This window comes from Danio aesculapii, chromosome 1 (genome assembly GCF_903798145.1).
Source record: "Danio aesculapii chromosome 1, fDanAes4.1, whole genome shotgun sequence".
Lineage (NCBI taxonomy): Eukaryota > Metazoa > Chordata > Actinopteri > Cypriniformes > Danionidae > Danio > Danio aesculapii.
The window spans coordinates 39,103,512-39,236,769 of NC_079435.1; the positions used below are offsets into that span (position 1 = coordinate 39,103,512).

Consider the following 133,258-nt stretch of genomic DNA (forward strand, 5'->3'; position numbering starts at 1 on the left):
TAACATGTCACCAATCGTTAAGCAGGTGACAAATGTTACAACCCTCAACATATTTGAAAATATCAGCTTCTAAAGCAATACAAATATATGATGCCATTAATTCCTTATCAGTTCAAGGTCAGATCTGATCCAGAAAATGCAAGTAGAGAGATCAAGTGTTAGAAAGTAAGTTCTATTTTGCAACAAAACTCATTTACACAACACACAGCATCTCCATGACATTGCAGTCACAATACACCAGCAAAGGGGTGTTAAAGGTACTGTGCTCAATATCCTTTTTATTCAAGTTTAACTTGCAGAATATAACACCATGTTTAATTCCAGCTGAAGGTGTAAATATCTGATAAAAAAAAAATTGAAATGTTAGAATTAAGCAAAAATTGTGCTTGGTCATCTGCACTATTTATTTAGACATATTTTAATGAATGAGTAGATAAGAACACATTTTAGGAAAGCCAAATCACTGTTTGTAATGAGTTAAAGCATTGGTTTAAGACATGAAAGATTCGTTTTTGCTACTTTCTGGCATATCTGTAATATAAATAAATGTTCACTGAATAAATCAGCAAATGAGTCATTTTGGTGAACGAATTGAAAACGAAGAAATCTCTTCAAATTATCACATTTTCAAGAAATAAAAGCAAGAATAAAAGTGACACCACCTTTGCATATACGTTTAGGCAACTGACTGAATTGGATAATTTAAGAAGACGTGTCTGAGTGTTAACTTTTATAAAGAATATGGGTAACATTTTATTTTGATGGTCCATTTGAGTATTAGTAGCTTATCTGCTTAATATTTGTGGATACTGCTGCTAAACAGACATTTAACTGACTATAAGAAACTGCAAGTACATATCAATTTACACTAATCCCAACCCCAACCTAACAGTCTATTTATAATCTAATGAGAAATTGTTGGCATGTAGATGCAATGTAACAAAAATTCAGCAAACGGACCATCAAAATAAAGTGTGACCAGAATATCTCTTGGTGTTTGATACTTTACAAATCTTACACAAGCTTGTAACTTATCTTGTGAGTTGTTATTGAAGGATGGGGTAGCAAATCTGAGAAAAATGAATGCATAATGTATTATATGATTAGGAAATTTGTTGCCCATGAAACTTTCAACGTGTTTAACAAGTCGTTTTACTTTGTATAAAAATGTACAGAATATTTGCGAAAAAAGCAAATGCAAACCTGCCGTGTGTGTGTGTGTGTCACTGTATCATAAAGATTTATTACTTTGAAACTGCTCATTATCATGTAGACTGGACTTACTCAGTCAAGCAGAGAATTAAAATCCCTAATTGTGCTGTCATCTCTCTCTCTCTCTCTCTCTCTCTCTCTCTCTCTCTCTCTCTCTCTCTCTCTCTCTCTCTCTCTCTCTCTCTCTTTCCTTCCATGTTTCTCCAACTCTCATTCTCATCCTCTGTTTTTGTCTATTTTGTGTCCAATCTCTTGCTCTGGACCTCTATCTTTAATTTTACCTTCCAGGTTCATCTCCTTCATCTCTGCTTTTTTTCATTCTCTCATTTTTCTCTTTCTTTTCCTCTGCTCTATATCTTTATATTTCTGTTATCTGTAGAATGACTTTCTGTCTTACTTTCACTCTTGTACCTCCTTCAGTATCTCAGCCATTTTCACTTTTCATTATCTGTCTGGCCTCATCCCTAATCTCCGCCTTTCTCTCTCCATCTGTTCTTCTTGTGCAGTATCCAGGTCTTTATCTCACTCTAACTTGATGTATTTGTTTAGTCCCTGCGCTCCTCGGGTCATTGTGGGAAATTCTTGCACTCCATTGGCATAAAATGTAAAGGAATGAAAAGGAAAAGGAAGGAAATAAAAAGAATGTTAAATTAAACCCCCTTAACTGCTATTTTACCATCAAAACACAATATATTTAACAGTGTAACATGTCATTTTACATCTACGTTAAGCTTTTACAAATGTTTGTTTGTATTATTAGTCTTTTGAAATCAAATATTTATATATAAAAATTATATTTATATTTTATGAATGTCCTACACATATTCAAGACATACAACGGGTACGGAAATTATTCAGACCCACTTAAATTTTTTACTCTTTGTTATATTGCAGCCATTTGCTAAATCATTAATTCATTCATTTTCTTTTCGGCTTAGTCCCTTTATTAATCCGGGGTCGCCACAGCAGAATGAACCACCAACTTATCCAGCATATGTTTTACACAGCGGATGCCCTTCCAGCCACGACCCAACACTGGAAAACACCCATACACTCCTGAATTCACACACATACACTACGGCTAATTTAGCTTATTCAATTCACCTATAGCAGGGGTGTCCAAACTTGGTCCTGGAGGGCCGGTGTCCTGCAAAGTTTAGTTCCAACCCCATCCAACACACCTGGGCTAGCTAATCAAGCTCTTACTGGGCTTTCTAGAAACATTCATGCAGGTGTGTTGAGGCAAGTTGGAGCTAAAATCTGCAGGACACCGGCCCTCCAGGACCGACTTTGGACACCCCTGACCTATAGCGCATGTCTTTGGATTGTGGGGGAAACCTACGCCAGCAAGGGGAGAACATGCAAACTCAGACACACAGAAATGCCAACTGCCCCTGCCGAGGCACGAACCAGCGACCTTCTTACTGTGAGGCAATTGTGCTACCCACTGCGCCACTGTGATGCCCCGCTAAAATCATTTGTTCATTTTATTCCCTCATTAATGTACACACAGCACCCCATATTAACAGAAAAACACAGAATTCCAGTTCTGTCAGGTTCGATGGTAAACCTTGATGGACAGCCATTTTTAGGTCTCTTCAGAGATGCTCAATTGGGTTGAAGTCAGGGCTCTGGCTGGGAAAATATAAGAACAGTCACAGAGTTGTTGTGAAGCCACTCCTTCATTAATGTAGCTGTGTGCTTAGAATCATTGTCTTGTTGGAAGGCAAACCTTCGGCCCAGTCCGAGGTTCTGAGCACTCTGGAGTAAGTTTTCGTCAGGGATATCCCTGCACTTGGCCACACTCATCTTTCCCTCGATTGCAACCAGTCATCCTGTCCCTGCAGCTGAAAAACAGCCCCACAGCATGATGCTGTCATCACCATGCTTCACTGTTGGGACTGACAAGTGATGCGTTTTCTCCACACATACCGCTTGGAATTAAAGCCAAAAAGTTCTATCTTGGTCTCATCAGACCATCATTGGAGTCCTTCTGGCGGGCTTTCATGTATCTTCCACCGAGGAGAGGCTTCCGTCCACTCTGCCATAAAGCCCTGACTGGTGGAGGGCTGCAGTGAGGGTCGACTGATCTCCCGACTGCATCTCTGGAGCTCAGCCACAGTGATCTTTGGTTTCTTCTTTACCTCTCTCACCAAGGCTCTTCTCCCCTGATAGCTCAGTTTGGCCAGATGGCCAGCTCTAGGAAGGGTTCTGGTCGTCCCAAACGTCTTCCATTTAAGGATTATGGAGGCCACTGTGCTCTTAGGAACCTTAAGTGCAGCAGAAGTTTTTTTAACCTTGGCCAGATCTGTACCTTGGCACAATTCTGTCTCTGAGATCTTCCGACAGTTCCTTTGACCTCATGATTGTCATTTGATCTGACATGCAATGTGAGCTGTAAGGTCTTATATAGACAGGTGTGTGGTTTTCCTAATCAAGTCCAATCGCTATAATCAAACACAGCTGGACTCAAATAAAGGTGTAGAACCATCTCAAGGATGATCAGAAGAAATGGACAGCACCCAAGTTAAATATATGAGTGTCACAGCAAAGGGTCTAAATACTTAGCACCATTTGATATTTCAGTTTTACTTTTTTAATAAAGCTCCAAAAATATCAACAATTCTGTGTTTTTTAAGTCAATATGAGGCACTTTGTGTACTCCAGTAAAGGAAAAAATGAACTTAAATTTCAGCAAATGGCTGTAATATAACAAAGAGTGACAAATTTAAGGGGATCTGAACATGTTCTATACCCACTTGATATTAAACAAAGATTTTTTTTGTTGCACTGTACTGTTTTCTTTCTAATGCGATGTTTATTAACTTCTATAATTTGCTTAATATAAGAATTATTTACACTAATTTTGATAAATATATATTTTTATCTTTTTAAAGAATGGCAAGATATCAATTTGCAATTGGAAGAAATTGACATATTTTCCTTTTTGTTTTGTATTCCGTGCTAAACAATATTTCACCCAAAACAACAAATGTCATATAGTTTTTTTTACTTTCAAATAATGACAGAATAGCATATACACACCTGAATTTGTGTAATAAAACCATCTAAATGCTATCCCATAGTTTTTTTTTTTTGTTTTGTTTTTTTTTTTTTACATATTGAAATTGTAGGATTCTTGAAATTATAAAAACTAAAGAATGAAAGAAAAAGTATTCACTACAAGTATTCAACCTTTTGTTTTAACATATAATTATGGAATAATTTTCAATGTGGTGCAAAGGATGTATTTTCAAATCCCCTCCAATTCTTTAGGTCAAATTTTCTCCTTTACCTCTGTCTGTCTGTCTCTCTCTCTGCCACACACACTCATTCGCTCTCTCTTTCTCTCTGCTCTCTCCTTGTCAGTAACATTACAGCTTAAACCGACAAGGTTAAAGTCCTAAGACCTCTTTCAGAGCTGTGTAAGTGTGTGTTTGTGTGCCTTTGAGCTCCAGAACACTAATACTCACACACACACTCGCACAGTCTCCACTTGTAAGCAGGAAACAAACACACCAAAACAACAAAAGCCCAGAGGAAATTGAGAAGCATCAAGGAAAAATCCTCTATTCACTTCAGTACAAAATGTTCCTGGTGGCTATTTCAGGTGGAGGTCCCATCTCTTGCTCTCTCTGTGGCTTTATTTAACTATACTTTGGGGGAAATTGCTCTTTATATGTTGTTCTGTCTGACAAAACCTCCTCTTTGGGACATTGAAAAAGTAAAGATGATAATGAGAAACCTTTTGTGTGCACATAAAACAAAAACAACAACTTTATTGACAACAGTTTCTTCTCCTCTGTGTCAGTATATTGCGCAAGCTCTGTGCAGTGACGCCCCCCGGATTCCCGCACAAAAAGCACAGGCCTATCCAAGGTAATACTTCAGAAAAGTAGTAGTTATTTTTGTTTTGTGTGGACACAGAACTATTCTGGTAGCTTAATAATAATATTGGGGGTGGGGTGAGTCAGGAATTTTTGTTTTTGAAGGATGAAACAGATCTTAGTTTTCAGCTAAAAGGATAACATGTCATTTTACATCTACGTTAAGCTGTTTTTACAAACGTATTATTAGAGTCTTTTGAAATTAAATATTTATTCATTCATTTTTATTTCAGCTTAGTCCCTTTATTAACCAGGGGTCGCCACAGCGGAATGAACCACCAACTTATCAGCATATGTTTTACGCAGCGGATGCCCTTCCAGCTGCAACCCAACACTGGGAAACACCCATACACTCTTGCATTCACACTCATACACTACTGCCAATTTAGCTTATTTAATTCACATATACCACATGTCTTTGGACTGTGCGGGAAACTGAAGCACCTGGAGGAAATCCACGCGAACATGGGCAGAACATGCAAACTCCATACAGAAATGCCAACTGACCCAGCCAGGGCTCGAACCAGCAACCTTCTTGCTGTGAGGCAATTGTGCAACCCATTGCGCCACCGTGACACCCATTAAATATGTATATATAAAAATAATATATAATATTTATATTTTATGAATGTCCTACACATATTGAAGTATTCAGACCCCCTTAAATGTCACTCTTTATTATATTGCAGCCATTTGCTAAAATCATAAAAGTTCATTTTATTCCCTCATTAATGTACACACAGCACCCCATATTGACAGAAAAACACAGAATTCCAGTTCTGTCAGGCTGGATGGTAAACGTTAGTGGACAGCCATATTTAGGTCTCCCCAGATGCTCAATTAGGTTTAATTCAGGGCTCTGGCTGCGCCATTCAAGAACAGTCACAGAGTTGTTGTGAAGCTACTCCATTATTTTAGCTGTGTGCTTATAGGTAATGTAATAATTACATTATCACATATTAAAAATGATAATTACTTAAGAAACCTTTTTTGTGTATATAAAAAAATAATGGCTTTAAGCTAATGACAACCGTTTCTTCTCCTTAGTGTCAGTATATAGACGCCCCCTCAGATGCTTGTGCAAATTTTGTTTGAAACAAAGGCTTATCCGAGGAAATACATTGGAGAAGTAGTAGTTATTTTTGTTTTGTGTGGACACTACACACAGTCGGAAATGACGGGGAGTTTTCCAGAAGAAATAACAAAACGGGATGGTTGCAGGAGATTGGTCTGAAATACAGGAGACTCCCGATAAAAACAGGAGTGTTGGCAGGTATGTCTCAGGGTGTTGGGACCACATGAAGGTGAGTAATTAATATTATAATTTACAAGTTTGGGTTAACTAATGTAATGGAGGCTTGGGTGGTGTAGGGCCGGCGGGGTTACACTAACACTTTAAAATTTCAGGAATCCATGTTATTAATAAATTTGAAACTCCTGCTGCAGTAACTGTATGATTGTATGAGAAATCTTTTCATCTATTCGGTGTATAATTAAAATTACATAGGTCCAGCTCTGTTTAAACACTATGAATCTCTATAGACTAAAATAATTTGGCTCATTCCTGCTTAGCTTACTTGTGTTTGGGATTCTTTCTCTCTTTCGCTGTCACTCTCTCTTCCACTCGTTCATTCTCCCCCAGCTCTCTCTCTCTCTCTCTCTCTCTCTCTCTCTCTCTCTCTCTCTCTCTCTCTCCTCTCTCTCTCTCCTCTCTCTCTCTCTCTCTCTCTCTCTTTCTCTCTCTCTCTGTCTCCCTCTGTCTCTAATTGGTCTAGGATGAGTTTCTTTCGACAGGTCCATTCATCATGGACGAGAGCAGAAGGACAAACCCTCTGGGAGAGACGGAGAGAGAGAGCGAGAGGGGGGTCAGACAGCTGGATGAGAGGGTCTTTTGCCTGTCAGCTCACTTCTCTCCTCTTTTTTCCCCCTCCTTTCTTTTTTCCAACTCGTCATGAGTGTCAGTTTTAAAGGAAAAGACGTGGAAATTGTACAGCTCACTGGAGCATTAGTTAGACGATTAGATCAACATTTGTTTTAACCCCTAAATACGCGCAAAAATGTTCATATACTTGAGCAAAACTTTTACTCGGAAGCGCAGTTTGGAAATGATGACGGAGAAGCTTGTGTGTGTGTGTTTGTGTGTGAAAACAGGATGTCAGCGAGCACTCAATGGCCACTCATGTGAGTAATGTCGTATTAAACTGCAGCGCTCTGTGTCCCCTGATATCCCATTAGCAAATGACTGATGTTTGAAAGAAAAACTCGTCTTGTAGACATGTAGAAACGGCAGAAATGCTCATGTTTTATGTTTTGTGCATGGGAATTTCATTTAGTCATACAGTCAGTAATACCACCCAGCTAACACCAAAATGACCATTTACAACCAAAAACTTTGGACACTGCATATATGTTCAATTTTGGTTGGAAAGAAAATTGATTTCCTGCACTAAACTAATGTCAATATAATAACCTATTTAAGTTCTGCTAAATATAAAAAATTGTAAAATAAACCAAACATTGGCTTGTCATCAATTTATACACTATGTTTCTAAATTATATGTTAAATTTTTAATAGAAATTAAAATCATATAGATTTGAAAACCCAATATTGCCCTAATTTTGGCATCTAACACCCGGATAGATACATTCTGGTTGGAATAGTCGATATCACACAGCCAATGTCATCCATGACAGGACTTCAACAAAGGTTGAATTTTTTAAATAAAAAAATTGTGTTGATCTTAAAGTAAATTTTGACTTGATTAATCTCCAACACTGGGCAGATGTTAAAGTTAATGTTTAATGTCAAAACCTAAAGTGTGTTTGAAGTCAACAACCAAAATTTGACAGATGTTCTTTAATATCACAACTTAAAGGGATTGTTCACCCAAATCTGAAAATTTTCCCCAACACTGAGAAAAAACTATTTAATACGTTTTTTTGTTTGTTTGTTTGCTTGTTTGTTTTATGTGCGCACAAAATATATAAATTTTTTGCTTGATAATAATGAAATTGAACCACTGAAGACATATGGTCTTTTTTGAATAAATTTTTAGTACCTTTGAATGAGTATGGACTCTTGCTTCCTATGGAAGATGAGGAAGCTCTCCGATCTCACCTAAAAATATATAATTTGATGTTCTGAAGATAAACAAAGGTCTCAGGAGTTCAGAAAAATGGTAGAGTGAGTAATTATTCATTCATTTTCTTTTCAGCTTTGTCCCTTTATTAATCTGAGGTCGCCACAGCGGAATAAACTGCCAACTTATCCAGCATATGTTTTACACAGCAGATGCCCTTCCAGCTGCAACCCATCACTGGGAAACGCCCATACACTCTCATTCACACACATACACTACGGACAATTTTGCTTACCCAATTCACCTATTGACCTTATTCTTCAATGCGGAAGTGCACTCGTTTTTGCGATTGTTTTAGAACTTCCGATTCAGTTGCCTATGGGAAAAATGACTAGGAATAATAAACAGCAAAAAACGGTCAAACTACTTACTCTACAAACAAGTGTTTGCATTACAATACAGACAAAGTAATATAATATAATAAGAAAATATCAGTTTGCAACACCAAGCAGCAAAACGAGTTGTTTTAAACCTTTAAAAATTAATGGAAGTGAATGAGACCGGAAATCTCGAGCCAAAATGATTCAAATGGCTGCGCCCACTTGTTTGCGGAGAATAAGGTGAATAGCGCATGTTTTTGGACTTGTGGGGGAAACATGCAAATAACTCCACACAGAAATGCCCAGCCGAGGCTCGAACCAGCAACCTTCTTGCTGTGAGGCGAGAGCACTACCCACATACCCACAAAAATTTATGTTTGGGTGAACTAACCCTTTAAAATCACAACGACATCAATGACATAACAATGCCAGCTGTTGTTAGGATTCTATTAAATTGTCATTGATATTAACCTCTTAAGGCCCAAGGTGTTCTTTACATGCATTTTTTATTTCTCTTTGCTATTTGGGCTCATAAGAACCTAATTAGAATAAAAACCTAAGTATCATCTTTTGATACGATGTACTTTTAGAGAAACATGATGTCCATATATGTGGACTCTTGGTCTGAATTTACATAAAACACTTTTTCCTGAATATGTAATGTATATTTAACATATAATTTTTTTTAACTTGCTTTAACTATCAGATAGTAAAAACTTGAGTAAAAACTATTTTAAAACAAATTACCATTTTGGACAGTTAAAAATAGTGTTTGGGACATTTCATAACAGTTGCAGGATGACACTGTATGTCTGTAACAAAATATAAAACATTCAAAATATTTTAAATAGCCACTTAAGAGCTAAAATATGCTGTCCACGCATGTGAACACTCAAGCCCTCGGAGGTTAAATATTGTTTCTTGGTCACCTAAAGTCATTTATATTCAACAATATATCAATGTCATATGACACTCCACTGCTCAGATATGCTACAAACAAATGTCAGTTCAACATTTGAAATGCTTAGATAATAATATTGTTATTTTTCTAAAAAAAAAAAAAAATGAATAGTTCACCCAAAAATGAAAATGTATTCATTATTTATTCACCCTCAAGTGTTTCCAAAGCTTTGAGTTTCTTTTTTCTGTTAAACACAAAATAGTTTATTTTGAAAAAAGTTGGAAACCGTTGACAACCAAAAAAATACTGTTAAAGTCAGGGTCATTCCAACATTTAAACAAATACCTCATTTTGTGATTAACAAAAGAAAAAAAAAACACAAAGGTTTGAAACAAGCGGATGAAGAGTAAGCAGGGGCGTAGCAACCGGGGGGGACGGGGGGATACGTCCCCTGCACTTTTAGAGACAGACCATATAGAAACAGGTGATTAAACATGAACCTTTGGATTTCATACAGCTGTCCCCCCCACTTTTAAAATGTCAACTACACCCCTGAGAGTGTGATGATGGACTTTACATTTTTGGTTGAACTCCCTCTTTAATGCCTCAGCTACCAGGAGGACAGATGTTGGTTGGGAATTAAACTGAAGTTGACATCAAACTCTACCATTGATTCAAAGACTGGACACATTGGTTCTAAATCAAAAACTGGTTGATGTTAAACTTACTATTGTCTTATAGTAACTTCTGGACAAATGCTGAATTTAGAAAGTTTTCTTTAGAAAATTAAGTTAGAATGAGATTAAAATTAAGAATAGTTTTTTTTTTTTAGTTCAGCACTGAACGGATGTTACATTTTATTTGAAAATGAAAACTTTAAGTTTAAGCCAAAACACAAAACTGACCTCCAAAGTCTGACTTCACATTGAATTTAAGTTACTTAATACCATGATTTAAAACTAATGACTAATGCCAGGTATTGTTAGTGTTCTGTGTTTAACTGACTTTTACAATAGATAGTGTGTTTTATATAGATATATAATCTATATTCAACCACAATTGAATGTATTAGGACACTGGTGGTGTAATAGCCAAAGACCTTTTAAAAATGCTAATTAAAAATTCTAATACTCAATAAGAAGAGACCCTGCAGTTTGGAGAGCCAGTCTGTTTTAATATATTTTTACTCAACAAATGCCATCACTGAATGACAGCTTTGAAATGTGGAGACTTTCAACCAGCACAACAAAAAATGTTTCTGAAGACAATCACCTACTGCACCTTTAAATATAAAATCATCTCATTGTTGCCAGATTTTTATTTATTTATTTTTTTAAAGTGATAGTTCACCTAAAAAATTATTCAGAATCATTATTTACTCACATTTAAGTTCCAAAATTTTCATCAATGTTAACCAAAGTGAATAAATACTGTAGTTAATGTTACAGTTTTCATGTTAGTAAACACATTATAACATTAACTATTGGAGCTTTATTGTAAAGTGTTACTTAACACATATAGCTTATAACTTTTAATCTATAAAAGAAACCGTTTTCATGATGGAATAGTTTATATTGCAATGACAGATATCCATAGGCATTAATGGCAAAATTAAAAATGACAAGAAATTTGTCTCCATGATCTATTATATAAGTACTAGCATCTAAATAATAGAACATACAGATGTTATAGAATATACAGATTAAACGTTAAAATGGTGTGCCATACACCCCAAAATCATCTTCTATATAAAAAGTTACATGATGATATTTTCATTTCTGAATTATTTTAGCCTTTTACATTGCCAGTGTTAAGGTGTTTTTAAAAAACCTTTTAAATAAAACCGAGACTTTATATTTCATTCAATTTCATAAAACTTTTTTTTTCTGAAATGGTAAAGAAACGGCTCCATGGTAATCAGACCCACAACCATGGTGTTGCAGGAACACCTTTATTTGCCCTCAACCCAAACCCATTGTAATTTACCAGTGTATATCTTCATCTTACAATCTCGGAGCACATAAAAAGACCTTTAATACCAACTAACTTCTTAAGCAGAAGTTTGAAATAAGAACTAGCACTTCTGGAAACTAATTACCGCAGGCAGTTCACTTGACTCAAAATGACTCTTCACCTCTTAGCCTCCCCCAAGGCCCGCTCACGACCGTCAGCATGTATGAATGGGAGAGAAAAAGTTAGTAATCAAGTCCCCCTGATCCTTCAAGCGTGCGTGTGTTTGCTTGTGTACAAGAAAAAGAGAGCACGAGCATCCTCGTGTACATCTGCGTATGCTTACAAATGTCTTCACCTGCATGTCAGCTTTACACTCCTCTGTCTTAATAAGACTCTTGCAATTACCTTCCCAGCACCCTTTATTTCCACTCACACACACGCAAAAGTAGCTGCTCGGTGAGTGACGTTAATTTGCATGGCTTCTTGGCCCTCTAATGGCTATCTTTCCCACTCGCTCTCTCCTCGCAGAGCAAGAGCAAATAAAATAGACAGGAAAAATAAAAATGTCATGATTATTTATTTAATCAGGCTTGAAGGAGCCGGTCTAATAAAGAGAAAGAAAATTTGTCCAACACAGATGATTCATTTTAGTCTGTAGACGAAAGTTGAGGTCGGAATTGTATTTATCTTCGTACTGGTGTAAGCTCTCAATTAAAGCTGCCTGCGTCTTATTAAGGCTCATTCGGCGTGGATGAAATTAACAAATGTGGACGTAGTGGGCATATATGGTTTTCTCCTCCGTGTTTACTAAAGCATGCCATGCACTTTAAATGTGCATGTTATTTTGAGGTAAATGTGATATAATTATTAACAACGTCATGAAACATTTTAGTCAGGCATGAAAAAGCTGAAAGCATAAGCTTATACAACAATTTTGGACTTTTTTGAGGGATATATGCTATTCCAAAATTGATTGGGCATTACTGTTTAGTGTAGGGAAGAGAGGGGTACAAAGTAACACTTTTTGGTTTTGGCCAAATAATGAACAAAGTAATGGGGTTTGACAAACCATTCGTTTTTTTACCAACAACACACAAGCTTCTCCTACAAATGAGCACTGGTTGTATGATTGCCGGACTTATGGTTTCTGTGCAGTACTGCCCAAAGTGCCTGGAATATAAATGTTACTATTTACCCCACCTATGGGGCAAGTTGTAACAGACAGAGGGTTAGTTGTAACACAGGCTTATAAAGGCAGATTTTACACAGTTAATTTAAATCCTGTTTACTTTAAATAGTATCCAAATTTCCTCAGTACTTAGCTCAATTTATTTTTTATTCTACATAGCACAGTATGTTTATTTATTTATTTATTTATTTATTTATTTATTTATTTATTTATTTATTTATTTATTTATCTATTGGATAAACACATTTATGGATTTATTTGGATTATTATTCATTATTATACAATGCATTTATTTGCATTATTAGCAATAAAATATATTTTTTGTCTGTTAAAATATTTTCTATTAAAAACATTTTATATAAAAAGTTCCCAACATTACACTCAAAATTCTAAAATTATTTTATTAGTTTAGTTGGTGTCCAACAGAGTGTGGCTTATTTGTAATACCCTGTTACAACTAACCCCGCTGTGTCGTGTTTTCCTCAAAACTGGCTAGCAGTCACTGAGTGTTCTTTACATCTTTCAAAATGGTTTCATCTTTTAGCCTAGAAGACAGTAATCACAACAGTATAAGATTTTACATTCATACTTTCACAGATTTTTAAAAAATGAAAAAAATATTAACTATAATAAAAAAATACTTTTATGCTGCAAAAATAGTTTTTTGTGTGTGTGTGTGTGTGTGTGTGTGTGTGTGTGTTTCTCATTCTAATTTTGCTGAACTTTTTCAATGATTGGCAGTAATATGTCTGCCGACACTGTGGTGAAAACCTCGGAAGCATGCCCTGAGCAAATACCTTAAAACTCCATGTTACATTTTACACTGCGTTACTTTGTGCCCCGCGCTACCCTATCACTGTGGGTTATCACATTATGAGGCTCTTTCTGCAGGTTACATCATTAAACAAGCTGGTGCAAGACATGATTGAGCCATTGAATGCATTGAATGAATCGTGTTGGCTATAATTTGACCATCTTTCAATTTGTTTGATTTTTTGTTGTTGTTGTTGGCAGAGCATGTACATGTAACTAGCTACAAGTTTTTATCCTCAATATTACTTTAATTATCGTTAACAATATTAATGTTTTTTTTCCAGAACATTTCCTTGTTATATTTATCAATTATTAGCTATTACAGTACAATAGTACTATTAGGACAACTTTGATGCACCAATAGCCCAGTGGATAAGCGTGCTGACATATAGCACCATGGTGCTCACGGCAACCCGAGTTCGATTCCAGGCTCAAGGTCCTTTGCTGACCCTTCCGCTCTCTCTACTCTCAATACTTTCCTGTCTATAACCTTCTCTGTCCTGTCCCATTTAAAATTCTCTGTCCTGTCCCATTTAAAAAACTTCAAATATAATTACTTTTATATTTTTTAACTATATTTACTTCTATATAATCTATACAAATCAAGTGGTTTAATCCAGTGGTTTTCTATAAAGGCCAGATTGTTTTAAATGATGCAAAGATTTTATTTTGGCTTAAGAAAAATCATTAGATTCATTATTTTGACATTGATAGTGTTAATAGAGTACCTTTTTATATGTATAAAACAGGGACGTGTGGTCAGGGGAGGCAGGTGAGGCCCTTTTTGCTCAGATTGGTGTAGGCTACCAAACTAATTGGGTAATGCTTTTATACATTCTAGACATTTTTATTATATGTCCTCCTCACTTTGCAAATAATAGGTAATGTATTTCACGTATGTCTATCACTTATTTAGTGTTAGAATCTGGCATAAAGCCACACTGAAAAGATGTAAGGTGAGGCAGGCAGTAGCTCCTGAGCTCATGTTTATTCTTGTTCAGTGGTTGCTCTTCTTCTACGCAGTAGTTCAATAGGAGTTCAATAGGAGTCGGTTATTTTATGTTTTGCTCTGACTGACTGCAAAAATATATAATATCAGCTCAAAAATTTCTCAAAATTGGACTTTCAATCAAAACGTGAATAAATAATGGACGACCAATGCCAGAGCTAAAGGGCAGATCGATCAATTTTTAAAGTAATTCAAGTAATTTCAAGACTCCATTTACAAGTAACTTACTGTAAAGGTAAGACAGTGTGTGAATCCCGTGTGTTTGTGTGTGTGTGTGAATGAGAGAGATAGAGAGAACAAGCAAGAGAGAGCACGCGCATCTGCCATGGTGCTGTTTGTGTGCGTGTGTGTGTGTGTGAGAATAAGAGTGCATCCGCCATGGTGCTGTGTGAGTCGCTTGTTGTAGTAATAGGCGTTATTTGGGAGGCTTATTTCATCGCCAATTTGTACCTGCCATGTGTATAGAAAGAATGATGATATATGAAACACAATTGGTAGTTGCCAAATATATCAGCTGGATTTGTTTGTAAATCTGACTTTTGACTTTGAAAGTGTCAGTGCCTCACCCGCCACAAACCTCACCGCACGTCACTGGTATAAAATTTCATATGTAAATATGTAAAATATGAATTTATAACCGCCAATATATATTATTATATAAAGTATACATTTCCCCCAATATTTAAGATCTGCAAACACTGTTATAATTTGCTAGAGCCATAAAGAGCACAAAGAGATTTCTAATATTTTTCAATAATATTATATTATTTGTATTGAGATATATATATATATATTAGTTATTGTTATTGTTATCTGATACAGCATTTGATTTGTATATTTTGTGATATTATATTATGTACATGACGTTTCATATGTTAAATAATAATGCCATACGTTATATGTATGCATAAACTACAGGAAAAAAAGATTAGAAAGAAGGAAGGGGCTTAATGGTAGACAGTCTTTTCACTGTTTTTCGAAACCATATTTATACTGAAGCTTGGAAAGCTGTTAATAGTTCTTCCGTTTGTATGAAAAGTAAACGGTTGCATTGCAAGTTTGTGGTTTTACGCGTCAAATCCTTTGTGCCGAGTCCCTATGGAAATGGTGGAGAACTGGAAGGAATAGATCGCCATTACATAATTTATGAAGCAGAACACAAATTATCATTTTAATTAAAACACTACTGATGGCTAATTCAGCTAATACTAAATTTTGTAATAAAACTGGTAAAAAAAAAATACTGGAAGTGTTTTCTTGTATGTTAATTATTTTAAGTAATTCCTAATTGAACATCTGTAAAAAAAATCAGAAACTAAATTTGGGAGTTTATATAATTTCTGTGACACATGTAATTTCTGCAACACTATTCTAAAAGGGACGTATTGTGCAAATATCTTTTTCCTAAGGGGTTTAAAGGTTTAAACACAGTTGTGTGGCAATAGTGTACTAACATTGTCGTCCTCTAGTAGCAAAAGTGAATTCATTTCATTTTTATAATCACACTTCATAAAAACAGCTTGCAAAATCACTTTGATTGACATTCTCCCTTTGTACACCATCAGAGGGGGAAAGCCCCTCCTATTATTGATGATCTCTCCCATATTAGCAGAAACAGCCCTGAGTGAGAAGAAGTCGTCCACCATTAGAGTTTTCTCACTTGACCTGCTGAAGATAATGTCAGCAACCAAAGTAAGTGGCATTGTAAATGTGGAGTTTAGAAACCATGGTCTCCCTACCTTCTTCTGAGACACTCCTTTTTTTTAGTTATTCACAGAGATAACATTAATACAGTTTTGAATCTGCTGCTATGCTGAGGCATAGGTGTTTGCAGCCCGACCCTCTTGTGAAAAAAGCACAATCTCATTTAAATTTTAAGCGGCCATCACCAAAAGAGCACAATTTAGATCAAAGTCTAAAACAGGCAGTTTCTAAGAAATGAAAATTAAATTCACATACACACTCTAAGCACATCTGAGACTTATTTTACATCTTGTAAAAAGGGGCATAATAGTTTCCCCTCAAGGTGTCTTTATTACACGTTTCATGCACTTACTATTAATTACTATTAATTGTACATGTGAACATGCAACTATCCCTAAACCTAACCCTAGGTATCTTAAACATTCTCTAACCAAAAAATATATCTAATCATTTAATTTAACTTGTAAAAATAAAATAAATATCCAGTGTAGTTACACTGTATCAAAGCACCTAAAGTGAAACTGTAATTTCTGTTTCCTTCAATGCACGAAATGACTTTTATGAAAGAATGATCCAGTGTATCCAGAGTCACGGATACACACCTGAGGAGCTCTTGTGCTGTGAAGTGTGCATTCATCATCTTATCTGGCTGAGACTCACGGTTTTGCCTCATCTGGGAAAGCACCCAAGTGCCCAAATATCACAAGTGCCAGCCTGGCAATCTAGGTATTCGGGCAGTGACCCAAGACTGTGTTACTGGTTGTGTGTGCGAGACACGGAGGCCTGGCACCAGACCAAATCCCAGCTGGTGCTGAGTGTGTATCCAGCTGGGTCGAAGCTGTTTTTGGTGTGTGTGTGGTGTGTTGTTGTTGTAGCGCAGCTTGTGCTCCATTATCACCCCCTGTTCGGACATCCTGTGGACCAGGCCACCATGCCAAAAGAGAAACGTCGGTAAGCTCCATTCTTACAAAGTGGGGAGGTTGTGTTTATGTGGTAGATTTATAATTGTTCTTTTTTAAAGTTTTGCTTTAATTAGGTTTATAAAGTCTGTGTCGTATCCAGTTCTGCATAGCCTGTGTCTAATCATACAATTTTGATTGTTTCTTAATTATACAGTCACTTTATTATAAAAGATTACTGAAATGTGATTTGCTTGAGGATTTCTGTGAAATTGGCAAAAAGTTGTCCATAATGAATTTAATTTATTTAACTTTGTTTTGCTCATAGAGATCAAATTAATCAGAACACAATAATTAGTTTAATTAACATTTAAACATATATTATTATTAGCCCCCCTTTTTTTTAAAAAAAATATTTCCCAAATGATGTTTAACAGAGCAAGGAAATTTTTACAGTATGTCTGATAAAAAAGTTTTCTTCTGGAGAAAGTCTTATTTGTTTTATTTTGATTTTTTTTTTAAAAACCATTTTAAGCTCAAAATTATTAGCCCCTTTAAGCTAGATTTATTTTCGATAGTCTACAGAACAAACCATTGTTATACATTAATTTGCCTAATTATCATAATCTTCCTATAGTTAACCTAATTAACCTAGTTACGCTTTTAAATGTCAATATCTAGTAAAATATTTACTGTCATCATGGCAAAGATAAAATAAATCAGTTATTAGAAATAAGTTGTTAAAACTATTATGTTTAGAAATGTGTTGAAAAAAATCTTCTCTCCATTAAACAGAAGTTGGGCCAAAAAATAAACAGGGGGCCTAATAATTCAGGGGCACTAATAATTTTGACCTCAATTTTATATATATATTTCTGTTTCTATTTATATATATAATTTCTGACTGCGTTTTTCCTATGCCAGTTTCTGCAATGTATGATTTCACATATTTTTTGTTTATAAACTTATAGTTAAACATACCACATTTTGCTTGAAGAAACCCTCAAAAGAGGTATGTTATTTCAAATTTAAATATAACTGAATGAAGAGCATTATTTCACTCGTAATTTGACATTTTATTTTCACAATGGTTATTTAAAACTTACCTGCTAAAAGTAAAAGTATAGTAGTGGTAGTAATATTCAGTCACTGCCCACTTTATTAGGTACACCTGTCCAACTGCTCGTTAACGCAAACTTCTTATCAGCCAATAACATAACAGCAACTCAATGCATTTAGGCATGTAGACATGGACAAGACGATCTGCTGCAGTTCAATCTGAGCATCAAAATGGGGAAGAAAGGTGATTTAAGGCATGGTTGCTGGTGCCAGACGGGCTGGTCTGAGTATTTCAGAAACTGCTGATGTACTGGAATTTTCACGCACAACCATCTTTAGGCTTTATTGAGAATGGTCCGAAAAAGAGAAAATATCCAGTGAGCGGCAGTTCTGTGGGCGCAAATGCCTTGTTGATGTCAGAGTTCAGAGGAGAATGGCCAGTTTGGTTTCATCTGATTGAAAGGCAACAGTAACTCAAATAACCACTCGTTACAACTGAGGTATGCGGAAGAGCATCTCTGAATACACAACACGTCCAACTTTGAGGCAGATGGGTTACAGCAGCAGAAGACCACAGCGGGTGCCTCCTGTTGTAGCGCAGCTTGTGCTCCATTATCAGCCCCTGTTCAGACATCCTATGGACCAGGCCACCATGCCAAAAAAGAAACGGCAGTAAGCAGAAGACCACCTGGTGCCACTCCTGTCAGCTAAGAACAGGAAAACTGAGGCTACAATTTGAACAGGCTCACCAAAATTGGACAATAGAACATTAGAGAAATGTTGTCTGGTCTGATGAGTGTCGATTTCTGCTGCGACATTCGGACAGAATTTGGTGTCAACAACATAAAAGCATGGATCTATCCTGCCTGGTATCAACAGTTCAGGCTGATGGTGCTGGTGTAATGGTGTGGGCGATATTTTCTTGGCAAACTTTGGGCCCCATTAGTACCAATTGAGCATCGTGTCAATGCCACAGCCTACCTGAGTATTGTTGCTGACCATGTCCATCCCTTTATGACCACAGTGTACTCATCTTCTGATGGCTACTACCAGCAGGATAACGCACCATGTCATAAAGCGCAAAATATCTCAGACTGGTTTCTTGAACATGACAATGAGTTTACTGTACTCAAATGGCCTCCACAGTCACCAAATCTCAGTCCAATAGAGGACATTTAGGATGTGGTGGAACATGAGATTCTGCAGCAACTGTGTGATGCTATAATGTCAGTATAGACCAAAATCTCTGAGGAATATTTCCAGTTCCTTGTTGAATCTCTGCCACAAACGATTAAGGCAAAAGCAGGTGCAACCCGGTACTAGTAAGTTGTACCTAATAAAGTGGCCGGTGAGTGTATATGATAGTATAGTAAATATATATCATAAATGTGTAAATACAAATAATTATTAGTTATGTGTTACTTAAAATGATGTACTTTTTATATATAATAATATTCATTTTCCATAAGTGAAATTTACTTAAAAATGACTGTTTATTGTTAAAATACTCATGGTAATAGCATTGTAATGGAGATTCACTTCTCAATATATGTCCAGTTCCCTCTATGACATTAAATGCAATAACTATAGCAAGTCACACATGAAAAGAGTCAAGATTTTTTGATCAATATAAATACAAGCTGTGAACTTAAAAAATTACTTTTATTCTGATGAACCAATAAAATTATGGCCAATATTTACAAATAATTACTTCTTAGTTTCACATTACAACATACGTAAATTGATAATTCACAAACAACATTCACTCATATGCACATACACAGAGTAGCCTATGACCCTGTTTCGGGGATTAGGAGGAATGCCATACAATTGAATAACCCTAAACAACAGTAAAACAAACAAACACAAATCATGAGAACAAAATAATAATAACAATAATGATATAACAATATATTTCCATTTTTAAAAAAATCAATATCAAATCACATTTATTTTCCAGCTTGTGGACAGATTTGAATAAAATGAAGAAGTAAGCTAAGTTGTGAAGAACCAAACAGATTGAAATCAAGTGGCATGATATCTTTGGCAAATTTTGTTCCGCAGTAAATACATTCAAATATTAAGACAACACACAACACGCAGAGAAAAACACCAAGAGTTTGTTTTTTGTTTTTTCTTTTTTTACTACTAGAAAATTCAATAAAAAACATACACATTTCTCAAAGAAGCAGTTCATTCATGTTCTCATTGCAAATATCTGTTGCCTTTCTGTCATGTTGTTGCTGTTGTTGTTGTTGTTTTTTTTTCATTATTTGAACATTTTTGCAATGATCACCAGAAAATACTGTTAAACCGGGCATCTCTAACTTTGGTGGATGCTACAGATATGTTATTGGTCTGATTTTTTTGTCTTTCTTTTTTTTTTCGTTTTCCTTTGAATAGAACTGATTGTTATCAAATTCATCAAAACGTTCTTAAAATTTCTTTAATCTTTACTTCAAAAACTGAGTAAAAAATACTTATGAACCCCTTGGGAAAGAAACCATTAGCAAGTAATTACAGAAGGAGCTTCCGATTGTACACAGAAGGCCACAATAAGGTGATAACCAAGTCCTCTGTTTTTAAAAGTCTGCTTTTTTGTTTAAAATTGGGAAATCTTTAATGTTAATGTGGACATGCAGTTTTAGGATCAATACAACACAAGATAAATTCCTGAACCGTATTTTGATCATCAGTCAGATGTATTCGAAAATGATTTTTGAGAAGATACTGTTGCTAAAGCCCAAAGTATACTTATGTTTTCAGTCAATTGCAAAGCTTTTTAAAGTATAGATGAATGGTAAAATTGTCTCTGTATTCTTTTGAAACAGAGCTGTGTGTATCTTGTAATCCCTCACAAGCACTTGTCTATTGCTGTTTTTTCAGTATTTTTGTTCTTTCAGCATTGATACCTTGAATGGTCATTTGTTTTAACATTTAATCTCGAAAATGTACAGATGTCTATTTTCTCATTGTTATTATTATCTATGAATTTTGATATTAATAATATGTCATATTCTTAGTTTTTACCATGTAACCATACATGTTTTTTTCTTCTTTTGTTTGTTTGTTTGTTTGTTAAATCAAAAAATTGTTGGTGTCAGGAAAAACATTTACCAAAGAAATTGGCCTATTTTATTTTCTTAGTGTGTGTTTTAGTTTCTGAAAGTGAGAATTAATGCATTAAGGATTAAAAAACAGTTTTTTTCAACACAATCTCACGGCAATTTGTAACTTTTTGATTTAGTGGCTAATTCGTACGAATTCATACGATCTAATTCGTACAATTTAGTACGATTTGGTCATCCCCCAATGACGGTTGGGTTTAGGGGTGGGGTTAGGTTCCACGCCTCCTTTTTAAAATCGTACAATTTCGTACGACTGAACTCATACGAATTTGTACAAATTGGCCACTAAACTGACAAAACGTAAAATATTTACTTTTTCTCGTGAGATCAGGCTGTTTTTTTTTCGGTATTATACAGTTTTAAAAGATACTAATACTTTTTATTATTAGATATTAGTTCTTATTTACAAACCATTGGTACTTATTCATTAGATACTAGAACATGTTGATTAAATACTAGAATCCATTAGCTACTACTACTTAATTAGACAATAGCCATTTTTTTCTTTTCATTTTTACTACTAACAATCTTTCTACATGTCTTATCTTACTATTGAGCATGCTTTTTAACTCATTTTATGTGCTTTGTTCATCTTTTCATTTCAATTAAATAGTAGTATCCAAAAAAGTGTACTAGTATCTATTAAGTAACGAATAACAACTAGCATCTAATGATTAAGTACTAGTATCTACAAAAGTATGAGTAAACTGAAAAGTAAATATCCTAGATAAACATTGAAATAAACTCAATGTCAAAATGTGACATTTGTTGCGAGTGATAATAGAATAGTCATTATTGAAACAAGTAGCACTTAATAAATAAGTGGGTGCTAGTATTTAATAAATGAGTAATAATAGAATTAGTTAATAAGTTCTGTAGTACGCAGGTAATATTTAACAAAAAAGACACCTGTATCTTAAAATAAGCATCCGTTGCATGAAATTTGGTATCATGGTCCTTTATGAACATTTTGTTGACTATAAGTTACACTGCGAGGCAACACAGTGGCTCAGTGGTTAGCACTGTTGCCTCACAAAAAAAGGTCGCTGGTTCAAGTCCCAGCTGGGTCAGTTGGCATTTCTGTGTAGAGTATGCATGTTCTCCCTGTGTTCGCGTGGGTTTCCTCCGGGTGCTCCGGTTTCCCCCACAGTCCAAAGACATGTGCTATAGGTGAATTGAATAAGCTAAATTGGCAGTAGTGTATGAGTGTGTGTGAATGTGAGAGTGTTTCCCAGTACTGTGTTGCTGCTGGAAGGTAAAACACATGCTGGAATAGTTGGTGGTTCATTCCGCTGTGGTGACCCCTGATATATAAGGGACTAAGCCGAAGGAAAATAAATAAATGAATTAAGTTACACTGCAACTACATGCCAACTAATTCTCATTAGAGTATATAACATCTGCTGATACTGCTGAACCAACCGACATTGGACTGACAAAAAAACACAGCTGGAATGTAGTTGCAATGTAACTTATAATCAACAAAATGTGTTTAAGCGACTAACAAAATAAGGCGATACCAATGTTTATGATGCATTTTATATTTTGAGGGTTTAAAATGGCAAAACAATTGCCTGCTGTGTTTACACTGTATGTGCAATTACAAAAATTCAGGGGGAGTGTGGAACAATAAGTGCAAACGCACACATTAAAACTTAAGTATACTTTGGGCTTTACAACCACTTTGTAAGTCGTTTCCACAAGAAATGCATTTCATTCATGGTGCTCAGCTTCTGTTTTGGAAACATTTTAAAAATGCAGTCATTAGTAAAAGAAAGAGTTCAAATGCAAAAGTGTCTTAAAGTGCCATCTGAAATTACCAAAATTTACGTTCAGTTATTTTAGTTTAAAGGCTATGACAACCTATTCTTTACCATAAAAACTAAATAACTGAACCTAGACATAGAACCATGAGAAAAAAATTATCATTTTAAAAGAAATTTCAGACAACACTTATAGGCTTTTGCATTTGAACTCTTTATAGTATAGACAGCAAACTACTTTGTTTAAGATATAATTAATACCTGGTGTTTACGTATTTTGCCACATTTATTTTTGTAAATGAGATTGAATGGGGAGAACAATAAAGACTAATTAAATGAACCTCTCTGCCAGTGATCTAAAATCTCAATGTTTTATGATTTATTATAATCTAGGATTAAACTGAAATCATCAAAAAGTAACATGTATTGTAGGCGTGATAAATTGCTAAATAAATGAACCCCTTATAATTTGAGATGCTTTATGTAGATGCAATTAAAGTTGGGATATTTCCTTGCTGGCAAAATGAATTTATTTTTAATTACTCATAATCTTCTCAGAGAAAGTGGAGGATTTTCACAAAGGTGATCAACTTGTAGTCTTCCTAATCCTGATGGCACTGGAGGAAGGGGTTTGGGGGAGATCTGATGAGATTAAAAGTGCACCAGAGAGGCAAACGGGAGGAAAATGGGGGTGGGGATGGAAATAAGAAATTGAAATAAGAGGGGATGAGAAAAGAGAAAGGGCTTTTGAGTTTTGCTGGCGCAGCAGGTTTTGATCATGTCAATGAAGAGGTTTGGTATGCTCACGACCTGATGAAGGACAAAAGGACTGTATGTGTGTGTGTGTGTGTGTGTGTGTGTGTGTGTGTGTGTTTCATATGTATTTCTGGCCAATGGGAATAAACAAAGCCTCTATTTAAACAAAAATGGTTAGATAAATGACTAGGCTGTTTTTTTTTTCAGAGTTAATTTAACATTCATTCTCAGTGCTTAAAGGGATAATTCACCACAAATCACGCTCAGGTCCTTCCAAACCTGTGCATTTCTTTCTTTTGTGAAACACAAAAAGGCTGCCTATGTTTTTATTGTCTGCATAGTAGCTGCATTTACATACAGCATTGTATTTTGATTACAGTCTGTTTAAAGGTCAATTCGAAATGAAAATGCTCTATGTAAATGCATCAATTGGAATAAAAATGATATGGGGTCAATCTTTTCTAATCTGTTCAAAAGTGGCCGATGTTTAAATATATATTTTTAAGCGTTAGTTGTCATTCCAAACACCTGGGACCTTGTTTTCAGAACAATAACAAAAATATTTTCAGTGAAATCTGAGAACTCCCTCATCCTCCATAGACAGCAAAGTTCATTACTTGTTCAAAGTCCCGAAAAATACCAAAAAATGTATTTTTTGTATTGTCAAGATATAAGAATATTTTATGTGCACATAAAAAATTACTTTATTCAACAGTTTCATTATTTAGTATATGTTCTTTATTTCCCCAGTGTCAGTTTAGGGAGCAGTATGTATTACCTCAGATGTACATGTGCTTTGAATTTGCACGTAGGCATCGGGGTATACATAAATGCACAGTGTTCATGAATGCGTGCACTAAACTAACACTGAGGAGAAAAAACTGTTGAACAAAGCTGTTCATTTTGTTCTATGTGTGCACAAAAGTCTTCTCGTTGTTTGATTATTTTCAGATGGAACCACCAAACGTAGTCTTTTTTGACTATTTTTGTTTCTGGGCTCTGAGTCAGGAACCTTGCTGTCTATAGAGGATGAAGGAGCTCTCAGATTTCATCCAAAATATCTTCATTTCAAGAGTTCACACTTAGCTGATGATTGATAATTAAGCGTGTTTGGCATGCTGTCCCGGGAGAGATCCCTGAGCTCAGAAGATCCTCAAGTCCGGGGGTGAGAGGGGAGTTTGAGCTTGGGTAGGTCTCGAGAACTCCCCTGTTGGTTATGGCTAATGAGTTAAGATATCCATGTTATCTATGATGCCACTTTGTACTAGTCAATTTACCCATGTTGCAGGAAACTGGGGAACCCGGGAAAACCCACGCAAGCACGGGGAGAACATGTAGACTCTGCACAGAAACGCAGACTGGCCCGGTAGGAACTCGAACCAGTGACATTCTTGCTGTGAGACAACAGTGCTACCCACTGGGCTGCCGGGCCGCCCTATTTGGAAAAGGGGAGAAGTAGGGGAGGAAGGGGGATTCTTCAAGACAAAGATGACTGAGGTGAGAAGCTCTGGTTATTTATAGTGGTGGGCAAAGCGAGGCTTCGTGAAACACTGAAACAGTTGAAGCAAATGTGTCGAAGCTTCGAAACGTTTCGAAACCCACTCTACAGTGATACGCCTAGTGGTCATTTTTTGTATTGCACTGGAACAGCTTCAGCGTAGAACAGTTGAGCAAAGTGAGGTATGAAACCCCACTTTGTAAAATCAAATCCTCATGTCAAATAGTGGAGTGGTTAGGGTTCCTGACTACCATGCGGGGATTGTTGGTTCGAATCCAAGCTGATACAGTTATTTTGAAATGCTTTAATATCAGTTTGAGATGCTTTGTTCATGTATTGTTCTGTTTCAACATTGGTCTGACATCCGAATAAACACTTTGTGAATAAATATGGCTTGTTTTGGTCATAAAACAGGGCTGTTGATAGATCAGATACAGTTGTGGACAGAAGTTAACAAGAATTATTTATATTATTCATTAAATTTCCCATTTATTGTATTTTATTAATGTCTACCACAACTCTAAACCCAACCCAACATAAATCCGTCACTGTACTGTAAAAATGTTAATTATTGTTTTACATTTACAAAAATTATGCTAAATTGATGGTGTATCTGCAGCTGTATCATATCTAGACTACACCATAACAGTAACATGATTAAAATACATAAAATCACGATTTTGGAGTATTTGTACAAGTCGGGATTCGAACCCAAAAGTCATATGAAGTCTGTAACAACATCCACACGCACGGTCCACTAGGCCATACGCGACTAAAGCATAAGTCTCCAAGTCTCGATTCTCCAAGTCTCGAAACGCTTCTGAACTGATCGATGCTTTGAATCGCTTTAGTCACGTGACCAGGTGTTTCGAAACAGTTTAGTCATGTGACCTGGGTGTTTCGGATCATGCTTCGGTACAGTGTTTCGAAACACTTGCGCTTCGGGATCTCGACACTGTGTCGAAACGTCAGTTTCACGTCAGCCATCCCTAGTTATTTATAGTGACTTAGGAATCATCTGATTGGTGCATCGTGTATTAGCTAATGCGGGACTAGCCGTGATCAATCATAAGCATGTGATCCTCTCGAAATTAGTTTATAAATAAACCGCACTTGTGTTCAGAATATGAATGATGGTCTTGGGTATTTGGAGTGACAGGAAGGTGAGAATTTGATGACAGAATTAAAAATTTTGAGCTGACTAAACTTTTATTTATTTTTCACGTTTATCATAGGACAGTAGCTGGACAGGTGGGGAGGTGGCCTCAAACTCGAGACACCCGAAATGCAATGGTGGTGTATGTCCCCATGAGGTTACCAGGGTCAACTACATGTAAATGCTTGATTTGTTTGAAAATGGAAGCTGCTTTTTTTCATGGATGAGACAGAAGGAGTTTAATGTAATATAGACTGTAAATCTGCAGATCCCTTTTAGCTCATTGTCTGGGTGGTACAGGACAGTGCTGTGCCACAGGTGCTTGCTTCAGACTCAGAGCTCTTTTTGGGAATGAAATTGGCCTCAAGAAACGTCACTGTAAAAGTGGCTAATGAAATCATTGTGTTCCAGTGTTGTTTTGGATTCATTACATGGGAATGAAAGGAGAGTGAGCAAATGATGAAGAACTGATGAACTTTTCCTTTAAGAGAGGGAAATTAATGTTACCATCAGGAGTCAATTGTACCCTATGCTTTTGAAATTAAAGAAAACAAATATATATAAGAATGCTTTTTGGATCTCGAGGTAAGTTTACACGACAATGATGTACTAAAAATAGAAAAAGTTTTGCATACAGATGTTTTTTTAAAATGAGCCTCGTTTATTTTGATCTAAAATAATGACTAAAATGCTTTATGAGTTTATTTCATCTTTTTTTCTTATAAGGACAAGTCATCAAAAACAGATTTTTATTTTGAATAACAGCCTGGCCAGTAGTTGGCGATGTCACTTTGTAAAGAAACACTATGGCTGCGTCCGAAATCACATACTTCCATACTATATAGTACACTAAAAACTGTGTGCTGGTTTGTCCGAATTCATAGAATTCGAAAAACAGTATGTGAGAAGTACCTGGATGACCTACTACTTCCGACGAGATTCTAAAGTGAGCATCTGACAGACGATACACTATCTCATAATACTTTGTGGGAGAATTCATGAATGGGAGTGAAGTGACGCAACTGATGTGAGTGAGTCACATGATGATAACAAAATGGCGAATGTAGTACGTTCGAGTTCAACTCATACTGCTCACATTAATACTGTATAGAACGTACTTTTCTAACTGTCGAGTGTTGTTAAAATGCAGTACCTACTGAGTAGTAGGTGATTTCGGACACAGCCTATGTGCCTGACCACATAGGCCCAATCCCAATTCTATTATTGTACCCCTACCCCTTCTCCTTCCCCTTGGCCCATGTCAAGGGGAAAGGCCACAAATTTTACCCCTAAGAAAAGGGACACCACTACCGCACCTGCACACGTCATCATATGTCATCGTGAGCTCTTGCTTCATTAGAGATTGACAATCGCGACTTCTGTAGTCATTCCAGTAGCTTTATTTATTTTTATTTTTTGGTATTTATCTTCAGGACATCACTGAAGGCATATATCATGTTATCGTGACAATATAATGTGGCAATAAGATCATAACTGTACCGCGCATTTACACAGTGGCCAAATTCATCATGTAAACACAAGAAGACAACATTAGCGTTATACCAGACACTGTAAATAGGTCATTACCAGTCACTAGACTTTTCTGACAGGGTATTCGAGTGTCATCGAGTGACAGAATGTTGTGGGACCTCTTTACAGAAGTTATTATTAGGGATTACAGAAATTTAGCGTTTTTTATTTTAACGTTTTATTTTTAAAGCATGACGGTAAAACACTAACGTGATTATAAATGTATTAAATCATGTTTGTTTGTTGTAAAAATTCATAATAACGACAAAAAATACTCATTTCTGCATCTCCTGACTTCCGGGTGCAGCCATGCTGCTGTTGTGGCTGGTGTATTCTGGTAAATTTTCTTACCCCTTGGTTTCGAGTGTGGTCCTGAAAAATATCTCTTTCGAGGGGTATCTAGCCCTTCCCCTTAGCCCTACACCTTCACCTTACTGTAGGGCTAAGGGGAAGGGCTAGATACCCCTCCAAAGAGAGATTTTTCAGCTTACCTTTTCAGGGCTAAGGGTTAAAATTGGGATTGGACCATACTGTCCTGTAGTCCACCATTTTGTTTTGGTTATCAAGAACTTGCACATGATGTAAAAAAATTCACACATTTGTCTTTTTGTAGTCTACAAAAAGATGATGAATGTATCATTTTCAAAAAATATAGAAAATGTAAATTTTCAGGCTCCCAAAACACTGTTCAAAACACACAAAACTTTTCATTTTTAATTTTAGTCATGTAAACATCCTCTCATATTATGTAAAATCATTAACTCTGAATCTGTTTCTATGGTGAAGGTAAGGATTAATATGATAAAAAGACGTTTTATTTAATGAATAACTATGTATAACTGTTGAATTGTAAATCAAAATACATATTTTTTTGCCTCAAGTTTGTTTGCTGGGTCTTAATTAGTTTGTAAAATTATCGTGTAAAAAAATATGTGGGCAGCGGCATTTGTTTGTTGATTGGTCGGTCAAGCTTTGATCTCATTACGTCATGCAGACAGTTTCTGAATTTAGTGACGCGTGGTCATTCTGGATGACTCGGTAGAAAAATAAAGGCACTGTCCTTGATTTCAGCTGGTGTACTTCAGGTTCATAATGCCTCTGACTAAAAGTTTAAAAGGTCAATGTTCACCAGTAGTCCTTAGTGGTGAACGGCATCAAGGGTTTCTTTAGAGTTGCATAACGTGCAACTTATGGTCTACAAACAAACGTAATCCTATAACTACTTTACAGTCCAGAGCAACAACATAAAAACTATCAACTTCTATATATATATGTGTGTATATATATATATTCATAGGTTTGTCATTTTTTTTTTCTTATTTCACATCAAAGTTTTGGTGCTTGTGACTCACTACTAAAACTACAGTGTTCTCCTTTTTCAAAAGCTACTCAGCAATGCACAGTGTATTGAAAAGAAAGAAAAGAAAAAACAAGGAAATCAAAAACTGGGAACACTCATCACAGACAATAGCTAAATAAAGCACACATTTGTCTTTTCTCGTCTACTAGAATCTAAAATTAGATATCAATATATCAGTCAATAATGATATCAAAAGCTCTTGTCATTGTAAATGATAGATGTACAGGATATCTCAGACAGACGAATAGGAAGGATGTACAGCGTGATGTTGCTACATAGAGAGTTTGGTAAGGCCTCCACCTTGGTCTCATGCATTGTCTTGGCGCAGTATGAATGAATGGAATACTTAAAAAACAAAATAAAAACACTCGGAGAGAACGAAAATATCACTTCCGGATAACAGATTTATCACTTTGTGCTTTTACGAGTGTCTATTTTCACTACTGAAGAGTTTCTTTGGGGAGGCTAAAGAGATTTTTTAAAGGGACGGACAGTATGATGTTACTTCCTGTTGGGGAAGTTAGCATCGCTAACCATTCTTCCCTTCTAAAACAGAAGTTTGCCAGCCATTCAATGCCAGCAAGCTCTTAGAGTTGGAACTGATTTGCGTTTGGAATGAATCATTAGGGATTGAAAAGAAAACGGCTATGAATTCCACAGCAACATCTTTAGCTAGCAGTAGCATTGTAGCATTAGTCTGCAGTAAACTTTGACACACAATTATATATATTACTCTCCATCATAAATAGCTATAAATCTTACTAATGTACAGCTGAATAAGAGTATTCTGTACATACGTAAATAGTATTTATCTACACAGAGGAAGGAGAGAAGTCTTTAAAATACAGATGCTTTCATTCATGACGACAACATGCTGCTAATGTCCAACATATTACACAAAACAATCCCACTTTTAGCTGTAGCTAATGCTAAAATGCCCTTATTTTCAAGTCCATAAATGGTTTTAGATTAAAACTGAGGGCTGTGCTTACACATTTTAGCATCTTTCGGTTAATATCTCTCCTGACTCGACCATAACAGTTTCAAATGGAAGCATCCCATGATCAATAGTAAAATGGGTCTGTCCTTCACGCTGGCTAATTTTATGGTGAATAATGCCAATATTCCGACCTGAGTTATCTGTCTGACTCTTTTGAATCTCTCTTCACTTTAGGTTCTCTCAAAACAATTGATGATTTTAGCACGATGCCACATTCAAACTGATGAAATGAACTCAAACTGTGTAAGTCATCTCAAGCTGCCACTAGTAGATTGTCTGGTACCAACTCCCAACACCTGATCATCTCTATTAGAACAGACTGCATAGAGATGCAAAGACGATAGGATAAGCAAGGCTTTAATGACAGAAGATAAATCAAAGCATTAACAATTTTAGTGTGAGCTGAGACCACAGGGAAACAGGTGAATGGGGGTTTGCTTTCCACTAATGAACAGAAATTAGACACATCAGATGAAGCTACTGATTGGACCATTGATTGTAATTGGCAGGAAAACATTGTCACCTCTTCTTTCTTTCAGCTTTTTTCCCCTTATTTTCTTCCATACGCAGGCAGTCTTGTGTGGGTGCTATCAAACCCTTCTCTTTGTTCCTCTTTGTTTATTTTGTGTCTCCCGCTCCTTGACGTCTCTGTCTGGCTGGTCAGTGACGGTCGTAAGCACTGGCAGTTGCGGTCGCAGCCGTTCCTGCTCCTCGTGTGGCTGCGCTATAGTAGTATGGAGATCCTAGTGTAAAAAGAAAAAAAAAAAAGTCAGTCATCAGAATTATAAGCTAGTAGTAACAGTGTCATCCCTACTATTTGGTGCCATTTGTGTCCCCAAGGCATTATATGGCACAGAATATTTAAAAATGCATTTTTTAAAATTCCTTAAAGCTTGTCAGATAGATTATCCCATTTCCACAATAGGACACAATGATAGATGCTCAAAATTTCAGTGCAAGTAGCTAAATTGCCATGTCCCAGGTCATGTACGCTTACGTTCAGTTATAGATATAACTTTTTATACTTAACTTATATTATAGCTAATAAATACTAGATTTTTTAATTGATTTTGAATTGTCATATATATATATATATACACATCTCACCAAATACATTTTTTAAAAATAATTCAAATATATTGATCAGATCCTTAAATAAATGTGTGTCCCTGAAATGAATGTCCCCCTGTTACTTTAACTGCAATCCCCATAAAATGACCCCTGATTGCTCCTCTAGTCACATGATTCTCACCAATTCTCATAATTATGGAGAGAAACTGTCTACAAGAAGTAGAGTTAGTCTCACTCTTTTATCTTCTTTTATTTTTAACATTTCAGAGTAGTTTACTGTTGTGGTAAAGCATAGCATGTCCACCCTGTTACCCACCCTGAAACACTTTTTTTTGTTTTGTAATTTTGAGAAATACAGTTAATAAACACGTTAGCTCAAGTTAGAACAAGAAAGTTAGAAACACGTTAGAACAAGTTAGCTCATTGTTCACCATATATAAATACATATATTAATTTTTTTTGGCTCTATACACCAACACAATGAAATGAAACAAGATGTGCTTTAACTACAGACTGTCAGCTTTAATTTGGGGGTATTTACATCCAAATCAGATGAACGGTGTAAGAATTACAACAGTTTTCATATGTGCCTCCCACTTGTTAAGGGTCCAAAAGTAATTGGACAATTGGCTTCTAAGCCAAGGCCCAGGTGTGTGTTATACCCTTAATGTCTCAATTACAATGAGCAGATAAAAGGATCCAGAGTTCATTTCAAGTGTGCTATTTGCATTTGAAGTCTGTTACTGTCAACTCTCAAAATGAGATCCAAAAAGCTATCACTATCAGTCAAGCAAGCCATTATTAGGCTAAAAAAATAAAACAAACCCATCAAAGAGATAGCAAAAACATTAGGAGTATAAATAAAACAGAATCAGAATTCCAGAACTTCTAAAATGGCCATAGCGGTCATTTTGGCTGTTCATGTACAGAATTATTTTTTTTGTTTCTTCATATTTATATATTAGAATCAGATTAGTTTAGATTTCAGAATTAAGCTTTGAATGTCTGTTGTCATATTTTATGACGTCAGTACCCTAGAAATGCAATTTTTGCAATAAAGCCTATAATTGTGCACTAGTCAGCCACTAGTTTCTTGCTTTTTACGGCAAGCAAGAGAGCAAAGTTTTTTCACTACAATGAAAATGTTGTTTTGAGATACATGTCTGAGGTAAAGTCTTGTTTATTTTATCAGCAAGCTATGCTTAGGCTCTTTTTTTTTGCTAGGCATCAGAGTCACACATTTTCAAAGGCACTGTAAAAAGTAGCGACAATGAAATGCATGTAGGCATTTTGGCCATTCATTCATTCATTCATTCATTCATTCATTCATTCATTTATTTTCTTTTTGGCTCAGTCGCTTTATTAATTAGGGGTTTCCACTGCAGAATGAACCGCCAACTTATCCAGCATATGTTTTACGCAGCGGATGTCCTTCCAGCTGCAACCCAGTACTGGGAAACATCCATACACACTCATTCGCACCCACACATACACTATGGCCAATTTAGTTTATTCAATTCACCTATATCACATGTCTTTGGACTGTGGGAGAAACCGGAGAACAATGATGCAGCACCCTTCGAATGCCTCCTAAATGAGACTAGTAAGTCCAAAGTCGATCTCAGGTCACATTAATAAGCGTGGTTTGGCCACATGATGTGCAGTAACATAGAAAACATGGTTTTAACTATGCAACCATTAGTCCATCTACTCGTAATTTCAAATGTAGGAACTTTGTACAAAGTGCACCAATAACAATAAAAGCAAAAAACATGGCTGCTATCAGCCAATGAATTTTGAGCATCAAAAATTAAAAAGACATTGGCCATGGGAGGTGCAGCCATGCTAAAGACCATTTTGAGGAATGTAAACAATAACAATGACCCTAATATGTTTTCTATATTACATTTTTAATTTCCACAGTTTCCAAGAATCCAGAATTCCATAGTTTCCAGAGAATTAACTCAACCTAAATAAAACAGTCAATAACTGTCAATTTAAAAAATGTTAAACCTACTATAACAGGGTCAATTACAAAAAGCAACACAAATACAGGTCAGCACATGCATTGTGATGCATAAGAATTATGCATGTTTTAATGTAAAAGGCTCTTTTGCGAAGTCTTGGAGCTATTGCCTTTTCAATCGGGCTACCAAAATCTATCAACAGTGTGCCTGGCGGGCTATCTAGATTCCCCACTGGGCACGGTGTAGATAGATTAAATGACATTTTTGATCAATTTAATGTGGTCCATACTGAATATCTTTTGAACCAAAGTATATTGTGTCATCTTACATAACTAAATTGTGCGGTATTACATTTATTTATATTTACTCCCTGCAGGTAAACTAAAATGAAACTAAAATATTTCTGATCAGATTAAAATAAAAACTAAAAAAGCAATGCATAATCTAAAAAGATCCATGTGATTACAGGATCCTGGATGTATACAGGCTAGGGTACTTTGATTTATCAGTCTACCACAATCATGTCACCCTTCCTCTTATATGAAATGACAACATTATCATCAGCTCAGTTTCCACCTGGAAAAGACCATTTATCCTCTATAAGGCACATAATCCATCCTGATCAGTCTGTTTTGGCATTAAGTGCTGATGGACCATCAATGATGAAATGTCTTCAGTATCATAGTTAGTTTGAGCAGGGATTATTTTTCTTCATTAACTTTAGACAGCAGGCATGAGTGTGGGGTATAACATACTGGAAGGACAGATGCGCTACTTAGTCTTTGTTGCTGGAGTAAAAAGAGGAAAATTGTGAGAAATATGGTGGATGTGTGCATTTGTCTTCACTGGAAGAGGACTAGGTGAGTGTGATTAAGTAGCTTTTATGTTCCTGTAAAAACATTTGAAAGTGTGAAGTATATCAAAATGTCATGCACTCTTCAAAATAAAGGTTCTTTATTGGCATTAATAGCTCCATAAAAAGCTTATACCATCATTAAAAACAGCCTTTCTGTTTTCTCTGTAAGATGTGTTTGTCTCGTAAAATGAAAGTAAAATACAGAAATGACATTAAGTTATGTCCTAAAAAATGTCATTTTATTTAATGGTCAGAATCAATGACTAATAGTAGATACTGCAGCAACTACTAATGATGGTCATGTATGAAAAGAAAGAAAGAAGATTTAGTTAATTCAGAAAAATTCAGAAAACCTGTTCAGGCCAGAAGCAGGTTATTATATTATATTATATTTTTAATAATATTTTCTATCAGACAGGGTCTATCTAACATTGACTGAACTGATGTAAACATTCACTGTTGTTATGTACATAACTTCAGTCTGTTCAACATTTTCATATAATAACATTTAAATTATATATATATATATATATATATATATATATATATATATATATATATATATATATATATATATATATATATATATATATATATATATATATATATGTATGTGTGTGTGTGTAAAATTTAGCTGTTGTCTGTAATTGATATTACAAAATACTATTTCTGAAAATATCTCACAATGATTTATGCTACATTATCAGGTAGAGCAATTAGTTTAAAATAAAAGTTTGTTTAACAATGGAAACTGTTTAAGATTAAAATTTGATTCACACATAAATCTTTATTAGTGAACAGTTTTTACTTATTTTTATTTTAAGTATTGATAATTGACTCCTCATAAACGATAAAAAAAGTTTTTTTTCTCTTATGCATAGATTAGTACACTGTAAAAAGTGCTATTAACTATTTTACATTTTGTCAGTTTAGTAGCTAATTCGTACGAATTCATTCAAGTTCGAAAATATACGATTTTAAAAAGGAGGCATGGCACCCAACCCTGCCCCTAAACCCAACCGTCACTGGGGAATAAGCTAATCATACTAAATTGTACAAATGAGATCATACGAATTCATACGAATTAGCCACTAAATCAAAACGTTACGCATTGCTGTAAGATAGCACTGGTTTCACACAATTCCTTCATGTTGTTCAAACACAAATCCCTTTAATTAACTTAATCGTTTTTAAAATATAATCAACTTTATTATTTTCTGGATTTTTTATAATGCTAAACGCTAAATAATTTTGCTAAATGCAGCAAATGGATTTCAAATCTAAAACATTTTCCACCATCTACTGCATTTTATATCATAAAAGGATCTGCTTATGCTGTATAGTGGAAACTGCATTTGGTTGGTAATCCCCTCTAATTATAGGGTAAAAGCAAATACATATATTTGATCTATTGATTTTTATATTATGTCTATATTGCCTAGCCCTATTAGACACTCTACTATGTCATATATCACTTCACACAAACACTGTCAAACTTCTGTCAGATCAGGGTCTCTGTCTTGACACCACAGAACCATAAAATCCCCACGGTATTCCTTCCCCGTTGGGAACCCTAAGGTCAGTGCTGTAGCTCTTTCTTACACTCATATAACACATATATTTTTAAGTCAGTGGCCCTTCACCTTGCTTTTGACTGATGTGTCAGAATGAGGTTTTGCTGATCCGGGAGGTTCTTCTAAACCACTCATTCTGTGCACCACACATACAGTACAAACTAACAATGTTTCTTCAAACCACCCAAATATGAAATATGTGTTTCAGCCGACATTTTTGTAAACCGCAAATGTACAGTACAACATACTGCAATTTCTAGTAATAAGTACAGTGTTGTAAAGCTCTTGTGTTTGAGTCTGAGTGAAGCACAGTTCCACAAAAGAAAAAAACTGCATGTAAAATCAAGGTAAAACTATGTTATCGCAGTGCCCTTTTCTCTTATGTTTGCTTTTAAAAACAGTATTGAGGGTTTAGGGAAGGGTTTAGGTCAGTGGTTCGCTAGGTGATCTGTACAACAAGCGCCACCTTCTCATGGATGTGTACAAGAAGAATGTTTATCTGAAACATACAACAAAATATACTCTGAGTAAGACATTTCAGATTTGCAAAAATCTACACAGCGCCCTCTAGTGCATTTGTCATCTAAAATGTGAACCATATGTACCCGGAGCAAAGTTTTTTACATTTTTGCAATAAGTTGGCTAAGACACATATTTCATTCTTCCATCTAATGGCTGTTTTAATACCTGTGGGTTGTGGAGTTTGACCAGGGAATAGTCCCGATGACGCTGCTCTCTCTGAGCCTAGTAAAGAACCGTACTCCTGCTGGAACACTGGCAAAACAGAACACACACATGAAACAATGAAAATCAGGTAATGTAAAATTCACAGAAGATAGCAATAATATTTTCGGTAACAATGTAGCTTTGGTCACAATTCACAGTATTAACTAAGACTTTTGGCCTAATAAACTACTAATTAGCTGTTTATTAATAGTTAGTAAGGTCATAAGTTGGGTTTAGGTTTTGGGTAAGAAAAGGGATGCAGCATAAGATCGAACTTAACTACAAATGAACAGTTAATAAGGCAGGTAATCAGTAGGGCCGGACTAAATCTGTGGACTTTTTTTGCTATTTCTGTGCAGAATTTTGTATAAAATCTGCGGATTTATGCCAAATGATTTTGGGAGTATGGCAACTAAAAACTGAAATATGAAATAAACAAATAACACCTTTTTAACTTTTATATAATGTTTCCAATGCAAATTCAATTAGATCCACTTGGTGACCCCTGATTAATAAAGGGACTATGCCAAATGAATGAATATGAAAATGAATGAATAAATATTTGGTAAACAAAGCAAGTCTCTTATTTAATATATCTACTAAAAGACAGAAAATTTTATCTCACAAACTGTATTGTAAATAAATCATCTAAATTCATCAGATGGGATAAATATCTGCAGATTTCTGAGCGCGTAGATTTCGTGTGGGCCTAAGTCAAAAGTTAATAGCATGGATTGTGACCTAAACTAAAGTGTTACCTTATTTTTTTTCTAAAAGCTTTAAACAATAGTGTAGTCCATACGTTTTACAAAAGCAAACCAAAGTTAAGTTCAACAGTAAAATCTTACCAGCTTTTCACAAAACCTTGCAAATCTAATCCATGTTCATTGGTTCTTGCATGAGTTAACAGTTCAGAATTGAAAATCATTTTCATTTATTAATTTACCTTCGGCTTAGTTTCTATTTCAGAGGTTGCCACGGTGGAATGAACCACCAACTTTTCCAGCATATGTTTCCAGTATTGGGAAACACCCTCTGCTAACCACAGTGCTAACCACTGAGCCACCGTGCCGCCCCAACAAATCATTTGAAATTGCGTTAAAAGATCTGAAATGTACATTTTTAGGGTTAAAAGCAGACTTCCACATGATTATAAGTAAACAATGGCAAAATTTTCATTTCGGCTGAATTATAGTTTTAAACCCATCACTATAAACGCATCAACAGAGCAAGTTTTTCATCCTTTCATTTATCTAGTCTTTACCTAATAGACTTGGGTTTGCAAATCTCCAAGACTCGTTGTATGTTGAATACTGTGGATGGGAATAAGGACTGCCAGAGAAATCTCCTCCTGAAATTCAAGAAAACACAACAGAAATGTTAGATGTGTACATGAGCCAGTGGATTTTACATCCTATGCCGCGCGTGCAGTTTGTAGGAGTCTAACAGATCCAATTGGCTAGGTGGAAGTGTCGATTTGTGACAGTTTTTCTCCTCCATTGCTTCAGTGTAGTTTTCCTCTTATCTCCCTCTCTCTTTCTCTCCCTCTTTTCCAGTCTTCTTCGCTCTCCCTTTCCCAGGGGAACACTTTCCCTTTGCTGGCTGTCACAAAATCAGAGGCCCGGCTCTCTCTTTCTCTCCCGTTCTCCCTCTCTCTCTCCATCTCTAGCTCTGTCGGTTCTGCCTGGCTGGTTTTGTGCCCCCTCCCCTGTGTGTGTGAGAGAGAGTGTGTGTGTGTGTGTGTGTGTGTGTGTCAGACCCCCTGCTGAAAGAGAGAAAGCAACACAACCAAAGAGGAGAGGAAAAATCAGCGATAAAGTGGAGGTGGAGGATCTTGGAGATATAGCGAGAGAACAAAAAGCACTGCTAATCAATTTTTTTATAATTCAGATATTTTTCTGAGAGCATGAATAAGTGTTTGATGCAAGCTTTATTTTAGTTAGGTGGTAGATGGTAGATTTCTTTGTACTTTAAAAAAGTTTTATTTGATTTACTTAAAGGAAATGGATCAAAACAAGGTGTGCAAAATGGCAAATTGAAAGTTAATTGGCATGTCAGAAGGATAGAAATTTCACGTTGCAAGATATAGGGGCCCCATACACCCGGCGCAATAAAGCGCAAGATTTGTATGTTGTTGTTGCTATTTTCTAACCAGCGCAACAGTAATTTTCACGTTTTGCGCCACGTTGTTTAACTAGTAAATCCATTTGCACCACTTTGTGGACTCATGGGTGTGCAGGTCTAAAAAAGGAGGTGTTTTAACTGAACTGAAATAGAATGTGCCATTGACCAACTAAAAGCTGGTCTAAAGTCCAGCGCAGAGCGCATTAGTTATGCGCCTATGCAGGTTCAAACACTTAAACTCACAGGCTGTACATCAATACACAAATATCTTTACATATGAAAAAAGTAAGGAATTAAAATGTTACAAACATTATTATTTACTACAAAACCACTACCTCCACTTTACTATAAAAACCATTACCTGCATGCCTTCATGTCTGGGAGCTTTTTTCAGTTTATTTGTGACAATCGGAATTTTATTATAATGTTATTATTATTAGCAGTATTATTTATTATACGCATATTTATATTTGTTTTAATAAAAACAAGTTAAGATTTGTCCACCTGTTGGGTTTAGAGATGTATGCATCACCATATGGGGCATAAAAATAGGACGTGTGTTTGGATATAACTTTTTTGACCACATTTTGTTATTATTGTTCATTTATTTGTTTGCTGGAAATTAGAACTGAATTTTGAAATAGTTTTAAAACAAATCTTTTTGCTTAACAAACAGAATTAATATGTAAGCTAATGGATGTCTTCAGTGGAGTGAGTTTCCACCGTTTTCTTATTCCACAAAAGTAAAGGAGTAAAGTAAAGAGTAGAAGTAAAGTAAAGAGGCGGATTGGAGGAGGCTCATTCTTTATCCTCACGCAGATGATCTGTTTAACTGTTTTCTCACTAGTGAAGCGGTCAGTTTTTCCACTAACAAAGTCAGCCATGTAAATAGCAAATGCACCAGTGAGCTACGCAACTGACTCTTAAAGGGAATGGGAGACGAGACTCTGGTTGTTTTAATGCATGTTATGCTCAAAACACACCCATAACTCATGAAGAGAATAAGCACAATCCTGTTAGACCATGTAAGTTTTTTTGCTTTATTCTGTTGTGTTTGCGTTAGAATTCATTTATTCAATGTCATTTTTGTATTATATCATATACAATATTTAATTCTACAGAAAAATGTTTGAAAAATATATTTATATTCCATAAAATATTCTGTTATTCTGTTATTTCTTTGGGGTCTTTTTGTTTACTTATTTATTTATGCACAAGTTTGCATTTCCAAGGTGCAAAAGAAAAAACACTCCCACATGCAAAATGCTCACATCACCTCATAAAACTAAGAAAAAAACCTGTGAAGTCATGTGGATTAATTTTAAGTTGTTTTTCTTTTAAATCTATTTTTAATAGATTCATTCATTCATTCATTTCATATATATATATATATATATATATATATATATATATATATATATATATATATATATATATATATATATATATATATATATATATACATATATATATATATATATATATATATATAATTTATTTTTTTGTGATCTGGAGTCAAGCAAAGGTTTTTTGGGTTTGGAACGAGATGACGGTGAGTTACTGTTGACACATGTTACTAACACTTTTAAGCACAATGTTAAAAAGTTTTCTTCAGATCAGCAATACAGTATTATCTTCCTAGTTGTTAACAGCAAGCTGTTAAAGCAATAAATGTAATCACATATACTGTATGAATAAGACTAGCAGTGTCCTAATCAGACAAAACAAAAAAGTTTGCATGATATTTTGATATCAATATTTATAAGAGATCCAATAATAGATTACTTTCTAAATGATCACGTGACTCTATGTGACATTGTAAAATAACAGAAAACATATTAAACTAAAAATAAGATCGTGGATCAGATTTTTTTTAAAGGCTTAAAAAACTGAAGACAAAAAATGCAAAGACTCCAATCTAATATTGTGGTCGTTGTAATTTAATGCTTTTTTGAGGTCCATTTACATTACAACTTTTTAAAATATTGCACTTCTCAGCATTTTTGTATGTTTTGCATTAATTCCACAGAAAATTACTTTGTACTTCATACTACAATACAAAAAATAGTATATATTTATATTTATATATATAAATAAATATATATTTACACACAAATAAATAAAGTTTTAAGTATTTTTCTTATTAAATTTGATTGATGGACAATAGGTTTACTTTTTTTATTATAATTTTTATTTATTTTTTTTTTTTTGCCATTTTTGCCTTTATTTAACCGGACAGTAGGTTGACAGGAAGTGAAGCAGGAGATCAAGAAAGGTTCACAAGTCGCAATTTCACCAACACTGGGCTATTGCACCAACATAAGTGTACTTTTTTATTCATTCATTCATTTTCTTTTCGGCTTGGTGCCTTTATTCATCACCACAGTGGAATAAACCGCCAATTTGTACAGCATTTTTTTATGCAGCGGATGCCCTTCCTGCTGCAACCCATTACTGGGAATCATCCATGCACACTTATTCACACGGATACACTACGGACAATTTAGCTTACCCAATTCACCTAAACCACATGTCTTTGGACTTGTGGGAGAAACCAGAGCATCTGGAGGAAACCCGAACACGGGAAGGAACATGCAAACTCCACACAGAAATTCAAGGCTCGAACCAGCAACCTTCTTGCTGTGAGGCAGTTGTGCTACCCACTGCGCCACCGTGATGCCCCTACTTTTTTTTATTGAAATGTATACATCACATGATGAATGCATAAACTTTCCATTGATATATGTTTTTTTAGGAGATGACAATATGTGGCTGCGATACAATTACTTGAATATCTGGAATCTGAGGCTTAAAAAGTTGCCTTTAGAGTTGTCCAAATTAAGTTTTTGCAATGCACACTACTAATCAAAAATGAGATTTGATATCAATACAATAGGAAATTTACAAAATATCTATTAGCATGATCTCTTCTTAATATTCTAATGTTTTTGGCATAAAAAAATCTGTCATTTTCACTTGTATTTTCACCAGGGTCACATATACAGTAAATGATCAAACAGAGACAACATGAACACGCAACGTGGTAAATGAAATGAGATCATCTAAAGTCCACATCTGTACCCTTAACCTTCAGCAAGCTCTTAGATGGGACGGTTGGTGTGATTACCTCTCTCCTCCTACAGCGCGAGTGTCAGGTTGTTTAGGGAAGAGGCTGGAGAAAACGAGGGGAATGACTTATGGACAGGGAAGAAAAGAGGGTCTCCCCAGTGAGGGAGATGGGTTGCAAGGTCATAAATGCTTGTCAGAAGTGGGGGAAACATGGGGGATTCAGTCGCAGGGATATACGAGACAAGGTTACGGATCTTGCTCTGAAGAGAAGGGACCCGACAAGACCTTCCGAGTCACAGAGACACCCGACAGAGACGCCCGTGTGACAGACTCGAGACACGACAAGAGACATGTTGTTGTTGTTGTTGTTGTTGTTTGGGCTTGGGTTTGTTTGCTGCGTTCAGGGAGTTGAAACAAGGGTTGGTGAGCAGTCCTTCATCCCTGAGCTCTTGTTGTTTTTTATACCACTTTATTTGTCTTGTTGCCCTGTAGCAGAGGTTCCACTATACATCTGTGTTCTCTTGGACTTGATATTGTAGCACATACTTGTTCCCAACGTAATCTTGTGACGATTTGGTGACTAATTTGTATGAAATTTTGCAATTTAATCTGCTCATCCCGCAGTTACGGTTGAGAACTAATTTGGGTGAATTTGTATGAATTAGCCACTTTTCTGGCAATATGTAAAATTGTTGCACTTCATATAGATAACTTTAAAGGCGATTTCCTCAGTATTTAGATTTTCAAATAGTTAAACAGTGCGTCTGGAAAGTATTCATAGCACTTCACTTTTTCCACATTTTTTTATGTTACAGCCTTATTCCAAAATGGATTCAATTCATTTATTTCCTCAAAATTCTACACATAATAGCTCATAATGACAATGCGAAAAAAGATTTTTTGAAATGGTTGCAAATTTATTAAAAATACTTGCAAATATTAAAATTAAAAAAACTTTAAAACGCTATGAATGCTTTCCAGATGCACTGTATCTCAGCTAAATATAGTCATGGTATACATCAATAGAAACATATTATTCATCTTTATTTGACATTTAAAAAAAAAGACACTTATGACTTATTTCTGTCTTAAAATTGAATAATCACGATAACTAATTTGTGAATCTGTATATCATATTGTACTTGTTTTGTGTATTGAGAATCATGTTGTGCCATCCATTGGTTTCTTGTGGCCAAAACAGATGCCATCTTGTGCCTCTGTAACAGTTATTGATTATGATTTTGCATCTTTTGCATCTAAACTCTCAAATCATTTTGAATCTTTGTGATCTGTAAATTGATATTTTATTTATATATAGTTTGGAACCTATTCCCTACTTAGAAACCTATTGAATTGATTTCCGAAATAATATTCTCAATGCAGGGTTGTAACTACCATAGACAAATATTCTATAAAATGTACCCATAAAAACATGAAAGCCCAGTGTGTTTGTGTGTACATTGTGGGGACCAAATATCCACATAAGGATAGTAAAACGTGAGATTTTTGACAATCTGGTCTCTGGGATCGAAAAAACAAATTAAAGAATGTTTATTTATATATATATATATATATATATATATATATATATATATATATATATATATATATATATATATGTTGCTGTGCATGAGCAACCTCTCCAGGTAGCCAACTCATTTAAGAGCCAAACTAGAAGAAGTTCAAGGCAATAAGCCTATACAATACGGTCAGCCACAATGCCTATTTCTCATGCGTTTTCTCACACAACAAGACTTGAGACATTCTAAAATGCTGGATTAATGAACACATTTTCAAAGAAACTAATTAAACATACTTCTAGTTGATAATAAATAATGTCTTGTACTTCAAACTAACAGATGAGCTGGCTGTCTGTGCGTTGCACTGATAAACTTTGTGAGAAAATTATGTTAAAGTGCTACAGAGGGCCCAGTTCCATACAGCACATATAAATATTGCATAATAGGGTACTATTCGTTGCTGCCAACTGTTTGCATTTTATTTTATGCATTTACTATTGCATGAAATAATAAAAAAAGGAAGTGCAGTCAGTGGTCGGTAAAGGGCGTGATGTGCACAGAAATCACTGCACTATGCCGAATTAAGTTCTCTTTAACCTAATTCTGCTTAAACTGTACAAAACCTTTAAAATGATAGGACTTTAATCAAGCCTTTACCATTCGGAGAATTACAGTTAATAGCTTAGTCGTTATAATTATAAAATCAGTTTATAAAATACATCATTTACGCAACTACTGAAGAAGAAGACGAATGTGCAATAACTATAATATTTTTATATTTTATATCAACTATAAATATTTTAAAAATGCATTTAAAGTAATGGAACATTATCTGTAAAACAAATCTAAACTATTATATAGGATACAGGCTAAATAAAGGCACCTTTAAAAAGAGCTTTACGGTGCGTGGGTCAAAGACACAATGAATGTTAGCCTGATAACTGAGCAAATGACAGTATTTTTAAACTAAGTTTAGGTATAAAATTAAATAATAATAATTAAAAGCCAGGGTATGGTCCGCAGAGGGCTCTTATTTTGAGGACAACGTCACGAGTTTAGATTTGGTTGACCAATCAGAGGAAAATGGGCGTTTCAGCAGCACCTACATGTGTATAATGAATTTTAAAGTTGTTTATCCGTTTTCCTACCCTAAATTAAAATAACGAAACATTTTTGTTTGAAAACAAATACGGAATGGACATAAGATACCCTGATTCTTTACAAACATTCATTTAAAATTGTTAAAACAGATTTTTAAAAGTTTTAGAAAACAATTTTAAACAAATTAAATCATTTAAAATTCAATTTTACATTTTTTTTATTTAGTTGTTTCATTTAGTTGTTTTATTTAGTAATTATTTTGCTTAAATCCATTTAAATATTTACTTTTTAAATTAATAAGTAAACACAAGTCTCTTAATTAAAATAAAAATCTGCACTACTATTCTGCAATAACTCTAAATTATATATAACATCAACCTAAAAAAAATTATTCAAAAAATCTTAAATAATAAATGGTTCATTGACTATTGATTCCAGAATCTCAGTTGTGCGCACACTTTTGTTTTAATTTGCTCATTGACCAATGCCAGAATGAAAGAACAGTAACCCTAACCATTCAAAACAACTTGGTTACTAAATGAAGCTTATTTTAATAACAAATCCATGACTTTTTTTACTTATTTCAAATCATGCCTGTTCAGATAAAAAAAGACTCAACTTAGCAGTACATAAATATGCATCTATTTAAACACCATTCTGAGTCATTTCCATGCTTTTTGTGTTTGTGAATATGAATATCCAAGTGTATTTCTGTGATTCTAAAGTGGCCTGTGGATTACAAAAAAAAAACCTAAAAGAAAGGAGGCCGAGGGAGTCTGCAGGAGAATGAATGAATTAGTCAAGGGTCAGTGATGATTCTCATTAAAAACAAATTACTGATGTTGAGAAGGGACAGCTGTGTGACTGGGGTCTAATAGTCCAGCCGAAGACTCAAAGCCAGTCGCCACCCGCCAAACACACTCTGCCAACCGCCCAACAGCCCCCTCTCCATCCCTCTGCCCCCCCGGGACGCCTGTCAGCCTGGCAGATGGGGGGAGACAGGAAGTGGCAAAGACAAGACCCCCTCCCACTGGGACCTCAAGCCAAATAAAGCAGAGGTGAAAACGGGGTGCAGGGAGAGGGACTGCAGACGAAAGAGTGAGGGTGGCACATGTGCGGAAATTAGCCTGTCTGTTATTTTCATCAGCGCTACCTTCTTTAGCAATGTGCCAGAAAACAAAAACATGAAAAAACTTCACCAAAACATGCCAATTTAATCAGCCTCAAGTGCTTTCAAATTAGTTTGAGTTTCTTTTGAACACAAAAGAAGATATTTTGAAGAATGTTTTGAAAAAAATGGCAAATGTTATTTGTTTAAAAATTCATTATTTTAAACTGTTGTACATGAGTATATGAGAAGTGTGTGTAGACTTCTACATTTGATTTAGCATGTGTATGTGATTGGGAACTGATTTTACTTTATGACATGTTTCAGGACAACATATTTCTGTCAAAAATGTTAATCCAGACATCATCATTCATTCATTCATTCATTCATTTTCTTTCAGCCTAATCCCTAATGATCAAGGGTCGCCACAGCGGAATGAACCGTCAACTATTACAGCATATGTTTTACGCAGCGGATGCCCTTCCAACCGCAATCCTGTACTGGGAAACATCCATACACACTCATTCACACATACACATACACTACAGCCAATAGGTTGTTTTCAAATTACGTCATTATGCGCCAAATTCAGATGAAGGGCAGAAAGTGGTTCTTCTACATAGGAATCGCTACCAGAACATCAAAATGTTTCTGTTTTATGTTGTTTATAATTGCTTAAATCGGCCAAAATAATTAATGCCAACCAGCTTTTATAGACTTCCAAAAGTTTTAGCTCACAAAGGGGAGAAAGTTCAAGAAACTGGCTGAAAAACTGTAATAAATACTATTATGATAATACTATTATGATAATAGATTATTACTATTTATGATTATAGCATAAAAAAACTGAAGCCTATTGAATCATTCTCTTTATTACTACAGTTGTGTCATACCACAGCAGTAATATAATTACTACGACGGTTTAATGCAAGTAATTATCTATAGTATGCTTCCAAACAATGATGGAGGTGTAGAACTGTTTCAGCAGCTCCTTTGGGAGGTTAAACTTTCAGCTGAGGAAGTTTAACCTCCCAAAGGAGCTGCTGAAACAGTTCTACACCTCCATCATTGAATCAGTCATCTGCACATCAATAACTGTCTGGTTTAGCTCAGCTACTAAATACGATCTCCAAAGACTACGTCGAATAGTTCGGACTGCTGAGCGAATCACTGGTACAACCTTTCCTACTCCCCAAGAACTGTACTTATCCAGAGCGAGCAGAAGGGCTGCCAAAATCACTCTGGACCCCTCACACCCAGCACACTGCCTCTTTGAACTTTTACCTTCTGGTCGACGCTACAGAGCACTGCGCACCAGAACAGCCCGACACAGAAACAGTTTCTTCCCTCAGGCAATCCATCTCATGAACACTTGATGACAATAATTGTGGAACCAACATCACTACTTGCTATACACTTTTATACACATATACACTTAACAACACACTTTACATGCCAATTTGCACATAACAGCTGCACATATAATGTTGTATATAGTAATAAACATGTACATACACTTGTCAATCTGTATATTTGCACTCACTACTTCTATTTTTTTTTTTATATATTTATTATCTGTTTTTTGTCCTGTCTCTGTAATGCTGTTGCACTGTAGAAGCTCTGTCACGAAAACAAATTCCTAGTATGTGTGAACATACCTGGCAATAAAGCTCTTTCTGATTCTGATTCTGATTCAAACATTATAGTATTTTTTATGTAACATAATTATACAGTATGTGTATATATAATTATATATAATTATACAGTATGCCTCGATGACAGGCAAATATATTTGAGTTCAGTAGAACAGTGGTTCCCAACAGGGGGGTCCCGGCCCATAAGGGGCCTCAGCGAGCTCATCATCAAACATTTTTTAGCAGTGGACAATAAGAAGAACAATCATGTTGCCTTAGTTCATTTTATCCCCGGCTTACTAAAAAAATGGACAAATTTGTAATTCGTCCTTCACAAAAAAAAGAGTCTCACTGATTCGCCTTCAGCAGCTAATACTAGTGACCCAAGCATACTGGACCCAGGTGAGGAAGCTCCAAACATTTCTCGTCACAGCACTAACAATACTGGAAACATGAAATGCAGAAAATACAACACAATCTCACGGCAATTCGTAACTTTTTGATTTAGTGGCTAATTCGTACGAATTTGTATGATCTAATTCGTACAATTTAGTACGATTTGCTCATCCCCCAATGACGGCTGGGTTCAGGGGCGGGGTTAGGTGCCACGCCTCCTTTTTAAAATCTTACTATTTCGTATGACTGAACTCGTACGAATTCGTACGAATTAGCCACTAAACTGGCAAAACGTAAAATACTTAAGTTTTCTCGTGAGATCAGGCTGGAAAATACCAATATAGTTATCTGAACTATGGTTTTATTCCATTTTCTCAAAGAGACCCAGCCACAGTGCATTATCTGCGCCAAAGTTCTTGCTAACGAATGCATGAGGTCGTCCAAATTAATAAGACATTTGCAGACGACTCATCCCCAATACCCCAAGGTGTACCTAATACAAAATGGCCTACTGGTGCTTTGCTTTTATATTTTACATTAGGCTATTATTTGTGCAGAAACATATCTAGATATAGTAATAAGCATACCGTTTGTTTAAAAACAACCTTTTTTGTCATACCTACTGCAAACTTATATGAGCGATAATATCATTAAATGTGGAGGGGGGCCTTACAATATTTACCAGGGGAAAAGGGGGTCTCAGGCAAAAAAAAAAAAGGTTGGCAAACTGTAGTGGTAAACTCGGCCCTCTTCATGATATAAGGTTCATGCCTAGCATATGTGGTTATTTTCTATTTATATCTCCTTTGATATATGATATAAATCACAAAAATGCAGACTTTCCACTGTCTCCCATTCATTTTTTCTCCATCTGATTTTTGCGCAGAACCACGTGATTGAAAACAACCTATTAAGTTCATCCAATTCACTTTTATTGCATGTCTCTGGACTATGGGGGAAACCGGAGTACCTGGAGAAAACCCACACAAGCACGGGGGAGCCATGTCAACTCCAAACAGACACGCTAACTGGCCTAGCCGGGACTCGAACTAGCAAGCTTCTTGCTGTGAGGCAACAGTGCTACCCACTGAGCCAAAATGCTGCCCCCCAGACAACATCTCTATACTAAAATTTATAGTAACTTAAAAGCAAATTTGGTTGTGCGCTGTAAATAAATAACTACAGTTAAATTTAAAGTATATTTTTACAGTGTACCCCTAAACCTAACTCAGCCCATAAATTATTCCTTAAATCAGAGGGAAATAATATGTGAATACCAACGATGTAGAAGCATCAAACTCAGATTGTACACTTGAAATTACCTAAACGTATCCTTCAAATCTGATTATTCTTTTAAATTTTAGGGATATCCAGGATGTTGCACTTGGTAAAATGAGGTTGTGTGTTCAGTATGAGACTCACCAGGTACCATCCCAGTGAGGGAGGGTGTGGAGTAACTGCCCTGTCCCGTCGGAGGTACATGAGGAGGGTATCCTGGGAGCGTGGTGCTGGCCAGGTCACGACCTGTCAAAATAAAAGAGCATTGCTTGCATGATTAGCATCAACTCCATTGGGAAGGGTTTATTGATCTGACTTTTCAGTGACTCTGATCTTCACAATGCAGCAATTTCATCTATAATTGTTCAGTAAACTTGGCTTTAACCTTTTTTATCCGCTTGTTAGTTGTGAGGGAATACTGTTTGCCTCTTCAATCGAGAATACTATCAATAGACGTTTATGATCTCGGTTCATAACTTGAAGTCAAGCTTCTTTTTTTTTAAATGGACATAAACCGATTCATAAACAATAGTGCTTGATTTCATGATGTCCCAAACTACACCAAATTTAGACACTACAAAACATGCTTTTCTGACTTAAAGTTTTTGTCTTGTTTCTAGTCCAAATGTCTAAAAATTCTTAATTGAAGAAGCATTTTCTAGACAAGTAAAAAGATTCTTGTTTTAAGAAATAATATGTCAAAATTAAGTGAGTTTTTCCTTAAAACAAGCTAAATAATCAGCCAATGGGGTAAGCAAAATAATCTTGTTTTCCTTCTGGCATAATATTATTTTGCTTACCCCATTGGCAGATTATTTAGCTTGTTTTTAAAAAAAACTTACCTAATTTTGGCATATTATTTCTTAAAACGAGACTATATGTTTTGCTTGTCTAGAAAATGCTTCTCGATTTGAGAATTTTTAGATATTTGGACTAGAAACAAAACAAAAAAATCTAAGTAAAAAAGCTTTTTTTGCAGTGTACACACAGTTTTTGCATTTGGATTATTGCTCAAATTGTAACAAGTGACATACTGTAATGGCAAATAATAATATAAATGTTGAATTAATATTCTTTTATGGACTTACAGTAGGCAAGAAGACATTTTGTTAAGTGGAAAAAAAATCTAAATTTAAATCAAATAATTAAAATGCCAAAATAAGGAATGGCTTATGTTTACTGGACTAATCTAGCCAATATATCTACAGTGCTCAGCATAATTAAGTTATGCTCACCCCATTTTGAAAATGAATATTTTTTTCCATTTCTCAGTGAATATAAGCAATGTATTTTGGTGTATTTAAACAAAACAGATTCATTAAACTGATAAATTTATTGAAATACTATTTTAGTCACCAAACATCTTTAGAAATTGACAGATAGTAAAATTAAATTCAAGCAAAATATTGCAAGAAAAATTACAACCTACAAAATTTCAAATAACTTTTTTCAAATTTTTTTTTTTTTGTTTTTCTTGATTTTTCCTCTTTTTTAAATTTGTTTTTAATATTTTTCTATAACAGATAAATTTGGGTGTACTAGTTTTTGGACCGCTATCGTAAGTTATTTTGTTAGATAAGCTCCAGATTTGGCTTCAGTACTGACTAATTTAATGTATATGCACAAATATAAAATTGTATAGCTTCCTATTAAAATATTAATTTAAAAGAAGATTTGTGAGGGGTGTACTTATATATGCTGAGCACTGTATATATATATAAATATTTTAAAGCCTCATTCAATTTTGTATCTTCTACGATCTCAACATTTTAAATACATTTACATAAATAAATATTAATACATTGAAAAACAATGAAAGTCAGTCTTAACAGATGAAAGTGTTTGATTATTGCCGTTCTGATTCTGAAAATATTGTCAGTTAGGACACAGTCGAGCATTTCTGGAATGACAGTGCAACTAACAAGCTTATTAACTAAATAAGTGTCTTCTTATGAGCTTGGTAGACTGCAGAAGTCATGTTGTTAATAATACAGCCATCTTGCTTTATGTCATAACAAATCTGCCTTTGTCGCAGTAACAGGGCCTCTGGTATAATTACACCCTGATGTGTGACAGAATCTGGTTATTTCTAGTGTTGGTGTAGAGCATACATTTTCCCTGTCTTGTTCTGGCTTCATTCACCAGACCACAATCTGAGAAAAAAAGGAAAATCAGTTCTGGGAAACTGATGATTCAATATATCTGGTATTTAAGACGTGTTTATGTGTTTTCTTTAATTCGATCACAAGTGGATGACACTTTTGACTACTTTCTCAGGTATTGGATTGCTTTTAGTGTAGATTTATGCTCATGTGGTCAGATGTGTTCAAACAGGCACAAAATATCAGCTTCTTTTTGATGTAACACAGAATCTTACTGTATTATTAGTGGTCACATGAGATTCAGCTAAAAGTATGTTAATAACAAATTACAGTTACAGGTTAGGCTACATTTAAAAAATAAATTCTTAATCTGTTTTTAAGAGTTGTCTGTGTTTTTATCCGCTGAACACAGAACAAATCTCTGAAAAGACATAAAGGTTAAATATAAAACTTTGATATTTATTTGACTGCAATATTACACAACTCTGAAATACTTGATTCTGATTGGTCAATCACAACATTGCAAAGGTATGTTATTCTCAGATAACAACCTAATAATTTATTAAAACAGATTCATCCAGGTGCCAAGAATAATCTTGACCAATAGTGAATATATTCACTCTACGGTGGCTGAGAAAGCTTAACGCTCTGCAATTTACGAGAACACACGCAAATACGAAAACACCAGCAAATTAAGACATGATCTTCATCAGTTTGACAGCACAAGTGTTGCAAATTCTCACAACACAAACAACTAAAGAACCGTGCTGCAATTTGTCACAACACTTGCAAATATCCACGTAACACAACGCAAATGTTTCAAGGAGACCCAAAAAAATGACGGACCTGAGATATGGATGTATTATTATGCCATGACTGTTGTTCAGTGAAGTTGTTGGTGGTCTTTGAAAGGTGAGGTTTTTAGTTTATTTAATATCCTGATTACACGATTCCGTTGTCTTTTATTAGCCTATGATGATTAAATGCGTTGTTTTAATAGTATGCAGTGTTTTTAATAAATGCAGCGCAGTTCTTCAGTTTGTGTTGTGACAAATTGCAGCACGGTTCTTTAGTTTTTTGCATTGTGACAGAGTGCAGCGCGTTTCTTAAGTTGTTTGTGTTGTGAGAATTTGCAATCACACTGATGAAGATCATTCTTAATTTGCTGGTGTTTTTTGTAATTGCACTTGTTTTCTTAAATTTCAGTGCGTTAACCTCTCTCGACCACCGTCCTCATCTAAGAACTTTTTTTGGGCTGCTGATAAGCCTGTCAGGAATTATCCTGGGATAAAACTAGCTGGATGTGCATTATCCCTTAAATGCAACCCTGTTTGCTTTAGCATTTAGCATCTCTATGAGCTTGGCATCTTTTATAGCAAACAATAAATAAATAACATATAGTCTGTTTTGCAATATGTAGCTTTACCTGTAACTATTTATCTGTACTGTTGCGCTGACAACTTTTAATAAGTAATTTTGGTCGCACTTGAAATGGATTATACCATTGATGCTCATTAATTCAGGATGCAAGAAAATACATATGCAAACTTTAACTGAATAAGAGTTTCTCTTAGCTTGATGCAATCTTTTCAAATAGGTTTGAAGCCAAATCTTTGCTACATTAACTAAGAGTGAAATTAGAGTGTGCAATATATCAGAAAATCAAACGTTAGTGATGAAAAACTAAATGAAAACCTAACATTTATTTAAAAAATGTGTTGAACCAGAGGGTAAATGAATATTCTTAATGTGCAACTAGTCTTATTGCAAAGATTAAATAAAGAAATTCTGTTCTTAAAAAAAAGAAAAAAGAAAAGAACAATACATCTTCACTTTGTTAGCAACAGAATACAAGTATGTTGATGAATCTTTTGTGTGCTCAATAGCAACTCTTGATTAGTTCAATAAAAACAAACAAGGATGGATTAACAAAAATATTAATGAGGGATTTAACTTGTACGTTTCACAACAATCGCTGGACACTTTCTAAATTTAATTCTCCCTCACTTAATTCTCTCTCTGTGTGTTGTATGGCTGTATAACTGTATTAGGCTACATGACATGGCTGTCAGAGTGAATCATCTCTCAGTCTGCACATGGTGCTGATCTGTAGACTGCAGCCCATTCATCATAATAAACACCATCACCCTCAGTTCATCCATTCCCTTCAACACAGGCAGCGTTTAAGCCTCCGTCAGGCTTGTGAGGGGGAGGAGGTGAGAACAGATTCAGAGGAGGAAACTGAATACTTTATCGGAGATTAGAAAGACTCTGATAGAGAAGACCAGAGAAGGTGGAGGAGGAAGCAGGGAACGGTGGAGAATAACTTAGCAAAGGAGGAAGACAAGTGTTAGGAGAATGGGAAGAGGGTAGAAAATGTGGACAAGGAATTTTTACGACCTTTGGTATTAAAAAAACAAACTATTTTTAACCACTAAATATCAAACCGAAAAATAATTTCTTTATTTTAAGGTGAAAAACGAGTTTTGATTATAACAACTTTTTCGGTTGTTTATGGCAGTCATGCTGTCGCCTCACAGCAAGAGAGTCGCTAGTTCAAGCCTCGGCTGGGTCAGTTGGCGTTTCTGTGCGGAGTTTGCATGTTCTCCCTGCGTTCGTGTGGGTTTCCTCCGGGTTGTCAGGTTTTCCCCACAGTTCAAAGACATGAGGTACATGTGAATTGGGCAGGCTAAATTATCCGTAGTGTATGAGTGTGAATGAGTGTGTATGGATGTTTTCCAGAGAGTGGTTGCAGCTGGAAGGGCATCTGCTGCGTAAAACATATGCTGGATAAGTTGGTGGTTCATTCCACTGTGAAGACCCCAGATTATTAAAAGGGACTAAGCCGAAAATAAAATGAATGAATGAATGACTTTGCATAAAAAAGCTATTTTTAACCAATAAAAATTCTTTATTTTAAGACGAGAAGAAGCGAGTTTCAATTATAACAGCTTTTGCAGTTGCTTATGGCAGTCAGTTACAGCAAGTGACTTTATGAAGTCAATCAGTTTGTTCAAGAGAAATTATTAATCTGAAAATTACACAAATGAACAGTCTATGTGACTAAGTCATTGAACTATTCACTCAGCTTGATTGGATTCACTAAATATTCATAATTGTTTTTAAATTCCTGAATGTTATTTACCAAGTATTTAGAACTAAACTAATAGGGGGCCAGGGTGTCAGAACTATGGATAAAATATATATTTTCACATTGTCTAATTTTAACACACCAAGCATGGAAGTCTTTAATTATTCCAATGTTTATTACTGCTGCTAATACTGACACAGCAATCAGGGCATTACACTGATCCTGAACTGATGCAATGACCTTGAGTGTGGCATGGGATGCTGTCTTCAGCTGTCACAAAAACTCTATTGGTTCTTTACAAAGTATGTACACTGCAATAAATGCTGAGTTCCACACAATTGGTTTGTGTTAGGACAACATGACGGACCTAAGTTAACTAATTAGTTTTTACAAATGTAAGCTGATTGAACTTAAAACAACTAAGTTGTCCACCAAAAAACTCAAGAATTGCCTTGTTTCAGCTCATTTTAAACAAGTATTGTTTGGTCATTTCAGAGTACAGTCTGTTGCTCACAGTTTACATTAGCATAAATGTATTAATCTGTCCATTTTAGACATGCTGTGTTTGTGGCATCCATGAAAGATTTTTTTAAAGTATATTTACTACAGAAAGAATTTATTAAAAGTATTTCAATTCATGAATCTTTTAATTAAGCCCATCGATTCCGAATCAGGAACTGGTATTGAAACCTTAGGCTTACATAACAACAATGTAGTCAAAAACAGAAACATGATTCCCCTGCATTTTAAAAAGTCTACACAACGTTTTCAAAGCGACCTGTGTTTATATGTCAAAGAAAATGACCAAAACACTCTATTAAGTGTGCCAGGCCACTATTGGTACCGTCATCTTGTTAGTAAACAGTACTTCTAGGGAAGTCACGATTTGCTGTTGACAGCTTGGCATGGTGTATGTATAGAATTTGTCGTGTTTAAGATGTGTCATTGTATCTCTGCTGAATTGGTTGTGATGGGAAGTAAATCCACACTTGGCTGATTAAGCGTTAACACTAAGCAGCAACAACACTAACACATACTCTGCCATTTTTTTTTTTTTTGCATTAGCCTTTAATCTACACCTCCCTAAACACGTGTTATGCATGATGTCATTGTTTTCTAAGGAGCCAGATCAGTCTCAAAAATACATTAACAAAGTAAAATTCATATGTGCACAGCACGATTCACATTTACAAAATCCAATTTGTAAATTCACAACACAATTCATAAAAATCATAAAAACCTTCACTAAATGAATTAGCTTTGCGTTTTTTTTTAATTCTGTTTTGAATTAACCAATAACATTTGTGTATTTTTGAATCGTGTTTTGATTTTACGAATTGGATTTGTGTATTTATGAATCGTGTTTTAATTTTATGAATTGGATTTTGTAAATGTGAATTGTGTTATAGATGTATAAATTATTTATACATATATATATTTTTTTTATTTATTATTAGGGGGTTTTCACCATTATTGGGATAGGACAGTGGAGATTTTACAGACAGGAAAGTGTGGGGAGCAGAGATAGGGGAAGGATCGGCGAAGGAGCTCAAGCCGGGAATCGAACTCGGGTCGCCATGAGCACCTTGGTGCTATGTGTCGACGCTAGGCTATTGGCGCCGACTATAAATTATATTTTGTAAATGTAATAATTTTGAGACACCACAACAGCGTCATTTTCAAAAACTTCCACTTTGAATTATGCAGTTTCAGACACAAAAACATGTAAAATTGTAAAAACTCACTCAAATGAGGTGGTACCAACCCATGTAAAATCTTAATACCTAAAATTCTAAAAGCCATTCTAAAACAAACAGGAAGATTGGAATAATATGCTCACGCTTTTTAGTCCCAGTTAGTAGTCGTGAGATCGGGCTATCCCATTGAAAACGTCCAGACCTGACACAGTTACAGTCTCACTCTCTTTCTCTCTGTTCTGCTCGTTGTCCATGTTAGGTGACAGGAAGACATTAGTGAAGACTGGATACTAATCCACTCTGGGTCAGTGGACAGGGCAACAGCGAGGGACAGAAGCAGAAATGGACTCTTCAGAAGAGGAACAGACAAGGCCTGGTCCTCTGAGAGATGTTGTCAGAAGAGAGAAGACTGAAAGAGGGTAGACAGGAAAAGATTTTCTTGCCTGAAAAATCATTGAAAAAAAATCTGGAATATGTGTTGTAGACGAGGTCTGATGGGTAGTTCACATGCTTTGACACACGTGCAGTGGTGGTTTTGTGGTCAGTGCAAGTTTGAGTCTGGCTTTTGTCAATTTCCAATCCTATTCTCTTTTTCAAAAACTGAAAAAAAAATCTTAACCCTGAAGTTCCAGTTTCAGTCGACTATTTTTTGTTGCCCAAAATATAACTTCAGCTTTAAAAATAATAAATTATTGGTAAGGAATTTGTGTTTATTACTCCAGTCAACTCCGGTCCAGTTTATTGTTTTTAAAGCATAATTTTGCTATCATAATATAACATCCTCTTAACAAAGTCCAAACAAGAGTATAAGTTCATCTTTGTTATTTTTACTCTACCAAAATAGTAACAATTAGCTTTTTTTTACAGTGTTAACATGTAACAACATGATCAAGATGATAGTCTTGGCAAATTACAAAATGTTCATTTGTAATTTACCAATAGGGGGCGCCATTATGCAAACATGAGGGAAAAATCTGCTGTCTTTTCCTATGGTCCATTATTAGACGAGCGCTGGCTTTAATACATTCTGGCTTACTCTCCATCCACACACACACACACACACACACACGCACGCACGCACGCACGCACACACACACACACACACACACACACACACACACACACACACACACACACACACACACACACACACATTGTCTAGATGTACAAGTTTCGCTCTACCTTGTCAGATGGTGCACAAATCCCAATTCCATGATTCCCTCGTTGGGGCTCCTGTCCAAGCAGCTCTTAATTAGCGCTCCCTTACTCCCAAATGGAGCGAGTGAGTAAGGGAGAGGAGGAGACGTGTATATAGTAATTACAGGTCTCCATCCACTCCCTCTGTCCCTCAGGATATTGAGTCGGAATCTGAATCACTGAGCACTGTTTAACAGGTCTGATAACACTCTCATCACCCCTGAGCTGCCCACAGCCAGCTTATCCACGATCAGGTGCTTCTACTTCATGTTTAACACAGCTATAATATCAGAAACCCTGTAGATCTTAGATCAGATGTCGGCAGACTGTGAAGCACATAGTACATATTTGACTGTTCTATGTTCCACAAATTTTAATTGTGTTAAATGCTAAATATGAAATTTGCCTTAGCAAGACATTCAATTCCAAAATGTTAAAAATGTATGACAAAAAGTGCTATTAAACACAATATATAATCTGATAGAGTGCAATTCCTAATATAATTTTAAAAAATGTTTAAAAAATAAATGTAAAAAAGTGTATTTGATCTAGGCGCATTGTTGGATAGTGTTAAAACCAATTAAATAATTAATCTGATGAGTTTGGAGAAAGTATATTTTGACTACTATAAGCCTTATATATTTTTGCTTGCATTCAGAATGCAGCATTTTATTTACTAAACACAACCACAAAACATAGTACCATAGCTAACTGAAACTAAAACTAAAACCTTAAGTTAAAATAAAATTGTAGCAATTAAAACTATACAAACATGGTATAGCTAATATATCTATGAATGCATGTCAGATGTGTACAATGCATTGGACTAATTACAAATGATCATATTATGTGAATATTTGTGTTATTTTGATGCTTTGATTACTTGTATTGTTATTACAGGGTGTCTGCTGGGTCTTAAAAAAATCTTAAAATATCTTAAATTTCAATAACAAAATTGTAGGCCTTAAAAAGTCTTAAATTCGCTGAAATATTGACTTTTAGGTCGTAAATAATTTTAAACGGGTCTTAAATTTCCAATGTCCATGTAAACCTATTTAATCAGGCCAACACCTGTATAGTCACCAACAATACATCTCAAAAAACTTTTAACAAAAATCTATTTACAACTGTATTTAACAATATGGTTCCTCACAACAACATTTGTAAGTTCTCAATGTATCTATAGACCATATTTGGTGAAGACATTGACCTGGACAGACTGTGGTCTGTGGTCTTTTATAGTTTTTTAAGCTTGTCAAAGAAATGTTTAAAAAAGGAAAAGAAATAAAGTGTATGTATAGTTTTCTTGTTTAGACACATTATTTAAGTATTATTCAAGTAATTTAAATAATTTATGGTTTAGCTCTGTATAAGTTGTACATTTCATTCATAATGGTCTTAAATAGGTCCTAAAAAGTCTTAAATGTGACTTGGTGAAACCTGCAGAAACCCTGTGTTATTTAAGTTGCTTTTACCAAATGATTAAATCTATATGTTAATATTGTTTAAGAAGTAAACTTTTGCAACTACTGTGATAGTATGCACAATATTATTTAATGATTAATAGCAAATAGCAATAATCAGTGTTGAAGTTCAGATGAGTCACATTGATAAGCAAACATCTGAGAAGAAAACAGAAGTGAAACCCTCACAGGGTTTGCTTTTATTTTATCTCTTTTTTTTTAACATATAGATAGTTTTCTTACCGGATACGAGTGGATAAGACTGAGGTCCTGCAACTGTGGATCCCAACTCTGCCCCCGTCTGATTGGCTAAGCTGTTCTTCATCTCCTCCAATCCACCAGCCAGAGACGCCATAGCCGAATAATCAGACGTCTATGGAGAGAAATTATATTAGATGGCTACAATGGAAGAAAAATCCACTTCATGAAAAGAAGTGTGTATACTCCTATCGTTCTGTTTTCTTGTGTGCTTTCTATTCTTTTTTCTGTGTATTATCCGCTCTCTCTCTTTTGCAAAACATAGGCCCAATCCCAGCTATATCCTTTTTTATACTTCTGCCCCTTCCCCGTGGCCCTTGAAACAGAGTGTGAAGAGGAAGGGCTTCAATTTTTACCCCTAAGAAATGGGACAGCACTACCACACCTGTACACGTCATAATTTCGCAATTTCTTACTTCATATGAGATTGACAATGGTGACTGCTGTAGCTATTCCAGTTGTGTTATTTTTTTATATTTATTTTTAGGAAATCACTGAAGGCAACAATATCATGTTATCAAAATGATAAAATGTGGCAATAAGCTTATAACTGTACTGTCCATTTACATCGTGGCAGTATTCATCTAAACAACCAAAAAAACATAAATGTGCGCACATCTGGGATTCTCAAAGGCAGATGCTCGATCAAAAATAAACAGTGGCAAAAGGTCAAAAGAAAATTAGCACACTTGGTTGATTGGTGTGATTATTGTTTGCAGGTATGATGTGTAGAGACTATGGCTGTTTCTCAATTCTAAGAACGAAGAGAACGCACTTGTGTTCTTGTGGAAACGGTCTTCTTGTCCTTGAAAGAACGAACTCGGGAGAGCGCGAGAACATTCATACAACGATTTGTTGTTTTTCCCCTTTTCAAAATATATATATGCATAAAAACAATATAAATATACGACACAATCTCACGGCAATTCGTAACTTTTTGATTTAGTGGCTAATTCGTACGAATTCGTACGATCTAATTCGTACAATTTAGTACGATTTACTAATCCCCCAATGACGGTTGGGTTTAGGGGTGGGGTTAGGTGCCACGCCTCCTTTTTAAAATCGTACAATTTCGTACGACTGAACGCATACGAATTCGTATGAATTAGCCACTAAACTGACAAAACGTAAAATACTTAAGTTTTCTTGTGAGATCAGGCTGAAATATACGTTGCACAATATAAATAAAACAGATTTTAATACGAATTTCAGAAAACAAACACCCTTAATATGTTTATTCCTTTATTAAGATGTCCATGGTAATGTTTACTTTCACCGTTTCATTTAGGGAAACTTCTGAGATAAATAAGTGATATCTCTGAACTTTAATAATAAATCTAAATAAAATGCTGCACTTCCCACCTCCAGTCACAATGACTTCTGGGACTTCTAGAGTGAGATCGGTGCTCAAGTCTGCATTGGTGCGTCCTCGAAATCAAGTTTCACGCATCCTCTGTTCTTGCGGTCTTGAGTATTGGAACTGAACTTTGGCAGCTGATGATGCGAGAACACGAGGACGCAAGACGGCTGAAGAACATATATTGAGAAACAGCCTATTTCTTGAGTTCTCCAATTGTCTTGTTTAACCTAATGAAGACGATGTAGGTCGAAGCGTTGATACAATTTCTGACAGGGTATTCGAGTGTCATTATGAAAGTATGTTGTGAAACTACTATTTTGGAGTTATTATTATAGATTATACATAGCGAAATTTAGCGGTTTTTATTTTAGCGTTGTTTTTGAAGGATGATGTTTGTCGTAAAAATTCGTAATAATGACAAAAAATACTGACAAAAAAATTTGTGTGCAGCCATGCTGCCATTGTAGATTGTGTATTCCGGGAAATTTTCTAACCCCTTGGCTTAGTGTGGTCCTGAAAAATCTCTGTTTCAAGGGTTATCTAGCCCTTCCTTTAGCCTTAAGCCTTCAAGCTAAAGAGAATAGGGACACCCCTACTGTACCATGAATGAGCAAAACAAGGGGTAGAGGGAAGGGGAAGGGGAAGGGCTAAGGGGTAGAATTGGGATTGGGCCATAAAATACCTTGCTCTGGGAATGTTTTGTAGCACGTTTCAGATAACAAATCCACTAAAGGCCTCTGTCTACATTTTTTAGGATCTGAAATATGGTGCTTTTCAATTAAACGTTCTTGTACACATCCATGAGAAGACAGTGCTTGAAATACAGATCACCTATAGAACCACTAACCAAAAGCCTTCTCTAAACCCAACCAATAGTGTTGCAAGCAAACATAAGAGAAAAGTGTACTGCGACCACATAGTTTTACCTTGATTTTACGTTTCTTTTATTTCTTTAGTCTGACTTCACTTAAACCTAAGTGCTCTGCATCATGAGTACAACACCATAACAAGTGAGCTCCCGAGACAACTGAGCACATTGGAAAAAAACACCCATTTGACTGCAGTTTCTAGGTAAAATGAACACTATGGGTCAGTATGATGGCAACCATTTTTGTTCCTTTATACAGCGACCTATTATCAAAGAATAAATTATTATTTTCATGCAGTTCATTGCATAACACAAAATAAATACCACAATAAACGTAGCAGTGCACGTCTTAAATTCTTAATCAAATAAATTTTCCTTAGTTGTCCATCTCCATATGGAAGAAAGTTTTGAGGTTTCACAAAACGCATAATTCCAATGAGCCTGTATTACTAATTGACCAGTAAGCCCCTCCCACTTGAACACTGATGAGCCAATGGCAGTTGAGTATTAGATTCACCGGTGCTAGAACACTATACCTTTAGGTTTCAGTGCCATAGACAAACACTGCTAGATTTTGGTTTGATGGCGTTTATGCTACAAAAATGATAAAACTATATGCCTGATTCTGACACAGTTTCCCAGTATCCTGAGAGGATGAGCAATGGAATTTAAACAAGACTTACCTTAACATCCAGAAGATCAACAAGGATATAAATATTTGTTCTGAGGCATCTCAAAGAAACAATTCTTTTAACTCTACTCTCAATTATTAAATCGCAATCGTTATGTAGTAACACAGCCTCCGCTTCGGGTGTTGATTATTGGATTACTCTGAATGTTGATTATCTGTGAACGTGACCACTGTAACATGAGGTTTCCCCTGCTTACACTAAGATTTGTGAACCCTCACTGCTAAATTAAATAGATATTTCACTCAAAAATTACAATCCCCTTATTATTTATTCCCCCTCATGTGCTTTTAAACCTTTTTGAGGTTTCTTTCTTATGTTGAAAACAGAAGAAGATATTTTGAAGAATGCAATTTGCTGGCACCCATCAACTTCCATAGTATTTTTTCCTACTGTGGCAGTCAAAGGGTGCTATTCTTCAAAATGTCTTATTTTATGAGACAGCTGTTATTTAGAAAACCCTCATTCGTTTATCTGAGTTAGCAACAGTAACTAAGGGGAGCGGGGCATACCAATAAGCCAATTCTGTCAATGGCACACAGGTACATAGTCAAAACTAATGAGTGGCGGTGGCATAGATCCAGGTGATGTATGTGGTCGACCTCAGACTGACCCCCGCTTGTGTGCTTTCATCCCCAATTACTTTCAATGATCTCTGCCCCAGTGATCACCCACAGTGATTCATCTCCATTGGCGGTAATGGGGTTTGTCACTCAGGTGTGAATGTGATGTGATGGCAAGTTTGGGAAGTGGATGTCGCTTCTGTTTTAGTGCAGGAGAAGGTTATTAATAACCCTGATTAGGTTGTGAATTAAATCTCAACAAAATCCTGATGGTCCACCTGCCCCTGCTGTTACCTACAGTTACATGATTACAAGCTATTTCTATCTCTGTTAAAATTCCTGTAAATAAATGCTAAGCTGTGGGTAATTTTGCACTCTTATGGTAGTGATACTAATTTTAGTGAACTGCTAATTTTAGTGGATGTTGTGACAGGATATTTTTATGCAATTTGACTACTTACTTTACATGACAACAGTGTTTTGGTGGCCTGAAAAAAGCAAACTTTAGAAAATGGGGTTCAAAGTGCAAGCTTTTGAAAATGATGTTACTATTGCTGTGTAAACTAGCATCTAGTATGTATAGTCATATATATATATATATATATATATATATATATATATATATATATATATATATATATATATATATATATATATATATATATATATAAAATTATTATTTATATTATTTTAGAATTTTTTATTTTATTTTCACACTTTTTAAAATGTTTTTTAAAAAAATTTTATTTTAAATGATTTTAGCTCTAGAAAATACTTTTTTTCAGCAAGGATGAATTCAATTGACAGTAATGAACTGAAAGTTAAAAAAAGTTAAACTGTTATAATGTTTCTAGTGTCAAAATCAGCATAGAAAGATTTCTGACTAAGACTGGAGTGATTCTAAAGATTCTAAAATATAAATATTTTAAAAATAAATCAGTTTTTATGACATTTCATAGGTTTTTATTGTGTTTTGATCTAATAAAAGATGTCCTGCAAAGCATGGGGATTTCAAAAACATTTTAAGAATCTAAGCAAGTAAAGCATTGGCTATTCATTCATTTATTAATTTTCTTTTCAGCTTGGTCCCTTTATTAATCTGGGGTCGCCACAGCGGAATGAACCGCCAACTTATCCAGCACATGTTTTACACAGATGCCCTTCCAGCCACAACCCATCTCTGGGAAACATCCATACACACTCACTCACACTCATACACTACAGACAATTTAGCCTACCCAATTCACCTGTACCACATGTCTTTGGACTGTGGGGGAAACCGGAGCACCCGGAGGAAACCCACACGAATGCAGGGAGAACATGCAAACTTCACACAGAAACGCCAACTGACCCAGTCAAGGCTTGAACCAGCGACCTTCTTGCTGTGAGGCGACAGCACTACCTACTGCACCACTGCTTCACCCATGTATTTATTTATTTATTTAAATAGGGCACATCATGTCCAAATATGCAAACGTGACTGCAAATACATGGCCTGGATCTCTAAAATATGTAACAAAAAATGACTTTTTAATAATATTTGTGTATTTACTGTGTTTTGATCCAATAAATGCAGCCCTGCTAAGCACGAGACTTTCATAAACATTTTAATAATGTAACCAAGTAAACCATAGGCTATTTATTTATTTATGTATGTATTTATTTATATTATTATTTATTTATTTCAGGCAGCATGGTGGTGCAGTGGGTAGCACAATCGCCTCACAGCAAGAAGGTCGCTGGTTTGAGCCCCGGCTGGGTCAGTTGGCATTTCTGTATGGAGTTTGCATGTTCTCCCCGTGTTTGCGTGGGTTTCATCCAGGTGCTCCGGTTTCCCCCACAAGTCCAAAAACATGTGGTATAGGTTGAATTGGGTAAGCTAAGTTGTCCGTAGTGTGTGTATGTGAATGCAAGAGTGTATGGGTTTCCCAGTGTTGGGTTGCTGGAAGGGCATCCGCTGCGTAAATGCTTAGCATGAGACTTTCAAAAACATTTTAAAAATCTAACCAAGTAAACCAACACCATTTGTGCAATTCTTATTTTTTTTAAAGAGTCACGTCCTTTCCAAATATGCCAATTTGACTGCAAAAATGGCCTGAAACTTTAAAATATGTACAGTAACAAAAAGGGACATTTGTTTTTTCGATACTACTTATAGCCCAAGATTACCAGCAGAAGAGGTTTTCTATAAAATCTCAAAAGATCTGTTATTGAATCCATAATTCTTTACTAGATTTCCAGCCAAACACCACAAATCTGCTAAAATGCCTATCTATTACACAGGGTAAGCAGGGTGATTGTTTGTGTCTGTGTGTCTCCCAGTGACCCTTAAACACCTCAGTGCTCATGAGCACAGCGAGGGCATCAGACTGTGACCTTCCCAATCACAGCTCACGCCGTCCACTCGCTCCCTCTCTGACTCTTTCCCACTGTCTGTTTCTCAGTGTTTCAGCCATTCAGTCCAAAATAGGCATTTCCTCTCTATTTATGCTACCCGCACCCACCTCCTCATCATGTGTGTATGTAGATGGGGAGGTTAGTGCTAGTAATTGGGGATTATGAAGTTTGGCCCTGCCTCTGACAGCAGCCTAGTGAAGATGGATGATTCTCATTTTAGCCTGTAAATGTTGTCAATTCTGAAGCTACGCAAGCCATCAGCGCCCATGATGCACACACACACACATTTCACATATAGACACAGCCCTCACACACACATACACACATCACAGCTGGGGCAAAGATTGGAGAGAGGCCAGACTCTGAAAGAGAGAGAAATTGGAATGGAAAAATGGCTGTAAAGGAATGGGGTTTGTTAAATAAATTGAGACGAAAAGAAGCAAAAGAAAGAAAAATAGAAAAAGGGAACCTAAAAAAAATAACTCTGATTGATTTTGACTAAATAACAAGCACGGAGCGTATCTGAAACTTACTGGAATCCCATTTTAACTGTACTGGTTGTTCTATGGATCTCTCTCCGGGGTCACAGTTTCCTCGGGGGTCGTTTTTGACACAGGCCCTCTGTAATGGCTCTCCTCTCCGCGCACATCAATAACAGATGAGGCCCCTAATCGCGCGACACCAAAATAATTTCACCCCAACCCGCAGCCGCATTTACATAATAGTATTTCCTCTCAGACGCTCTTTCTCTCTTCCATTTCCCTCTATCTCCCTTCCTCTATTTTTCCCTCAGCTTGTACGTATTGTCTCCTAGAAGAGCCTGTAAACGGCACTGTGTGTGCGCGTGTGGGACTGAGAATGACTGATGGGGGGAGGTATTTAGCAGTGCATGCAGTATTAAATGAGCCTGACTGGCAGGGAGGCATTTAGTGGTGATCTCCTCTGGTGCAGAGAGTCGCGCCTCTCAGCGTGTTTTACACACACTGACAATTTAGGATGCTTTTTTTTTTTTGAGACCACGTTGTTTCTGTATAGGGATCTTATAGTTATGGGCAAAGTTAAAGACGAGTCATGACAATTCTTACTCTTATTACAAAAGATATTCTGAAGTATGTTTAAGCAGTTTTTGTTTATAAAACTTAAGTAAATAGAGGACAAAATAAACATTGTTTAAATTATATTTTGTTCACAAAGAGCTGCTGAAATCATATAAAATATTCAGCCCAATCAGGAAACATAACTATTTGAAACTATTCAAACTGCCTAATTCAAATGGGTTGACACAGTGGCTGAGTGGTTATCACTGTCGCCTCACAGCAAGAAGGTCACTAGTTTGAGTCCCGGCTGGGTCAGTTGGCATTTCTGTGTGGAGTTTACATGTTCTCTAGTGGGTTTCCTCCAGGTGCTCCGGTTTCCCCCACAGTCCAAAGACATGCGGTATAGCTGAATTGAATAAACTAAATTGGCTGTAGTCTATGAGTGTTTGTGAATAAGTGTGTATGGCTGTTTCCCAGTACTGGGTTGCATTGGTGGTTCGTTCCGCTGTGGCAACCTCTGATGAATAAGGGACTAATTCGAAGGAAAATAAATGAATGAAGCAATGAATAATTCATACGAATTCATTGCATTTAATTTGATTTTAAAAGGAGGCAAAAGCACTACCCCTAAACCCAACTGTCATTGCGGAATGAGCTATTACAACACAATCTCACGGCAATTCGTAACTTTTTGATTTAGTGGCTAATTCGTATGATCTAATTCGTACATTTTCGTATGATTTGCACATCCCCCAATGATGGTTGGGTTAGGGGTGGGGTTAGGTGCCACGCCTCCTTTTTAAAATCGTACAATTTCGTACGACTGAACTCGTACGAATTGGCCACTAAACTGACAAAACGTAAAATACTTTTTCTCGTGAGATCAGGCTGGCTATTCACACTAAAATGTACAAATGAGATCATAAAATTAAGCCACTAATTCAAAAAGTTATGAATTGCCAGCAGACTTAGTTGAAAATGTTATATAAAAGACCTATAAACTATCACTAAAGGTGAATTCGCATTTACCATTGCTCTTCAAAACTGTGCTGACAATTTCCAGTTTTTCAGTAGGAATCCATGCAATCACTGCACAAACAATAAGCTGTTTTACGAGACGTGTTTTATATTTCAATTGTGTAACCTAAAATTCGCTGACAGACTTTGATATTGGCTTGAGAACGCCAACGTGACTGTGCTAGGACTGGAAATGGCAGTTGGCAGGAAGCACAACAGTTGCTAAGTGGCTGCTAGGCAGTTGCTACAATGTTTATGGCAGTGCTAGATGGTTGCTAAGTAGTTGCTAACATAAACTGGGTTGCTAAATAGCAACCCTCATGTACATGATTGATCAAATCCTTAGTAAGCATTTCCTAGCATATGTTATTGCACTTAGATAATCATTAATAGCATGTAGCTAATAGTTATTAGCATTTGGCTAATCATAGTTACCATGCAAACTACATAAGAAGTCCCATTTTGCTAGCATGAGTCAAACGAGCCATTGCAGTTTTTAAATGTTTGCCAGGTTAAACTTTTTTCTTGCTATGGGGATGATTGACAGCTAAGTGATGATACATCAAAGCTTCTTCCCATTATGATTGATATAAATCAACCCTGATGTCTCTATGACAGTCTCTATAGCTCCTTTCACACATATAGACCTTTCCGGAAAATTGTCTGTATGTGTAAACAGGCCCTTTTTGAAAATACCAGTAAATTCATTCGGGCCATTTTCCAGAAAAAGAAGTTGTAATATTACCGGTAATTAGCTGAAATGCTGCGCTGTGTGAACGCAGAAGAAAAACTGCCAGAAAGAGCGCGCTCACGTTTAGAACGCTCTGATGTGAGATGTCTACTCCGGCCAATCAGAACATTCAGACGCATTCACATCTGCGCTGTTGTTCATAATACTTTAACATCCACAGAATTTGTTATGTAGTCAAATGTGTAAACATTTAGCTGCGGTTCCCACTTCTGCGTTTGGATGTCTCAGGGACAAAAGCAGCTGCATGAATGCCAAAACTATAAATAAAAGTGAAACCATCAACAAAAGCCAGACCTCTTCTATGTTTACAAGCGCAGTTGATTAGAGCTCATTTCTGGTTAATGACATCAGAATTTGCCGGTATTTTGGAATGGATGTGTGAACGGTCTTTTCTGAAAAAATTCTGGAAGGTCCTTGCCTGTGTGAACAGCGCTTTTTTTAATTTACCGGTAAAGTCGTTCGGGAAATTTTCTGGATACTTACCAGTATCACTGTGTGAAAGGGGCTATTGACAGTCATAAACTGGACTTGAACATTATTTAAAAATGGCTTGCCATATTTTATTGAAAATATAATGCTTAATAAGTGTGAAAGGGATAAATGCAAAAATGGCTTGCCATATCAGTAAAAATTATGGAATTTAAGTCAAAAATGGCCTGCCAGTTGTTTAAGTAGGATAACAATATGTTGGCTATCTTTCTTAAACTTAAAATGTCATCTTTTTTTTGCACATTTTTGCACACAGCTGTATGTTTACAAGATAAAATGAAAAAATGTATCTCAGTATTTTGAAAAGTTTCAAATACAGATGCATGAAACTTTGCCAAATTAATAAGAGAACAGCAGCAACAACAAACTGTACTATGGTTTCCAGACCAATTGTTTGGCAATAATATATTATGGAGCTGAATCATTCATTCATTCATTTTTGGCATAGTCTCTTTATTAATCTGGGGTCGCCACTGGGGAATGCCCTTCCAGCTGCAACACATCACTGGGAAACATCCATACACTCTCATTTACATACATACACTATGGACAATTTAGCTTACTTAATTCACCTATACCATGTCTTTGGACTGTGGGGGAAACCGGAGCACCAGGAGGAAACCCGCGCGAACATGGAGAGAGCATTCAAACTCCAAACAGAAATGCCAACTGAACCAGCCGAGGCTCGAACCAGCGACCTTCTTGCTGTGAGGCGATCGTGCCACTGATTATTTGAGGCAAATACCAGAATGTATTAGCTTACAAATCATGCCCTTTAGGCAGTAAGAAAGTATTGTCAGGTCATCACATTTAGGAACCATTAGGAAAAAAGTCTAATTAATACTAATTAATTTGCTCCTGTAATCCTTATTTATATGATTAGGGAAAAAAGCGATTGGTATTTTACTCACAAAATTTAGATTTCAGCTTCAATGTAGAGAATTGTATTTATATAGATATGCTGTTTTAAAGTTGATACATTGGTTTAAGTCATAACACACATGCAAAAAAGCCACTTAAATTAAAATGCATCAAACACAGTCAAGCACAACCGCTTGCATATTTGTTCTGAGCTCTATATTAATATTTACTGCTAAAAGATATATTTTTAAGTAGGTATTATTTCACCATGGCAACCCCTAAAAATAGAAGCATATAAAAAATGAGAGAGAAATTTATTATCTTTTTGAAAATCACATCCTCTTTTTGAATTAATATATATATTTTTCTGTGTTCTCTCTCTCTCTTTCTCTCTCAGTCTGGTTGAGTAATTAGTTCAATGTAAGGGCTGTTGGGCTGTTGATGTATCTCTAGCATAATGTAAGGAGATGGAAAGAGGAAATTCAAATGAAATGACTCTCACGAGCGAGCACTGTTTTATATGCTCCCCCTTGAAGTGCAGGACACTAATTAATAGATCTGCCAGTGCTTAATGGTCCTTCCAGCACCACAAACTGAGAGATGGAGAGAGCAAATGAGAGGAGAAGTGGAAAGAAATGTAAAAGAGGCGGAGAAAGGGAGCAGGAGGGGAGGAAGAGGGATGAAAGAAGAAATTTCATCACTATCTAATAGATATCGCTGGATGGTAAATTTATGGGTGGAGAGAAAAAGAAATACATTTACATTTTATGTTTTCCATCATAGCAGATGCTTTCATTCCATATCACAGTGACTCTGCCAAGTGTGCGATAAGAAGATTGCTGATGATATTAGACACAGGTTTACACTTTCATGAAGATTTTTTTTTCACTAACATTTAGTAAAGGTTTCTGCATCAAATATGTTTCAAAAATAATCATCAGAATTAAATTTATGGCATTTAAAATAAAACTGTCTTTTTTTTGTACATAAAAATTACAATTAACCCAAGTTGTCTAATTGAAATGAAAAGATCTCTAACCTTGATAGTCTATCATAATGCATTCACCTGTCTCCATCACAGAAGAACATGATTTGTTAAAGTTTTTAAGCCAATTACCCAATCCATTAAATCTGAATACTAATGAAGAACTAAAAAAATAAGTCAATTTGAAGAATGTACTTTTTGTCAAAATCGATTTTCTTAACCAAGTTCATTTTTCATTAAATATAAGAATTGCATTGATGAGAATCTTCCTATAAAGTGTAAACAAAGCAAGTGTTTCCACTCAAAACCATCAGTTAGTTTAAAATTCGACCAATAGGGAGATTTTAAGGGCGTGGCTACTTTTACTGCTGAGCCAGAGGGTGTTTAATGATGTCAGACTTTAGCTTGTAGCAAAGAAATTCAGATTTTCTCAAAGATATGACAGCTAAAATTTGAGGATTTTCCAGATAAAGGGAAAATATGTATTTCTGTCCATATGTCTGATGTTACACACAGAAATGATATACTTCACCTATAAATCTGGAAAAAAGCTATTAATAAAGATTTTAAAATATTTCATACCCCTAATGATGGGGATGATTTAATGTATGTAATGTGATGTAAAGCGCATGTATCATGTATGACCACACACCCAAAGCGCTTCACAATCTTAAGGGGGGTCTCTCCAAACCACCACCAGTGTGCAGCATCCACTTGGATGATGCAACAGCAGTCACATGACAATGGCAGCAGTGCGTTTACCACACACCAAGTATACGTGGAGTGGAGAGACAGTGATAAAGCCAATTCGGTGGATGGGGATGATTGAGAGGCCATGATGGAGAGAATTTGGCCAGGACACTGGGGCTACACCCCTACTCTTTATTTCTCCCTACTCTCGGTTTAACGTGTCATCTGAAAGACGGTGCTCACTGACAGTATAGTGTCCCCTACACTTTATTGGGGCATTAGGACTCACACAGACCTCAGGTTGAGTGTCTCCTGCTGGCCTCACTAATACCACTTCCAACAGCAACCTAGTTTCCTCATGATGGAGTGATGTGACTATTGTGTTATTTGTTTATAGCCTTCTATGTATTTCATTAAAAAAAAAAAATCCTCAAAACTCACAAAACAAATAAGGATCTAGCCCTGATTTGTCACTTTTAGTTTATCTTGATGGTCACTTAATGCAAATTAGCTGATTTCATCATATTAAATAATATTATTCAATTCTAATGTTACTACACAAAGCACACTTTTACATTTTATGATAAAACAGATGAAGATAACACTTTACAATAAGCTTGTATTAATGTAGTTTATGTATTTGTATTTATAATGAACAATATATTAATTACAGTATAAATTAATCTGTGTTAATGTTATGGTAATAAAGCCGTTCGTTGCTATTTCATTTTAACTCACAGTGCATAAACTAATGTTAACAAGCATAAATTTGGATTTTAATAATGCATTAGTACATGCTGAACTATAATTAATAAATGCTTAATTATTAGTTCATGTTAGTAAATACATTAACTAACATTAAATAAACTGTGTCCTATATGCATGATGTAATCGTACTATTATATATATCATTAAACCCTTCTAATCTAATCACTTGAGGTAAAAGTGCAATATTAAGTGTCAAGTTCATTTCCTGCCTCTAAGACAAAAACTCAGAGTCAAGCTTTGAATCATTTCTCTCTCCTTCAGCATCATTCACAGGTTAGACTGTCAGTGGAGAGAAAACAACCTGTCAGTCAATCACACAAGAACACTTAGCATATAATTCTCTCGCACTCTCTAGTTTCCAAAAAAACAGACAGCTCAAAATTCCCAGTTCTCAATTTGTCTGACCGCTTGTGCCACAACAAACCTGTCTCACACACACACACACACACACCCAGGGGATGTGGATTGACCCAAAGGTTAATGCCCTGCTCAGTAGCCTCTGACCTTGCCAGCCTCAGAGCTCAGTGGCGAAATGGACAGAGGAATTATGGGGTCTTTCAGTCAAGTCTATAGAACTGTGACACCGGCCTTGTATGTGTGCCTGAATGAATGTGGGGGTGATAGCATTTGAATTTTGAGTGACATCTTTGACTGCCTATTCTTGTGATCGGTTTTATGCGTCGTGTGATCGTCTGGATACAGCTGTGCTTTTGGATTTTATCTGATAAGTGTCAGCATTTTAGCCATACTGCAGGCATTTACAACTACTGCAAACATTAAACCAAGGACTAATCAGATGAGAGGCACTAGGCCCATTTTCAAGTTGGTAAAAACCTCTGGTTTAAAATAATGTGGTAGAAATTTACCATTCACTATTTGGTCAATCGACACTTCATCTATGATTGATTTATCGGTCCTTGGCTTTAAAATGAACATTTTGTCATTACATATGTCCCCCTAACCGTTACTACTACACTAAAAATTATTATTTTTTTGTCTGATTTTGTCGTTCATTTACACAACAATAGTGTTTTAAGGGCCTCAAGACCAAACTTTAAAGTGCAAGTTTCTTAGATGCCGACACGGAGGCTCAGTGGTTAGCACTGTCGCCTCACAGCAAGAAGGTTGCTGGTTCGAGCCCCGGCTAGGTCAGTTGGCAGTTGGTTTTAGTGTGGAGTTTGAATGTTCTCTCCATGTTTGCGTGGGTTTCCTCTCAGTGCTCTGTTTTCCCCCACAGTGATGACATGCGGTAAAGCTGAATTGAATAAACTAAATTGGTGTATGTGTGTGAATGAGTGTGTGTGGATGATTCCCAGTACTGGGTCGCAGCTGAAAGGGAATCCGCTGTGTAAGACATATGCTGGATAAGTTGGCGGTTCATTCTGCTGTGGTGACCCCTGATGAATAAAGGGACTACGCTGGAGTAAAATGAATGAATGAATGAGTTTCTGAGAATTGGTGCCGTGACCCGGATGAGAATGAAGAGGCTGAGTGTAAATGATGCATGTGTGTGTTTAACGTGCACAAGTACAGTATGTGAGCAGGTGTGTAGTGTTTCTTCACACAGTGACGATGCTAACTACTGGCCCGATCATGCATAATACTGCTTGTTTAATTACAGATCTAAATAGGGCATTGTTTTCACAGCATTATTGTCTGTATGCAAAACTGTTTAAAATAATAAAAACTTCCTTTTCAATTCATAGTTGTTGTGTAAATGGAAAAAAAATGTATTTGATTTGCAGTAGAAATAGAAAATGCAAATTATATTGCAATGGCAAAATGAAAGTTTCAGCCACGTTTAACCAACTCATTGTATCCTAGCTAAATAAAATAATAATTCTTCTTCAATTAATTACTCAAAATCCTGATATACACAAAAATATTAAACACTAATATATAACATGTACATCTAGACCACAAAAGCTGTCATAAGTGTCAATTTTTAAATTGGAATTTATACAACATTGGAAAGCTAAATATTAAGCTTTCTATTGATGTTTACTTTGTTAGGATAGGACAATAGTTGGATAAGTTAAATACTTAGAAAACCTTTAATGCTGTTCAAATTGTGCCTAGCAAGACACATTACAAATAAAATGTTTTTAAAATATATACAGTGTACTCTAGAAAATTTACAAAATATCTTCAAGGAAAATGATCTTTACCAATTCAAAAAATTTTTGGCATAAAAGAGAAATCAATCATTTTGACTTATACTTGTATTTCTTTGTTATTGCCAAAAATATACTCACACAAGTTTTGTGGTCTAGTGTAAAAAATCATTTTAAACAAATGCTTCAATCTTTTCTGTATTATTTATCTCCATTAAAGCCCAAAAGGCCAATATACTTCTGTGTTGATTACACGTGGATGGTCCAGTGTAGCTTTCACACAATCGCACACCTTTAACAGTACACTAACGCAAACCCTGACACAAGATCTGTGATTGGTCTGCTTGGTTGCTGTGATAAGTTTGGATGGGGCTGAGAGCTATGGGAGTGGGGCGAGGCCGGAGTGTTTAACAACCAGTCAATAATCTGATCCGACCCCCCAGTAACTCTAACTGTCAGACCATTAAGCAATGTAATGAGTTTCTCAACTTCTTTACTGAGAAAATTGATAACATATTCAACTCCATCGCCTGTGAGCATGTTTTTTTATCTGTTGAACTTTCTCCTTCTGTCTTTCATGATACTGGTCTTTCCAATTTTAATACCGTTTACTCAGATTTTATTGCAAAAACAATACACTCGATGACTTTGTCCACCTGTATTCTTGATTCCTTTCCAACTATTGTCTTGAAGAACTGTCTACCTGTTTTTGTTCCCCATATCACAGCCATTATTAAAGTCTCTTAGTTCAGGGACTATTTCTCCGGCTTTGAAAATGGCGGTGGTTACACCTTTCCTAAAAAGCCTGCTAGTGACACTGCCATTTTGTCCAACTATTGGTCCATTTCTAACCTACCATTTTTATCCAAGGTCCTTAAATGTGTGGTGATGGGCCAATTACAAAATCACCTTCAAGCCAAAAATCTTTTAGAGAAATTTCAATCTGGATTTAGATCTGTACATAGCACTGAAACAGCTTTAGTTAGGGTAGTAAATGACCTTCTTCTAATAGCTGACTCTGGGGCTTGTGGCATTCTTGTCCTGCTAGATTTGACTGCTGCATTTGACATGATTTGCCACAGTGTTTTGTTGGATAGACTACGTAAGTGGGCTGGTTTATCTGGTATGGTGTTTAGGTGGTTTGCATCTTATCTCTCCGAATGCTCCCAATTTGTCAGTCTGGGTGGTCAACGATCACGAATGGTCCCTCTGCATCAGAGTGTCCCTCAGGGGTCAGTTCTTGGTCCTCTTTTATTTAGTATTTAAGTTGCCACTAGGACAGATTATGCAAAACTTTGGTCTTGGTTATCACTGTTATGCTGATGACACACAGATCTACATTAGCACCGTTCCTAATATCACTTCGGCTATGTCAGTTCTATCTGCCTGCTTACAGGAAATCAAAGCATGGATGAAGCAGAACTTTCTTAAACTTAACAGTTCTAAAACTGAGATTTTACTACTCGGCACTCCCACCGTCGTTAACAGGTTTAGTGATTTTAAGCTCTCTGACATTCAATTATCACCCTCTCCCCAGGTGCGCAACCTCAGGGTACTATTTGACGCTCAGCTCAGTTTTGATTCCCACTTCAAGCACTTAACTAAAACAGCCTTTTTCCATCTCCTTAATATTGCATGCATTAGACCATTTCTATCACAACCAGATGCTAAGAAGCTTGTTCATGCCTTCATAACACTTCGTCTTGATTTCTGTAATTCGCTCTTTGTGGGGTTACCTGCAAATTCTCTTAAAAGGTTACAATATATTCAAAATTCTGCCGCACGTGTTCTGACTTATACACCCTCTCGCCATCACATCACACCTGTTCTCCAGCAGCTTCATTGGCTACTAGTTAGGTCACTTATTGATTTTAAGACTCTGATCTTAACTAATAAAGCAGTCCATAGGCTAGCTCCTGATTACATCTGTGATCTTGTGACACTTTCTACTCCTGCTCGCAGTCTCCGCTCTGCTTTGGGTCTTGCCCGGTTCCAGCCATGCTGCAGACTTGCAGGCTTTTTCAAATACTGTACCGTGCGCCAAAATTATGGAATGTATTTCCCATTAGCATTAGGAATGCCGTGTCTCTGGACTGTTTTAAGAAGCTTCTTAAGACTCACCTTTTTAGTAGTGTTTTTAATGTGTGATCTATTGTTATCTTACTTATTGTTATATATTCCTATTTATTGATTTTAGAGTTTTATTGTTTTTGCCTTGTATTACAAGTAAAATGTATTATTATTATTATTATTATTATTATTATTATTATTATTATTATTATTATTATTATTATTATTATTATTAACTCTTGAGTTCCGTAGGGGAGCTCCAGACAGATAGGGGAGAGTGGGGCACAAAGTAACACTTTTTGGTTTTGGCCAAATAATGAACAAAGTAATGGGGTTAGACACACCATAGTTTTTTACCAACAACACACAAGCCTCTCCTACAAATGAACACTGAAAGTATGATCGCTGGACCTATAGTTTTTGTGCAGTATTGCCAGAAGTGCCATGAGTAAAAATGTTACTATTTATCCCATCTGCGGGGCAAGTTGTAACAGACAGAGGGTTAGTTAAGGCTTAGTAAGAGTAACACGTGCTTATAAAGTCAGATTTCACACAATTAATTTAAATTCAGTTTATTTTATATAGTAAATTTCCTCAGTATTTAACTAATTTTTTTAATTCTACATAGAACAGCATGTTTATTTATTTATCTTTTGGATAAACACATTTGGAATTATTTGTATTATTATCCATTATTATATAATGCATTTATTTGCATTATAAGCAATTTTTCAGATAAAAATATTTACTATTTAATATTTACTGCACCATATGTCGGCGCGCTAACCGCTAGGCCATTGCGCCAACATAAGGTGCAGTAGAATGTCAGGGCGTCCCGAGTTCGAATCTCGGCTCGAGGACATTTCCCTACCCTACCCCCCTCTCTCTCTCCAACTTCGCTTTCTGTCTCAAAACTGTCCTATCTAATAAAGGCAAATAAGGCCAAAAATAAATCTTAATATATATATATATATATATATATATATATATATATATATATATATATATATATATATATATATATATATATATATATATATATATATATATATATATATTTACTATTAAAAACATTTTTAATATAAAAGTTCCCAACATTACACTCAAAATTCAACAATTATTTTGTTAGTTTAGTTGGTGTTGGCATTTTGTGGCTTATTTGTAGCACCCAGTTACAACTAACCCCGCTGTGTCGTGTTTTCCTCTAAACTGGCTCGCAGTCACTGAGAGTTCTTTAAATCTTTCAAAATGGTTTCATCTTTTAGCCTAGAAGACGGTAATCACAACAATATAAGATTTTACGTACAGTTGAGGTCAGAATTATTAGCCCCCATTTGAATTTTTTTTTCATTTTTAAATATTTTCCAAATTATGTTTAACAGAGCAAGGAAATTTTCACAGTATGTCTGATAATATTTTTTTCTTCTGAAGAAAGTCTTATTTGTTTTATTTCAGCCAGAATAAAAGCAGTTTTAAATTTTTTAAAACACATTTTAAGGTCAAAATTATTAGCCCCTTTAAGCTATATATTTTTTTGATAGTCAACAGAACAAACCATCGTTATACAATAACTTGTGTAATGACCTGCCTAGTTAACCTAATTAACCTAGTTAGGCCTTTAATTGTCACTTTAAGCTGTATAGAAGTGTCTTAAAAAATATCTAGTCAAATATTATTTACTGTCATCATGGCAAAGATAAAATAAATCAGTTATTAGAAATGAATTATTAAAACTATTATGTTTAGAAATGTGCTGAAAAAATCTCTCCGTTGAACAGAAATTGGGGAAAAAAATAAACAGGGGGGCTAATAATTCAGGGAGGCTAATAATTCTGACGTCAACTGTACATACATTCACAGATTTTTTTTTAAATAAAAAAATATTGAGGATAATAAAAAAAATTGGATTCTCCTGTGTTTCTCATCCAAATTTCCCCAAACTTTTTCCATAATTGGCAGGAAGAAGTCTGCCGACACTGTGGTAAAAACCTTGAAAGCATGCCATGGTTAACCCTGAGCATATACCTTAAAATTCTGTGTTACATTTTACCCCACGTTACTTTGTGCCTCGCGCTCCCCTACTCTTGTTTTGTGTTTACTTTATGATTAAAGTTGTTGAACGTTCGCCAGGTTCCTCACTCTTTCCTTTTTGAATTAGTGTGATTTTGAGCTACTTCTAGTGCAGCTTTGCACACATTTCATATAAAAAACCCAAAAAACTTTGCATATCTGATCCATTAACTTGGCCAGAACAAACATTATGGCATGTGTGTGTGTAACGTTTGCAAACTAATGAACAAGTGTTTGCTACTTAACCCTAAACCTCTAGGCAGTACTGAGTCTTAACCTCGACCAAAAACTCTATAGAGGACACATCGGCACCAGAGGGGTCAAGGCCCCAGCATTAGCTCAGCAAGGTGAAGGGTCAGCGTTAGGCTCAGTATGGGGTGCACAGGTCAACAGCAGGGTTGGGACAGGGTCAAGTAATGCTGGTAGCCAGGCAAGGGCAAGCGTGAGCTTTCAGAAGAGGTGGCAGGATAAACGCCCCTACCCCCTCGGCCCTTACCTGGGAGGGCTTGTAGCTGATGCTGTCTGAGATGGGGTAAATGTCAGGAAAGGGCTGTCGGTCAAAGACATGGTCCAATACCTCGAGCTGCTGTGGTGTGAAGAGTTCTCCTCGCATCTGCTTCCGCAGGAAGTCCCGTCCCGAGTGGCTGTGGCCATTCGCCAATGGAGAATCCTGGAGAGCTGCAGAGAGAGCCAAACATGACGATTACATGAGGAGGTGATAAAGTATAATATGACATTTACAACAGTAGGGAAATGGGGATTTGGGGCCTGGCTTGTGTTCTTCAAGAAACAGTTCTCCCACAAATGAAAATAATCCCATAATTTACTCACCCTTAAGACATCCACAATATATATGACTTTCTCCTTTCACACAAACATAATCACACTTCTTTTCAGCTTTGTAGTGATAGTGAATGGTACTCTAGTTTTTAAAAGTTTAAAAAGCGAATCCAAAATAAAAGGTAATTCATATACAACTCATGTGGGTTAATGAATTAAATGATTGAATTATTCAAATATAATTATTCATATGGGGGCGTCATGGTGGTGCAGTAGGTAGCACGATCGCCTCACAGCATGAAGTTCGCGGGTTTGAGCCTCGGCTGGGTCAGTTAGCATTTCAGTGTGGAGTTTGCATGTTCTCCCTGTGTTCGTGTGGGTTTCCTCCGGATGCTGTGTGTGTGAATGAGTGTGTATGGATGTTTCCCAGTGATGGGTTGCAGCTGGAAGGGCATCCGCTGCGTAAAACATGTGCTGGATAAGTTGGTGGTTCATTCCGCTGTGGTGACCCCTGATTAATAAAGGGACCAAGCCGAAAAGTAAATGAATGAATTAATGAATTATTCATATATTTGTTCATAAATATTTTAATTATTCATATATTATATATTAATTGGTTAATGTAAGGGTATTATTGTTTTCTACTGTATCTATAGCGGGTTATAAAAACCCCTGATCACAGACAGGTCTGATTAAAATTACACAAGAGTCCAACTCAACAGGATTTATTTTCAAATCGACAGGACCTGAATATAAACACCACTGACGTGCACAGCCTGCAGTCAATGGAATAGTCTGCACACAATGAAAACGTCCCAAAATGTCCTGACCAAACATAGTAAGTTATTGGCTTTTCCTGATGGATCTTAGATCTAATTTATTTATTTATTTTTATTTTATTTTTTGTGGAAGGTTACAAATTTTTGTTCCTATCTGTTCTCAAAAATGTACTTAAAATAAACATGTAATGTGATGAAGTCCAGTAATGTGAACATCTTACAAGAGATATCATACCTTTAACTTTATTACTTGAAACTTTGAGTCTTATCAGAAAAAGTATTTTTATTTGAATTACCTGACACCTAAGGTCAATAATAGCAAACCTGTCTGAGGCACTCATCAAAGTTTTGGACCAGAACCCCCTTGGGTTTCAGGTCGAACTTTGGAGTTTTAGATCCAAGTAGACCAGTGAAGACCTCTATTGTGTCTGTCTGAAAGAAGAAAGGCATATACACCTATGATCATTGAGGGCGAGTAAATTATGACAGAATTTTCATTTTTAGGTGAATTGTTCCTTTAATTACATCCTGCCAAAAATGAAATAATAGCAATTTATTTCTCTTTTTTAACATAATGATGAGGTTGGGTACTTTTTTAGAGACGGCCACACAGAGACGCAAGCACACATACAGGCACACAAACACAGATTCCTGGACTTGCGTCCTCTTCTCTGAGTGAGTGTTAAGGCAGCGCGTGAGTCAGTTATTACTGGGCTGTTGAGTTTCTGAAGAGACAATTATAAGAGCTGAGAAAGCTACAGCCCTCAAATGATTACAGGGAGAGAAAGAGAGAGAGAGTGAGAGAGAGAGGGATGAAAAAAGAAGAATAGAAACGAAAATCCCTGATATAGAGCCAATTCATTTCTTCAAAATGCCTCTGAGAGGTTATTCTAGGGAGTTAAAGTCAGAGGCCAGAGCAATCCCACAAGACGAGGGAGAGAGAGAGAGACAGAAAGAGAGATATGGAGGGATATAGAGAGACAAAATGACAGGCAGACAAAGCAGCTATCCAAACATTCCCTTTTCCTCCTTCATTTGAACACAGAAATCGATGCATTTGAATGTGAATTCAGATCCAGTTTACTGCTTTCTATGTTTATTTAAAAGAAAGATCCACTAGTCGCTGGCGGGCTGATGGCATGCGGGTCCCATGTGTCTCTAATACACCTATATGACAGGACTTACCTCAAGAAAGCTTAAACGCTCTCTCTCTCTCCCTCCCTCTCTCTTTGATACACACACACAAAACACACAGAGAGTGTATGATCTCCAGTGTTTTGACCCTCTTAATCCCAGCGGTCAGTGTGTCTGATAGAATTCAATTGATCAATCATGTCTGTGAGATGGCACCATTTCAGCAGGTTTATTGCTTTCCACTCTTCTCAAAGACTGTCCACCAATCGCGCGCACACACACAAAAGACGGCTGAAGGTGTGCACCAGTGCACATATCTTGGTTTAAAAAAATGTCAGTTTGTAAACCGCCACTCTCTGTGTGCTTATGTTGGTGCACATGTATCTTTAGTAACGCATCAGTAGACTGCTATGAGTCTGCTGGTAAAACTGCATTCATATTACATTTATCAATATTTTATTTCAATATTTGTTTTATTACAAGTTATGAGATTGATCTATGCTATGAGATTTTTTGTCATTGGTTTCTCTCTCTCTTTCCCAGCATTCAAGCTTGAATGAACTCCTGATCAAACCTGATGATCAAATCATTATTTTAGAGCATCCAATGAACATCTTGTGCTTCAGTGGCAAGAACTCTGCTCTTTTGTTCAAATGAATTCACTCACAAATGAGTCAGTGATATATATTTGCTTATTGGAATCGTGATCTATATGGGTTGTAAATTAATGAGGGATTAACTGAGGCAGAAAATATTCAAGAGAAATGTGAAAATGAATAAACTGTCAAATCATAGCATTACATTTCAATCTGCACACATTGCATCAGATTTCTTTTTAAGCATTGTTTGCAGTGCTTATAACCAACCACACACATTTCTGCTGACATTATGAATGCGGTAGCCAATTAGTTTTCTCATCATAAACAACAATGTGATGAAAAGTAAAACATTCATTTAGCAGTTTTGGTAATTACAACAGAAGTTTTTGCGTAATTTTTACTGGATTTCTGCCTGATTACGTCTTTAGTTGCAGCTCTCTCATGTAATAATTCCTATGAAATGAATAGTTTAAGAACAATAATATTTTTTATTAAAGGTCCCAAGAAATTAAAAAGAAAGCTTTTTAGATGTTAAAATCAGTATTATTAGTTTTTGGGATATCTACAAGCTAGTGTGCTCCAAAACAGTGACAAAATTTGCGTTTAGATGTTAAGCTGATATAAACATGTGAAGCTTGTAGTTTGTCACTTCCACCTAAATGGATCGACAGATTTATTCACCTCATACTACAGTTCCTCATCAAATCATAACCAATCAAGTGCTCTCTAGTGTCTGACATGCCCCGCCCCCTTCAAGACGCTTTAAAGTTGCCTTTTATTTGAAGCACTTGAGCTCAACCACTCTCACTGGCAGAGCGGTGACAGAACTAAACGCTATTGGCTGTTTTTTAAAAAGTGGAGGAGTTACATATGTCCCACCCTCTCTTCGTGTTTCGTTTGAGATTACGGGCTCTCTTTTAACAATCTAGGCGCAGAGTCTAAAGAGCATGGCGCTAACAGGGTTGTGCTTATTCTCTTAATGAGTTATGGGTGTGTTTTGAGTATAGACTGCATTAAACCAATCAGAGTCTCATCTCCCATTCCCTTTAAAAATCAGTTGTGGCTCGCCATGGTGCATTTACTATTTACATGGCGAATTTTGTAAGTGGAAAAACTGAACGCTTTAGTAGCGAGAAAACAGTTAAACACCATCTGCAGGGCAAGGATAAAGAACAAGACTCTTCCATTCGGCATCATTACTTTCTATTTACTTTACTTTTACTCTTTACTTTACTCTTTTACTTTCATGGAGTAAGGACACGGTGGAAACTCACTCCACTGAAGACATCCATTAGCCTATATATTAAATTTTGCTTGTTAAGCGCAAAGATTTGTTTCAAAACTATTTCTAAATTCAGTTCTAATTTCCAACAAATGAATAAATGAGCAATGATAACAAAGTGATAATAACAAACAATAATAACACACGTCCTGTTCTTATGCCTAGATGCATTTGTCTCCAAAACCTGACAAGTGGACAAAAATAAATATGCATATAATAAATAATACTACTATTAATAATAACATTAGACAAATGCAAATTGTCATGAATAAACTGAAAATAACCCCCCGAGGTGAAGAAATCATGGAGGCAGTGTTTTTATATTTATGTAGAAAATAATCACTTTTGTAACATTGTAATCTATTAAGTTTTTTTTTCATATGTAAAGATATTTGTGTATTGCTGTCCATTACTGTTGTGCTGGTCTGAAAAAAACAGCAAATCATGCCAAACACAACTTGTGCCTTACATCAAACATCGAATAAAAAAGCAAAACCTTTAAAATTGCTGATTCTTGCCCACAAAAAAAAACCATTTCAATTCCTTAGCCAGAGAGCAAGATATTTAATTCAAACTACTAAAAATGAGGCTGAGAAATAAAAATAAGAGTGTGTTCAATAAATTCACTTACAATCACCCAGTGTTGGACAAGTTACTTGAAAAATGTAGTGAGCTAAGCTATTAGCTACACTACTAAAAATGTAGCTTAACTACACTAAAAGCTACCCTCAGGGAAATGTAGCAAGCTAAGCTAAAAGCTACTTTGCAAATGTAGGTTAGCTACATTTAAGCTATTTTTGCAGTTTTCATTTTTAAATCGAAGCAACTTAAATTATCATTCATATCTTATTGATCAGTATAACTGTCATGAATCATATGAGGCAGAATTGTTCACTTCAGTTATTTACTGTAAATAATATTGTACCAAACAGAAACTAATTATGGTATATAATAGCAAAAACAAAAAATCCAATAAAACCAGGTGTTACGCATTTAAAATACTATAGTAGTACGTATTGTAGTATCATTAATAACTATCATGAAATAATAGTAATTACCATAGTATACTTTTGCCTTTACTACAGCAAACTATATATATATATATATATATATATATATATATATATATATATATATATATATATATATATATATATATATATAGATAGATAGATAGATAGATAGATATATATATATATTATAACTCTCCTCCCTCAGTCATTTTTCCATCAAGCAAGTTTCTCGTGTCAGTCCAATGATTGATTTGCTACATCAAAAATGTTTGTTGTCAACAACAAGATGAAGAACTTCTTATTTTAAATAAAGAAGAAGAAATTGCCATTCTCGCCATCATATGGACTTACTTTCATCGGCTAGACACCGGCCTCACAGCTCCGTGAATGTTGGTGCTGTCACTTATTGATCTACGATTGGTAAATGTAGCTTGTGTGGATGCTACTGCGCTACTGCACTAATAAAATAGCTTCACTACTGAAAAGCTATTGGATTTATAAAGTAGGTATGCTACCGCCACGCTACTGAGAAATGTAGTTTAGCTAGTAGTGTCGCTAGCGATGCTACTGCCCAACACAGCAATCACCTATCCAAAAGACTTTCATATAAAAAAGAACTCATAAAATACTTTTGAAAGTTGTGATTTCTTTAAACTAGAACCTTTGTACAGCATATGTAATTTTAAAGATGGAAGCTCTATCCTTCACAACCTTGTTTTCATCCATGGAAGTTTAATATGGCCTTTGCACTAACCACCAACAAAAGTCATAATGTTGTTTCCTCCTAATGTGATCCTTCAGTTGTCTACAAACACCTATATCCCTCTCAAATGACTCATGAAACCATATCCATCGAACCTCAAACAGACTTTTTTGCAGTTGCTACTCAAATGTGTTTATCTGTGATTCTTCTTCATGTTATGTGTGTTGTGACAGTAACTGTTTCACCGTGTCAGTCGCTGTGTGTGAAATGCAATTTCGGACAGATCTGAAAGCCCATTCAGCCATATCGCAAGCAAAAAGGAAGAGAGTTCACAGATAAAGCTATTTTCACCACATTTAAACAAACACACCATATACCGTCAGTTTCATCACAGTTAACCAACCTTCCCCACAGTATGTTTCAAACCTCACAAACCCACAAACAGAATTATTGGTCAGAGGTATTCAGATGTTGGCCCTTTTTCTTTCAGCCTCTGAACCTGCTATAGGGAACCACTCTCTGTAACCACAGACACAATACAGCCCAGCTGCATTCAGGGTTAACCCCACTATTCACACACACACACACACACGCACACACACAGAAGGAGAGCGAAGGAGAGGCATCTTCCTCCTTGCTTCAAAAGCAGAGACAATAGCAACAATGAGATCACCGTTGTGCCCCCTCTGTCTTTTTCCGTCTTCCCGTTTTCCCTCTCTCTTTCTCTCTGGGGTTAGGTTGAAGGTTTTTTGGGGGCAGAGAAAACTGCTTGGTGGATTCCTTGTGCACTTGATACACTTAGTGTGAGTGTGTGTTTGTGTGTGTGTGTGTCAACCTTGACAGATCAAAGTATGAGTCTCTGAAAGGGGGATACCAACCTTTAACAAATCCCACTGTTATCATCTATCCTATCCTCTCTCTCTCTCTCTCTCACTTCCCCTCGCTTTCAGTCCCCCATCTTATTAAAAATTTCCTCCATTCAGAATATTCCACAGAAAAGAAGAGATAAAAGTGGCTGAAATGAAACTGGACAAGAAGTGAACATATTAAACCATCTCCTTTGTGGATGCCACATACTTGGTTTGGTTTTCAAATTATAACAGAATAACAATTATGGTTAGCTTTTTTTGTCTTATTTTCTTTCGGTTGTAACTTTAAAGAAAGGTTTCTTTATTGTTTTAAGGGGCAAAGAGAACATTGTCCGACCCCTCAGCCCCGAACCACAGGCCTCCTGTCTTTCTTTCTTCTAATTCTCTTTTCCTCCACTCCTCCCCTCGTCCATTTCTCCTCCGTTCAGAGAGAATGAACAGACACAATGCTTCTGTTCTAGAGGCCCCGCAAGTCAAGTTCTCTCTTTCAGATCACTTCCCCTGGGTCAAAGGGCATCAGTTGGGCTTTCCTCAAACACACACACACATATGCACACACACACACTAAGTCATCCAGACCCTCTGTTACTTCCTTTCCTGCTTGTGTGCAGCTGGAAATCATAGTGTCTTGCTTCACTAAACATGCATTTTGTCTCCGTCTCCCTTTCTGAAAGCATTACCACTCAGCGTAGAAATTCCTAGTATTACATCGGCACAGTTTACCCGAGTGTGTGAAGAATGTCTTTATTTAATTTCTTACTTTCTAAGGACTGAAATTTCCCAGTTCGATTCTGATTTCACAAGCTCTTTAACTGAAATGTATTTGGGTGCATTTTAGATTTTAAAATCCATTTTGTTTACAAATGAAAAATGTCTCAATGTCTCTGCTAATGCTGAAAATTGCTTCAGACTAATCCAACTGAGTAATACATGTTTCTTTTTTCATTAAACTATATGATCTGGTTAAATGAGAGGCATTTGTTTTCACAACCGTACTACACTGGTTCCACTGATGTTTTTAATTCACTAAAAAAGAACTGACTCAGAACTGACTCATTAGTTAAGACTCATAAGACTCATTATTTGAGGAATCGGCACAAATCAGTATACATTGGTTGTACTGCATGTTTTTGAACAATTATTGGATTATTGGTAACACTTTAGATTAGGTCACAATTCACGTTACTAACTACTAGATTATTACCTGCCTTTTATTAAGATATAAATTGCTCATTAGTAGTTATATAGTATGATTTTATTCTGCATCCTTAATGTTACCCAAAACCTGAATCCCAACTTCCATTTTACTAGTTATGAACAAAGACTATAGAATACACAAGACATGTCACTCGTATATATTTGAGTAGGAAAAAGTGTAACGGTCAATATGGCGAATGTAGCCCCGCCTACTAGTACAGGAGCCAATCATCAATCGCTATAGACTGATGTTTTTTCGGGGGAAAAGCTTGGACCAGACGTTTGCTTTTATGACAGTTTTTGTGGTCAACAAACACACTGGAATATTAGCGAATGCTTGCTTCACAGACATACAGTTGAAGTCAGAATTATTAGCCCCTCTTTGAATTTTTTTTCTTTTTTAAATATTTCCTAAATGATGTTTAACAGAGCAAGGAAATTTTCACAGTATGTCAGATAATATTTTTTCATCTGGAGAAAGTCTTATTTGTTTTATTTTGGCTAGAATAAAAGCAGTTTTAGATTTTTTTAAAAAACATTGTAAGGTCAAAATTATCAGCCCCTTTAAGCTGTTTATTTTTAGTCTACAGAACAAACCATCATTATACAATAACTTGCCTAATTACCCTAACCTGCCTAGTTAACCTAATTAACCTAGTTAAGCCTTCAAATGTCACTTTAAGCTGTAAAGATGTATCTTGAAAAATATCTAGTAAAATATTATTTACTGTCTCCATAGCAAAGATAAAATAAATCTATTATTAGAAATGAGTTATTAAATTATTGTGTTTAGAAATGTGTTGAAAAAATCTTCTCTCCGTTAAATAGAAATTGGGGCAACGTCACGGCGATGAGATCATTGTGTAAAATCCAATGTGGAGATTGGCTGTCTGTACTGGGCAGTACAAACGGACTTCATTGAGTTTTCAACACATCTGTTCATTAAATCATGAGAAAGTTTGAACCAATCAGCGCGCTCTTTTGCGAACGAGATGCAACTTCATTAATATGGATGATATAGCTTCGAAGACTACTTTTACCTGTTACAGTGTTCAGAGAGACGCCACGTTGTGTTGCCAACCGTAATTCAAATTAGTAGAAGAATTGTTTGGAGAAGGAATGTCAGTGTTGCATTTATAAATGTGCCAAAACGAAGGTTTTCTTTCCATTTCCCCAGAGACTAAAGCACAGCTCATGTTTGGACCCACATGTGTGGATTACAGTGGTCTGCTAACACCCAACAAAAATATGTTTTTAAGAAACTTTTTTTTTTACCCGAGAGCTTTTCAAATCGGGAAATGGTGAAATCTGGATCTGCCATTTCAAGTTGATTGTCCTGTCTCTACAGATTTGGTAAGTGTGTGATCAGTGTTCTTTGTTTATGTTTATTCAGATGGCAAAGTTAGTTAGTATCGTCAGCAGTACTCTTTTAGTTTTTAAAGACATACCTTAGTCAAAATTATTTAGTTAATAATATTACAGTGATATCACTACAATATTATAGACTGAAAATCCTCCACTTCCACACAGCTCTTAGTTCTGCTTTAAATGCTGCTCTACGAATCACTGTCTATCTTCCCTGCATCTGTTTTTGTATTGGTGTGGAAATCAGCTGTAGTGCACGTAATGAAACTTCATTTTTCATGCAAACCCTTCCCTCTTTCGCCACTTGACACTCTCACCTAAACGAAGCTGGATTCACCCACTTTTCATACTTTTTTCAAACTAGAGGTATGATGAGACAACACAATCTCACAGCAATTTGTAACTTTTTGATTTAGTGGCTAATTCGTACGAATTCGTACAATCTAATTCGTACAATTTAGTACGATTTGTTCATCCCCCAATGACGGTTGGGTTTAGGGGTGGGGCTAGGTGCCAGCTCTCCTTTTTAAAATCGTACAATTTCTTATGACTGAACTCTTACGAATTCGTACGAATTAGCCACTAAACTGACAAAACGTAAAATACTTTTTTCGTGAGATCAGGCTGAGACAATGGGGGTTTCATGGCCCTTTAATGCAAAGAGAAACCTCACATTCACTCACATAAATTATTTCTTCAGTACTGCTGCTGAAGTGGTGCAGAAAAACCTTATTAATTGGTAAATTACAAAATCATTTGTAAGTGGGTTTATGACAGTCTGGAGCTTGTGTTTCCTTTCGCACAATGATATAAAAGAGGGAGCAAACTCATGAGCCCATCCTGTTTGTTTACTGCATTTTTGTATTGGTTGCATCATACAGGATGAGCATAAGAAGATATCAGTTTGATGAACAACACTGCAGATACATCCTCCTCTGTTGTAAACAAACAGCAGCTCAAGTCTGAGGTTTAAAGGTAAAATGTTGTAAATAATATTCAGTTGTACATCGGAATCACTTCACAAGAACTGAGTGTACTGAGGATTGATTTTGTTGGGTTTTTTGACTCCCAAAGTTAATCACAAACTGTTGACTTGTGTGATATTAGGCAAAGACAAATGGTTACATCTAAAAATCTGATTTAATGTTCTACTAAAAAGGCTCCTACATCTTGGATGGCCTGGGGTGTGTGTGAATCAACAGCAAATTAAAATTTTTGCTTGCAACTATCCCTTTAGAATGTGTCTTACGCTCCTTAAAATCTGCAAGCAGCATAAGCTACAAACTGCCAAAACTATTGCACATGTTACTTTATGCCTTCAGCAAACCCACCGAGAGCGTCTCTCGCTGTGAGAGTGCACACACACACTCGCACACTGCTAAACATCACAGCACTGACCACCCGCAGTTTCACCATGTCAATTAAACACACAAATTCATTTAGCTGCCCCTCCCTCCCTGCTGGATGTGATGTGTTGCATTAATTAAAATGGCAGACGTCGGCCTAATTGGAGCTTGGATGAACGTTGATGTGTGTATGTGTGTGTATGTGTGTTCAGCTAAGCCAGAAGTCAGTTTACCAAAGTTACATTATGTTTCACGGCATCCATAGTTTACGCAGTTTCAATGTTATTGTATTTTATTACAAGGCTTTCTGGAATACTTGATTCTGATTGGTCATTCTTAGGTATATTAGAGGGATGAATTACATCCAGGAAGTTGTTATTGTGGTGACACAGTGGTGCAGTGGGAATCGCCTCACAGCAAGATGGTCACTAGTTCGAACCTCGGTTGGGTCAGTTGGCATTTCTGTGTGTTTCTTGCATGTTCTCCCTGTGTTTGTGTGGGTTTCCTCCGGGGCTCCAGTTTCCCCCACAATTCCAAAGACATGCGGTATAGGTGAATTGGGTAGGCTAAATTATCTGTAGTGTATGTGTGTGAATGGGAGTGTATGGGTGTTTTCCAGTGATGAGTTGCACCTGGAAGGGAATCCGCTGCGTAAAACATGTGCTGGATAAGTCGGCGGTTCATTCTGCTGTGGCGACCTCAGATTAATAAAGCCGAAATAAAAAATTTCACTGCCTGATTGATATACAGTACAAAGTGGGTCTCAGAATGTACAAAACGCACTGCATTAAATTGCATTTTTGCGCCATGTCTTTAAAATATGAAAATTTACATTTTTAATGGAGTTTCTACGCTAGGCGTGTAAACAGCTTTCATTTCGTTTTACACTTGAAGAACTAAATTAATTGTATAACTGATATATTTTAATTACATACACAAAAACTCACATTAATCATTCACTGGAAGTTCATCGGTAGGGGAAAAAACACTAGCTGTGCATATGCCCTATTCTGCAATAACAACCACCTGAATTTACTTTACACCCTACATATTGCATATATGTCAATATTTACATGTAATTTTTACTTGAACGTTTTCGAGGATATATAGAGCTGTGATGAAAAATAGTTTGAGGAATCGATTCCGTGTCGATTCTTAGATTTTCAAAATGTATCACTATTCTCTGTTGAATCGATTCTGAGCTTAGTGTTTAACAGCATATGGTGATCTAGGCTTATTTTTTAAAACTGTAATCTCAAACATTCACGACAAAGTGCGCTTGTGCATTTGTTTGTTGGCTTTTATGTCACAAGTTTAAAGCAAACACAGCTCACTATGAACACCCTTGTAATTTGCTTTAACTATGATTATTTTAGGTTCAAGTGGTATGTGTAAGGAATTGGACCCAAGTAGAGTATGGCTGTTTGTAAAGCATACAGTACCATCTGCAGATAAAAACTAAGCTCAGAATCGAGAGAGCATAGTGATGCATTTTGAAAATCTCAAAATTGACAAAGATTAAATTTCTCAAACTACTTCAACACAGCTCGAGTATATAGCATAAAAAAACATTTATTGTATGTCTATTTATTTTATATTCTATTTTATAATATTTTATATTATAAGTTAAGTCATCAAACTAGACACACAGGCTGATTAGCATATCTAATCAGCTCCTTTTTCATTAACTAAATGCATGGTGCTTTTGATTAATTGCTGTTGCTTCAGCAGCCAATGAGTTTTCTCCTCATCATTTGAAACGCTCAAGCCATGATCACTCTAAAGTTTGAGCATGTGAAATTCTGTTATATGAGTCTGCAAAAATGGTCAAGATAAAACAAAACATTGATAAAGAGCTCCATATTGATTATCTATTACTCTTCCTCAAACACGTGATGCGATATTGCAAGTTAAAGCTCACCAAGCTTGAACTTTGAAATGCAGTGACACTTTTCGCACAAGCTTGCATTTCCAGTCTGCCACATTTGCATGCTTATGAATGGAAAGTGCAGTGTGACCTCGGTTTCAGTGTTTGTAAAGCTTGTGCATCTATGATCAGTGTGTTTTCAGATCCCTCTTCCACCCCAGCTCCACCTGTGTATAGATCCACCATGGGGTTACTTGTACTTTATATTTGCAGCAACTGTGCATTGTATTCTCAGACAACATGTCCGTGAATATACTGGTAGTAGCAAGTATTGGTACTTGCTCTGCACAAAAATCAAAGCCACAGCAGCAGCATAGCAGATCTATGTTGCCAACAGAAAACACATCAACATTGCTATACATATATTCATTACCATGGTAAATCACTCAGAGAGTAATGATGACAGAACTAAACTTCAAAATGAAAGCGTTGGCATGAATCTAAAAAAAGAAATCTTCTGTTGTTGATGTCTGCCATTTTATATATTATTTTGTGTGTGTAAGTGTGACATCTGGAGTTCCCTCATGTACTGCAGGGGTCTGCCAAGCAATGGCTTTTTAATAGACACATGTGTGCAAACACACACATGCACGTCCACATGCACACGCTGTGCCTCCCCTGGATAGAGATGTTTATCTAAGACGTGCCAGCGGTGTCCAATCCCCCTCCTTCTCTCATGCATCTGTCAATGTTCAGCAACTTCCATCTGTGCTCTGTGTGCATTTGTGTGTGTGCGTGCGTGCGTGCGTGTGTGTGTGTGTGCGTGTGTGTGTGTGTGTGTGTGTGTGTGTGTGTGTGTGTGTGTGCAATGAGATGGTGTTGTGCATAGGAATGAAGAGAAGAAGAAGGTTGAATACAGGGTGTAATTGATTTTTTTGTTCTGTAATTGCTGGTAGACAGAATGTCTCATTAGTTTCTGAATGTCCAGCATGAAAATAAACTCTGTTTGGTGCATCAGCATGAATAATACTTAAGTTAAGTAAGTTTAGAGGGAGTTTGGGGGAGTAAAGATTTTAATTCCTGAACGCAAAAGCATGTGCTGACTTACGGTCATCCCTCTTCCGCTTGCTGGCATCGGCAGGTGAACTAATGCCCAGAATTCCACTGATGGAGTAGGAGGAGCCTGCGGCATCACTGGTTACTGCAGAAACCTGCGTCACTGCCACGGTAGAGGCTACAAAGATGCAGAGAGATTATATTAATATTAAATAAGACTACAAATATTCAAAAACTTGAATGGAAACACTTTGAAATGAGGTTGCATTAGTTATTGTTAATGTTTTTAATAACATAAACAAACAATAAATAATAAATTAATTATAGTATTTGTTAATGTTTGTTATCATTAGATCATGAAAATAAAGTTTTCAACCCAGGCTCATTCTGAAAATGTAGTCCTTTAGACATTTCTGGAGACCGCGAAATAAGTCCCAGGAGGTACCGATTTTTGCAGTTTTTGTTTTCGCGAATCCACAAGAGGCCACTGTGTGCGCTTTTTCATAACTCAAATTTCTCTTGCGAGTGCCGTTCACACCCGTTGTTCTCGTGTAAACTCACCAGAGGCTGCTGTCGACTGACTGTATGACTGACTGGCCGACCGACCAATCGACTGACTCACACTCCTCCTTCCCTAAACCCAAACAATTTTATCGATTGACCCGCCCACCCACTTAGTTCCCAAAACCAACGATTTACAAAAGCCGTCCAGAAAAAGAAAAGCCCTCGTCTGATTTTTACCACATTTTTTCACATTCTCACCCTGTTATTCACTTGTTCATTTTATTTTTTGGATGCTGTTTTTGTCCTGATTTCTGCAACCGCTCTTCCCTGGACTTGAACCCCGTCGTCATCGTCGTGGTCAACTCCTCTCTGCATCTCAAGTCCACCAACATACACAATGAGCTAACTGGACAAACTGGTTGCAGCGGGAAAGCCCTCCACACGGAGGTAAGCGGTCAGCTGGTAAACGCGAAACGGAATGGCATCATACCGCCCCGTATCGTTCGTTTAAAAAATTAATTGCAGCCATACGTACTCCATAATTCGCGGCCTCCAGAAACGTCCATGGGACTACGTTTTCAGAATGAGCCTGTGTTGAACGTTTAAATTGTTAGTTTGTTAACTCACCATGCATTAACTAACATTAAAGGGCACCTATGATAGAAAATCTACTTTTGTGAGCTGTTTGGACAGGACTGTGTGTAGGTAGTGTGCCCACAGTTATTTTAGAGTGATATAAACACAACTCGTATCCTTTCTTTTATTTCCTGACATTAAAATAGGATCCAAATCCCTGTGATTTTGAGGCCCACCACAACGTGACCTAGTTCACCCCCTCCACACCCCATCGGATTGATTGACATGTAGACATATGCCATAACAAATGTCCACAAAACAGGATTTGCAAAGAAACGAATTAAAAGATCTGTTCCAACTCTCTGTGATCATCTGCACCTCAAGAATGACTTTTACAAGTTTAAAACATTTTTTAAATAGTTCATGTTTGTAATAAAGGAATGTCAGTAAAATTTCAATGTAATGTATAACCGCTGAAATCACCACAGTCACATAGTGTCAGTACAATTATATAAGAGGATGCTTCAAACACAAGAGCAGGAGTCCTGTTTGTAGACATTAAATCTGCTTTATTTTGTACAGTACCATTATGGATAGGAGTATATATAGTAGTATATATTAACTTGTATCCTGTCACATTTGCCGCAAGTAGATGTGCAAAAACAGTGCAAAGTTAAATGCGTGCGCGCACGTGTGTGTGTGTGTGTGTGTGTGTGTGTGCTGTGAACTTCATTTGTAATGTCATTTGTGTGTGACTCATCATTTCAGAAAGGCTTGAATAAACTCCACCACAAATACATCAAAAAACCTTACTTGGTATTTTTGACCTAACTGCTTCATCCGCGTCTGTCTCTGTCACTGACTGCTGTTTATCTGATGTAATGCAGGAGAAGCTGACACGGAGTTGGAAACAGTGGGCGGGGAGAAGCAGTTCATTTGCATTTAAAGGGACAGGATACAAGAATTGCTACACTTTCCTCTGACCCCAAAATAAGAATTTTCAGCATTGTATAATAAATAATCTGATGGGTGTTTGAGTTGAAACTTTACAGACACATTCTGGAGACACCAAAAACTTGTCTTACATCTTATAAAAGGGGTAAAATAGGACTATTTTAAGAAGCATGAATCTGTACTTTCAATTAAAATGCCTGTATTGTTACATTGTTGACTTCTAGCTATTAAGCAAACGCTAACCCTATTTATTTCACTAAACCTAAAACTCTGTGTACCTTAAACAGTACAAAAGTATATAGAGCTAAAAAAAATCTTTCAGAAACAGTTTAAAAGAATGAATGCATGAATACATGCACACTAATACATTTTTAGAGCTAAAAAGAAATCTATATTTTTGTAATTTGTTGTTCATTTAAAGTATTTAGCAAAGCAAAATCTTGCTTCGTAATAAAAATAGTCACACTTTATTTTGATGGTCCGTTTGTTGAATTTAAGTTACATTGCAAATAATTCTCATTAGATTATATGTAGACTTGTTAGGTTGATGTTGGGGTTGGGGTTAGGGTTAGGGTTAGAATAAGTTGACATGTTCTTGCAAAGTTTCTTATAGTCAGTTAAATGTCTGTTGAAGGAGCAGTATCAAAAGATATTAAGAATTTTCTTTTTTTGTTGTATGTTGGTTGTTGTTGTTGTTGTTTTTTTTGCACAAAACAACTTTGAATTGGCAGTGACAAATATAAATAATAAAAAATAAATCTTAAATGCATTGATTAATTGATTACTAAATAATGTAAACTATTTTCCCAAAGTATGCAAATGCTTGGTTCCTTAAAGTTTCTAAATGTTTTGGTTTGCCTTCCATTATTTAGACAAAACATAACAAAAAAATACGACGGAAAAGCAATTCCATGCAAATGTCAACCTTGCCATAAAAAAAAAACAAGTTTTCACCAAAATAGCGAAACCCTTTCTAGGATTTTGATGTTGGCTGGTATTTTACAGTACGTTAAAAATACTCAAAAATGTCTCCGTCACTGTTTTCAAACAATTATATTTGATTTACCAAAGTCACACAAGTGGCAATTATCTATTAACAGGTAACATCTGTCACTTCCATAACGAAGCTTTTTCCTCATAAATGCAAAAAATGTCAAATAAAATAAAATCAATTATGTTTGTTCTACAGTGAGCCAACTCTTATCTTTTTGATTAGCATTATTTCTTTTGGGTTGTGCAGTTTAATTCACAGAATTTTTACTAAGTATGTTCTGTACTGTAAACTCGTAGACTTTTTTGGTCACATCCTTTTTCCTCATTTAAAATATAAAAAACGTTTACTGATTGATATTTTTATTAATTCCACAACTCTGTGGTAAGTTGTTTTGAAAAGATAAACAGATGTTTCAATACAGTGTTAACATAGGCTTTCTCCGTGTATTTATGTTTTAAGTTTTTACTGAAAATGTCACATCCATAACATTGGAATTGCTCCGAAGTCAAAAACCTTTTGGGTATCAACATTAATAAAAAAATCAAATCACATTTGTATTTCTAAAAAACAAAAACAATAAATCTTTGGATGGGCTAACTCTTTAACTAAGCTATATTTAAAAAAACTCTTTTCTTTATTATTTTCTTTATTTTAATATCACTTTCACTCAAATATTTTACATTAGGCCCCAAAACAACTGAAATGTTAAGGCTTCAGACAAATAAATTATATAGAATCAGACTAAAAAACTAAAAAGCAACAAATAAATGTTGAGTACTGGTGTGACCTGCACTACTTTTCCAATCGATTTCATTAATGCCTTCAGTTTCAAGTTTATGGAATGAAGGGCGACAAGGTGGCTCAGTGGTCAACACTGTCATCTCACAGCAAGAAGCTTGCTGGTTCAAATCCCAGCTGGCTCAGTTGGCATTTCTGTGTGGAGTTTGCATGTTCTCACCGTGTTGAAGTGGGTTTTCCTCCAGGTGCTAAGTCCAAAGACATGTGCTGTAGGTGAACTGAATAAACTAATTTGGCCATAGTGTATGTGTGTAAATGTGAAACTGTATGTGTGTTTCCCAGTTCTGGGTTGCAACTGGAAGGCCATCCGCTCTGTAAAACATATGCTGAATAAGTTGGCGGTTCATTCCACTGTGGTGACCCCTGATGAATAAAGGGAGTAAGTCGAAGGAAAATGAATAAATGAATGAATGGAATGAGAAAATCCATAAATATCAACAGTATTGGGATTTACATGATCCTAGTCTTAAAGCTTCAAGCACAATATCATGTGCAGATGTGTAGTATGTTCCTAAATGTTTGTTTTTCATTTCCTATTTCTTGGCCCTGCGCTTTTTCCCATCAAAGACCTTTCAGCAAAACCTGTCGTCACTCTATTGTGGTGATGTGCTGCTGCCCAAGGATAAGATGCTAACAAGCGAACAGCTTTTCGACATGTGAGGTCTTGGCGGCAGCGAACGAGGCCACAAAGTCTTCTCTCTGACAAGCTTTCATTCTCTCTGTCCTCTTTATCTCACTTCCTGTCAGCTGACGCACAGCCTGAGTGACAGTACAGTGGCCCCAAGGGGACACTAAGGTGTAGAGATGAAGCTAATCCTCCATCCCAACAGACTGTGGTAAAATGGAGAAGAAAAACAAATCGCTCTGAGAAAAGATAAACGCCGCCGCTCTCGTTTGCTAACCAGGTGGAAAATGTAATGAATGCATATCCCTCCGTTTTTTTACTCTTGATTTATCGTTTCAATTATCTGATTCTCTTATTCTTTCGCACTTTTTTCCAAGGAATGGAAACCCGATGCGAGCGCTTTATATTCAAAATCCTTAAATTTCAATTTTCCGCCTGAGTATGAGAACTATTTATCATCATAATCTGAAGGAGACGGAGAACTGGCGAGCGTTGTGCGTGCGAAATTAATTTAGATTAAGCGGAGGTGTGCGATTATGAAGATTACTGACAGTGAGACAAACGCCGTTCAATACTTTATTAACTGGCAACGGGAGTTTTCCTCCTAAACTGATCTCAGAACACTTTAAGAGGTTCAGCTTTGTTTTTGTTTTTGGTGAGAGCGTTTTGAGGGTCAGAAAACAAGGTTCAAGGATTTAATCAGATATCGAAGATTGGGCAGATAGAAATGTCATTTGTTAAAGGAGTGGTAAAGAGTGTATTTTTAAGGCTTGGTTATGTTTATAAGATGCAAAGCAATGTGTGCTCATGCTTCATTTGTAGCAAATCACATTATTTTTTATATATATCTTACTTTGATTATATATTGCTACTCAGCTAACATGAAAACGACTGTCATATTTCCTAGTTCCTTAGAAAGGCCCACCCTCAAGAGATTGATCAGCTAACATAATGTGCTATGATTCATGGATCGGCTCCACGTCACCTGGAAAAGCGTCACGCTCCTACAAGCACATGCTTTTGCACTGTGCAAATACTGTCAGTCAGAGTAGCTGTTAGCCATATCAGTTTGAGCCTGAATCAGACAGAAAAAGACACAGAGGACACAGCTGAACCTCACGCCTGCTCTCTAAAATAAAATCTGACAAGTGTCTTTCATATATATTTGGAATAAGCATGTGTAAGTAATATGAAATTTCTTTTGTGAGTTCATTATTTGAGATGTAGAACGCAGGGAAAGCGGCTGCATAGAGAGACACTGCAGCGCTGCTGAAGATTGTGGGTGTTTACAAGGGTTTGACGGATAAATATGAATTAGTAGCTAAATTGTTAGCGGTGCCAAACAGCATTTCCCATTGTTTACATCCTTGTTTATGTCCTTGCTATTACATACCATTAATGCTAGAAACTATGCATGTAATAGATCAACTTTAACAAATTAAAATACTAACAGGTTGTGGCCTCACAATCCATGGCTTCTTCTATTATGGTTGGAGCTGCTCCTTCTTTGAGGAGTTTTAGCAGAATCCAGCACTGAACTGGGAAAGATTCTGAAACCTGTCCTTTGTCAAATGCTAGAGCTATATCTTTTTATACTTCTCTGGAACATAATTAAAATTAATTTATAAGCTCTTCTCTCTTTGTGTCGTGTCCTTTGAAAGCCCAAATACAGAAAAAGAAGAAGCTCTGTGGAAATAGCAGCATTTTGATGCCATTTTAGCTTTTTCTGCTATAACTTTGCCTCTGGCCATGCATCTTTGCTGCACAGGGTGTATGCACATGGTGAATGCGTGTAACCTGAAGCGTTTGTGATCTCACTAGCCCGGATGTATTTTTTTAGGCTTTGCTAAGCTAACTCTGTAAAAGCCAATGTCTCTCTTTGCATTGAACTGTTGTTTATGTTCACACAGCTACATTACACATCAACTAAAGTTTAAAATATGATATCGTAGTGGACCACCCCTTTAAAACTCTCAAAATCTCAGAAACAAGAACACAACCACAAAAATCATTAATGAATGTCAAACACTTATTTTTCTACAGAAGCTTTGTAAAAACTCCAGGCATGTTTCACTATAACCAAAGACGAAAGTTGCCTTCTAAAGAATAGGTGAATTTGACCCTTACCTAAGTTATGCGCAGAAACGGCTCCTGATTGGCCAGGTGGTTGCTGGACTTTAGTGCGAATGATTCTGCCACAAAGAAAAACCAAACAGACATTAGATGTTAGGGTGTTGTTTAAAGTCTACCATGGCAGGTGCTACATGTAAGCGTGGATACGCTTATGCTTTAATGTACATAAAGTATGCAAACGTGTGTGTGTGTGTGTGTGTGTGTGTGTGTGTGTGTGTGTGTGTGTGTGTGTGTGTGTGTGTGTGTGTGTGTGTGTGTGTGTGTGTGTGTGTGTGTGTGTGTGTGTGTGTGTGTGTGTGTGTGTGTGTGTGTGTGTGTGTGTGTGTGTGTGTGTGTGAAGTGGCTCATGCAGGCTGACATGGCAGCAGAGTCTCACACTTCCTGCATGGCTGCTCAAGCAAAGCACCTTTCCCCTCGTCTCTCTCTCTCTCTCTCTCTCTCTCTCTCTCTCTCTCTCTCTCTCTCTCTCACACACACACACACACACACACACACATATACACTCTCTCTCTCTCTCTCTCTCTATGAGAAAGGTTGTCATTGTACACATGCTGTTGAACCAGTGAGCTGGACACTGCTCATGAATATGTGTTACTTTTTACTCCACTGACTCACTCCTATTGTTTTCCTGTATCCCTCCATTCTTTGCATCTCTTCTCGTTGCATTGCTCTATACCTTTTCTAATCTACTTATCAATGTGTTCTCAGAAATGTATTGCTTCCACTTATATATTCCAGCATTCAAAAGTTTGGGGTCAGTATAAGACATGCTTTATGTTTTGAAAGTTTTTCTATTTTAGTATATGGTGAAATGCAATTTGCTCTTTTGTTAAAATGGCAAATATGAATTTCTAATAGCCATTATTTCAGTCTTCAATGTCACATGATGCTTTAGTAATGATTCTAAGGGTTTTTTTGGGGGGAAGGTCTTTTATTTCACTATTTATTTTAGCATTTATTTGGAGAAAAAGAAAATACAGTGAAATATTCAGAATTATTATACATTTTCTATTTTAATAACTGCTAAATTCTCATTTATTCCAGTAATTTCAAGTCAAACAGTCCTGTCATTACTTCAGTACAGTGGCCAAGAGAGCTTAATAAGCTGCAATTTAAGAAAACACATGCAATTACAAAAAACCCGGCAAATTAAGAAAAGATCTTCATCGACATTGACAGCAAACGTGTTGCAAATCCTCACGAAGCAAACACATTAATAAAACGAGCTGAAAATTCTCACAACGCAAACAAATTAAGAAAATGTGCTGCAATTTTTCACAACACATGCAAATAGCACAGAATACAATGGAAATGTTTCAAGGGGACCCAAAAACGTGACAGACTGATTTGTTTATTGTGCCGTGACTATTGCCAACACAATCTCATGGCAGTTCGTAACTTTTTCATTTAGTGGCTAATTCGTATGAATTTGTACGATCTCATTTGTACAATTTGCATACCCCCCAATGGCAGTTGGGTTTAGGGGCAAGGTTGGATGTGATGCCTCCTTTTTAAACTCTTACATTTTGGTACGACTGAACTTGTACAAATTCATACTAATTATCTCCTAAACTAACAAAAGGTAAGATAGCCACGTTTCCTCGTGAGATCAGGCTGCTATTGCTGATAGTAAAGTTGTAGGTGATCTTTAAAAGGTGAGTTTTTTGTTTAAATTAACATCCAGGGGTGCATTTCCGAAAACCATTATTAACCAACTAAGGTCACAAGTTCAATCGTTACAAACATAGTTTGTTGATTTGCCGTTTCCCAAATCCATTGTTCCAACGAAAATATGCAAGCTGCGTCGCAAACTTGTATGCTTGCAACTACACCACTAGAACTATAGATAGAAACATAGCTCCTGGCTGTGTTCTATTCCCAGTTATCCCCTCATGCCCTATTTGTTTAGAACATTCTAACATTTAAACTTGTAATTATTAAAAACCATTAAAGTAATCTCTCTTAGATGTAATTTGCTTTCAAAGTATTTTTACAGTTCAGTTTTAGCGATCTTCATGTTTACAGTTGCGCTCCCTTCGCAGTGCACTTTGAAAACATTGATGTCATTTTGAACACAGCCATGACTCATGACGAAAGCTATAGATGACCTATTATTTAAAAGCGGAATTTATGTTACGTCTCCAAATCTTGTTAAAACAAAAAACATAGCATACATTAATGATTTTAATTTATAGCAGGTTATTTATGAAGTATCTGAACTGTATATGACATGGGCCTGTTGGTTAGAACATTTCTGCAGTGGTTTGCATGTGTCAAATTGTAAAAATAGACTTCATCATCATCATCATTATTATTAATATTATTAAAGTAGGATTTTTTCATTTCCTAATATATAATAAATATTACATTTCAATTCTTAATAAATAGCCTCATTATTTATTTATTTATTTATTTATATGATTTATATATGATATTAGAACATGTGCTAAAATTTGTAAGTGACTTTATACTTTTAGCATAGAATATGTAATGTTCTCAATATTTGTAAAGGAAACATAGGCTCTATATGTGCCATTTACATATATTTCAATTAATATGGAAAACGAGTGCATATTTTAACCAAAACTAATATTGGATTTTTTTTTTAAATGTGTGTGTGTGTGTGTGTGTGTGTGTGCGTGTGTGTGTGTGTGTGCGTGTGTGTGTGTGTGTGTGTGTGTGTGTGTGTGTAAAACAATATAATTTGCACAAAGAAATGATGGGGTTCTTCTCTAAAGAAGTTGTTACTCCACCCCATTTAGAGCATCATAATTATGGCTGTTTTACATTATAACTAACGTGGTTCAAATGATGGCTCTGCGACAGAGAAACTAGAGGTTTTGGAAAATACTCGTCACTACATCGTTCTTTTCCCAAACGATGCATCATACTATGATAGTTTCACTGCGAGTTAGGTCGTTGTTTGGAAAACGCACCCCTGATTATACGATTCCCTTGTCTTTTGGATATTATTAGATTAAATAACCATAGCCTAATTAGCTCTGTCCGTCATGTTTTTGGTCCCCTTAAACATTATGTTTTGTGCTATTTGAATGTGTTGTGAAAAGTTGCAGCGTGTACTTTAATGTGTTTGTGTTGTGAGGATTAGCAACACGTTTGCTGTCAAACCAATGAAGGTGTTTTCTTTGTTTTTCCAGCCCTAGCTTGTAAAATCATAAACTTTGTGTTAGTAATACTTATGAGTAGTGAGTACTGAATCTTTATGATGAATTGATTGATCTCTTCCTTATTGTAAGTTACTTCAGAAAAAACATCTGATCTGATAAAAATGTCTAAATGACTAAAATAAAGGTTTAATTACGTGATAGTTAAAACCAAGCACTAAACTTTTAAATGCTATTGTATGTACAGTAAATAAGACTTTAAAGGGAAACATTCACACAAACATATGCATTAAAAACCAATTTAAAACTATTTGAATTCTGTAAAATCGTAAACATTTATCTTATATTTACTTTTATACTATATTAAAGTAAGGACACATGTTTTAACTCACCTGTTGATTGAGCTGACGCTGGGCACACTGTCATTGTCACACACTCTCTCTGCCAGCAGCCTGTCTCGGATCTCCCAGGCAAACATGGTGGGGTTTTGGCGTTTGTAATCAGCAATTTTGTCGACGACTTTTGGTGTAGCAACCTTTGGTTTGGATCCTCCAATCACCCCTGGCCTGATGCTGCCTGTCTCATAGTACCTGTTAAGAAGACATACAGACAGACAGAAGCCTGAATATCACCAGACAAGATCAACAGAGAGATGGACAGAAGGGTGATTCCATAACTAAAATCCTTATTTCTATCAGTTTTTTTCTAATGGTTACTATTTTAATAACTTGTAATTTATTTATCATTGTTATACAGGCTATATGAGAATATTATATTTTCAGTTCAGTTCACAGCCAAAAACCAAAAGGTTTTATTCAATATCTTTCAGCTTAGTCCCTTATTTATCAGCGGAATGAACTGCCAACTATTCCGACATATGTTTTACGCAGCGGATGCCCTTTTACCCACAACCCAGAACTGGGAAACACCCATAAACTCTCACATTTACGCACACACTCATATACTACATCCAAATTAGTTTACCCAATTCACCTATAGTGCATGTCTTTGGACTCTAGTGGAAATCGGAGCACCCTGGAGGAAACCCACATGAACACGGAGAGAACATGCAAGCTCCACACAAAAAATGCCAACTGGCCCAGCTAAACTCGAACCAGTGACCTACTGTAGGTAATATTTTATGTATTTTTATTTATACAAGCCCTACATAGTCATATTTGTAATTATATTGTATTGTGTAAAAATACATTTTACCTTATAAAGTTGTATGTTTATAAATCTTGAGTTAATTCTGTTACGGTATAATATTTTACCTGTAATCTGATGGAATTTTGTCTAACAAAGATACAGGAAATGTTGTCACTTTCCCTCATTGCTAAGATCACAAAAGAATATGTTCAGCATTATTAAATAGAACACAGAATTTATCACAGATCAAACAGTGGGTTGTTTAATATTCATTTAATCATGATTTTATTAGCACTCTTAGCATTTATGCTAGAAAGTGAGACTTTTTGGTTAAAAGTTTCAAAATTTCATTTCTGTTACTGTCAAACTCATGTTATTAATGTATAATATTACTATAAAGAAATTACAATACTATAAAGAAATATATTTTTTGTTAAAACTATAAAAAGGAGGTGACTTGTGATTGACAATTTTGTTCAAATAGAATGTTTGTTAACACTTTATTCAACAGTGTCCTTACACATGTTCTTACTATAGTAATACCTAGGGCCAGATGGAATCTGCGGACGTTTTTTGCTATTTCTGCTAAGAATTTTGGTAAAAATCTGCAGATTTCTGCCGAATGATTTTGGGAGTATCATAACTAAAACCTTAAAATAATAAATAAATAATATATTATTAACTTAAGACTAAAATAAAAAATTATATATTTTGAACTTTTATTTAATGTTTAAAATGCAAATCCAATTAGATCCACTTTATTTGGTAAACAAAGCAAGTCTCTCTTATAATATGTCTACTAAAAGAGAGAAAATATTACTGTACAAACTGCATTGTACATAAATCAGATGACATTTTCATATTAGTCAATAATATCACTGTAATTAATTTAAAAACTGAATAAATATAGATTTACACACATTTACTCAAGTAAATAAACTGAATTGATGGGCTAAAAATTTGCTGAATTCTGCGGAAATCTGCTGAAAATCTGCTGAATTCTGTGCATGCGGATTCTGTGTGGGCCTAGTAATAACAATTGATTATGTATAATAACATGCAACTAACCCTAAACCGAATTGACTTTTTAACCCTAACCATACAAACAGCTATAGGGTATAAGCACAGCTTCCCATAGCGATAAACTTCTGGTGAATGGTTAATGTGACTTTTTTCAACTTTATATGGTTCCTTTTACAGCATCGATGTTGTAATGTAATTAAAAAACAATCAGTTAAATAGACTTCAGCATTAATTTAGTTGTTCAAGGGTAAAATAAGATAAAAAGAAAAAAGCTGAAAAAAGAAAAAAGCTGTGTAACCGCTAATGTCGTCAGAAAAAAAGGAATTTAAGGCAGTGCTTCTTGCACATTCTGAGACCCACTTTATTTCGTATATCAATCAGGCAGTGGAGATTGTTGATTTTTAAAGAAAACAAACCTTAAACATGCCGCTTTTGTAACCACATACAGTTAACCAGAAGTGCTTGACCCAGGTTACTGGAAAGTATTTCTGCATACTTCTGCATATAACCTATTAATATCACTCAGTATAGTTTCATTGAAACAAGGATACCTTAAATCAAAGTGTAACCCAATGTTCAATTTTTCTGTTTCAATTTTCGCAAGTACTATTTCTTCAAAGCAGCTTTACAAAAGAGTGCACGCTATTACATTAAAACTACAATGTTTATGCGCATTTTAAAATGCAAATAGGTTTCTCCAAATCATTCATGTTTATCCTGTCACACAACTCTTACGTCATGCAGAAATTAGAAACACGGTACCAACACATAGCTTTCGGAAACCATAGTTGCACTACATAATCAATCTGTTCACACTGCTATCACAAACGAGGACCAAAATGTATTATAAAACAACATCAAAGCTTAGGGATGCACACAGTAGTTACAAAACCGGTCTTGGTCTAAATACTGATTACTGAAATACTTCAAAGTCAGGTACACCTGTGTCTGCTCATTTTGTATTAATGCACCAAGAAGCTTGGTAAGCATCTATAGTAGGGAGAAGGAAAAATAAATAGTATGGAAGACAGTGGCTTTGAGTTTGCAACACTGTTCAAACATCTTGTTTTGTTTTCAACCAATGGAAGAAATTCAAATGAGTTTTGAATAAGTGGAGAGTAAATAATGATCAAAATTTTTTTAGGGATTAATTAAAAGAATATATAAAAGAATATATAAATGTATAGAACTACATATTTATTTATCTTATTGGTAGGGCCAGACAGAATCTGCGGACGTTTTTTGCTATTTCTGCGCAGAATTGTGTTTAAAATCTGCGGATTATGCGGAATGAGTTTCATAACTAAAACCTTAATATATAAAATAAAAAGTAATATCTTTTTAACTTTTATTCAATGTTTACAATGCAAATCCAAATAGATCCACTTTATTTGGTAAACAAAGCAAGTCTCTCATATAATATATCTACTAAATGACAGAAAATATTACTGTACAAACTACATTGTACATAAATAATATGAATATTTTCATATTAGTCAATAATATTACTGTAATTAATTTTTAAAAATGAATAAATATAAATTTACATACATTTACTCAAGTAAATAAACAGAATTAATGATGGGCTAAAAATCTGCGGAATTCTGCGCGCACAGATTCCATGTGGGCCTACTTATTGGTCACACTTTATTTTGATGGTCCGTTTGTTGAATTTAAGTTACATTGTAACTAATTCTCATTAGATTATAAGTAGACTGTTAGGTTGGGGTTATGGTTGGGGTTAGGGTTAGTGTAAGTTGACATGTACTTGCAAAGTTTCTCATAGTCAGATTAATGTCTGTTGAAAGAGCAGTATCAGCAAATATTAAGCAGACAGTCTAATAATACTCAAATGGACCAATAAAATAAAGTGTTACCAATGTATTTGTCATTAATCAATAATATTAGAAATTTACTGTTAATACATTCTAAAAAATTATGTTTTATTTATTTATTTATTGAGACTTTTGATAAGGTTTTTAGATTAAATCTAAAACCCAAGTTTAACAAGTGTTCTTGCATTGTATGTGTTTTTTACTGAAAAGCCAGTGTTTTAATAAAGCAAAAAGACAGATTACAGGTTACATTACAGTGATTTTAACCCTGTTTTTCTCTTGACTGACTGCATTAGTTAAGACCAAACCCACAAACATAAACCAAAGGCACAGTCCATTCGGCACAGCCATAAGAAGAACACCGAAATGAGCATGCAGAAAATTCCCTCATTAACAAGAGCGCAGAGTTAGTCATACGCCTTATTTACTTGAACCTCACTTGCAGCCCACATATTAGTGTGTTTTCTGCCTGAGTAGTAAGAGGGAGGGCAGATATTACCGCACACACTCGCACACACACACAGACACACAGTGGCGCAGTAACGGTTGAGTGAGTTGGACCAGGGCTGGGGGAAGAGGGTTGAGGCAAAGGAGAACAATGGGAAACACATTTTTTTGATATAGCTAAAGGCTCTAGCACTAATCCACACCTTTATCCATTCAAATTCTGTCCTCCCCCTTAACCCCTTCCTCCCTCTCCCTCTCTCCTTCTCTCTTTCCTGCTCGCTCTGTCCTTCCAGCCATCAGGAGACGTATGTGCCACTGTCATTTTGATGCAAATGTAAAATGTGATGAATCTTTTCTTTTTTTTTCTTTTTTTTTTGTCCCAGAAAGGCAGAAAGAATAGACGGCGCTTTGACTTTGGGATTTGAGAATTTCTGATTTTCAACATGTCTGAAAGGAAGCGCTGAGTCAGGCTTTATCCTGAACCAATAGCAGAGGGAGAATATCTGGTGAATGGCCAGCGTTCATCAGTTTGTACTGATATTTTAGAAATTGATATTTATTAGGGATTAAGTAAAAGAATTGCTTCTTTTGGCTGTTAACTCAAGCAGTTAGTCAGAAGAAATGAAGCAGACCACCTAAAAATGTCGCCAAGACATCAAAACTAACCATATGATTTTGTTAACTTACATTGTTAGTTTTGTGGTGAACAATTCATCTGTGCATGTCATTAAGAAAAAAAAAATTGTTTGCCCTTCTAATCTTTTATTGAAATCTGAAAATGCACTTCTTGTTTGTTTTCAGTTAAATTATTATTACGTATTTTACAGATTACATAATTTTGAGGTAATGGGCGTGGCTAACATACTTAACCACGCCCCTTCAGTTTTGATAACAACCAGAAATAGTGAGCAGGAAGAGTCTGCTAGGTTGTATTAACTCTTTTAAAACCCCTTTCCTTTCTTTCTGAATGAAATACCTACTTTACTACATCCATTACTAGCCAGCGGTAGAAAAAACAAGCCACGCCCACGGTTTGCTCATTTAAAATTCTGTTTCTCTAGGAAATGCATCACAATACGAAAACAATAACGATCACAGCTTCCAGTTCATGGGGACTTTAACCATGGTAAATCACTGTAATGCACTCTGCTGTCCATGGAGCTGTAATTGATCCACATTGAGTTAAGACCTAAAATGAGCTTTGTGACCTTGGTTCTGTCTTGTGACGAAATCTCTTTGTTCAATTTTGTCCTTTTTCAGACAAACAAAACCATTCATCTGTCCACAACATGTTTTAATGGCTGATGTAAAAACTACACAGAAAAGCATTTTTCAAATGTCAAGCAAACAGACAGCAATCATCAGCGTACACTTTCATATTTAACTTGGATTAAAACTTGACTTTAAGAAAGTTATAATGGGGTTGGTCTTAACGAATGCAGTGGATCATCTAAAACAAGGTTATCTGGTGTAAAATTGCTGTAATGCACTCTACCGTCCAAAGGCAAAAAGTGCAATAACTACACATCTGGTCTTTAATGCTCTCTGCAGCTCTCACATGATCGCCTACTGAAGCTAAGCAGGGCTGTGCCGGGTCAGTACCTGGATGGGAGACCACATGCTGCTGGAAGTGGTGTTACCAAGACCAGCAGGGGGTGCTCAACCCACAGTCTGTGTGGGTCCTAATGCCCCAGTATATTGATGGGGACTCTATACTGCGCAGTGAGCGCTGTCTTTCGGATGAGATGTTAAACCGAGGTCCTGACTCTCTGTGGTCGTTAAAAATCCCAGTATGTACTTCGAAAAAGAGTAGGGGTTTAACCCCGGTATCCTGGCCAAATTTGCCCACAATTTCATCACTCTGTCTCCTCTCCACCAATCAGCTGGTGTGTGGTGTGCGGGTCTGGCACAATATGGCTGCCGTCATTTTATTCAGGTGGATGCTGCAAACTAGTGGTGGATGAGGAGATTACCCCCAAAAATGTGTAAAGTGCTTTGAGTGTCCAGAAAAGCGCTATATAAATGTAAGGAATTGTTATTATCAAAAAACAAGCTTTGCGACATTTGTTCTGTCCTGTGACAAAATCTCCATGTTCAATTTTGTCCTGTTTTCAGACAAACAAAACCAATAATCTATCCACAGCATGTTTGCCTGGCTGATGTAAAACTTTCAAGACACATTTCTCAGTATATTTAAAAGCATTTTTCTCAAATGTCAAGCAACAGCCAGTGATCATCAGCTTACAGATGTTTTAGTAATGTATATTTAATGTGAATTGGTCAAATTAGACTTGGCTTTAGGGGTAACTAATGCAGTGGATCACCTAAAACAGCATTATCCAGGGTAAAATCACTGTAATGCACTCTGCCGTCCAATAACATAGACTTAAAATAAAATGTGAATTTTGATTTCAAGAAAGCTTTGTGGGTTTGGTCTTAACTAATGCAGTGGATCACCTTAAACTGGGTTAACTGTGGTAAAATCGCTGTAATGCACTATTATAATTTGTTCCTATATAAAACATCGGTAAGAACAATATAAAAGACAGCAATATTCAATCAATGTTGAATCATTATTATCAGTATTAAATAATCAATAAGGGGGCAGCAGGGTGGAGCAGTGGGTAGCGCTGTCGCCTCACAGCAAGAAGGTCGCTGGTTTTGAGTCCCGGCTGAGTCAGTTGGCATTTCTGTGTGGAGTTTGCATGTTCTCCCCGTGTTCCTGTGGGTTTCCTCCAGGTGCTCTGGTTTCCCCACAAGTCCAAAGACATGCGATATAGGTGAATGGGGTAAGCTGAATTGTCAGTAGTGTATGTGTGTATGTCCTGGTCCTCCAGGTTAGGGGTTGAGCGTTGAGCCATCACTTAAAAAATGCGATGTTACAAAACACTAACATGGTGCAGCTAAATATCAACTTCGATATAAAACGGCCCTGGGAGTAAATAGTCTACAAAGGTATTAATATCATTAATTAAAAATTACATTATTAGTAGGCATGCAATTTCAATTCGTTTTTTAGTTTATCTTTTTTAAATATTATTATGAATATTCTTTTGAATAGTAGTAGCATAATATGAACGTATTTTTGAAGACGCAAGCATTAATATTTTCACTTTTTCTTTATGAAAGGCAAAAAGAATTGAGGCAAAATTAGGAATTCAACATATTTGAAAGAAAGCGGAGTCTAACCTCAAACTAAATCAGCAGGAAAATATCAAGCAAATGGCCAGCATTCATCAGTTTGTACAAACATTTTAGACATTTGTTTTTGTCGTGGATTAAGTAAAAGTTGACTTCAAGAAAGAATGGAAGGAGGATTGGCATTTAAAAGCATGAGCACAAACACATACTGGCCCCACTGTTTGAATGCAATGGAGGACATTAAGCTGGTTTCCCAGGCAAAGATTAAGCCTGGTTCTGGATAAAATAGGATGGGGCGATATAGATTCTCCATTCAAAATTCTTTTCAGCTGGAGACCAGGCAAACTCTGTGTTCGGGAACTAATCCGTGGTGTCTGAATTTCATTCATCAATACATTGTTATAGGAAATAATGTCTCAAGAAATAGTTATTTGAACTTTAGGCTGGCACATGAGAGGTACAGGCTGTCTATTGCTATGTTACCCAATAGCTGCACGACTCATTCTCACTCTTGTAACACTATACAGCTGAAAAACTATTGATATGTTTACCGTACAGCACGAAGAGACCAGCATTATGTTTTTTAATGCTACATTTTATTTGTTTTAATGTTTATTTTTGTTTTGGTCTCTCTAATACTCACCAATGTTGTATTTATTTGATTAAAATGACAATGAAAAGGTCTTATTGTGTAACACTATTAGTTACAAATGACTATTCTTTTGTAGATAATCTTGAAATAGTATTATTCATGTGACGGAAAACCTATTATTCAGCATAATATTTTGTAATGTTATAAATGTCTTGACTTTCAGTTTAAATCTGTTTCATGCATTCTTGCTGAATGCTTTATGAGCAAATTAGGGGTGCCCAAACTCGATCCTGGAGGGCCGGTGTCATGCCTCAACACACTTGCAAGGACTTTTCTAGCAAACCTACCAAGAGTATGATTAGCCCAGGTGTGTCTGATTGGGGTTGGATCTAAACTATGCAGGACATCTTGGGTAAAAAAAAACAAAAACAACAACTTTTTAATAAAATAAATTCTTACAAATATTAATCTTAATAAATCTTACAAATTGTATGGATTTTTTACTTTGTTACTATGTTAAATGTTTATGATAGTAAACATCTATCATATTATATTATTTACTTTTTTGTTTATTCATTTTTAGTTTTATCAATCTATTTCTTTTAATTTTTTATTTATTTTCTTTTTATTGTGTCTATTATACAAATACTAAGCATCACAACTGTTTTCAAGATTAAAAATAAAAATATTCCAACCATTTGTGTAAGGTCATGTGATATTAAAGACTTGAGAAAGTCCTCACAGGAATAAATAACATTTCACAATCATACTTTTCTTAAATTCTTTAAAAATTTATATGAGTGTGCAATGAAATGGGTGTATGAAACTTTGGTCACTTGACGTTGAGCCAAAACAGAAAGTAACACTTAGCAGGAGTGTTCATGTCTGTGCTTTGAATGTAATATATCCTTACAGAAACTGCATGGATATATAGAGGGAATCACAAGTAAAACAAATACTGTAATGCTACTACAGTATTAGAAATGATAACCAAATGATGAGTTTAGATGGAAAAACCTCTAAATGCTGTTTGATATTTTCTTCTTAAATTAAAATTTTTCTCCGACTCTTGTGTGTTGGCTTAGAAATTTTACTTTTATTGTGACGAATAAGTTCATTTTTCATTCCCTTTACAGTGAAATACTTGAACATAAACACAGGAGGCTGAGAAAATGCTTATTTTAGGAGAAAATTTCAGATGGCGTTTAAAGGTTTTTGTATCTGAACTCTTCATATACAATAAAATGCTTTGACACCATATGAACTGTATAAAGTGCTATAGAGTATATAAAGATGACTTCATTTAACACATAAACTACTGCACATATAGAAAGAACATATAAAAAACATGCAGGTACTATGGTACTTTTGTTAGTGGCATGGGTTTTAGCATTCTTCTGCTTCATTTTTCTTTATGATACTCATAACTCACCTGCCCAGTATCTTGCTGACGCAGCCGTGGCTGACCCGGAGCTGGCGAGAGATGTCACAAGGGCGAACACCCTGATGGGCCAGCTCCACTATCCTCTGCCTCACCACATCAGGTAACGGCCGCCCATTTACAAACACCCCACCCAGCTGATTCACCCCTCCATGCCCTGCACACACGCACAGCACAACAAAAAACAAACAGAACAGATCTTACTTAATACACAAGCTGAAAAGAACAAACTTTGCTGTCCCATTCTGGTGTCTGTGAGTTCTTGTTTATGACACTTTGTATAGGAGAGTAAACCTGAGTTCTTTTCCCCATTTTGAGGACCAGAATTGTTTTATTTTAAATGTGTAAAAATACAAACATTTGAGTGCCCACTGAAAAAAAATCCATAATTTTGCGTTTTTTTTTCTGGCAGCTGGGGCCATTAAATTACAGAAATTAATGATAGAATAACGGACAATAAATTACAGTAATTTCCTTAAATTTTAATTTCTGGTAAATTTCTGTAATTTAACATCTATTATTTTACAGTAAATTTCTGTAATGTCTGTAATTTAACGGCTGTCATTTTATGTCCTTTTATGTCATATTACCTTTTACGTAACATTTACCCCAGCTGCTGGAAAAAAAATGTTTACAGTGCACTTTTACATATTCTCCACAAATGTGTAGTTAATGTTTACATTTTATTTTATTTTATTATTTTTATCTTATATTTTCTAGATTTTTATGGTCTTATTTTATATATTTTACATTGCTTACTTTACAGTTGTTTACCCTATTTTTTATTATATTAAATTATTATTATTATTATTATTATTTAAGTTGATTTAACAGAACATTGGATCGAATATAGAGTTGGTAGTAGATCTGTGCACTGATGATGTAACTAAACGACAAAAATGTCATTCATATTTCCTGAATTATATGTTAAATTATATAAACTTCATATTATAAATACTTTTATTTACAGGGACTTTTATTTGAGGATTGAATTTTTTTATTTCAATAATTCGGCAAAGGCTTGTGTACTTTATTAGACTAGTAATTCGTTTTAATATTTAAAACCTGATTTAGCCTCATGCACTGTTAATTGCAATTAGCCGAAATAAATGTTGCTAAAAATAGAACAAAGCCTTGAGACATAACTTGTACCTCAGAGACTTGTGAACGTCTGATTTAAATGATTGTTTTTTAATTCATCTAGTGGTTGAGTTTGCCCATATTTGAGCTAAACGTTACTTGCACATGTCCACAGTAACTGACAATAAACTTGATTCTGATTCTGTAAGACGTAGATTTAGGAATATTTGGATTCAAGGATTTGTGTGTGTGTGTGTGTGTGTGCGTGCGTGCGTGCGTGCGTGTGTGTGTGTGTGTGTGTGTGTTTGACCTGAAGGTTACCATTATGCAGTCTCTTGCCCTCCTTTTTAAAATATCTGCCCCTGGTGGTCACCTAGAGAACTGCACATGACCCTCTTTAAAGTTTGTATTTGTATGTGCGTGACAGTTTGTATTAGTGTATTTTTGTGGCACAGTGGGTGGTGAGCTGGACCTCCTTGGTGGGCTTAGACTTTTGGATACCAATTTTCTTTCATTCTTGCACTGTATATATTCATTATAATTCAGTATCTTATCATCATTTCAGTGCAGAAGTCTATGTGGTAATCCAGTCAATCTGTCATATTAACATACTGATTGCTTCAGAAGGCGAACACACAAACACACATTTACACACACAAAAGAACCGAGGGGGGTGTCTGTTAATCCGAGCTACAGGGTAATGGATCTTAAATACATCCGAGAAGGCAATATCAAACAGACCTCGCTGGCCTTGTGTCCCCATCCCTAAATACAGAGTTGAGCTAACAGAAAATTAAAAACCTGCTACATGTCATTTTCATTTTCTCAAGGCAATGGGCTTTAGAAAAATGCTTTTCTCTACATAGCAACATCCGGGTGATCTGAGGTTTCTGAAAGGTCTGTTAGAAGGTCTTTGATTTTCTTTTTATTTGAAGGATTCCGTTTTCAGTTTCGTTTGACCTCTTTTACCTTCACATTTCTCTCAGTGCTAGGGTTTTTTCCATTTCTCGCTTATTTCATTTTCTATCTCAGTTGCAGTTTATTAATTTAACAACTCTGTCCAAGATGGACTTCAACTAGATTGTGGTTAAAATTAGTTTGTTTAGGTCACACTTTATTTTCAATGTACAAGTCACGCTATTAACAGACCATTAACAAACCATTAACTAAGGCTTTTAGCTCAATAAACTACTAATTAGCTGCTTATTAATGATTAGTAAGGTAGTAGTTGGGTTGAGGTATTAGGTATTGAGGATTAGGGATGTAAAACAAAATCATACCTTATAAGTGCTAATAAACAGTTATCAATATCTTATATAAAACAATATCTTAATAATAGACAGGTAATAAACCAGTAGATTAAGTAAATTATGTGAACTGTACTTAAACTAAAGTGTTACTTTTTAAAAACTTTTTACTGGATTACTTGATTGCAAGTAATTCCGTGTGAAGCATAAAAGTTTCTTTTAAATAAACAAATGTAATTGCATTGTTTAAAATAAAGCATATTTATCTTAACAAGCTTTTAAAAGTGAATGTTTTTACCATTCACTTTTTTTTCACAAAGCTTCCAACTAAGTTTTAATTCTGTAATGCAAGAGAAGAACCATTTTTGTGTGTTCCACTAAAGAACCTTTTAGTGAATAGTTCTTTAAATAACTTAATAACTATTTAAAGAAACTGTTTCAGCTATAAACAATCATTTGTGGAATGGAAATGTATTTTGGATGTAAATGGTTCATTGCAATTAAAGAAACCTTTTTAAATGAATAACCATTTTGGTTCCCCCAACAAACTATCTGTCAGCAGTTCTTAAAAGAACCATTTAGCTATTTTTGTGTGAACACTTTATTAACTGAAAGAACCATTTTTGTGGAATGGAAAGTTTTCATACAAGGCTCTTTGTGGAATCATCAATGCCAACATGTTCTATTTTTATCTAAACCAACTTCAAAATAAACACATGCATCTAACAAACACACCTAAAAGCTGAGTATAACTATACAATTCTCATTCAGAATTTTTTATATACAGTAACTTATTAATAAGCCCTTATAAAGTTTTAGATCAGATTATCTTCAACTCATTTTAAATTAGCGGTAATGGTTTAAAAAGTTATGGTTTGCACAACATATTGTGAGTGTACCCACCAAACATGAGTCTGAGTTTAAAAGAGTACGAGTGTGGGTTTGTTTGAAAATAAGTTGGTGTCGTAGAGAGAGAAAAGGCTGCAGCAGGGATTAAACGAAACAAGCTATTCAGATGTGATCTGAGCGAGCCTTTTCCTGCGTTTCTTCTGCAAATACGGCTGGCTTATAAATCGAAGTGTTCCTAGAGCTTTGATTGATTTCGAGGCAGGTTCCGTTTAGAAATAGCGAGAGCGGCTGAAAGACATTCATGCTCCCCCATCCAGAAAATAAACCCGATTAGAGACGCTGCTCCATTACGATCCGCTATCGGCCGCTCCGATTAAACCGCTCCAAACACAGCGAACCAAACGCCAGCAAAGCGACGTGACATCAGGCGTGCTTTAACAAACAGACTCACCGGGGGAAAGAAACGAGTAAAAGACTATACTTCACTCGTGCTGGGCACATGCAATGATTTCGAAAAGAAATTAAAAAGTTAAACAATTAAATTACAGATAGGCTACGTGCATTTAAAAAAGTAGCTTTTATCTTAAACTATAGTGTCAATGTCAATATAAAATTGCCACATAAATATAGAAAAGTATTTAGGATAGCAGGATTTGTAATTATTTTATAGTTATAAAGATTTGATAAACTATATTCTAGACTAGCTATGTATCATAGTGTATTTATGACATTATTATTTTATCATATAGCCTATTCAAATCTTATCACAATGCCTACAATAGGCCTATATTTGTAATTAATGTCTCACTGATAATGCTTGATTATTATTATTATCATCATCATCATCATCATTATTATTATTATTATTATTATTATTATTATTATTATTATCATTATTATTAGGCTATTATTATAAGCCATTGTAGCCTAATTTGCATAAAATGTATTATTTAAAAAAAAATACGTTTTAACAGGCGACATTAAACAACCAAGCAGCTAAAATCAAAGCACAGAAACAACTTTCTGCAAAAAAACATTGTTGTTTTTTCTTGTGGCATAAACTTAAGAAGTGCTTTTTTCATTTTTATAGACAATAAAAATTGAAAAATTTACATTTTTAAAAGAACAGATAAAACAGTTTCAGAAATCTTTCAAAAAGACATAAAACAGCATACGAATCTGCATTAATCGTTTTTTTCCGTTTAGTTTAAGATTTCATCTAATGTTTAAGACCAACTGGTGGCTTAACAACATCTAATTTACTGCATCAGACGGAGTGTTACCTTGCACTTTTTGTGAATAAAAAAGCAATTTCTTATTAATATTCATGAGAAAGATATAATGTCATTAAACACATTAAAATCTCTCTCCCTCTCTCTCCCTTTGCAACATCAGTGGAGTTTCTTTCCTAAAAGTCTCGCAGGTTCGTGTCACAGTCAATTCTTAAGGCTTGCACCGTTTGACATTTTCGGTGTAATCGTTTTACCCCACGGATTGTGTTGAGATATTGTGGCGGAGAGGAAACGTGATTCGTTCTAGCTTCTGAAATGTGTATACATCTAATCCACCGTTTCATTCACCGTGCCAATAGATGTCATTTCACATAGATGTGCGTGTGCGTGTTCGGTGGGTGGGTGCGCGCATATTTGAGTTTTTAGCGGTGGCTTGTTGTATGAGGTTTTATTCATCGACGAGAGAGAAGACTGGGAGAGAAAGAAATAAAGAATGAAAGAATGTGTGTGTGAGGGACAGGGGGTAGAGGGGGAGAGGGAGAGAAAGAGAGAGGGACAGAGAGATCACAATTGCATTTGCAGGGTGCATATTATTGCAGCTCTTAGTATAATAACAAAGACTTTGCAGTTTTCACATTTTTTATTTTTTGTTGTTTCTAAAATAAATTAAATATATGTATGCGACTTATTTTCTTTTGTTACAAAAAAATGATAATTTTTTCACAATAACCAATACAAAAAATGTAAATCACGTCTCACACAATAAAAAAAATGATAAATCATAAAGTAAAATGTGTTGAAGATTATTAAACGTGTGATGGCGGCAACTAGAATAAGGAATAAAGAAAGGGGAAGAGACAAGGGGCCCTCAACGCTGGTATCTTGGGGGACCACCGGTGTCCGCCATGTCACGAATGAGTGACCACACATCTCTCCGCCACAGTGAGCAACTTCGGCTTTCGTTTTTACCCTCACAAGTGGCCTGTTTACAGCCACCCTAAAGCAATGTATTTAAAGCGTAAGGCGCCTGTTTGCCATATCCTCAGCTGCGGTTCAAGTTCAGTTTGTGTCCGCTGGCTGCTGGCCTTGGCCGCGATCTCTTCCCCCCTCTCTTCCCCCAAGGGATTGTCAAACAGAAGGCTAAAGCTCTAACAAAGCAACCGGGTTCTTGGTTAAGGGAAAACTAGCAAAATAGCTGACAAAAACAGCAAACTTTACCTGTATTTAAAACACGATTAAAATAGGCCATATAGCTTTCATTAGTTGCATCTTTAAAGTTTTTTAATCAGTTAGGCTATAACATACTGATTGGCTTTCATTAGCTATATTTAATCCGCTTGTTTCGATTTTTCCAGTTCTTTAAAACAAATTCTGCAAAGTTGGAAAGAAATCAAACATTTGACAAATTAAAGAAAGTTAAATTCGATAAGCCTGGAACTTACTGTGCATTGCTGCGAAAGGGTCGTGTTTGCAGTGGATTTCCATCGTGTTTTAAAACAGGCCTTCTCGCAACACCAAAAAAGTCTTTATTGTCCAGTACTTGTTGTTTTAAAGGGTTGTGCGTTTGTAGTCAGTCCGTCCTTGTTTCTTTTAAACACAGTTTCAACTATTTGGGAGTCCACAGAAACTTTGGTAAACAAATAAAAAACTAAACCTTGAGGCCTAAGGTCATTAGTTGAAGGAATTATGTAAATAGTTTTCGTGATTTTCGAGTTCAAAAGAAAGAAGAAAATTCATAAATAGTTTGTGATCTTATCCATCATTAATTAGCCAACAAAAACTGTAAATAGGCGGCCAGGGCACAACCCTGTAGGGTCACACAATTGCTTCTGCGGCCCTACATCCAGTCTCAACTAACTCAGACATCAGAGAAGATTCATCAAAAAAGAAATTTCAAAACAAGTCCTGGATATGTAGGAATTTTAATATTATTCCGAACAGTCTTCTTAAGCTTTAGATAAAAACGTAGAAGTCTCGTTCCCAAGCTCTATCTTGACATCCTCGCTCCACTGACCGTGACCCGTGAACTGTGACCGAGGTTCCCGCTGTCAGAGCGCGTCTCTGCCAGGGATCTGTAAAATCCTGGTGAGGTTTCTGAGAAACCAAAACATTTACTTCATGTTCAGCGTATCTTCACATAAGCTCGATTTGCTTGCATCTTTATATTTTAATTGCTCAAATCGCGTCTCTTTTTTGAAAATGAAATATGCAACTCCGACAGCACGAAGGTCCCCAAACAAAAGACATACGTACATGTGAAATTAAAAAGTACATGGTGTGAACCCCGAATTGACACGTTTTCCGAAGTTGAATATAAAATAAAAAATAGCCATTGTGCGAAGCATTTGAACTTGGGGAGAATGTCCAAGAAATGACGGGAAAAGGCTTTCTTAAGTTTTGAAGCAGTAGGGAAGTGCGTAAAAATCCAAGCAAAGTCTCAGTTGGTTGATACGGTGGTGTAATTTGTCTTTCTCGCCTTAGCTGCCGTCCGCCCAAACGGTGTTCTTCTTTCAGTGTGAGCGCTCCGGCGGCGAGAAGCAGTGGTCGAGCCTCCGTCTTTACCGCGCAAACACTGCACGAGCGCACGGCGCGTTTCAGAACCTGTTCTCGTGTGGACAGCGCCAAAGCCACAGCGCACTGAATCTACTACCGAGTCCGAGCGAGACTGTCAATCAACAGAAGTCTACCTATCCGAGCACTGCACCTCTGCCGTCACAATCGCCCTGAGTCGCGCTCAGATAAAGACGACGCTGATTGGCTAACACTGAGCCAATATAAAAATGACGTGCTGTCCCAATTGTGCACTGACAAATGAGGAGTCTCGGATCGAAGTTGGTTCTCTGGCGTTGCTGATCCCATGATTAATTTCAATTAAGGAAGGGGATAAAATTGAAAATTTAAAATAGCCTTTTTAGACTAGTCTTTTTTAGACGTACAATTAATAAACAGTTAACAATTATTTATGCGTCAGAATATGTTTTCAGTTAAATGAATAATCCTAGCCATATAATGAATTGTAAAAACACTGCAAAAATCATGAGACTGACATATTGCAGCATTTTACTGAGTTACATATGCATATAAAACAATATACAGCCTATTATATAAATTAACAAATCTTTTCGACTGTTGGATGTTAATTAGAAATTACAAATAATATCGCACTTGCACGTGCAATTACGACTGCTGTTTAGAATTGTCTACGAGAAAAAAAGTGTTAATTTATAGGCTTAATTAAGTAGGACAAAGTTTGATTATTGTGCATTAAGTAAAATGCTATGATTCGTTTTCATTCATAAGGGATTTTTTATGCTTCTATGTTTTCTTCCTGTCTTCGTTGTTTTTACGGATACAAGAACTGTTTTACTTTTGCATATTTTCTTGCCTAATAGCCCAATTTTTCATTAACAGACTATCAAACAGATTATTCAGAACTTGATATTAAGTCAGATAAAGTTTAGCTGACTTAGTAACTGTGGCTTGTTTTTAAATTAGGGTCGTTATATTTGTTTTATTTTCTAGTATAAAATACAGGCATTACAATATTATTTAAAACAAAACAAAAAAATAAGAGTTATTTTATGAATATTAATGCTTATTAACTTTATTGAATTATTTATTTATTTACAGTTACTGAATTAATTATTTAATAATTAGTCAAATGAACTACTTTACTTTTCAACACTTATTAAATGATTTATCGATGGATTACTAGTATATATTTAAATATTTTTGTCCTTTATTAATATATATATATATATATATATATATATATATATATATATATATATATATATATATATATATATATATATATATATATATATATATTTAAACAAATACATTTTATGAAGCAAAACATTATACAACATAAAAACACAAAATTATACAATTATACAGCACACAATTTTAAATGGCTCTCAGTGTTTTACGTGTTGTTTTGTGTAAGTCTTCAAAAGAGCACACAAACATTAACTCTATAAAAATTAGATTTTTCTGCCTAGTTAGAGCACGTTTTAGGATAGATTTTCATGCATGCGACTCTTCGAACTGTTCTGCTTAGAAATCAGTGACACAACTGTCTTTTATATGTGTTGGTATTTTGCTGTGTGGTCAAAAATATGGCCTTTATGTCACTGAAATGATGTGATTCAGGCTCACCATTCATGTGCTTAACGCACCAATTTGGTTTTTTTCCATGAGTGTCTTTAAAAAAAGATTCATCCGTGGTGAGCCGTATGTGCCACGAGGGGGCGAACCTTTGGTCTCGTGTGAAGAAGCTCATCACACGCGCGCGCGCACACACACACACACACATACACATCCGTGCGCACTTTTGCATACACGCACAACTAATGATAGACATGTGGCAATGTTAAACAAATATTTACGTTTTGTTCTCCGTCTTATTCTGTAAGATATTTAAATATGTTTGTAAGTTTGTTTTACTTAACAATTATGGAGGTTTTTAGGCACACATTTCTTAGTCTAAGTTTTATTTATTTATTTTCAGTTGATTCTTGAATTCAGATTCAAACGCTGCCTCCAAATAAAAAAATATTTATATTATGTTGATTTAAAGATTTAAACTATGTAAATATTTGAAGTAACCTACACTGAATTATTTTAGGCTTAATTTTTCGATCTTTTTGGGGAACCACTTTTTATTTCCCCAGTTTAGCTCTGGCCCATGTGATGAAATGTTTAATAATCTGTCTTTCTTGAGGAAATATTTGCTTATAATGGTTTCTGTAAATACAGTTTTTTCTAAGCAAATTAAACACACAAATATGTTGTAAACAGCTACAGTTGGCTTCTGATTCTAGCTTGGAAATTTGGACAAAAGTTATTTTCAGTTCAAATAATTAGCATAACCAATTACAGAATGTCTGATGTCCTTATAAAGCTACAATTGATATAATAATGATTTAGGAATTGTGTTATTTAGGCTTATTGGGGTCATCTTAAGAACATAGAAGTAATAATAATAATAATTTTATTATTATTATTAATAATAATAATAATAATAATAATAATAATAATAATAATAATAATAATAATAATAATAGCCTAATAATAATATGAAATGGTGAAAAAATATACAAATAATAAAAGTGTGTTTAGGAGTCTAAACAGCTAATCAGAATTCTAACTGTGGATTGTTTACAAGTCCACAATTTTAAATAATTCAGAATAATTCATTATCAAAGTCAAAGCTTAGCTAGTCAGTCGAATGAATTGTATCAGAAAATCTCGTCAATGGTGTTTTAATAAGTGAAAGATTGCGTTTGTTCATAAATTCGAAATTAAATCATTTCCATAGATTGTGTGTGAAACCAGAGCATAAAATAGCACCAAACTACTGACTTCTCGAAAACTACAACTGTCTCAGATGTTTGAACTGAGGGTTAGCTACTCCATCAGTTATAGGTCTGTTTATATATTATTTGACATAAACATGATGTGGGCCTACAATAAAAATAATTGTATAACCTACTGATAAAAACCACCGGTCACACAAATTTGAGAAGCAAATAGCCTAGAATTGGGCATAATAATAATTCTTAGTCCTCAATGAAAGCTATAGGCGTATAGCCAACACAAAGCAGGTGAGCTGATCCTGGTTTAAACTGGCCTCTTTAAGGTCCAACTTATAGCCTAGTTGACAGCATTTAAAGCACAAGCTATTTCTTATAATGCTATAAAGCAACGTGAGTGCCTTTAAGCTACAGTCATATTTCTGCATGTCAACACTCAATAGCCTGTGACATTTTGCAAAGTACAAATATCAACACCGACAGAATGTAGCCTAGGTAGCCTATTATTTTCATCTGAACGCACCATTTTATTGGGAGTTCTACATGTAATACGTAGCGAGAGACGTTTACGAAAACATGAATATTTGTTTTTAGACTTGAAAAGCCAATAATAGGCCTACTTGATCCTCAACAAAAACGTGCAGAATTGGAACTCTGTATCAAGAACCTCCTTGTATGACAGGAATTGTCATTGGTTTTTACTCATCTTATACGCCTATATTGCTTTTTAATTACTATTTTATTTCATGTTAATTTGGACTGTGATTTACCGGACAAATAGGCCCAAACCCAGCACACTTCAAGCTCAAAACACGTTGCTGTAAAAATCACACAATAAGCAAGGTGTGGCCAAAATGTGAGCCAGAATTTCCAGGCCCACTTGAACGTGTTGTACAAGGTTTTAAAATTGACAATAACATTATTATCAACTAAAAAAAAATAATAATAATAATCAAGCCGTTTAAAAAAGGACATCTGCACGTGTAGCAGGTGCACAAATGCGGCGTGTTAGTCCAGCTTTGTAAAAAGAGACAGTTGTATACTTCTTTGAACAAACAATAGTAGGCTAGTTCAAGTAAAATGGAGAAACAGATAAGGCCCTACCCGACCGTCCGATGCGCAGAGATGGACCCTTTTGGTCCAAGTCCATGCCGTGGCTAGAGGTTGGACAGAGGGATGAGCGGGGGGGTGAGAACAAAAAAAGTTCCCTCTCCTATAGCCTCTGTTGCTGTTCTCTCTGCTCTTTTTTGTAACAGTGGTTTTGACGAATGGTAGTTTGAAATAATGTGACTCTTCCGCTCCCTGTTGCGCCGTTGCAATTGTTCACTGGAGTGAGACTAAACGTTTTAGGTGGAAAAGAGACTCTGAAGGAAGCGTGAAACGATTATGGGGCAAAGTCAAGAAAGAGCCGCGCGCTCATGCCCTCTTTCTTCCTCTTTCTCTCTCTTTCTTCCCCTCTCTCTCTTTCACTCACAAACGTAGGCTACACTCGCTGCCCTTCTTCAGACAGCGTGCATGGCGTGGTTGCGTATGTGATAATTTTGGAGAACTTTTAAAACATTACTTTATCCTCCTCTGTCTTTTTCTCTCAAGCTGACACCTTCAAGCGTGTCAGTGGATTTGTGGTTTAGGGGATAAGTGACATTCAGAACACGAAATTTACACTAAAACCCTGGTTTGCAACAACACAAAATTTGGGTCAGATGTGGGTAGCCTTGGTTAATATTTTAATTTTAAATCATCTCAAAATTTAACCTAATAGTTTGGCTTGTTAATATCTATTTTAGAGTGTAGACTGGTTCAATTTAAATTAAAAAAAAAATAATAATAATAATAATAAGTAAATAAACAAACACTCTAGGTAAAGCCGAATGGTAGTTTATTTAAGGTCAAATAACTCTTTATTAAGAGTTTTATTGAATAATTTTTGTTTAAAGAAAATCAAGGATTCATTAAGATGCGTAAAATAATATTTAGATAAATAAACACATAAATAAATTTCAAAATGTTTTTAATTTCATTGGGTCAGTGATGTGGCAACTTTGCATCATATTTAAAATTTTAAAAGCAATTATGAAAAATGCACTGATGGTTTTTATTGATGAGTTAATTTTGACATTGGCTAAAATAAAATGCTTTCATTTTTTTAAATTAAAAAACTAAAAAGGATGGAATGTGCATGAAAAGTGAAAATGAATCTCAAAGAATGTACATTCGCATTGTTGGTTAAGCTTAGTCAGACATGCAGATGTAATGATGTTTTATCTAATAGCCAGTTATAGAATCCATACTAAAACAAAAAAAAATCTCTATTAGGGCATTAATTAACAAGGAGCACCACATTTGTTACAGTATACAATCTTTGTTAAAGTTAAGTAATCATACAAATATGCATTGTTAGATTACGTTAGCTCAGTTCAATTTGTTTTTAGTTACATTATTAATTTCAGTTGTCATTTCTAATGTAGAATAAGAAAAAATAATGCCATAAGTATTTGTATTGTTACCTAATACGCCATTAGCTTTTTTCTACAGTGTTAACTAGCTCAATTCTGAGTGCAGAATAAAACAAAGGTATCCGTCAAAGGCTAATATGTCTGATGAACCTGTTGGGTTGCCTAATTTTACTTTTTTAAAACACCTTTTGGTCGATCTCAAGACTTCTGCAGATAGTTTTTTGCATTTTTTTCCCTACGTAACCCCAACAATGCACGTGAACGCACGCGCTGGATGCTGACAGGCGATGATTCGAGGTCTCGAGGTTCATGGGCGACACAGACACCATTGAGCGCCGAACAATGCGAGAGACGCGCCGTTCGCCACTCTCTGACCTCTTCTCTGGAAACAACAAATGTAGCTCATTTAATCGCGCCTCATAAAGCCATGTTCCATTGATAGAGGGCTAAAGGCAGAATAATGAATGAAGCTTTAGACCTTATTAATTTAATTCGTAGTGGCCCGTGGCTTGTTTCAGATAATTTTGGCCCAGAGGTCAATTATTTAATTACGCTATTTTCCCGCGTGACAGAAAGTCTAATTCATTTGCAATAAATAAATAAAACCATTATAAAGCGGCGCTGTGTTTTGAGGACATGCGTGCGATATGTTCTTTGGGGGCTTCTAAAGCTCCGCCAGTGTCCCTGTGCAGGTGGCTGTTGTCCCGGTGACCTGAGGCGATGTTACCGCATCGCTACACACGACTCTCCGCTCCAGGATCAAAGGCCAAACTTGTCCTACATAAACTTACATCAACGTCCAGTCCCTCTTCCCCTTTCTCGCTTCATATCAGCTCCTTTAACACTTGGGACCACAGAGCTTCCTTTTCCATTCATCCATTGAATGAATAAAAGCTTAGGCTTTAAAATAATAGAATGTATCTCAGCAGTTTATGTTCACGTTGGTCAAGCACATGGCAGCATGTTTAGGACATCAAGTGCAACAAAATTGTTCTGTGAATTGTGTTATTAGCCTATTAGTTCAATTACAATGAACAGCTTTTCACTGACTTTTGTTTTAGTCCTGGAAAATAAAACAAAAACAATAGGCGTTTAAAGCCTATTAACCCCTTTATTGTATAACTACTTTATTAACCTTATTTAATTTTACAAAGAAATTATAATTATATAATTTATATAATAATATATATAACTATATAATAATAATAATAATAATAATAATGTTTATTATTATTATTATTATTATTATTATTATTATTAATACTACTGCTACGACTACTACTACTACTAATAGCTGTCAAAAGCGTATTAGTAGTAGTAGTAGTAGTAGCTAGTATTTATTAATATTAGGCTATTATTACTGTTATTATTTTGATTATTATTATTATTATTATTATTATTATTATTATTATTATTATTATTATTATTATTATTATTATTATTTAAATGACTACAGTGTTTCTACTACTGTTCCATGACACAGCTTCTAGGTAATAGCTTTTAAAGAAAAAAGAAGTCTAAATATTCTGAACAAAAATCTTTTCTTGGCAGTAGTATAAATCATATAATTTACATACAATAACCATAAAGCAAACAAGCAATTTTAATATAAACTACATTTGTAAGGAGTTATTTATTTACTACAAATGTTTAAAAGAAAAACATGGTTGGAAATACATTTGTGCTCCATGCATATATCTTTTTGTGCTCAAAGCAAATATAAAATGATTCAAATAATGGTTTTAGTCTACTTACTAAATGCAAATAATTGTCTAAAGAGGTTTCCTTTTTCGGTTGCCATCATTGCTCCACCCATGCCTTCTTAACGTGATAGGATTACAAAACGTGGCGTTTCAGTCTCCTTCTTAATTTAATTAATAAAGTAATTAAAGCGCGGATAGTTTTTGGTAAGGGGAAATTTTGGATGCCCTCCTGGAAGCGGAAATAATCGCTTTTGACCGAGACGCGCGAGTCAAAGCGGACAATTAAAACAATAAAAAGTAAACAAATACACAGAACAAATCAACAAAGTTAATGACGCCTCTTTTTTATTCATCTCATTTGTCTCTGAATGGTATTATGAAGAAAAGTTGGCTATAAAGCCAACAATGCTTTCTTCAATACACGCAAACTCCCATGAAACAATCTACATATAGGCTAATCCTTAATTGCCTCATCAGCAAACATTAAAAAAAAACATCAGAAGATATTAATAGTCTGTCTCTGACCCTCAATATTTACTGAAGTACATTGGGTGTTTTCTATATAATCCCTTCTAAAATATGTGTTCTGCATAACGATATTTGTTAAACACTGTATTTAAAATATATCCAATAAAAATTTACGTTTCGAATGTTTACACTGTTTAATGTAGATTTCAATGTTTGGTTGCAGATCAAAGTAACTGTATACGGCAGAAATACATATTGACATATTGGTACTGCTTATATCACTTAAATACTTTACATATATAATCTGTAATTGCAAAAAAACTATGGGAAATGGATCAGAAATAACAGAAATTGCTTGATTGTCATATCTAAGTCAATTTTGTTTATTTATTTATTTATTTATTTATTTATTTATTTATTTATTTATTTATTTATTTATTTATTTATTTATTTTGACTGCAAAGATGTGAAATTTGTGAAACCATTTTTCCAAAGAATCTTCACCTGTTTTAAAGACCTCATATAGCTAATGCTCTGTTATTAAATGAAGCAGGTATGCACATATGGGTTTCTCTCCTTTTTATTTTTTTAAATGTTATTATTAAAGCATAAATATATGCCTAACTTTTGCAGAGGCACTTGATTAAAAACCAGAACCCATAAATGGGCTACTGAATATTTCGAAAAGGTTTTATTCTTATTAAGCAACATAACAAATTAGAAAATATCTCATTGAGTGATTTATGACAATGATGCTTTTTAAAGCTAACCTGATAACAACTGTGAAAATGTCTACAGAAGAAGTGAACATCAAGCCCCAGCAGGAAATAGTGCCAGTTCTAGACCTGTCAACACTTGGCACAACACCAGACCACACAAAGAGGACATGGCTTTCTTCACACAATGTTTTGTTCCAGATCGTGTGACGTGTAGCGACATGCTGGGGTCAAACTGTGCCTTGATGTTCTAAGTGGACCCTCAAAAAGAAACACAATCAAACAGGAGAATGACATCACTTTGTATAATAAACTGTCAGAAACAAAGGCTCTAATACATTGAATTTTCACAATAAAAAGACAAAGAGAGCACAATCCTGGTAAAATAGACAAATTAAATCATTAACGATATTTCTTAATAATGTGTCTGGTATCCATAATGTATAATTTTTTTATTGTATTTTTCTGCAATGTTTGTTAAAACGCTATAGAAAATCTATAGCTTAATTCAATAATAGAGCTATTATATTTGTATACTGCACAGTTATATATATATATATATATATATATATATATATATATATATATATATATATATATATATATATTACATAATGTTCAATGCAATAATAACAGAGAGCTAAAACATTGATTACACAAATAAAAACTTTATGTATATTTATTTTTGTGAAATGATTCTTTAAATATGATTCTTCACCAGGTGTAGCTTGACTCCATAATAGAGCCATTTTGTGTATATATAGCACACAAATAGACTTATAACATTCAGTGATGTGATAATTAAATGCTAAAACATTGATCACAGTAAGGTATGGATTGATTCTGCACAAAGAAAAGACAGCGAGGGAACAAACCAATTGGAAAAAATTGTTGAACAAATTCATTATACCAGTATTTCTTATTAACTCATTATTTTCATGCTCTGCGGTGCACTTTATGTATTTTTTCTCCACTTTTGTGCAATGATTCTTTATATTAGAATGTCTATAGATTGATTCCACAATAGTATTTATATGTAGCACTTAAATAGACTGTTGCCCAAATTAAAAACTGATTATAGCACAGTATAGGTTGAATCTGAACAAACAAACGACTGAGAAAAAAAGATCATACAAATTCAGTAACTTGTTAATTACTATAATAACTAATTCCTGTTAACTTGTTATTTTCTGCTATGTTATACACTTTATGTATGTGTTTTCATTCACTTTTTTTTTGCAATGATTCTTCATATTAGAAAGTTTCAAGTCATCTATATAAAGTTAAAGTCAGAATTATTAGCCCCCCTGAATTATTAGCCCTCTGTTTATTTTTTCCCCAATTTCTGTTTAGTGAAGAGCAGATTTATTCAACACATTTCTAAACATAATAGTTTTAATAACTCAGTTCTAATAACTGATATATTTTATCTTTGCCATGATGACAGTAAATAATACTTGACTAGATATTTTTCAAGACACTTCTATACAGCTTAAAGTGACATTTAAAGGCTTAACTAGGTTAATTAGGTTAACTAGGCAGGTTAGGGTAATTAGGTAAGTTATTGTGTATTGATGGTTTGTTCTGTAGACAATTAAAAAATATAGCTTAAAGGGGCTAATAATTTTAACCTTAAAACAGATCAAAAAAATTTAAAACTGCTTTTATTCTAGCCGAAATAAAACAAATAAGACTTTCTCCGGAGGAAAAATTATTATCAGACACACTGTGAAAAATGTCCTTGCTCTGTTAAACATCATTTAAGAAATATTTAAAAAAAGAAAAAAAAATCAAAGGAGGCTAATAATTCTGACTTCAACTGCAGCTTGGCGTCATAATAAAGCTACACAAATAGATTTATAACCTTCAATGCCATGGTAATTGTATTGCAAAACATTGATTATAGCACAGTATGGATTGAATTTGCACAAAGAAAAGACAGAAAGAGAGAGAGAGAAAGTGATCAAGCTCTTGAAAAAATAGTTTAACGAATTAATTAACAATATTTCTTAATTATTTTCTGCTATGTGCTACACTTTGTGTATTTTTCTACTTTTGTGCAATGGTTCTTCATATTATAAAATGAACAAACATCTATATAGAGTAGCTTGATTCCATAATAAAGCTATTATGTTTATATATAGCACCTAAATAGACTTATAACTTTCAATGCCATGATAATTGTATGCTCAAATATTGATCATGGCACAGTATGGGTCAATGTTACACTTGAATAACACACTGAAGGTGCAGGCTGTGGAGACATCAGCAATATAAATGCAGGGGTTGGTGAAGGTGGCCATTTGGCTTCATTTCCCAAATGAAAATCTTTCTCATGCAGAACAGCCATGTGGAATCAGATATTGGAATGGGAAAGCCTGCATCCGCGCTTGTGACTCCATCTTCAACACCCGACTGGTTTGAATTTGTGCAGATTAACCGACATACAGATGCTTCCCTTTTTCCTTTTAAAACAATAATAGTAATAACGATCAACAAATACGGCCAATACGGCAAGCATCCAGGCATTCCTTTTTCCAGCTGCAATCACCATTTCTAGAGCTTTCTCCCAAAATATGGTATATGTGGTGGGATTTTGGCTTCATTTAGGAAATTTAACCTTTAGCAGGAAAACAATCCAGTGCTTTGATGGCCTTTTCTGACTCTGACACGCATGGAGACGTTTTCAGAATCAGATGGCATTCATGCCATGATTCCCACATCATTCGCATGCTCTGTTCATGTTATATAGAGATGATAAAGGTAGACTGTGATTTCACAAAATGAAAGAAAGACAGAAAAAACAAGAAAGCAAGCAAGAAAGCAAGCAAGAAAGAAAGAAAGAAAGAAAGAAAGAAAGAAAGAAAGAAAGAAAGAAAGAAAGAAAGAAAGAAAGAAAGAAAGAAAGAAAGAAAGGAGAGCACAAATATGCATGTGTGATTTATATTTAGATATGTTTGTGACAGATATGCAGCCTGTTAAGATATGTAAATGTGGACCTCAGAAGAGGCCAAACATAGCAACTGATAAAAGAACATTTTGCATGTTATTTCTATTACAGCAGTACAGATAGGAAGAAGTTCACATCTCAAGTCAAAGGCCAGCATCTTTAAATGGCAGCTCAAGTCTCAAGGTAACTATTAACATTGCACTTGCATGTTAAAATAAAAAAAATTAAAAAATAAAAGTAATAAATAGTTGACACATGTTATTGTTTTGTATTGTATTGTACATTTGTATTAATAAGTTTTATAAATAAAACAAAATAATGAATTAACAAAATATAATATATTCATTCATTTATTTTATTTTCGGCTTAGTCCCTCTATTAATCTGGGGTCGCCACCGAGGAATGAACCGCCAACTTATCCAGCATATGTTTTACACAGCGGATGCCCTTCCAGCTGCAACCCATCACTGTGAATCAACCATACACACTCATTTACACACGCACACACTTATACACTACGGTCAATTTTAGCATAATTAATTTACCAGTACCACATCTTTGGACTTGTGGGGGAAACTGGAGCACCCGGAGGAAACCCACGCCAACACAGGGAGAACATGCAAACTCCACACAGAAACGCCAACTGACCCAGCCGAGGCTCGAACCAGTGACCTTCTTTCTGTGAGGCGAACATGCTACCCACTGCGCCGCCGCGTCACCAATATAATATAATATAATATAATATAATATAATATAATATAATATAATATAATATAATATAATATAATATAATATAATATAATATAATATAATATAATATAATATAATATAATATAATATAATATAAGGGAGGGCGACACAGTGGCGCAGTAGGTATTGCTGTCGCCTCACAGCAAGAAGGTTGCTGGTCCGCGCCTCGGCTGGGTCAGTTGGTGTTCCTGTGTGGAGTTTGCATGTTCTCCCCGTGTTGGCGTGGGTTTCCTCCAGGTGCTCCAGTTTCCCCCATAGTCCAAAGACATGCGGTACAGGTGAATTGGGTGGGCTAAATTGTCCGTAATGTATGAGTGTGACTGAGTGTGTATGGATGTTTCCCAGAGAGGGGTTGCAGCTGGAAGGGCATCCACTGCATAAAATATATGCTGGATAAGGTGGCGGTTAATTCCGCTGTGCTGTGGCAACCCCGGATTAATAAAGGGACTAAGCCAAAAAGAAAATGAATGGATGAATGAATGAATGAATGAATAAATAATATAGGAGGGCGACGCGGTGGTGCAGTGGGTAGCAAGTTCACCTCAGAGCAAGAAGGTTGTTGGTTCGAGTCTTGGCTGGACGAGTTAGCATTTCTGTGTGGAGTTTCCATGTTCTCCCCGTGTTGGCGTGGTTTCCTCCGGGTGCTCTGGTTTCCCCCACAGTCCAAAGACATGTACAGGTGAATTGAATAAACTAAATTGGCCAATGTGGGTATGTGTGTGAATGAGTGTGGATTGGTGTTTCCCAGTACAGGGCTGCAGCTGGAAGGGCATCCGCTGTGTAAAAAATTTGCTGGATAAGTTGCCGGTTCATTCAACTGTGGCAACTCGTGATGAATAAAGGGGCTAAGCCAGAAAGAAAGTGAAAGAATGAATATAATATAATATAATATAATATAATATAATATAATATAATATAATATAATATAATATAATATAATATAATGTAATATAATGTAATATAGGGTGTCATGGTGACACAGTGGGTAGCACGATTGTCTCACAGCAAGAAGTTGCTGGTTCAGTTGGAATGAAAAGAAAAAGAAGGTTAAAAAAATGAATGAATGAAATTTAAATTTTACCAAATATTTCTACAAAATATAACAAAGTTGGGACATGGAGATGCATCAAATTAAATGGTATATATTTATTTTATTTAGAAAGCAGAGTTTTGCATTAATGTTTAAAAAAAAATTCAACAATAAAATGTTTTACAGCGTAAATATATTTCCTGTAAATTACTTTTATAGGTAAAACTCAGGTTTTAAAACAAGAGCACTTGTTCCTTTTCATATTTTGTTGGGTAACTATGCTGTGTTCTTGTATTTTAAGAAGTTTTTAATTATATTGTCCATTGTTAAAAACCACTGGTGACAAAATATTATTATTATTAGCTCATTATTAGCAAAAAAAAAAAAAAAAATTCATTTCATGATAATAAATTAAATTTAATTCCATTTTTGTCTACTCTACTCTCAAAAAATTTCTCAGGTCCACAGTAGGCTATTTCAGGGACCACTTGTGCCTTTTCTATCTTGTATAAAGGAAAATACAAGTAAGAACAGTTCATACATTTTCCAAATACTTCAATTAACACCACCACCAGACATAATTGTAGCTTTTTAAACAATCCTTATATCCAGAGTCACTAACATTCAATGCGTGCGCTAAATTTAGCTCATTTTCCCAGGAATGACGAATAGTTGGCCAACCATTTAATGTTCCTGTGGAGTCCGGAAGCCAGTAGTGTCCCGTGTTGCAAATCGGAACTTATAAACAGGTCAGATTTTTTTCAGTATTGTAGTAAACCTGTTTAAACGTGCCATTTTGTGTAGCTGAGGTTATAAATGTTATAAAACACTGTCGTGCCCGTATATTAGTAATACGTCTCAGCCGGCATCCATGTGTGCGTGAAAACACGTGGGTCTCCGAGCAGCACTTCTAGCACTGAAGCTAACACATGCTTGTCAGATTCATGTATAATATATATGCGCGTTCAGTTAATGTTGTTGGAGGGCAAGTGTTTTGTTGATTTGTTGGGTTTATACCGATTTTTAGTGCTGTAATTGCGCTGGCTTTCTTGGTTTTTACTGGATGCTTCAGCTTTTCAGTTAGCATAGTGTCAATCCACTGTGGTGTTGTTTATGTGTTAAATCTGATGTGTTTATGTTTTTTGTGGAATTGTTTTTATGGATTTAAGGACACAAGTCTCTGTCTAGGACTAATGTGGTTTTGTCAAACATGCAACATTTCAACAATATGCTTTTGTACAATTAAGCAAACAAACAAACAAACAGACAAAAAGGCTATTGTTATACGAGTAACGTTATGTGAAAATCTTCATCCTCGAAGACTCGTATAAATAAACTGACATTGACCCAAACTAAACGTTGTTTGTGTCATATTATTTTGCTTTGTGAATAGGGATGTATTTTATGGCCACGTTCTCTATGTAAACATCACTTTCGAGGCAGTTATGTACATTATGCTCTTTTAATTTAGTCTCAAATAAGTTCTTCAAGTGTGTCATGAAAAATCTAGGGCACTTGTTTGTAAGGTTGGTGGTCAATTGTGGTGGTTGACCATATTGAGGTGAAGTTGGTTTTGTTTTTGCACATTCTGACTTTTTCCTTAATATAATTTTAGAAAAGTATTATTAGGAAATACTAAATAGGAAAATCATATTAGCAGTCAATAACTATTAAAGTACAAAGTTGTTTACAGTCGATTAAATAGTGCTGTTGTTGTTTTAAAGTCATTCTTGCATGCGATTTTAGATAGGATATTCAAAGTAGATCTGTAAACAGTAAGGGGACAGTTACAATGAGCTAATGTATGAATATAGAACAAACTACTCCAATGTTGACCATATGACCCAAATGATGAGAACAATGTTGTGTATTGTACTCACGCAAACAAAAAAAGTATTGTCAATCTTTGTGTTTTGGATGTTTTTGGAGAGTAATACTTTTGTGTTTCGTTCCTACAATAATTTTTTAGCTGTGTATGTAATGTTTAAAATAATTATGATAAATGCAGAGTTCCCAAAGTAAATCTGCAGGTGTGTTTGTATAATGCTGACTAGTAGGGCAAGGTATTGGGAATATATGTATCATGCGTTGTTGTTGTTGTTCGCAATGTATTCTTATAGTGATTTTTTTTTGTGATATAACATGTCTTTTGACAAATGTTATTAACGTTTGTTAAATGAAATGGTCATGATAAGATTAATTAAATCTAACTCGGGCTAATAAAAACTGTCAAGGGGCAAACATTTAGACAACACAATGATCAATAGCATAACAGCAGGTTTAAATATTGTTTGGCTCCATTTGATTGGTCAAATTTTAATAAACAACCTATGTATGCAATACAAATGCTTGGCACATAATTTAATTTATTGCACCTTTCTGTGATATGGATATTCCATATGGCTCTATCGTGATATTGATGCATTTTCAATAAATTGTGCAGCCCTGATGCTGAAATAAAAGAAAAGTGAGTAAATTTTGTCATATTCTTAAGATGACTAAAGTGAAAGCATTTAAAGCGCTACCTGTAATTCATTTCACATTACTTTAATTTGCTCTCGGAATGTGTACATAAAAAAAATGCTCGTTGGCATTTTGGAAAATTGAGAGATTTTCAACTAGGAGTGCCTAGAAAATGCGAGTGCATCACGTGCTCGCCGCTTTCTCACCATGTGAGAATAACGAAGCACCACCTAAATGTAATTACTGCCAGGCTGCTCTTACCATAAAACATATTCTGTTGGAATGTGGAAGTTTAAATTCCATTAGACAAAATTATTATAAGGAGAGTACTTTGATGGACATTTTTAAAAAGGTACCACCAGGAACAATTTTAAATCATTTCTCAAATATTGAACGGAAAAATCATATTTAACTTTGAATATATTTTTGTG

General features: G+C 35.5%; 2 protein-coding genes across 2 annotated transcripts in view; one reads left to right on the forward strand and one right to left on the reverse strand.

Annotated features, from left to right (window-relative positions):
• The window catches only part of melk (maternal embryonic leucine zipper kinase), a 14,954-nt gene extending 11,692 nt beyond the window's left edge, over positions 1-3,262 (forward strand). The window contains exon 14 of the mRNA XM_056453447.1: positions 3,188-3,262. Coding sequence (XP_056309422.1) covers positions 3,188-3,262 — 75 coding nt within the window. The remainder of the gene's footprint in view (positions 1-3,187) is intronic.
• Positions 3,263-30,664: 27,402 nt separating this feature from the next.
• pax5 (paired box 5) lies at positions 30,665-116,458 on the reverse strand. Its single transcript, XM_056481414.1, has 11 exons — positions 116,416-116,458; positions 110,557-110,722; positions 101,330-101,527; positions 97,807-97,871; positions 91,281-91,406; positions 77,735-77,916; positions 58,495-58,624; positions 48,846-48,947; positions 37,736-37,822; positions 36,433-36,519; positions 30,665-31,020 (listed from the first exon to the last, which is right to left on the reverse strand). The coding sequence occupies exons 1-11, from the start codon at positions 116,456-116,458 to the stop codon at positions 30,938-30,940; spliced, it is 1,269 nt and encodes a 422-aa protein (XP_056337389.1). The 3' UTR covers positions 30,665-30,937.
• Between the last annotated feature and the right edge of the window lie 16,800 nt (positions 116,459-133,258).

Bases quoted from the DNA above. Each gene is read 5' to 3' on its own strand.
- pax5 (XM_056481414.1), bottom strand. From the start codon at position 116,458: ATGGAAATCCACTGCAAACACGACCCTTTCGCAGCAATGCACA. The intron at 110,723-116,415 runs GTAAGTTCCAGG...GCGTGTGTGCAG, and splicing joins CCCTTTCGCAGCAATGCACA to GGCATGGAGGGGTGAATCAG. The intron at 58,625-77,734 runs GTAAGGGCCGAG...TTCTCTCCATAG, and splicing joins TCAGCTACAAGCCCTCCCAG to ACGTCTGATTATTCGGCTAT.